Source organism: Durio zibethinus, chromosome 9 (assembly GCF_047325235.1).
Source record: "Durio zibethinus cultivar Kanyao isolate XHJ-2024 chromosome 9, ASM4732523v1, whole genome shotgun sequence".
Taxonomy (NCBI): Eukaryota; Viridiplantae; Streptophyta; class Magnoliopsida; order Malvales; family Malvaceae; genus Durio; species Durio zibethinus.
The window spans coordinates 28,484,227-28,610,133 of NC_143170.1; the positions used below are offsets into that span (position 1 = coordinate 28,484,227).

Consider the following 125,907-nt stretch of genomic DNA (forward strand, 5'->3'; position numbering starts at 1 on the left):
CAAAGGATGAATCCAAAAAAAAAAAAAAAAAAAGGGAGAGGAAATTGACTCCCATGGTTTTCTTTGGGATAAACCTCTAGACGAATGAAAAATAGTTTCTTTGCCAAAATATGCTTCTTAGCTAATGAAAGATGGTTTCTTTGCCAAAGATGCACCTCTAAGCAGATGAAAAATAGTTTCTTTACCAAATATATGTATTCATAAAGGATGATTTCTTTGCTAAAATGTACAGTAAAGATAAATATTCAGGATAATGAAAGATGGTTCTGCTAAAGGTGCATAAACAAGAATGCATAACCCTTAGTACCACAATTGATGTTTCATTTGCATAAGACATGCACTTGCACTATCCACTCATTTGATCTCGACTCATGTCAGATCATCCTTTGACCTGTACATTAGTCTAGTCATTTATTTTTGACTTTGACTCAGTCCTGGTTGTTTCATTTTAACTTGCAACATTATCCCATTTATTTGATCTCGACTCATGTCAGATCATTTTTAGACTTGTGACATCAGTCCGATCATATATTTTTTATCTTGACTCCATCTTGGTCACCTTTTTACTTGTGGCATCATCCTAGTCATTTGATCTCGACTCATGTCATATCATTCTCTGACCCGCAATATCAGTCCGGTCATTTATTTTTGACATTAACTTGGTCCTGGTCGTTTTATTTTAACTTGCGACATCATCCCAGTTATTTGATCTTGACTCATGTTAGATCATCTTCAGACTTGCGATATTAGTCTTGTCATTTATTTTTGACTTTGACTCGATCTTGGTCACTTTCTGACTTGCGGTATCGTCCTAGTTGTTTGATCTTGACTCATGTCAGATCATCTTTTGACCTACGATATAGTTCAGTCATTTATTTTTTGACCTCGACTTGATTCTGGTCATTTCATTTTGACTTGCGGTATTATCCCATTCATCTAATCTCGACTCATATCAGATCATTTTTAGACTCGTGACATCAGTCAATCATTTATTTACGATCTTGACTTGATCTTGGTCACCCTTAGGTTTGCGGCATCATCCCAGTCATTTATTTGATCTCGGTTTCAGTCAAATCGTATTTCGACTCATGACGTCATCCCAACCATTCAACATCGGTTCAGGTTAGATTGTTTTACTTTCGACTCGAGGTTCACCCCTAGTCAGTTTTACTCTTTAATTTGAATCGAGCAGAGTAGGTGTCTGGGTCTTTGCATCATCTTTATCTAATAAAAATATGTAAAGAAGGGTAGTTATAGATACCCATTTATGTCTGAGCTTATTGTGATTTGGGCTTGATTAGGCCTATTGATGTTTAAGCCCATTTGGGCCCATGAATGTTCAAGCTCAGTTAGGCCCATTTGGATCTAGGCCTAAGTGGATAGCTTGTTTTTATTATTATTATTATTATTATTATTATTATTACTACTACTACTTTAATCACTTTTATTTATTTATTTATTATTATTATTATTATTGTTTCAATTTTTTTTCTTTCCTTTCCTTTTTGTCCAAATCTACCAAGGGATGGAAAATCTAGATTTGACCAGAATCAAGGATTGTTAAAGCAAAAGTCAACTGGCGAAATTAATCAGGATCAAATTTGAAACTAAAATCACGTTTAGACAAAATTAATCCCAGGATTCAAGCCTGGATTAATTTTGGCCATTTCCTAAAAATCCTCCTAAGACCACCTATAAATCAAACCAATTCCACAAAATGATGACACACTGAAACACATAGAGAATTATTTTGGAAAAATTTGGCAGTAAGGGTTATTGAGATTTGGAAGCTGGAATTTTGGATTTGATTCAGAGTTCTAGTGGGATTTTAGGTTTCTGGAGGTGAATTTTGACTTACAGAAGGTTCAGGAAAGGTTTAGAATGATTTAGGAATTCTTTTGGATTTTTTTGGATTTTTTTAAAAAACTTTTCTGGGTTTTTTTGAGATTTTGGAAGAACTTTTCATTTTTTGGTGAAATGTTTTAGTGAAGGTTGAAGTTTCTGGTGAGATTCGACAAGATTTCTAGAATTTGATGGGTTTTCCAAAAACCAGTGGGTCTTTTAGTTTTCAATTGAATTTTTTGACGACATTCCTAGAAATCGATAAGATTAGTTTTCGATTGAATTTGTCGATGGCTTTTCTAGAGAGAAGGTATAGGAAACATAAGATAGAGAGAGAAGAGCTCGATGGGTTTTAAGGAAAAATGTTGAAGGATAGCTTTTATAATAGCCCAGCATGACGTCGTTTTGAAACAACTAAGATTCGTGTACAGACCCAATGACCTATGTGTTGACCTACACTTTGATGCAACTTGATCGCAAGTTTTCCCTGTTCTATTTTATTTTTATTTTTAAATTTTATTTTATTTTACTTTAACTCATTTTTATTATTTTCCTAGTTCTATTTTTTTCAAAAAAAAAAGAAAGGAGAGCAATTTCTACCATTTTTAGTTTCAAAAAATAATGAAGTAAAAAATAGAGAGAGAAAATAATAGTAAAAAGAAGTAAAAAAAAGGTGATAAATAAAAATCATTCCAAAAAGAATAAAAAATAGTTTTCAAATAAACAAAAATAAATTTTATTCTCTAAACTATTGGAAGATTGTTTTGAAGTAAGCCTTACCAAACTATTGGGAGGCTTCACTAATTTTTTTTAGAATAAAAATTAATAAATCCGACAACGGAGCCTCTTCAGAGTGGGATACTAGTCTCCATAAATACTCCTAAGATGAGAAAATTATCCTAAATTGCTACCAAACTATTGGGATAATTTTAGGGTTAATTTTTAATATTAAATTACTCGATAAATCATAAAAATGATCAACGCTTAGATAATTTAAAATCAAACTGGTACCATCCTTTGGATGGGCATTGTAGGGTTGCTACAACCTTCTCCATGCATAACCGACTTCTGAACCTAACATCTATTTTGCAAATCAGATTCAATTAGGTGGCCAATCACACCTAGACAAAAAAGATTGATAGCGACTCCTTCTAACCCATGTTTAGCGATAGGTCTACAAAACTATACATTATGACAATCATATCAAAAGTACAATTGTAAAACCACCCAAATATATCACTTCATATCATTATTTTCTTAAATTCTTCGAAATCACATCCATACTTAAAATTATTGAATAACAAAATCATCTTTGAAGTTGACCATATTATTATAACAGTCATTGTTTATAGTTATAACAGGTAGTTTTTATACACAAAATATATCATAAGCCTATGAAAAGTGAAATCTCCATAAAACATTATTCATCAATTCTCATATTGCCTTTCAATTTGAATTATAATCATAACCTAATCACAGTGACCATTTCAAATTCCAACCATTCTAAGGTAAAAATAGAAAGATTGACTTCAAACTTGGAACACCAAGTTACATAATCAAGTTTGTAATTCCTTCTTTTGATTGACAGAATATTTCTTATCAATATAATCATAGATTGTAATGAGGATCAAGACAATGCTATAGATCATACCTTAAGTTCCTTGGCATACAAATTCAACATAGTCCATTGAATACCCAATGTAACTCCAAATTCATATCTAAATAGCTTTCAATTTCTATAAGCCAAGTATCAAATAACAATCAAAATCTTCACCAAACTTATAGGCTTATAGCATCATAATATTCCAAAATTTCCTTGTAGTCCAATATGTCCTCTATGCTTTTTTCACAATGATTTAATCTTAGCAAAACATAATTTTGATTTTCTTAATACTTAGTCAAAATCCATTTTTTTTAAAATAACATTTTTCAATGACTACAACCTTAGTTTCCATGCAAGAATCATAACATATGTCTTATACCATAATATGTGATATTCTCTGTTAACATTACTCAAACAAACTCGTATTCTGTTTTAATAAAAAATCATAATCATTATTTTATTACATGACCATTAATAAATCATTTGCCTTCTAAGTACAATTGTAATTTTTCACACTTCAGGCTATTCACATAAGATTCTAACTTTTGTCATCAAGGATAAATAATTTCCAATAAAATAAAATATATCAATATAGACAAATGTCCTTATTTATGCATATAACACTATTTACCACCAATACAATATAATAAATAAAATCCATTAAGATAAATTCTAAAACTATAATAGCTTACCCATATAATAATCGAATTCCATTAAATTTTCAAAAAGTCAATTCCTACCATTAAGTTATATATAATTCATTGAAATCAAAATCACACTAATATTATCAAAATCCTCATTTGCATCATAATTTTTACTAGCTCTAACTGTAAGTTTAAAAATCATAATCCATAAAGAAAACTTACAATTAATAATAATAAATATCTCAAAGCCTCATATCAATTCTTGTCAATCTAAATTTTCATACTTTATCTCAATAGAAATAATTTGTATCCATGATAAAAAAAAATTCAATAAAAATTCATCACAAAACTCCAAAATCTTAATTGATTGAAAATTTAACTTCAGTATCATAACACCTCAAAAGGTCTAAATCATTCTTTACAATAACTCTTAAGCTTAAAGTATCCAATTTATATAAAAATCCCACCAAGTCACTTCATTTAAAGGCATATCACTTCATCACCTATATAATGCTTCATATTTTGGCTCCAATTTATATAAAAATCCCACCAAGTCACTTCATTTAAAGACATATCATCACTTCATCACCTATATAATGTTTCATATTTTGGCTCCAATGGTATAATAAATATCATGATTAAAGATTCATCAAAACCCATACGCAAACACAGAACAAATCAACTTAAGCTTAAGGTAACTATCTTATCAAATTTTCATACAAAAATCACTTACAACTTATCATTACTCATAATCAACTTCACCAAACTTTCTCCTTATCACAATTTCAAAAGTAATGTCTACAAATTAGTCAGATTAAGAAATCTAGGATCCACAAAAATCACAAAATATTAAAATCTCCATGGATCGAAAATCTAATTTGTCTCAAACTTGTAAAATTTTGATAGATCAAAATCATTCTCCATAATATTTGTTGAGCTTAAGATATCATTTTCACCAAATTCACATCAAAATCACTTCACTTGCAACCACCAATACTCCTTACAAACTAATCCAATTTTTTTGGTACAAAATTTCAAAACTAATACCTTCGTATTAATCGAATAAAGCAACCCAAAATCTTTAGAATCAGAAACCTGAGCTCTGATACCACTAATCTATCACATCCCAAATTTGAAGATTTAGAACGTAACAATGCCGTGTACTCATAAGATGAATCTCACTAGCATGCAAGGCTACATATATCAAACTAAATCAAAATCTCCAATAATCTCTAAAATAATACTCTATAGAATCTCAAGTTTACAAAATTATATTTCTTGCAAGTTAGTCGAATATACTAAAGTTCTTACTAACAAATCTTTTATAATTAATAATAAATTACTCACTTTGAAAGCAATACCAAGCTAAAGACAAATGCTAATCTAGTTAATCCTAGTAGTTGCCAAGATTAAGTCTCCCAAGACACAAACATCAAAATCTGAAAAAGTAAAGAAAAATAAAGGAATGACTATGATGACTCAGCAAGTAACCAACATCCTCTTAGTTGGATTAAACATGCCACAAAACATTTAGGCCAAAAAATTAGCTAAATGATTCAAAAATATTTTGGGTAATCTTGTATTTACAAACATATTCTCAAAAATAGATTCTCATATCACAAAACATAATCAAATATCACAAAATTATAAATTTATTTAGTCCTCTACAACATACTATGATCACACTTAACCCTTATGGTATAGGTTAGAATCATAATTTCTCTTCTAGTGCAATGGGATAGAAATATATCATAAACAACTACATTGTTACACCGACAATCATAATTAACCATTAATGCAATGGGATAGAACAAAAATCACAGTAACTCATTAAGTGCAAAGGGATAGAAGTATATAACAATGGCACGGTGAACAAAAATTACTATTCTCAATTAGTGGTACGGTTCAAAACCAATATTGGTATCACAAAATACATGTCGACATAGCCAACAATTAACCTCCATTGGCAAGGTTAGAACATATTTATACTATGAGACAAAAGCCAAATTATATTTTCATATTGCCTAACATATACAAATTCAATAGTTTTAAATTTTCTAAAAACATAATCCATACAAAGTAAATTCCATAATCATTCTAAAGCAAAATTTCATATTCCAACAAACAATGGATATATAAATATATTATTATGAAATCATATTTGAAAATCAAAATAATATCAAACCATATTCCAAACTCATAACAAAGAAATCATATATACATTCTGCATGTGTAATGCCCACAATCTCACATTGAAAGAATGTGTGGATATGGTATGATATATATATAGAGATCTAAACCCAAACTTGTGAGGCACCTTTTGTGGGATAAAATTGTGAGACTTTTAGATCAAAGTGAACAACACCTAGTAGGTTGGGTGCAAGTCTCCATAAATGGTATTAGAATGGTTACTAGTCGGCAAGAACTAAATGCTACATCATGGGAGTTACTGAATGCTATATAGTGGGGCCGTGAGAGTCATTAAGTGCTACATTGAGGGCCATAGAAGTCACTAAAATCCCAACATCTGGTGTGATTTTGGTCCTATGGTTGGACTCGGCTTGATAGAGACGTCAAGCTTTAAAAGTGGAGAGATTGTAATGCCTCCAATCATACATTGAAAGAATTTGTGGATATGGTATGATATATATGTAAAGATCTAAACTCAAACTTGTGAGGCGTCTTTTGTGAGACAAATTTATGAGACCTTTGGGTCAAATCGGACGATACCTTGCAATTTAGTGCGGGTTTCCACAGCATGCTCAACTTGATTTACAAAACAAATAGATAGAGTAATATATATTATATATTTCAACTCTAAATATATTGAGGCTGATTTTTAAGGACATAAAAACCAAAGGGATATCAAGTCACTTACCTAATATGATAAACTAAAACTTTGCAGCAAATCACTCAGTTCTCTTAATATCCTAATAATTCAAGAAATATTTAAAAATCAAAATTCAACCTAAAAACATAAATTTAATGAGGCAAACTTTTCGTAAGTCATCCTAAGCAAATTGGATTGTGTGGTAACCTTTTTGACAATTCGAAACTATTTAAAAATATTTTTTTAGCATATAAAACAAAATTTCTTTTAATATAGCAAAATGCCTAGAATTGAGTATAAATATGAAATTAAGGATTAAAATATAAAAAATTAATAGCAATATAAATTTTTACAAACATTTAATTTTTAACATCTAATAGTAATAATCTTTTTGTAAATTTGAATATAATTTAATAACCCTTTAACAATATTAATAACATTAAATTAACATAATAAAAATATATTAAAATAAATAAAAATTGACTAAAAATAATATAACTAAAATTCAAGTAATTTATAACTAAACACATCAAATATTGGCTGAAAATAATTTCTAAAATAATTAAAAAAGAGAATTTCTAAATGTTAAAATTTTCACATTATGTGATCATTTGGCTTACTTTGAGCCGCAAAAGCTTGGACATTTTACAATTCCTAATGAAAAAGGGAAGCATGAATTTAAAGTAGGGATGTAATACTATAACCTAGAATTTTGATTCAGCAAAAATAATTTCCAAAAGCCTAAATTTCGATGGCCAAATTTGACAAATTATTACAAACAACTCAGATTTTTTGGGTCTCAGATTCATGTAACCTAATTCAGGGCTTCCATTCTCTTAGCTTATAAATCATTTGGACAAACCAATTATACCACTAGAAATTTCACTTTTTGTACTATCAAAAGCACCTAAAGTTTGACCAAATTGGCCACCAGAGCAAGAAATTTTGACGATTCAAAGTTGGGCATATGTAATTGTTAGAAACCCAAAAATCACAAATTTGAAATACTAAATTCTCCTAAATTACTTAGCTAAATGAAGTGCTACACATACCATTAGAAAGGTCTTGAAGAGACCTTTCCATTGGTACCCATAATTTCATCAAATTACCATGAAAAAGTAGCCGGAATATTTTTTAAGTTGAAAAAATATAAAAATATAGATTGGAATTTTTAGAAAATTACATAAGGTATGAAAATTCTAAGAGTTTTAAGCAAAATATTATATTAATTAGTAATTTCTAGGATTGATTTACCCTATCTCTTCATTTTATTTTCTTCTCGAGAGATTTTTAAAGTTTGTCTTTTTTTTTATTTGAGAAAACTATTGACAAAAATTATCGATAAGTATTATTTTTATTTTCTTCTCCTTTAGCTTTTTTTTTCTACAAATTATACCTATGGGCTGAATCACTGATTACACTATAAGAACTTGGACTAGGTTCACTTATGGTGATGTATCTTTTTTATTTGAAATAGGACGTTAGTTAACAGAAGTTTGTGGGGTTTAATATTAATGCTTTGCTTGTAAGATGGTTTGTGCATAATTATCCAAGAAGAGTAGGTTAGAATGTTGTCATTACCAGACTTTGTTGGTGAGTGGTAGAAGTTCAAGCTTTTGAACTATCCAATTCCAATAATTTCTCTTGTCAACTTAATCTTTGTATCCCTTATTTTGTATTTCATATTTATCCTTCTTCCAAAGCTACTACCTATCCTGTCATACAGTATCTTGATATCATCTTGCAAAATATCAATAATAGTTGCCTTTTATGCTACTTGATCAACATAAATTGATATGCTATATATACTATTTTCTTAATAATGCTTTCTCTACTATATTGAGCAAGGCATTTCCTTCGTGTTCAATGAAAAATAGGTTACTTGCAACCACATATATGAATGTTGCCTTAAATAATTTTGAATTTTTATGAAGCATATAAATATAAACGATAATGCATTTTAAATGTATCTAAATATAAAAAATTAATTTTGGCCAAAAAATAAAAATTTTGTGCTAAACCAAAAAAAAAAAGTAAAAGAGAATAAAAGATGAGGAAGAAGATACAAAATCTAACTGCCTCTGGCACTTGCTTGAATTTTAGGATGAGCATAAAAGTTGTTACTTTGTTTCTTGGCCAAAGAAGATTTTTATATGCATGTTTGTTTGTTAATGTGTATTATTTTTGTCATGGTGTAGGCCTAAATCTGCCATCTCTTTGTTAAGCTATTTTTATATGATGTTAAGCCTAATGTTTTTTGTTTTCTTTTTCACGATGATCTGTTCAAAGCTGGGAAGAAGGAATGAGATATTGTGGATGCTAAAAGCAACTCCAAGGATAAAGCTAGTGAACTTTATAAGATCCAATTTTGGCTAGAATGGATTATTAGAGAACATTGTCTCCCCTACCACAAATCCATTGCAGGTTAGCCAAATTCTCAACCTCCTCTTCTAGGCAAAGCTTGTATTGTACTTATTCTATATAGTTTTTTTTTTTTGGATGGACTAATTAAAAACTTGGAGCAAGTAGGGTCTTAACATTATCATTCCAGTTGTTTGTACAAAAGGAACTCAAAAATCACTTTACTTTATTCATAAGCTTTACTCAAAAATTACGTTTTTTTTAATGGAATTGCTAGGTTGTATACTAGTACACAAAAACTTATACTTTCATTGTTTATTCCTTTAATCAATTATTACTTGATTCACTTTTTTGTTTCAAGTTGTGATAATATATAACAAAAATCAAATTCTTTTTTTTTTTAATTTTTCATTACAGGATACAGATAGTCTAATAACCGACTTGAAGACCATTCAAGACTATGTTTGCTCTTTCAAGTCATGGGTATGCCATTTCATGCTTGTTTCTATTAGTTGTTAGGATGAAACATTTGTTTGTATCCTCTTGTATGTTCTGTGCCATTTTCTATCAAAACCTTTTATGTATTAAGTCTAGTGCAATATAACATCATATTGAGGTGTCTGTAGATTTGATGTAAAACTAGTTTCACTAGGAAAAGATAGTCGGCTATGACTGCATGGCGTGTGAAGGCATAAGCATTATAACCATCATATTTTGGGTGAACGTGCTTTTAAATATCTGATAAAGAAAGTAGGTCATATCTAAAATATAGTGAATATTTTGGCTTTGCACAAAGTTTCCTCATGTGAAAAACACATCATATTTGTTGTGTGATACACCATAAATTTTGATATAGTTAAAACTTGAGACAAGAGGGCTCTCTTAAGTTTGTGGCAATGGAAAAAACTAAAAGCTTTTAACATTCATAAACTTTCACAGTAAAGTTTGTTAACAAGTTAAACATTTGAAAAGGAAATAGTTCAGATTAAGTCTCAGCTAAAACTTCTATTTTATGATTTTGTTTCACTACAAGCTATCTTTCCCACCGCAAGGTGGGCAGCAAGGATCAACCACCATCATCTGAAAGACATCTAAATAATTATTTATGTGATTTGTCTGAGTGGAGTGTGATAGTTTATCTTTTATGGGAAAAATAGTCAGGTGATGGCATATTAGCTTTACTGGTTAGGCTTTTACTTTACACTACTTTGTGTTTCTTTAATTATTAAAAGAGGGTCTATAAAGCTCTTTCTCTTTGGCTAAGAGAGAAAACCTGTGAATGGGTCTTTTAATCCACTAAATTCTTTAGGGTGTAGACTTTTTTTCATATTTGGTTATTTTTTTCTCTGTTTATAAAAGAGTTTGCTTTCATCCAATGAGAGTTTCATCTAGATGCCATCATTCTTCCTATAAGTCTTGCTTTCTAATGCCTTGAAGGCAGAGTGCTTCAAATTAGAAGTAAGTGATTCGATCCTATAAGAGTTTCCCTTCAACCCCTTTTATATAGGTAGCATTATTGGTTGGTGGTTCAATTATAGTGATGTATCTTTTTTGTTTGAAATAGGATGTTAGTTAATAGGAGTTTATAGGTTCTAATATTAATGCTCTGCTTGTGAGATTGTTTGTGCATAATTATCTAAGGAGAATGGGCTAGAATGTTGCCATTACCAGACTTTATTGGTGGGGGTGAGGAAGTTTAAGCTTTTGAACTTCCAAATTTCAATAATTTATCTTGTCAACTAAATCTTTGTATCCTCATTTTTAGTTCATATTTATCCTTCTTCCAAAGCTATTACCCCAGTGTCACAGGCACGTGTTTTTTAGACTGAAACCATTTGTTTGTCAAGTACCAAAACTACTCTTAGTTAAGGTTAGCCTTTTTCGAGTTCATTTCTATATGGACAGATTGTTACTGATCCTTTAAGCCACATACTTGTAAGCTTTTTCTAACTTAGACCCCGTAGGGTTGCACACAACATTCCCAAATTTGATAGGGAGAAACCTAACTCCCATTATCTCATCAGCTTACGATTCTCAGGGTGGCCATAAGCACCCATATCTGCCCATGGCATTAAGGTCCTGAGTAATGACTCATTTGGCTTATAAGGGTGTATGGCCTCGATTTTCTTTTTGTTATCTCATTTTGGCATGGTGAAAACCTAACACCATGCCTGCCCGCATCGTACACAAGCTCTTATGCTTAGATCCCTAAGGCACAACACATGCTGGTTAGCAGCCAGCTTAAAGCCACACTAGGCTCATCTCGTCTTATAAAACTTATATCTCAGGGCCTCAACCCTTAGCCTTATTCTAGGCTGCTTGCACACATGATGGACACTTAGCATCATGCCTGTCCCATCTTAGGGACTTGGGTGTGCTACCCCAGCTATAACACACCTCTACCACAAAGGTTTAGTAGTGTGTCTACCTACTAGCTCACTTATCCTTCAGGCTCGATGGTACCCCTTCTACACAAACACCATCTCATGATCCTTTTGGTACAATGAGGGGAAACCAAATAGCTTAGCAAATGCTACAGCTTAACCCCATGGTTTAACTTAAAGGCGTGATATAAGGCTCAAGGGTTCAACGTAAGCGCGATATGAGGCCTGCCAACCTTGACTATCCCCATGTTTATCATGACTCGAAAAGACATTGTGCCATACTCATGACTCGATGATGCCTGCCCACCTAGACACTACATGTGCCTAGGAGTAGCTTACTTTAACTAGTCAGCCTCACTTGTTTGCTAGCCAATGGGGTGGTGGAGAGCTGACACCAGTCATCACCTTATAAAGAGTGTAAAAACTTTCTAAGCTATCCTACCAGGAACAATAAGACTATTTGAAATGAAAACACTTTTTTCTCTAACAATCTCAAGGTCTTTCTTCAGCCAACTCAAGGCCAGTGACTTTCCTCTTGGTCATAATAATTCAGGTATTCCACTTGTTGCTTCACCAACTCACTCAAGGGCGTTGCGCTTGGCTTCAACCCATAGTATCGAATTTGCTACTTGGCTCTAGGGCACCCAACCACTAGCTCACACTTACCCGTGCATCTTAGGGCCTAGGGCTTACACTGCTCGTGTACATTATCAACATCATGTTTTTTAGCTCATATTACCTATGCACAACTTTAAGGTCACTATCCCACCTTGACTGCTACTCAGTTTAAAGTTAGTCATGGCTAGATCAAGGCATACTAGGGCCTAACCATGACACTTTCCTCTATACACTATGTTGATGCCCTCATCAATGCCAAGACCACACCCAACACTTTTATTGGTCATAGTTGACATTTTTTCATATGCCTCTCACTTATGCCCTTAAGAATTAGGTCAAGATCCTGTCACATAAGGCATCATCCACAATACTGATTCATTGTCGATGCATATGGGTTTTATCCTAGCTCCATACATCATTATGCTATCTTTACATTTCACCACTAGACTCAAACTATTGCTCGATAACTACCACTACACTGCTTCACCCATGATTACATCATTTTGTGACCTCGATGCACCCTTGTCAATCATGACCATTAGTAGAATGAATGACCACCTGCTTTGCCACACATTGGTATGCCCTATTGTACATGACCTATCACAGTAACTGTATGCTTGTGGCACTAACTCTTTAATGCGCCTTTCTAAATATGGTGCTTAGGTCTACGATGCTCATACAGCACCACCCATGATAGACCCTAACATGGTGGTATTCAAACACTTTGGCCATCTCATAACTTGGGTCCTTTTAGCCCTGCCAAGGTCGCCTCTCTAAGTGTGGCCCTTTGGCCAACCACCCTTATAGCAACAATTTAATACTTGCTATCTCGACTCAACTCATGCTCAATAAACTTTTAGGCTCCACTATCGTGGCTCAGTTCCACAAGGAATCACCTTTCTCCTCCGCTTTTACTCAAACTCAGCTCAACTTTATGCACAACCAAGTTTGCACAATGGTTCAACAACTTGTCTACCTTGACTTTAACATATATTAGAAGGGCAAAACCCAAAGCCCATGCACAACTGAAAGATCCACTGAACCACTCTAAACACAAGGTCTCCTATCTGGCTTTTAGAAGTAAAAAATCTAAAAATCACGAAAAAACACAAAGAGTTGCCACCAATCTTTTTAGTGGTGTAACTGGCCACCCAAAAATTTATCATTTTTATAAAACTATAAAATGGGTTTAAAGCTTTATTAAAAAGACAGTGTTGGTCTATGAAAATAGATTAGGTTCGAGAGTCAATTACATGTGGGAAAGGATTAGCACCCACAAATCCTATAGAATTGGTACCAATTAACCATGTGTTATTTATAATTTTGGACAACAATGGTTTTTATATGAAATTTAATTACAATTCCCTTCATTTTGTAAGAAATAAAATTAGTTTTAAAAAAATCATTTATTTAGGAATATTAAGAAAATCTTCAAATTAAAGAAATATCTTCCAAGTCTCCGACATCAAGGCAGAATTCGAAAATAGTCTTTCCATTTAAGATTTATCATAACATTCCTTCTAAAATAATAAAATAACACTCTTTGTAAATAATAATCATTATTGACTCTCCAACACTAGGCAAAGTACCAACAATTATATTTTACGGAATATTATTTTAATTTTATTTATTTAAAACTTAAAATTTTAAGAAAACTTTTGATGTAGAAAAAAATAAAATATAATATAATTAATATTCAACATCCATAACTAGAGCAAACATATATATATATATATATATGCGTTACAAATAAAGGCATTAATTTAAAAAAGAAACGTATGCAAAATGATGATCAAATGCGAATTTAAGAATCGAGTTTTCAAATATAAAGAAACCACCTGGACTCTCCAACATCTAGACAGAGTTTAGGCGTAAATTTTATATTTAAAATCCCGCCCTATTATTTTTATTATTATTGTATTTTTATAATCGTGGTTTTAACAAAATGAATTTATTTTGAGTTTGTGAAAATGTATGAAATTCTTAATGAAATAAAATTTTCTAAATAACCCAATATCTAGGTGGCATTCAGGAACAATTTACTTCATAAAAGGCTTTCATGCAAATTTTTATAAATTTAAAATGAGTTTAAGGTTTTGGATAGGTTTGGATTCCAATTTTAAGAACATATGAACCTTTCTAAAAGCCTCCAACATCTAAGAAGACTTTCGGAGAAAGTTCGTTTTTATAGTTCTTCTAAAAATAAATTTTTTTATATTCTTATATATTTCCTATATATTTCTTGTTTTTTTTTAAATTATTATTATTATTATTATTATTCCTTTATTATTATTATTTTTGAAGTAAAAGTGCAAATAAAATAATTGCATCCAAAATAATAACAACAATAATTTATGACATGAAAGATTAAGTTGCATAAAATTAACTTTACCATAAAATGATTTAAATATTAAATCTATCACAACACATGAGATTTCAACCTTAGCTAAGTAAGAAATAAATAAGTATGGACATATATTACCAAAAGCATGCATGACACCTAACAAAGTCAACTTGTACTCCATGCCTAGAAGTTTTCTCATGTTAATGAATGCAAAAGATAAAAAACTTAGATTACAAAATACAAAGGATGAGATAATTTGACAATGAAAAAGTTCTTTAGGCCTTATTATTATCTTGCAAGTTTTCAATGGTTCCTAAGGCTCTAGACACCATCATTCATTGATTTTCTTTTTTGTCTTTAAAAAAGGTTCTACTCCACCCAATTAAAACACACCAGCATGAAAGAGAAACTAACATGGCATGAAGATTTTACAGGAGAGATGGCATACACAAGTAAAAGATAACAACCTTACCTTCGTGAATTAACACAACCCACATACAATAGCAATCAACAGATAAGGCTTGAATAAGAACTAACATTTCCATAAAAGACCCACGTAGAAAGAAAGAAAAAGAAAAAAAAGAAATCCACCAAGACCAAGCAAAACGGAAAGCTTGAACAAGAACTTTATGTGTGTTAAACCTAGTGAGAAGTACAAAGCTTTAGATTTCTATCAAAAAGATATGAAGAAGAAAAAGTAATAGATGTGTAAATGGTAAATCTATGCCCTTTGCACCAACAGATACAAACAGGTTCATGGGAAACCTCCAACTTCCATGTAACAGAAAATGATGAAACTAGTTTAAAAAAAGAAGTTTTCTTAGGAGTTTTGGTTTTAAAAAGCTTTTTTCATTATACACCAATTGAATACAAATGGATATGGTAGTGTTCGCAAGCATGAAAGCAAATAAAAATGGAAGCAAAAGAGCTACCTTTCCAATCCACTTCTTTCCAAAAAATAAAGGCTTCCATTGCTACCAGACCAATCCACCTCCTTTAGCGGACTCCCCCTTTTGGTTGTAAGCTCTCTTGTTTTCTAAAGCCTTTTCCTTCTCTTTTTTGTTACTCTTCTCTTTCTCTTTCTATCTCTCTCTCACTTAACTGACTTTTTGTTAAAACTCCCTAGCTTTTCTCCTCAAGGCTTCAAGATTTATTTCTTTTTCTTGCTCCACTAACCTTGTCTCTTGTCATTGGTTACAAGTGTTGTCCCTCTACTACAGCCCATTAGCTTGTACCTTATTGGATGTTCCTTGTACTTGCATCTTTGTGCATGCCTGTGAAGTGTTTTTGCTTGGGTTTCAAGTTCTTGCCAACTTAGCATTTTCATCCATTTTTTGTTTTGGTGTAACTTTTAACCATTGGATCAAGATTTTATAGGAGATCTGATAGTCCACATTATTCACTACAAAAGTTTGATTTTTATAGCCCTTAAACCATGTGAAAGACCATTTTACCCTTAGTATAATTTTTTCGATATTTATGCCATTCTCTTAGAAATCAATGTTTCCATGCTCATTTTTAGGATTTTAAAGCACCAAAAATCATGAAATATTATAAAATTGAGATTTGGAAAGTTTTGTGAAAATTCGAGCTAAAAAATAAGTTTCATGAAATTCCAAGCTCGAAAAGGTCAAATTATGAAAATACCCTTATAAAGATATTTTGATAATTTTACACTTTTGAGGTACTGCTATGATTTCAAATACACCAAAAAATCATGAAATATTATAAAATTAAGATTGAAAAGTTTCACGAAATTTTGAGCTTGAGAAGGTTAAATTATAAAAATACCCTTAAAAAGGTATTTTGGTAATTTCATACTTTTCAAGGCACTACTGTGATTTTACATGCACCAAAAATCATGAAAATATTATGAAATTAAGATTTAAAAAGTTTTACAATAATCTAAGCTCGAAAAGGCGAAATTATGAAAATAACTCGATAAGGGTATTTTGATAATTTTATACTTTTCAGGATGCAATAAAAATTTTAGTGTTTTAAAAAATCCTTAAATTTAATATTAAACCACATTGATTCCAATCAAGTTTTGAATTTTGAGAATTAACCTAAGCTCTATCCATTTTGATTAAGTTTTATGCAATTTTGATGTTGTTTGATCGAATTTGACCCAAGTTGACTTTGGGCTTCTAAATGGACAAATTTGTAGGCTTTTTATAGGTTGTAGATGGTTCTCCTAAATGATCTCAACTCATGTTAAAAATATTTCAGACAAAATTTGATATCTACAGTTGCCATTCTTTGAATATTTTTTAGAAACAAAAATAATACAAAGGCATAGATGACAATTTTGTTTGGATGATGCCTTTGTTCCCCTCCTTCCCTTTTAGTGTTTTGTTTTTGTTTTCTTATTTTGTTTGTTTTTTTTTTTTTAAGTTGAAAAGTTCATAAACTACGAAAAATAATTAGATTACTATGCAAGTTAGTGAATAAGAATGCTAAGGATTGACCCATGAACAAAAAATAGAAAATGACAGGGATTGAATTGGGAGTCAAGAAATAACAATGACCGAGACAGCGCCGTAAATAGGGAAATAAAAATGACTGAGTTTAAACTATGAGTCAAAAAACAAAGATGGCTGGGACTAAGCCATAAAATGAAAAATAAAAATGACTTGGATTGAACGGTGAGTTGAAAGACAAATATGACTGGGAGTAAACCATAAGTCGAAAAAAGAAAATGATCAAGATTGAACTACGAGTCAAGAAATAAATATGATCAAGATTGAATCACAAGTCAAGAAATAAATATAACTAGGACTAAGTCGCAAGTCAGAAGATAAAAATGACCAGGACTGAACTACGAATCAGAAAATAACGATGACTAGGATTGAACTGCGAGTCTAGAAATAAATATAATTGAGACTGAATTGTAAGTTAGAGGATAAAGATGATTAGGATTGAACCGTAAGTCGAGAAATAAATATGACTTGAACTGAGTAACAAGTCAGGAAGTGAAAATGGCTAGGATTGAATCACAAGTTAAGAAATAAATATATCGAGATTGAGCCGTAAGTCGAAGAATAAAGATGATCGGGATTAAATCGCAAGTCGAGAAATAAATATGATTCGGATTGAGTCACAAGTTAAGAAGTGAAAATGACCAGGATTAAATTATGAGTTGAGAAATAAATATAACCAAGATTGAGCCATTAGTCAAAAATTGAAAATGATCGAAATTGAACCGTGAGTCAAGAAATAAGCATGACCAGGATTGAGCTACAAGTCAGTAAATAAAAATGATCAAGATTGAACCATAAGTTAAAAAATAAATATGCTTAGGACTGAGCTGCAAGTCAGGAAATGAATATAATAGAGACTAAGCTACAAGTTAGAGATTAAAGATGACTGGGATTGAATTGTAAGCCAAGAAATAAATATAACTAGACTAAACTGCAAGTTATAAAATGAAAATGACTAAAATTAAATCGCGAGTCAAGAAACAAATATAATAAGGACTAAGCTGTATGTTAGAAGATAGAGATAACTGAGATTAAACTGTGAGTTGAAGAAATAAATATGACCAGGATTGAACCATATGTTAGAAGATAAAAATGATCGGGATTAAATCATAAGTCAAAAAATAAATATAATAGGGATTGGGCCGTAAATCAAAAAATAAAAATGACAAGGATTGAACTACAAGTCAAGAAATAAATATGACCACGACTAAGCCGCAAGTCAAAAGATAAAAATGATCGGGATTGAATCGCGAGTCGAAGAATAAAAATGACTAGGACTAAGCCGCAAGTCAAAAAATAAAGATAAGCAAAATTGAACCGTGAGGCAAAAAATAAAGATGGTTGGGACTAAGCTGCAAGTTAAAATATAAAAATGACCAGGATTGAACCATAAGTCAAAGAATAAAAATGACTAAGACCAAGCCACGAGTTAGAAAACAAAGATGATCGAGATTAAACCACAAGTCAAAATATAAAGATGACTAGGCTTAAATTTTTCTTCGGTACCAAATAAACTAAGTTTAAAACTTTATTGGTGCCAACCAAACTAGGCTTAAACTTTTCTAGAAGTGTCAGATAAATTGGGCTTAAAATCATCATCAAGTACCAAGTAAATTGGGCTTAACTTTTCATTGGTGCCAACTAAGCTAGGCTTAAACTTTTACTGGTGCCAAATAAACTAGGCTTAAAATTTCATTGGGTGCCATCTAGGTTGGGCTTAAACTTTTTAATGAGTGCCAGGTAACCTAGGCTTAAATTTTTATAAGTGTCAGATAAAATTGGGCTTAAAATTTTCATCAAATGCCAACTAAGCTGGGCTTGCATGCCTGAGAATTGGCGATCTCTATCAGAAATGAAAGGTGAAAATTCTTTCTAAATGTGTTGAATGGTTCTATATATGGAGATTTTTGTTTATTCAAAAAGGTTTCAACATCTGAAGGAGATAAAAAAGACATAATTTTTCATGTAAGCTCACAGATGAAACATAAGCATTTCTAAAAACATGAATTCTTTGAAAACCAAACATTTTCAACATTTTCCTTAGTCTCCAAATGCTACATTTTAATATATCTCAAGATTAGCTATAAGGGTTTGAGATTTTGAAAGGTTATTTGGAAATAACCAAAAGTTGAGAATTTCAAAATCAACTCATCTCAGACTTTTGTGACTTTGATATTTCAAATCTTTCAATAAGGTTTGGCTTATATTGGTTCAACATTTACCATATTTAGCAATAAAATTGGCCTTCAAGGTTTGCTATAGATTGCCTTTTTTAATGTTTTCACCCTAAAGCCACTTTTATTTCTATTTTATTTCTTTGTTTTTTATTTTTTATTAACACACCATGCACTTTAAAAAATTTAAAACTAATTCAAAAGAGGAAAAGAATTTTTTCAGAAGGGATTAATAGTCCAAACAGGAAATTATGTAATAAATGGGGACTTAAATGATTCATGGCCATTTTCCAAGAGAAACCCTTCAATTTTAAGCCTTCATGCTTAATTCAATACGGACTTTTCAAAGGTTGTAACATAGGTTAAAGATCGGGGTTGTCAAAAAAAAAATGATAGAAATGCTCAAAACAAGTATTTAAGGGCATGTAGAACCAATGATCATTTTTCCATTCAAATGATACACTTTGAGGTCTATTCCTTTTTGCTTTCCGCCTATTCATTTCTTTTCTCTTTTCTTCTTTTATTCTTCCTTTTCTTTCATTTTTTTCTTTTTTTTTCTTTTGCATTCCTTTACTGAGTGGATTTAAAACTTATTGTGAACTTTTATATTGAGCCTTTGCTCTAACATACAGGATTTCATTCGAACATCCCCATTCTTAAGCCTTAAATGTGTTCTTTTTTGCTTAGTTTGGAGGGTGATTCTTAGTTAGGGTTTATTTTAAAAGAATTCAATCAGGTTCAAAGGGGTAACAAGGGATAAATTTTTACATTTGTGAAAAGATAATGAAAGATGACTATTTGTCATTTCAAGTATAAACACTTAAATTAAAGAGCAATTCCTTTTAGGAAAATGGTCTCAAAAAAAATTTTTCATTTCAATAAGTTTTTTTTTTTTTGCATTTTCTATTTTGAGTATTCCAAAACTTTGAATTTGTTAGGACTTTATTAGAATTTGTTCAAATTTCCTAAGTGTATGATGTAATAACCATTTTTCTTTTCTTTTCATTTCTCTCTTTTTCTCTTTTTTCTTTGTTTTTTTTTTTAGATGGCCCCATAACTCACACATTAATTCATTTTACCAATAATGCATTTCATGGAAGATGCCCCATTTTAACAAACCACCCTCAATGAAAGTTGTTACAAGAAACAAGTCATGTGAATGAACAAGGAAAGAACCATGTGGAATAAACTCGTTTAAGGTATCAGATGATCTAAGTTACTTAACAAAAAGAAAATAAAAAGGTTGATCATAACTTATGTTATCTTAAGGGTAATAAGGTCTTTCTCTTTTGATCAACATGCCCCCAAGACACATGAGTCAAGATAATTTTGGGATAAAGAGCTAAAAAGGTTGATAAATCTAAGGTCATTTTATAGGACTTGGGTTGGCTTTGACCTGCAGCGTAATATTATTACATCAAATTACCACATCTAAATTCTTAAGAAAAATGTCATATTTGCCTAATCTTTTGGGAATCCAAATTTCTTTCTTCTTTTTTTCATTAGATATTTCATTATTCATTGCTTTCGAAAAGAATATCATGTTTTGATATCATAATGTTATCAGGGGAAAGTAAGGTTTACGAATTCAACTTTATGACTTTTAAAGGGTCATGGCTGTTGAATGAAATCATTTGAAAGGCTTAAGAAAGATAGTTTCGATATTTAATAAATCCCTAATACTAATCATCAACTCATACAACATTTTAAAAAATTTTTCATTTTTTTATCTTTTGTTTTTTTTTTAGAGTACTTTTTTTTGTAACCTTGGGACCTACCTATGTAAGACTTTATTCAAATCTAACATTTTTCCCTTTTTACCAATTACAAGTCCAAAATTTAATAAAAATTGAAAAATCAAATAACTATATAAATCCATGGAACACTCCCAATGCACAAGATCTATTCATGCAAAGTAAACATTCAAACATGACCCAAAAATTCACATTCCTAATAATATTCTCAAGATGACACTCAAACTTACAAACATAGGTTTTCCATTTGATGATTCAAAATTAGCATCATTGACCCGCAACTCTCCCACTATCAATCATCAAAATCACTAATCAATTTTTTAAATTTTATGGGATCTCCATCAACCAAAGCTTGAACTCTATCCTTAAAGGCAATACAATCTTTTATGAAATGTCCTTCGACCCCATCATGAAACTCACGCTTAACATCTAAATTATACCACTTTGGGTAAGAAGGCTTTCTAGGTCTTGTAGAAACAACAGAGATCATATGATTCTTGACCAGTAAGGTGAAGAGCTTAGTATAAAACATTGGAAGTGAATGATACATCTTGACTTTCTTTCTCTTACAGCTTTGTGAATGGCTTGGGTAATGGAAAGTCAAAGATTTTGGTTTAGATATGGACTTTTTAAAGATTGTATGAAGTTTTAGAGCCTGATCATAAATGTTTGGAAATGAGGCAAAAAATAGTCATGAGAAGGATTTGAATGCAAGTTTGAGCTTGAAATAATAACTAAAGGCTGCACGAAACCTGGTAACCCCATCTTGGAAATCAAAATTTGAAGCTTAGACACTTGAATGGTCAGATCACTCATCCCTTTCATAATCTTATCCAGACTTTCATTATTGCTCAAACCATTGAATGATTCAACATGCTTTGAAAAGTGTGCTAAGCCTAATGAGAATTGGTTAATCATGACTCCATGAATTCATAGGACTCACTTAGGCTAAATTTGGTAAGGACACTTGAGAAGGCGTCAAAATAAATTTCTTGAGTCTATCCACAATCTTCGTCAACTCAACGAGTTATTTTTTTACCTCTCAAATATCATGACCAAACTCCTTTTGATTTCATTCTAATGCACTAATTCGGGCCTCCAATTGATCTTCCATATTTTCGGCTTCTTTTACCCACTAACAAAAATATTATCTCAAAGGTTTAATACAAATAATGCTTATACTATTATTCTTGCTAAATGAATGACACAATTCTTAATTTGCATGTAACATGTCTATGAATGCTTGAATATGATAATGGCAAAAATGGAACAACCCAAAAATATACAAACCAACTTAATGATGAATGGAATGACTAAATTCCAAAAAGAAAATAAACTTCTTACCTATCTTAAATTTTTTTTTTGCTCTTTTTTTGCCTTTTTTTCATCTCTTTTTTTATCCTAACTTTCTTTGCACTGTTATTACCCTTAAACACAAACTATATCAAAGTGCCCGCATATTTTAATTTGGTAATTTTTATGAAAGAAAAAATGGCATGGCTTTAGACTTATGAATAATTTTTACGAAAGCTCGACACCATTAATGGCTCCATGAACACTTTTTTTGTTTGTCTTTTTCTTTTCTCTCCTTTTTATCTTTTTTTTTGTCTTGTCAATGACTGGCCTAAAAAAAATACCCTCTCTTAAAATATAATGCCTATTTAATGTAAGCAACAAAATCAAAAAATATATAAAAAATAAAATGACTCAATAATTCGAAATGAAGAAGTAATAGAAATAATATAGCAACCATACAACAAAATAATATAATGTATATAGTATTCTAACTTTTGGTAATTTTCTCAAAAAGGTAGCATGGTTCTACCCTAGGCAAGTTTGCTATGGCTCTTAATATGCCAAGTTAGGATTTATTTATCTAAGGTTCCCAAACTATTTCTTACATAATCATCCATTATAGACTAGTAAGGCTCCTTGATCTTCATCTATTGCAGGCTATTAACGGAAAGAGTTCGATATGAGTGAAAGTGTTTCACTAGCAAATATGAAAGTTATCACCTCATGAGAGCATAGCTGCTTCATTTCTTCCTAAAAAAGATGGAGCCCGTGTCTAGAGCTCATGTATGTAAGTGCACATGCAAAAGTGTGCAAAGTGACATATTAATCAAAATATCATAAATAAATCATAAGCAAAAAATTAAAATAAAATAATAACTAACATACAATTTATTTTATTTATTAACCTATATATATTTTTGAAAAATTAAAAAAAGAAAATTAAGTTAAATATCAAATAAAACCAATTAAACCCAATAATTATTAGTAGTGCATAATTAAAATTTTTGGCCCAGCTCTCAAAAGTCCCTAATGGAGTCGCTAAGCTATCATAACGTATTGGTCCAAAGACTCGATTGTTATATGTAAAAAATCTAAAAATTATAAAAAAAACATGAAGAGTCACCACCAATCTTTTTAGGGTGTGATTGGCCACCCATAAATTTATCTTTTTAATAAAACTATAAAACATGTTTAATGCTTTATTAAAAAGATAGTTTTGGTCTATGAAAACAGATTGAGTTTGGGAGTCGATTATATATGGGAAAGGATTAGCTTCCCCATAGCACCCTTAGAATTGGTACTAATTAATCATGCGTTATTTATAATTTTAGACAAAAAATTATTTTTATATGAAATTTAATTAAAATTCCCTTCATTTTGTAAAATATAAAATTAGTTTTAAAAAATAATTTATATAGGAATATTAAGAAAAATCTTCAAATTAAAGAAATATACTCAAAGTCTTCGACATAAAGGTAGAATTCAAAAATAGTCTTTCCATTTAAGATTTATCATAACATTCCTTCTAAAATAATCAAATAACACTATTTGTAAATGATAATCATTGATGATTCTCCAACATCTAAGTGGAGTATCAATAATTATATTTAACAAAATGCTATTTTTATTTTATTTATTCAAAACTAAAAATTTTAAGAAAACTTTTGATGTAGAAAAAAAAGAGAATATAATATAATTAATATTAAACATTCATAACTAAAGAAAACATATATCTATATATATGCATTTTAAATGAAGACATTAATTTAAAAATGAAACATATGCAAAATGATGATCAAATGCGAATTTAAGAATCGGGTTTTCAAATATAAAGAAACCATATAGACTCTCCAATATTTAAGCAGAGTTTGGGTGTGAATTTTTATATTTAAAATCTTGTCCTATTATTTTTATTATTATTGTATTTTTATAATCATGATTTTAACAAAAAAAAATTATTTTGAGTTTGTGGAAATGTATAAATTCTTAATGAAATAAAATTTTCTAAATACACCAACATCTTGGTGACATTCAAGTATAATTTACTTTGTAAAAGGCTTTCATGCAAATCCTTATAATTTAAAATGAGTTTGGGGTTTTGGGTAGCTTTGGGTTTCAATTTTAAGAACTTACAAACCTCTCTAAAAATCTTTAACATCTAGGTAGATCTTCGGAGCAAGCTCCTTTTTATAGTTCTTCTAAAAATGAATTTTTTTTATTATTTTATATTTCATATATATTTCTTGCTTTCTTTATTTTTATTATTGTTATTATTATTATTATTATTATTATTATTATTATTATTATTATTACTATTACTATTACTATTATTCCCTTTTTATCATTATTTTTTTGAAGCAAGAGTGCAAATAAAATAAATTGCATCCAAAATAATAACAATAATAATTTATGACATGAGATTATGTTGTATCAAATTAACTTTAGCATAGAAGAATTTAAATATTAAATCTATCATAACACATGAGATTTCAATTTAGCTAAGTAAGAAATAAATAAGTATGGACATATATTATAAAAAACATGCATGACACCTAAAAAAGTTGACTACGTTTAGAAGTTTTCTTATGTTAATGAATGCAAAAAACAAAAAACTTAGATTAGACAATTCAAAGGATGAGATAGTTTGATAATGAAAAAGTTCTCTAGGCCCTATTATTATCTTGCAAGGTTTCAATGATTTCTAAGGCTCTAGACACCAACATTCATTGATTTTCTTTTTTGCCTTTAAAAAAAGGTACTACTCCACCCAAGTAAAACATGCCAGCATGAATGAGAACCTAATATGGCATGAGGCTTTCGTAAGACAGATGGCATAAATAGGCAAAGGACAACAGCCTTACCTTTGTGAATTAACACAGCCCACATACAATGGCAATCAACACATAAGGCTTGAATAAAAACTAACATTTTCATGAAAGACCCATGTAGGAAAAAGGAAAGAGAAGAAAGAGAAAAAGGAAAAGTGCCAACACCGAGCAAAATGGAAAGCTTGAACAAGAACTTTATGCATGTTAAACCTAGCCAAAAGTATGAAGCTTTAGATTTCTATTAACAACTTATGTAGAAGAAAGAGTAATTGATATGTAAATGGTAAAGCTACACCCTTTAACATTAGCAGATACAAACGGGTTCGTGGGAAACCTCTAACTTTCATGCAACAAAAAATGATGAAATTAGTTTAAAAGAAAAGGTTTTCTTAGGACTTTTGGTTTGAAAATTTTCCTTTCATTACACACCAATTGAATACAAATGGATATGATAGTGTTCACAAGTATGAAAGCAAACAAAAATGGAAGTAGAAGAGCTACCTTTCCAATCCACTTCTTTCTGAAAAGTGGAGGCTTCCCTTGCTACCAGACCAATCCACCTATTTCGGCAAACTTTTGCCTTTTGGTTGTAAGCTTTCTTGTTTTCTAAAGCCTTTTCTTTCTCATTTCTATTGCTCATCTCTTTCTCTTTCTCAACACTCTTTTTTGAAGCTTCTTAGCCTTCTTTCTCAAGGCTCCAAGGTTTATTTCTTTTTCTTGCTCCACTAACCTTGTCTCTTATCATTGGTTGCAGATGTTGTCCCTCCACTTAGCCCACAGCTTGTTCCCTATTGGATGTTCCTTGTACTAGCATCTTTGTGCATGCCCGTGAAGTGTTTTTGCTTGGGTTTCAAGTTCTTGCCAACTTTGTGTTTTCTCCCACCTTTTTTTTTTTTCTGTTTTTTTCTTTTTAAGTGTAACTTTCAACCTTTGGATCAAGATTCCATAAGAGATCTGATGGTCCACAGTATTAACTACAAAAGTTAGATTTTTATAGCCCTTAAACCATATGAAAGACCATTTTACCCTTAATACAAAGTTTTTTGGTATTTAGGCCATTCTTTTAAAAATCAATGCTTTCATGCTCATTTTTAAGATTTTGAAGTACCAAAAATCATGAAATATTATAAAATTAAGATCTGAAAAGTTTTCTAAAAATTCGAGCTCAGGAAAACCAATTTATGAAAATACCCCTATAAGGGTATTTTTGTAATTTCATTCTTCTCAGGGTAATGTTGTGATTTCAAATGCACCAAAAATCATGAAATATTATAAAATTAAAATCTGAAAAGTTTCACAAAATTTCGAACTCAAGGAGGCCAAATTACAAAAATACCCCTATAAAGGTATTTTGGTCATTTCACATTTTTTGAGGTATTACTGTGATTTCAAATGCAACAAAAATCATGAAATATTATGAAATGAAGATTTGAAAAGTTTCACAAAATTTTAAGCTCGAAAAGGTCAAATTATAAAAATACCCCTATAATGGTATTTTGCTAATTTTACACATTTTGAGGTATTGCGATGATTTTAAATGCACTAAAAATTATAAAATATTATGAAATTAAGATTTGAAAAGTTTCACAAAATTTTGAACTCAAGAATGCTGAATCACGAAAATACTCCTATGAGGGTATTTTGGTAATTTTTATACTTTTTGGGGTACAGTAAAAATTTTATTGTTTTAAAAAATCCTCAAATTCAATTTTAGACCATTTGATTCCCATTACATTTTGAATTTTAAGATTAAATCCCCACTTTATCTATTTTGATCAAGTTTTATGCAATTTTAACGTTGTTTAATCGGATTTGACCCAAGTTGACTTTGGACTTCTAAATGAAAAATTTTGTGGGCTCTTTGTGGGTTGTAAATGATCTTCCTAAATAGTCTTGGCTTATGATTACAAATGAGCCTACGGTCAATCATGTTAAAAATGCTCCGAACAAATTTTGGTGTTTGCAGCTCACTCTCAAGGTTCACTAACCCACTCGACGCTTAAAAGTCCACTAACCTACTCGAACTCATGGCCATCCCATTGGCCAGCATCTAGCCCAAATGCCAATCAACTGAGTTCTATCATGCTCAAACTTGTCTAGTCAATTGATCGGATGTACAACTCAAATGCCAATAACATTGACTTACTCAACTCAATTGGTCTTCTGACCCATACAACTCAAGGACTTGTCAACTGGCCAATTCTCGATTGCTCGTTTCACTGAACTGCACATTGTCATGGTCCATTGACCATTACATCTCATAAGGCCATCTCTCTTTGCCAACATAAGCACGGTCCACTGACCGCCAGAATCTCATAATTCTCTTACCATAAGAACTCATGGTCCACTGACCATCACAAACTTATGGTTTCAATCCTCAACTAACTCACATTCGTCTGCCTTTATAGAGTAGCTCCATGTTTGGACCCAAATTACTTAACTCATATCCCTACTAAGGCATCTGTACCACACAACAAGTGCACATGTTAGTAACTGATCTCAATACGCATGACTCATGTCTCTAAAGACAAAACTTGCTTCGACCGTCATGGCCTTGCTCAACATCATTTCATGGTGTATGCCTCTATCGCATTTTGGTCACATCATGGTTTTCTCATCGTAAGGGCATCACATGCCTATATGCACCAACACCTTTTACTAGGTAAGGCCAGATTCCTTTACCCTTTTGCTTGGCATCTAAGAGACTACTCGAAGACCTTCCACCTAGGCCAAATTTCCCACAACATGCATCATTGGCTTATTCCCAAGCCCTCATAGCCACAAAATAGCATTCACATCTTGATAACTCTCTTTGACCTTAACACCACCTCAATTTCACATTATCATGCCCCCACTTGGGGCCACGTTAATCTTACCATTGAGCCAAACCAAGCCTGATACCATGTGTCATGAGCTACACGTTTCTTATACTAAAACCTCAATTCCATGCGACACCAAGACTACTCTTAGTCAAGTTAACCCTTTTTGAGTCCATTTCTTTATGGACAGATCGTTACTAACTCTTCAAGCCATATACACGTGAGCTCTTCCTAGCTCATACCTCGTAGGGTCACACGCAACATTCCCAAACTTGACAGGGAGGAACCCAACTTCCATTATCTCATCAGCGTATGATTCTCAACATGGCCCCGAGTACCTATCTCTACCTGAGACATCAAGGTCCCTAGCATCAACCTGCCTGGCTCATAAGGGTGTGTAGCATCAGTTCTTGTGTTATTATCTCATGCTGGCATGGTGATAACCCAACACCATACCCGCCTACATCGTACACAAGCTCTCATGCTTAGATCCCGTAAGCATAACACATGCTGGTCAATAGCTAGTCTGGAGCCACACTAGGCTCATCTCATCCCACAAAACTCATTACTCAAGGCCTCAGCCCTTAGCCTTATTCTAGGTTGCTTGCATACATGATGGACACTCAGTATCATGCCTACCCCACTTCAAGGACTTGGGTGTGCTACCCCAATCACAGCACACCTTTACCGATTGGCCACAAGAGTCTAGTAACTTGCCTACCTACTAGCCCGCTCATCTCTTAGGCTCGATGGTGCCCCTCCTACACAAACACCATCTCATGATCCTTTTGGCACAAAGAAGGGAAACTAATGGGCATAGTAAATGCTATTGTCTAACCCCACGGTTCAACGCAAAGGCGTAATACAAGGTCCGTTGGCCCTAACCGTCCCCGGGTTTACCATGATCCAAAGAGACACCATGCCACACTCATGATCCGACGATACCTACTCACCCAAACACCACATGTGCCTAAGAGTAGCTCACTTTAGACTAGCTAAGCCTCCCCTGCTTGCTAGCCAAGGGGGTAGTGGAGAGTTGACACCAGTCATCCCCCTATAAAGAGCATAAGAGCTATCCCAGGTATCCCGTAAAACTATCTGAAATAGGGATGCTTTTCTCCCTAACTATTTCAGGGTCATTCTTTAGCCAACTTGAGCTGTTTTTATATGATGTTAAGCCCATTCTTTTTTTTGTTTTTCCCTTCCATGATGATCTGCTCAGAGCTGGAAAGAAGGAATGAGATATTATGGATGCTGAAAGCAACTCCAGGTATAAAGTTAGTGAACTTTATGCGATCCAATTTTGGCTGGAATGGATTACCGGAGAACACTGTCTCCCCTAGCACAAATCTATTGCAGGTTAACCAAATTCTCAACCTCCTCTTCTGGCAAAGCCTGTACCGTACTTATTCTATATAGTTTTTTTTTTTTTTTGGTAATGGACCAATTCAAAACTTGGATCAAGTAGGGTCCTGACATTATCGTTCCAGTTGCATTTACAAAAGGAACTAAAAAAATCGCTTTACTCAAAAATCACGTTTTAGGTTGTATATCAGTACACAAAAATTTCTACTGTCAATATTACTGCAGCAATATCTACCAAATTATTACAGTAACTTAAGTACTGAACCAAAGAAGCTAGATGTTGAAGCAGAAGGCAGGCAAATGTATGAAAGTAAATGAAGTGGATCAGCCTCAGCTCCCCATTTTTTTAGTACACTTACTTTTAACCATATTCAGCAGCAGCTTATAGATCATTTTCCTTTTTATAATAACCGTGCCCCTAGGCCAATACCCATCCATCCGATGCCGACCAAGTTTTTGTCAAATTTTCCCACCGAATTTAGATAGCGGGCCTGCAGAACAAGACTTGGAAGAACGCTATTTAAAAATGTGGATATGTATATTTTCCAACTTTGAACACGATTCTTCATCACGTACAATTTGCTCGTGAGACCTCAGATAACGCTGTCGTCCCTTGACACTGGACGTCGCTAGCTAGTTGAAAAGGTCAGCGGGAATGGGAGGTTGAGAGCCATGATACGCTGCTCTCAATTGCTGACAAAAATCAGGAATGAGAACCACTAAAACTTCAGAACTTAATCCATGTTTAACGCGTAAACTAGATATGCTAATATTCTATACCGTACATTGATATGGAAATAAACTTTTCGTTTTAACAACCAAAATTCAATAACAAAAACGCGTATGACTAGATTCTTTTGTAAAACTACAAATAACATTCTTGTAGCCTTTGTCATTCGATTAATTTTATCTCAACTGAGTGTCAATGTATGAGAAGTTTATAAATAATATTCAGCTAGTTCAAAGGTTAGTGAGAAAACTTACAATATAACTATGAATATAATATGAAAAATAGAATATAAAAATAAAATAATTTAAAATTTTAATAATAATTATATATGAATTTAATAAAATAAAAGAAATTTCGTGTTTTCATAATGACACAAAATACGTTATATATTATTTGCAGATGTAGATGGTCAAACAATTTAAACTTTTGTCAAAATTTCCAAATTCATATAGTCCAAGTTTAGTAGTTTATTTGTTTGGGCAACTTCCACAGGCCTCACTCACTCTGCACCCCCATAAGAGACGATATATATTATTTCCTTTGTGATTCATCAATTTCAAATTTTTTTTAATCTTTTTCTCTACTTGACGTGGAATTAAAAATGTTAAAAAAAAATTTGTCGTCCAACCCGTTTGAAGAACATAACCCAATTGCCAACTACTTAAGCTAAATAGTTGATACAATTAAGAATATAAATGATACATTAGTACTCGCAAGTTACTCGAATTGGATTCGAATAAAACTCGAATTCAGCTTGATTATTATCGAGTCAAACTCGAGCTCGAGCTCAAGTAGCTCGACTCGAATAGCTCGTGTGCTGAGTTCGAATATTGTTATACCCAACTCGAATAGCTCACAGGCCTAATCGAGCTTTTATATTTAAATATATTTTTATTATTTTAATTAATAAAATATATCAAACTCGAGCTCAAGCTTGAGCACAAATAATCAAAATTTCATCGAATATAAGAATCAAGTTTATTTTTATATATTAATCAAGCTTAATCGAGCGAGCTCGAATAACTCGATTTCTATATCGAGTCGAGCTCGAGCTATAAAAATAAAATTTGATCGAGTTCAAACTAAGTTTCGAGCCTCGAATTTCAAATCAAACTCGAGCTCGAGCTTAATACTGTATTGATTTGAATTCGATCGATTACACCTCTAGATATAATCAAGGATTTCCATGTAAATGTAATACTTGGAGGAAACAAGAAAAACAGCAAAATAAGCCACGTTAAAAGGAAAAATAATTTTGTATTGTTGCCATTCACTTGAGAGTCATCAGACTAATGTTCGTCTGATAAGAAAGTGTTATTCACTTGTTTAGAGCTTAATTAGATACATGTAGTTGAATACCAATATCTCTATCTACCAGAAATAGCCTACTTCAAGCTGCTGAGATAACCTACTCATAGTTGGTCGAGACTGGGGATTGGCACCACAACATAGGATTGCAATATTTAACACGAATGATAATTCACCTTCAAGTTTTTGGTCCACAGGAGAAGAGGGACGGGGATCTAAGACATCTTCCAAGCCGATTTTCTGATCAGGGGATGAATGGAGATAGGATATAAGTTCCCCAGGATGGTTTCCCATCAAAACTGCAAGTGCCAAAACGCCATAGCTATATACATCGCATTTTTCTGTGACTGCCATGGAGTAAGCAAGCTCTGCAGCAACAAACATTCTTTGATTGATGATGGAAATTTTCAACCTTATTTGTAATAAATATAGATATAAATGGCCCTCTAAGTTATATTGATGTTGTTTTGCTATTTTACTTTCAAACCAAAACTGGAAATTAAGAACAGTTCATTGCCACTAAATATCCAATTTCTCTTATAAAAATTCGTTTGAGAATATTGAAAAAATTACCGCTATTATGAGCATGGAAGTTTTAACAATGGATTTTCCAAAATCAGCTAAAGATTAAGTGATACATGTCTCAGGATTCTTAGATCATGAATACTCAAGTGCGGAGAGACTAAGAGAGAAAGCGAGAGTGCATATGCAGATTACCTGGAGCAACATAGCCATAAGTTCCTGCAACTGCAGTCCAGTTGGATGAGTTAGGATTCAACAACCTTGCAGTGCCAAAATCTGATACACGGGCCTCAAGTTCAGAGCTCAATAAGACAGTCTTGCTCGATATGTCTTGATGAATTATTGGTGGAACACAATCATGATGCACATACGATAGAGCATGAGCTGCCCCTTTAACAACTCTAATCCTTTTCGTCCAATCTAATTCCTTTGCTTCTACGTCATTGCTCAAGATCTTAGCCAAGCTTCCCCTTTCCATAAACTCATACACCAAAATAAATGTCTAATTTGAGAACAAACTCCAGAGAGCTTTACCATGTTTCGATGCCTTATCTCTGTCAGAGCTGCAATCTCATTCTTGAAACATTTCACCTCCTCCATCTCTATGTCACCATGGGAGCTCAACTTCTTAACAGAAAATACTTGGCCATCTGCCATTTCTGCTCTGTAAACTTCTCCAAATCCTCCCACTCCTATGCAACATGTCTCGTCAAGGTTCTTTGTAGCTTCAAGGATGTCTTTGTACATGAATTTCCCATTAAACTGCCATATTGGGAAAAGATTTTCTCTTATTGGTATGTCTTCATGTTAGGACTGATTTACTGATCTCTGATGGAGAAATGCTAAAATCCATATACAAACCATTACAAAGATTAATATGCTTGCCAAGGATGCAACAACAATAACAACAATCTTGTTCTTATCATTTCCACCGTTCTTCTCTGTAGATGTGGCACTGCAGGGTTTTAAACCTTGTCTTTCGCCGCATTGATCTTTGTTGTTGCTAAAAGCCTCTAGTTGAGCTGACCGGAAGAAGTTGCTGTTGAGAAGAGGACCCTCAAAGTTATTGTATGAAAGATTAACGGACACCAAGCTCCAAAGATTGCTAAGTGAAGAAGGAACTTCACCAGAAAGATTGTTGTGGGATAGGTTTAAGTTTTCCAAATTTGTAAGCTTCCCAAACTCCCATGGTATCTCTCCAGAAAGTGAATTATAACTTAAATCTAGTAAACCTTGTAGGGCCATAAGATTACCAATTTGATACGGAATTGTACCATTCAAGCGGTTTTCATTCAAACGTAAATTCTGCAGCCTGGAACAGTCCCCTAACTGATATAAAATTGGCCCGCTGAGTCTATTTGTCGAGAGATCTAGGGACTGTAAATTCGATAGTCTTCCAATTCCTGCGGGTATTTGACCTGAAAGCTTGTTATCATTCAGGCTTAAGGAAAACAATTTCGATAATTTTCCAAACTTGTGAAGGAATGATTCCTGAAAGTTGGTTGGAAGAAAGGTCAAGCTCCACTAATTGGTTCAACTGACTAATCTCATCTGGGATCTTACCACCTATCATATTACCGGCAGCTTTCAGCAGTGTCAAGTTCCGACATTCTCCCCAATTTGATCAGAGCTCACCACTAAGTTTGTTGTAACTCAAGTCAAAATATGTGAGGTTTCGGTACGCACCAAAATCTTAGGCTATGTTCCCTGTAAGTTGATTATATTCAAGCCGAACTCTGTACAAGGTCTTGCAATTCCTCAGGCTCTTTGGGATGGGACCTGAGAAGTTGTTGAAGGAGTCACTGCCATTGACAAGCTTTCCACCTTCGCAAACTTGTGACGGTAAGTTACCACTGAAGTTGTTGACAGCCAGATGTAGAACTACTAATGATGAAAGATTTCCCAACTCCTCCGGTAGAAGACCAGTTAAGTGGTTTATGTGCAAATATAGAATAGTTAACTTGCGTAAAGTTCCAAAACTAACAGGAATGTTTCCTGAAAGTCGAAGACTGGAAAGCTGTAGAACAGTTAAACTGCTCAAATTACCCAAAGATGGAGGGATAGGCCCATAGAAAAGACTCCCATCTAGAGCTAGCAAAGAAAGATTTTTCAAATTCCCTATCTCATTAGGAATTCTGCTACAAAGTAGAGTATCTTGAAGGAGAAAGTTTTTGAGACTAATGAGGCCTGTTTTCGATCGACTAGTTCCATCGGGGAATAAAGACACGTATAATTCACACGTTATGCTGTTTCGTGAAATGTCAAGCTCATAAACTTGAGTGAGATTGGCAAGAGAGATAGGAAGCTGGTTGTTAAAAGAATTTGTGGAAAGATCAAGGGACTGGAGTTTTGAAAGCAAACCAATGTTGGAAGGTATTTTGCCCATGAGCTGGTTTACTTTAAGATCAAGCCGAAGAAGGTGCGGGAAGGAAGGCAAATCTAATTTTTCAATGGCACCTCTCAGACCTGTGTATGCAAGATTTATTGCAATTACATTTTGTGATACCTTAGCCCAAATAATAATTGGATTAGACTAATACCAAAGCTCATCAGTTTATTAAGAGACTAATTAGTAAAAAAAAAAAAGCTAAGTTATTAAATGAAAGAAAACCTAGGGCTAGACTAATATCAAAGCTCACCAGTTTATTAAGAGACTAATTAGTAAAAGAAAAAAGGGCTGAGTTATTAAATGAAAGAAAACCTAGTTATAGAGAAACAGAAAGGAAATAGGAGTTTTTCTTCCTCATCTTCCTTAGGGTTAGAGAATATGAAAAATCAAGTTGACCATTCAAAATCAGAGGCTACAATCAAGTTAATCCCCTAAAGGTGAGTATATGCCATTTTTTTATTTAAGAAAAAAGTATCACGTTGATTGCTATTATTTGGAGTTGAAGTTTTGAGAGAAAAACCAAGAAAAAATATGAAATCTTTCATTAATCTTCATGATCTAGTTGCGTAAATTACTAGACTTTGTTTATTTTATGTTCTTAAGATTTATTGATGATTATTGAATAGAGTTTAAAGGCTGAAAGTAAGGATTTGAGTTTTTTTAAAGATTGAAAGAGAAATTCTATTTTTGGATGAGATGTTATGATCTGCAATAGTGAATAAAATAGAATTCTGTATTAATGGATAGATTGTTGCTATAATTATTATATATTTTTGGAAAGTATATTGAATCTACTTTCTAATAAAACAAATGAAAGTCTAATTGAGTTTTCTATGAAGAGTTGTCTAATTTTTACTTAAGGATATTTAGGCTATAAGGCTGCAGTATCAGGGTTAAATTTCAAAAATTTTCTTAATTATGATACAAGGATTTACAAATTAAGCCATATATATTTGGAAAGCTTATTGAGTCTACTTTTGCAACAAAATAAACAGAATTGAATTTCAAATTTTTTATGAATAAATACGTAATTTTTATTAGAACGTATACAGGCTGTCTGGTAGCAGCATCTGAAGTGGATTGTAAAAATTGTTATAATTAATCCATAAGGAATCACGAGATGGATCATATATGGTTAGAAAGCTGATTGAGTCTAATTTCTATTGCATTAAAAAGATTTTAAGTCTGGGTTGGATATCTTGAGATATGGTTGTTTTAGTAAAAGGAGTTCATGCTACGAGTATTAATTAGTTGAGTTAACCCTTGTGTAACTTAGTTGATTTTTGTATAAATGGTCTCAAAAAGGGTTGATTAAATTTTGATGTATTGAAATGATCTTGAATAGGCCATTAATTATTTAGGAAGAAAAACTAGGTGATGGAATCGAAAAGAAGTAAGTAGAATCTCACACACTTTGCTTATTTTTGAACCTATGTATATACGTATGTTTTTAAATAAGTAAATGTTTTATTTCTTTATTTTCAATATATGAAAATAGGATCAAGCATATGATTATTTTGTGTTTTTGCTATGTAAATGATGGATCATGCTTATGAATGAAATGAGAAAATGATTTATGTTTAAAGAATGATTTTATGATGGCTACATTTTTACATCCTTGGGAAATGGTATCATCGATACTAGAACTCGTTATACGACCCTGGCTAATGGGTAATAGTAGTTAGCAAAGACATAATCATACGACCTTGCTAACGGGTAATAGTAGTTAGCGTAAGGCCCTTGGCTAACAGGTTATAATAGTTAGCAATGATCATGAAGATGAAATTGTCGATACGGCCAATGTGACGGGTTATAGCAGTGACCGTAGTTAACGATAAACGAATGATAATAATGATTTATGATGATTTTAAAGATTGATCCATGATTTGTATATAAAGATGATTTACGATGATTTTTAATGATTGATCCATGATTTAGTTTGATTACGATATTTGAATGATACCATATTTTACAATGATTTATGAATTGACATGTTTTGATATTGATTTATGAATTTATGAAATGTTTGACAGAATGATGATCTTTAAAATATTTTTACATTATGATTTGATGAATGTTTTGAATGATCTATATGATATGTATGAAAAAAAATATTTGATTCGGTAAGGTGTGTGAGCCTATGCTATGGTTTGCGTATTTCCCTTTTTACATTTTCTTTACAGATGAGTAAGTGATAAGTTTGCTTAGTTTTGTGAAAAGCTAGAAGATCAAATGGGAAAGATTACTTAGTCGTCAGAGACAATGTTGGCCAATGAATTCTTATGAAATGGTTTTGTATTTTTATGTGATTTATATTTGGATATATAAAAATGTATCATTAGTTGGATTAAAGATATAGATTTTACTGGGCAAACTATATTAGTTTATTGAAGAATTTTAGAATGATTAAGAAAGAAAGCTTCGTATTACTTTGGAGTTTATTTCAAGGTAATATGGCTGTGTTACGTCTTGGTCTTAGGGTGTGACATAAAGTGGTATCAAAGCCTAAGTTGCGATCTTTGGAGAATTTTTAAGAGTTGGATTATGATTTGTAAACTGTGATGATATTTCCTTTAAAGGCTTAAATTATGTTTCTTAGAGATTTTTTAAGAGTTCAGGTTATGATCCTTAAACTATGTGAGATGTTAAAGTGCTTATAGTATGATTTTGAGGATTTTCTAAGAACTACAATTATGATATTTGAAGATTTCTAAGAAGTTAAATTATGATAATTAGATTATTGATAATTTTTAAGAATGTAGCATATGATTTTTGGATTGAAAGAGATTCTATGAGTATAGCTATGATCCATATACTATGTGAAGATTTTTAAGAATTTAGATGATGACCTCTGAATAATGTGATGATTTTTCAAGGACATGGTTTAATCCATAGACTATATTTGTGAGTATGAGTAAATGATTCGATAAATTTTGGAGTAGTTAAAGTTTTAATGAATTTTGAGAAATCCATGATTCAATGAATTCTTAGAGTAATTATTTTGGTTGATATTTACATATTGGTTTTGGATCTTGTAGTTAAAAGAAAGTTTAATTACTTTGATATAGTGCAATTTTATAAGTTGAAAAAATTTTTGATGTGACTTATAATGAAACATATTTTATGAGTTAAAGGATTATTTAAGAGAATAATTTGATCATTAGAGATCCTATGGGTTTGAGAAAAGACTTTCGACTTAATAAGGTTTTTAAATTATTTGATAAGTATTAAATGAATCCTTGATCATGGATTCACATTGGAATAGGAATGTACATTGTTGGAATTAAAAGTATAGAATATTGGAGTCAAAATGAAATAATATGTTGAAAATTTGAAGTAATTATTTATGGAATATAGTGTTTGAGAATTTATTTTGATGGATTTAGTTCGAAATGTTATAATTGTCGTAAATAGTTTAATGTACGTAAAGAAGGATATTCACTTGATTTGATTCTATATTTTTATTGAGAAAGTATTTAAGGTTTGATCATGTGAGTTGGACATTTGTATAGTTAATTTAAAGTTAGATCATTAAATTTTTATTTGGGGTGTATTGATTTTTTTTTAATGGTTAAAATGATTAATTTGTGATTATAATTTTTAATTGAAGTATACTATTGGATTCCTTTGACTTTTATATTTATGGAGAACATTGCCTATAGTGGTACAAGGCTGTGTACTTGTGGTACAAGGTTGTGTACTTAGCAAGGAATTAAATTTGTGGATAAAAATTAAAGTTGTGGTTATATAGATGATTTAGTAAGGAAGTTGGTTTTAAAGGAATAATCGATTTATATGTTTTGGTTAAGAATGATTGTTTGAAATCTTATAAGGGCAAAAGATTGGTTGAAATCTTACAAGTGATGATTTTGTGTACTTGGTGCAAATTCAAATATTTGGAGTTTTTATTGTTTAAATTCTATAAGAGAATTTTATTTATGGATTATGATGTATAGGTTTTGACTTTGAAGTAGAGATGATAACAATGTATTTGGTAAAAGAGAATTTGAGACATTATGACATTTGTGGAGATTATGAAGAATCGGTTGTTATATGATAATTGGTATATTAAATAAAAAAGAACAATATTCGAAATTGGAGACAACTTGGGTAACAAAAGATTTATGTTTGAATTTACATGGTGTAAATTTATGGATATGATATATAGCATTGATTTCATATGTTTTATAACGGTTAATTGACAAAAAATTTTATATCGTCGATGAAGAAGAAAAAAAAATGAAAGTACTATGTAATTTTTTTTTTTGTGACTAAAGTATTTGTTGATATTGTTATTCAACTTTAAGGTTGTATATGGTTATGAATATCCGACGTAAAGTGAATTACATGAAATTTTGTAGACATATGTTTTTCTTATCATGAAACAATGTTATGAAAGTTAATTTGTTATAATTTTATTAAAAGAGAATATCATAGTACACAATGGAAGCCTGATTTGTTTTAAGTTCTAAATTTTTATACTATTGTTAGTAGAGAAAGTGATGAATCTTTAATAAATAAGGATTAATAGATTTTGGGTAAGAATATTTTATGTTCCTTTTATTTTTGAAGCTTTATCATTGATTGATATTCTTTTGAGAAGTGCTTATGTCATGACTTAAAGAGAAATATTTTATAACGATAGTCATAAGACAAATATTTAATGATCTATTTTGAGGTTTTGTATGGAAGTAGATTTAAGTCTTAGACTTATTGGGATAAGGACAAAGAAGAAAAACTTTTATTTCTTGAATTTATAGAACAAATGGTTGATAAATTTTGGTTAATTAAGCAATGGTTTAAAGTAAGCAAAAGAATTATACCAAAATTTAGAGACATGATTTATAGCTTCAAGTGGTCAATCATTTATACTCGTTATGAGGATTATAAAGTAAGAAAGGATAAGTTTGCATTATGTAAGGACATTTGAAGTTTTTTATAAAGTGAAAGAAGTTCAAAATAAAGAATGCTATCACTCTGATATCTAGTGTACATGATGAATCTATGTTAAGAGAATATTTTGGTAGAAGCTATGTGATTGGATATGAGTATTTAGAAATTTAAGATGATATAAGTTTTAACATATTGAAAATATCTTTTTCAAATGGTTAATTGGAAAGAACCATTTTTAGGGCAAAATGATTATTTTTGTCAAAGTTTAATGAAACAATCATACAGTAAGAGATGTGATTACAGAAATGGTGGAATAGGATGTGGATGTAAATCAAGTTTCGAGAACAAAACTTTTTATAAGGAAGGGAGAATGTGATACCTCAGCCCAAATAATAATTAGGCTAGACTAATACCAAAGCCCATCAGTTTATTAAGAGACTAATTAGTAAAAGAAAAAGGGCTGAGTTATTAAATGAAAGAAAACCTAGGGCTAAACTAACACCAAAGCTCACCAGTTTATTAAGAGACTAATTAGTAAAAGAAAAAGTGTTGAGTTGTTAAATGAAAGAAAACCTAGTTATAAAGAAACAGAAAGAAAATATTAGTTCTTCTTTCTCATCTACCTTAGGGTTAGAGAATATGAAAAATCAAGTTGACCATTCAAAATCAAAGGCTACAATCAAGTTAATCCCCTAAAGGTGAGTATATGCCCTCTTTTTATTTAAGAAAAAAAATCATGTTGATTGCTATTATTTAGAGTTGAAGTTTTGAGAGAAAAACCAAAAAATATTATGAAATCTTTTCATTAATCTTCATGATCTATTTAGATAAATTAATAGGCTTTGTCTATTTCATGTTCTTAAGATTTTATTAATGATTATTGAATAGAGTTTAAAGGCTGAAAGTAAGGATTTGAATTTTTTAAAGATTGAAGGAGAAATTCTGTTTTTGGATGAGATGCTATAATCTGCAATAGTGAATAAAATAGAATTCTATATTAATGGATAGATTATTGCTATGATTATTATATATTTTTGGAAAGCATGTTGAATCTACTTTCTAATGAAATAAACGGAAGTCGAATCCGAGTTTTCTATGAAGAGTTGTCTAATTTTTACTTAAGGATATGCAGACGTAAAGTAGCAGCATCAGGGTTGAATTTGGAAAATTGTCTTAATTTTGATACAAGGATTTATAGATTAAGCTATATATGTTTGGAAAGCTTATTAAGTCTACTTTCCAACAAAACAAGCAGAATTGAATTTTGAATTTTTTATGAATAAATAGATAATTTTTATTAGAAGGTATACAGGCTTTCTGGCAGCAGCATCTAACGTGGATTTCAAAATTTGTTATAATTAATCCATAAGGAATCACGAGATGGATCATATATAGTTAGAAAGCTTATCGAGTCTAATTTCTAATGCATTAAAAAGATTTTAATTTTGAGTTGGATAACTTGAGATATGATTGTTTTAGTAAAAGGAGCTCATGCCATTAGTATTAATTAGTTGAGTTAACCCTTGTGTAACTTAGTTGATTTTTGTATAAATGGTCTCAAAAAGTATTGATTAAATTCTGATGTGTTGAAATGATCTTGAATAGGCCATTAATTATTCGGGGAGAAAAACTAGGTGATGGAATCAAAAAGAAGTAAGTAGAATCTCACACACTTTGCTTGTTTTTGAACCTATGTATATATGTATGTTTCTAAATGAGTAAATGTTTTATTTTTTTATTTTCGATATATGAAAATAGGATCAAGCATATGATTATTTTTTGTTTTTACTATGTAAATGATGGATCATGCTTATGAATGAAATGAGAAAATGATTTATGTTTAAAGAATGATTTTATGATGGCTATGTTTTTACATCCCAGGGAAGTGGGATAATCAACATCAGAACTAGTTCTGCAACTCTGGCAAATGGGTAATAGTAATTAGCAAACACATGATCATATGACCTTACTAACGGGTAATAGTAGTTAGCGTAAGGCCCTAGCTAGCGAGTTGTAATAGTTAGCAATGATCATGGGGATGAAATTGTTGATATGGCTAATGTCATGGGTTATAGCAATGATCGTAGTTAACGATAAACGAATGATAATGATGATTTATGATGATTTTAAAGATTGATCCATAATTTGTATATAAAGATGATTTACGATGATTTTTAATGACTGATCCATGATTTGGTTTGATTACGATATTTGAATGATACTATATTTTGCAATGATTTATGAATTGACATGTTTTGTCATTGATTTATGAATTTGAGAAATGTTTGATAGAACGATGATCTTTAAAATATTTTGACATTATGATTTGATGAATGCTTTGAATGATTTATATGATATGTATGAAAAAGATATTTGATTCAATAAGATGTCTGAGCTTATACTTACTGAGCTATGGTTTGCTCATTTTCCCTTTTACTTTTTTTTTACAGATGAGTAAGTAATAAGTTTGCTTAGTTTTATGAAAAGCTAAAAGGTCAAATGAGAAAGATTACTTAGTTGTCAGAGACAATGTTGGCCAATGAGATCTTATGAAATGGTTTTGTATTTTTATATGGTTTATATTTGGATATATAAAGATATACCATTAGTTAAATTAAATATATAGATTTTACTGGAAAGACTATATCAGTTTATTGAAAAATTTTAGAATGATTAAGAAAGAAGGCTTCGTATTACTTTAAGATTTACTTTAAGATAATATGACCGTATTGTGTCTTAATCTCGGGACGTGACACATTTCCTGCACTATTATAGGCTATTCCACGCCATCTGCATGGACTTTGAGTAGTAGCATTGGCAGGAGCTGGAGCGACAGATGACTAGGAGAATAGACTGATTTTCGAGGCTTTCTTTCCGTTTGAGCAAGGCCTCAGCTTCTCTACCTGGGGCAGAATTGGCTTTCTAGGAAGAAGGCAATACCAATAAAGCTAGAAACAAAGTAAGAGAGAGATACTTTTCTTGGTAATTAGGCATAGTTTCACAAGGCCTTTTCTTTTCTTTTTTTTTTCCCTCTGGTTCTGGTATTCAATGGCAATGGCATGATTTGCTTATATAGGGTATAAGTGACCTCTTGGCTTCTCACCCAACTCGTAAGTCAGAAGACGATGTTTGTTAAGACTCCCAAATCCCACGTTAATGTGGAATACAGACTACGATTTGAATTGACATTTGTGACAAATTCCCATCAAGATAGTAAAACCACAGTTGAATCATCCCTTGCAAAACGAAACTAGTTTTTTAATCAGCATATTTTCTTCAAAAGTTTTATCACAACTTATTTATTGTGTCAAAAGAATTTTTCCTCAATCAGTATTAAAACCAGAAAAGAAACTAAACGATATAGATTGAATCAAAATTTTAAATGGTTGACTTGAAGCCCAATCCCAACGGAACTTGCAGGCCTATAGTTGATCCTCTTATGTTAAATTGGTGTATAAGATGATCATGAAAAAGATAGAATAATAACCATCCTATATTATATTTGATTTGCATTTGAAAAAAGAGATTAGATTACAAAAAAGATTAAATGTTCTCTTCGTATAAAATAATTCAATATTTTTAAAATGAAGAGGATTATTTTTAATCTATAAGATTAATTTTATTTTTATTATTGTATCTTTAAAAATTATATCAACAATACAAATGGTATAATTTTAGCTAATAAATAAATTATCTTATTATAACTTTGCACACATCAAATACAAAATAATATGATATTATTTAATGTAATCCTGATAATAATATTATTTTATCTTATCTTATCATAACTCTATATATCAAATGTATTCTTAGTAAACGTAAGTCACTTTTACTTGATCATTCTTATCAAATATATAAGTATTTTCTTTAACTATTAACTATTTTTTTAAAATTGTTAAATTTTCTTGTAAATGATGTTTAATTGACACTTTTTTTTTTGGCTTTTTTGTGAAAAAAAAAAAAAAAAAAGCAAACTAAAGGTTACTATCAGTATTTGCATATGATTTTAAAAGACATTTGGCTTTATTTTGGAGCTCAATTTGAAGGTATAGCCATAAAAAGCATATTTCAATCAGGTGAGAACCCTCCCAAGCTTCTAAATGGACTGTAATTAGTTAAGTAGTACATAATTAAAACTTAAAAAAATGATAAAAAAAAAGAGATATTTGACTAAGTAGTTAAGATTTTAATTAAAAAATAAAAATATGTATTATGAAAAAAAAATAGAAAAGGTTACTATCAGTATTTACTAATGATTTGTATGGCGCAAAAATAATAAAAGTAACTGTGTAATTACTAATTAACTCTGTATATAATATATATATATATATATATATATATAAAGTAGAAGCCATTAATTCAAAGACACATTGAAATAAAAATAAGGTGGAACTGTTAACGTAAGGACATAATAATAAATTAATTATATAGTTGGTAGCAATCCGAAGTCATGTAAATCTCCCTACTACTGAATCTCAAAATGAATTAGACATGGCCTAAAAGAGAATTAAGCAAACAAATTTAGTAAAGGAGAAAAAAAGGTTAAGCCGCAGTTCCAGAAACTGATGCTTCACCGGGGAACACGACAATGTCATATGGAAGCCCAGCAACTGCAGCTCCAATGACGGGTCCAACCCAGTAAACTACTTGGTTCTTGAAGCGACCAGCAATGACAGCAGACAAAAAGGCCAATACAGGGTTCATTGACCCTCCAGCGAATGGACCAGCGGCCAAGGCCATGGCTCCTGCCATCAATCCTATTGCCAAGGGTCCAACGGTGCCAAATGGATCAGTTCTAGGGTCATCAGCAGCATAAACGGTGTATACCAATGCAAATGCAAGCACACCTTCCAGCATGGATGCTCCGAATCCAATCATTTCATTTGCAATCGTATAAGTTGGGACATGCTGCAAAAATTACAGGCACTTTTAAATAAATTGGCTTTCCTTCGTGGTCAGAAGTATTTTACCTGCCAAAAACTTTTAGCACAAATCTTCGAATTTGATTGTTCATGTAAAGCTTCTTAAGAAAGAAGTGCAAAATCATTTATCCTTTTTTTTTTAAATATGATTTCTGTAAAACATTGTTGTTCGCAGGAAGGAAAAGATGAAGGAATGAAATAGGTCGAAGGAAAGATGAGGATATCTTTTTCATAAAAAAACGGAAAGGAAAATGAATAGATTTACGCAACTTCACATCCAAGAAATCCAATATTTTCATAAATCAGAGAAAAATGGAAAGAAAACTGTCATGGAATTTGAACTAATTGTTTTATTTTGTTCTATAGTTGCCCCTTCTGTCTTTCATTTTTCATCATTTGTAGCAAATATAACAATAACTTTCCTCTGTTTTATCCCCTTTTCTCTTTTGTCCAATCAAACGTAGTGTTAAATAAATTGAACAAAGTTGTATTGCAGTTTTCTTACTGCAAAGTTTACCATTTAAAGGTAATGAAAAACAGAACAAGAGAATAACCTGTGCTTGTAAATGAAGTTAACAATCGTGATAGAAGTGGATTCCCATAAACTTTAGTAGTAACACTTTATTTTTTTTTAATCTTCAGAAATTGAACTACATATGCAACAGATGAAACAGAGTCATTCCATACCTGTGAAACAGTAGTGACCATCAACAAAAGGCAAGCCATGACAGAGGCCAACATCTGAGAAACCCAGTAAAACAGAGCAGTTAGGACATAAAAAAAAATTAAAGTATCTACTGTATTGTGATGATTGGACTAACCTTGAAAATGCCATTTTTTTTCATTTTAATCAAACTTGAATATCATCTATTTACTACATTGATATTGAAATAAACTATGACACAATTGTTACTATCAGCTTTTTGAATAATCTCTTAAGATTATTTGGTTGATGAAAAAGTAGCTTTCACACCAAGCTACCAAATTCTTGGACGGCAATTTGATCACATTTTTATAATTATTTTTCTGGATAAGAATCAGCTATTTTTAATTGCCTTATTGATGTAAAAATTTTTGTATATGTTAATCCTTAAATCTCATTATATTTGTTATTTATTAAATTTTGGATCAAATAAATTCAATTTTGGTCATTATTTTAAGAAAATCGTAAAATTAAAAAAAAAAAGATTTGTAAAGTTTCAATTTCAAAATTTTAAAACACGTTTTTTAAAAGTTTTAATTCAATATAATTTTTTTAAAAACAATTGTCAAATTGAAGTCTATTGAAAAAATCAAATATAAACATACAAAATAGATAAGAGGGAATAGTAGATTTATGTTTATTGAAATTAAACTTAAGTAATATCATCATCTGAAAGACAGCTAAATAATTATTTATGTGATTTGTCTGTGTGGAGTGTGATTGTTTATCTTTTATGGGAAGGAGGAGTGGGCTGGTTACATATTAGCTTTACTGGTTGGTCGGGCTTTTACTTTGCACTACTTTGTGTTTCTTTGATCATGAAGAAGAGGGTGTATATAGCTCTTTCTAATTTGCTAAGAGAGAAACCTGTCAATGGGTTTTTCAATTCACTTGAATTCTTCAGGGTGTAGACTTTTTTTCCATATTTTGTTTTCTTTTTCTCTGTTTGTAGAATACTTCTTTCTCTTCTCTTTCTTGTTTCTTGTACCTGATAAAATCCATTGCTGGGAGTGTCCTGTTCTCTCATTGCTGTTCTATAGAGGTAGGATTATTACTTGATAATGATAATATCTTTCAACTTTTTTCTGTTTATTTATTTTATTTTTATTGCTACGACATGGTGGTTTCAGATTCCAAATCATGTAGCTATTAAAATCACTCTCGAGCTCTAGAAGCTGCTTATAGAGCCTTTTGGATGTGTATGATTCCCTTCTCTTTCCGTTTTGGTTATAGTTTCGTTGTCTTATCAATAGTAAATTTTTTTTTTTTTATTAATGTTCTATTCATCAAATTGTTATGCAGCTCGCAGTCTGATTTGGAAGCTAATCTTTTTAAGGTATTTCTTCATAACATTTATGAATTTGTCATATGGATGAACTTTCTAATCAAACTCTTTGTGCAGTTAATGGAGCGGCGAGGTTATGGGGAAGAGTACGTAAACCGGAACAAGATGATGACCAGGTCAGATAGCTTCTCAAGTTGATGCCAAACGATTTTATGCTAGCAATTCTGGAATCAAATTTTCATTTTGAACTTCTTTATCACATGTTTATTGCCATCAAAAGCTAATTCACCTCAAGAAAGTTTGCTAACTATGTGATATTGGTGGTTGCTTATTTTTGTATAACAACAGTTTTTTCACCTTTGTGTGTAACTATCTTCATTTTTTTATGCTAGATAATTTACTGGTATTGCAGGTCTAGGTTCAATGCATGTCTTCACCCAAATTTAATGATCATAAAGACACGAGTAATGTTGGAATAGTTTTAATTCTGATTATGCATGCACATTTTTCATTGACTCATTACTTGCCCTTAACTTGTAGTGAGCGAAATATGTAAGGAACTTCTACGTGTTTCTTCCTTTTGCTAATACTGTTTCTCTTGTTTCTTACTTTCAGATTTCACCATCAAAGGGTTCCTTTGGTGATTCTTGTTTGTGGAACTGCCTGTGTTGGGAAGTGTACCAAAGCTACACAACTTGCACATAGGCTAGACTTGCCAAATGCCTTACAGGTGTTTATATACTGAATTTTTTGAGATTTTCTTCTTTCATATTTCTTTGATTGTTCACTCTGTTTTCATGTTTGCTGGCGCATTTAAATTTCTGCTTTCAATTGTTACAGACAGATATGGTTTATGAATTGCTATGCACAGCAAACCGAATATGTCTAGAATCTATTTACTTTCTTCTCTTCTTGTATTGTTCAGATTTTTATTCCAATATAGAAATTATCCGATCAGATCAAATCAGTGCTCCAAAGTAAATAAAAAGATGGTTATCAGTAAGGCATTTTCTTGCTTCAACAAAGGGAGGACAGTTGACATTTGTTGTTCTAGTCATATGTTATCAGTTAGGTTTTGTTTTATATGTGGTAGGAAGGTATTGAGCTTTTAGTTCAGAATGGATTGTTGTGCTTTTCAAAGTTGTGAAATGTCACCTGTGCTATTTATTGGTTACAAGATAGAATTGTATTTCCATAATCACTTCCTACTCCTGATAAATGTAGATGAAAAGGCACTACCTTATATTGAATAGTGATTGGATTTAAAGCTTTTATTATTATTATTATCATCATCATCATCATCATCATCTTAGTTTTTCATTGTTGCTCTCTTTCCATGTGTCTTAAGAAAAGCAGATTGTCCTCAATAGAAAATTCATCTTGTGCAGCTGATTGGCCTGACATCCCTTACTTTTAATTTTTTTATATTGCACAACAATGCTTACTCCTCTTATTTAGTTCAGTGCACCATTGGCTTCCACTCCTGTATGGGCGCGGGATTTCAGCTCCTCTGAGGAGTTAATTACAGAATTTTGTCAAGAATGCAGGATAGTTTGTAAAGGTACTTTCTAAATTTTCCATTTAGCTATTATGAAAATTTCGTCTTTCTTGTAATCATGTAAAAGCAGGTGATTGCCGAGAGATATGTAACATTCAAATAGCATGTCATATGTTTTGCATCTTCCTGGAGTTGTTATTGTATTCTAAAGGTATCTTCATCATTGATTTTGTGTTGCGTTGTTTGGCTTCTAGGGTTGAATGGGGATCTAAAAAAGGCAATGAAAGATGGAAAGCCAATTATAATCGAGGTATGTCTTGACATTAAATTGCTGACTACATTCTTTTGCCAACAACCTCACCCTCCATCCTTGAGCCTTCCTGCTTATTCTTCTCTCTTTTTTATCTTTATAGTGTATGGTGATGTCATTACACCCTTATGGGCTCAAGAATTAAAGTGTGATATGTGCATGCCTATAGAGTGCATTATATTTTGAGTGTTTGTGGTTCATATTAATTATTTCTTTGCATTGGTTCATTTAATTTAATAAGTTATTTTACTCAAAAATAAAATCATACAATTTCACGAGGTGCTATATCATTGCCGGGAAGTAAAGTCTCAGGTGTTGTTTATTTTTGTAGCATTGGTCATGAAAGGGTGTGACACATGAATTTCTGAGCGTGTACAATAAAATAAGCATGGAATCTAGTAGATTATGGCCTTCTTTCCATGAATGAATAGATTCTACTCATGAAAATATCAATACCTGTTGCTTCTGTTGTATTTGCAGTAATTTTAGCTCAAATCTGAGCTCCTATCCTTGGATTTCTGTTGATCTTTGCGGTTATTCTTTTCTGTGATTTGATGAATGTAATAGTTAAAATAAGATATCTAGCCTTAATGGATGTTCTATGGGAGCTTGGCTATATGTCTTAGAACACAGAAGCATGTCACACATGTATTATGTTCATGGGATGAAGTGTGAGGTTGGATCTGCTACCATGTTACCCTGCAGATTGCTGTTCTTTTTGGAATATGCAGACTGCCTTTGTATCTGGTTTTTTTTTTTTTTTTGGCTGCAGAAGGTTTTAATATGCTTAAGTATTGTATCATTTTTTTTCCACCTTGTCATTGCTTGGGATTCGGAAGCATTGGCATGTTCTTGTGCACTTTAGTGTTTATCACTTTTAAGTGAGTTTTCCTTGTTTCTTATGGCAATAATAGGGAATATATATGATGAGCATAAAACTCCAACTGCTATGTCTGAAGGAAATCGATCGATTGCACTGTTTGTGGCTTCAGATAATGCTTCTATAGTGCAAATGGAGAATAATTTCTCAAGTATACCTGGAAGTAATATGGAAAATAGCCAACCATCCTATGCCTTTGGGTGAAGATGTGTCTGCTGACCAGGTGAACAAAGTCTCAGAATCTCTAGTGTCCATTGCTCTAGCAACTACGTCAGACAATAAAGGTAGATTTCTGCTCTAAATTCTTTGTATTTGGTATACCATCTAGCTCCATTCATAAGCATTGTTTCATGTGCATGTGTTAGTATTAGAGGCATAGTGAAGGTGCAATATGACAGTTTATTAACAATGTTTGTGTTCATGCAAGTGAAACTATTAACATACCAAAAGTAAATGGAAGTACTGCTAGAAAAGAAAAATCTGGCCCTGAACCAATAGTAATACCCATAGTTCTTAAGATGGCTGAATTTGATCATAAAGCATGGTTGCTTTCTCTTTTCACTCTTATATATCCTGCTTTAAATTGTAAAGTACATGAGAAGCTTGTAGTTTTGTTTTAGTAAATAATATGTGATGCGAATTGCTAAACTAAAGCATATGAAGGAGATACCAATTCAAATTCACGTTTAGCAAAGATTCAAAATTTGGTGTTGCTTCTGATCTCCCTTTCTAAATTGTTGCAAGAATGCCTCATTAGCTACATTATGCATACATAGGCTACTAATGTGTAATGAAAAATTAGATGTGTGTTAGTAGTTTATGGAAGTTAGATGTTTGTTAGTGATTTATGGAAGTTAGATGTGTGTTAATGGTTTATGGAAGTTAGTTGTGTGTTAGTGATTTTTTTTTATGGCTTGCAAATAGGAATATCATGCCTTGTGACTAGTAGTCATTTTAGTTTTAGGTTAAAATCTTTTTGTATTTAAGGAAGTTGCATTAAATGAAGAAGAGGTACAACATTTTCAATTTCATATTCTCATTGTTCCTTTTCACGAGTTTTTTTTTTTTTTTTTTTTTTTATCTTTGTAAAAACCAACAAAATTGGTATTAGAGCCAAGCCTTTTAGGGGATCTGTGAGTTGAGTGAACAAAAAAAAATTATTACAAACAAAAATCCTCTACACAAACACAGCAACACACAAAACCCTTAGTCAAATGAAGTCAGATAAGACATTCTTTGTTAAACCACCAATCTTTGATGGTGACAACTATCAAGTTTGGGCTGTTAGAATGGCAGTACATTTGGATGCTTTGGATCTGTGGGAAGCAGTGGAGGATGACTATGAAGTTCCTGCACTACCTGCTAATCCAACAGTTACTTAGCTCAAGAATCATAAGGAGAAAAGGACTAGAAAGTCAAAAGTAAAAGTTTGCTTATATTTTGCAGTTTCAAGCATAATATTCACTAGAACCGTGAACCTACAATCAACCAAAGAGGTCTAAGAGTATCTCAAGAAGGAATACCAAGGCTATGACAGGATAAAAAATATGCAAGTGATGAATTTTATAAGAGAATTTGAAATGCAAAGAATGGAAAAGTCAAAATCCATTAAAGAGTACTCTAACAAGTTGCTCAGTATTGTGAATAAAGTGAGACTATTTGGTAAGAATTTTTTTATGAGAGAATTATGCAAAAAATTCTAGTTACATTACCTGAGAAATATGAAGCTAAAATCTCTTCTTTAGAAGAGTCAGAAGATCTGTCAAGCATTTCTTTAGCAGAGTTGGTGAAAGCATTGTAGGCATAAGGATGATGAGACAAGAGAATTCCATGGAAAGTGCTTTTCAAGCAAAAGCACAGAATTCAGGAGGAGGCAAAGAAAGAAAGAATAATAGGAAGTAGAACAACAAGCTTGGCAACAATGTAAGCAACAACAAAAGCAAGGATGGAACTTATCCACCTTGTCCACACTATAAAAAAATTAATCATCCATAGAAGAAGTGCAAATGGAGGCCATATATTCAATGTAGAAAATGTGGTCAAATTTGGCACAAGGAAAAGATTTGCAAGTTACATAAGCATGGAGAGGAAGCAAAAGTCACTACTGAACAATATCAAGAAAAGTAGTTGTTTGTTGCGAAGCAATTCTAGTGACTCTTGGCTTATTGATAATGGTTGTACAAACCACAAGATTAATGATCAAGAACTTTTTAAAGAACTTGACAAAACTGGCATTTTCAAAGTTAAGATTGAAAATAGTGAATACATCATAGTCAAGGGCAAATGAATAGTGGTCATAGAAAACCTAATAGGTTTGAAATGCATTATTGATGTTTTATATGTGCTTGACATTGATCAAAACCTAATGTTAGACAATTGCTTGAGAAGGGTTTCAAAATATTATTCGAAGACAAATGGTATAAGATCAAAGATGCAAAAGGCATAGATACATTTAAGATAAAAATGAAAGGAAAAAGCATTGCTCTAAATCTAATGAAGGAAGAGCATATAGCCTTTCCATGTAACACAAGCAATGCATAATTATGGAACAGGAGGCTTGGGCATTTCCATCATACTGGACTTCGTTATATGCAAAAACACGATCTGGTGAAAGAAGTACCATTACTGGAAGAAAAGATGGTAGATTGTGCGGTTTGTTAGTATGGCAAATAAGTTAGAAGTTTTTTTCCTCAAACTACATGAAAAGCAATACAAAAGCTTCAACTAGTTCACATAAATGGCAATAAGCACTATATTGTCTTTATTATTAATGATTATACTAGATTTTGTTGGATTTATTTTTTTAAATTCAAATATGAGGTTGCTGGTGTATTCTAGAAATTTAAATTATGGGTGGAGAATCAAAGTGGTTGCAGAATGCAAGTAATAAGGTCAGATAATGGGAAGGAATACACTTATGATAGGTTTAACAATTTTTGTGAAAAAGCTAGTATTGAGCATCAACTTACGGCACCCTATACTCCATAACAAAATAAAGTAAGTGAAAGGAAAAATAGAACCATAACGGAGATGACAAGGTGTATGCTATATGAAAAGGAGCTACTAAAGAAATTATGGGTAGAAGTTTCAAATACAATAGTCTTTCTACAAAATCGACTACCAACCAAAGTTCTGCAGAAGAGAACTCTATTTGAAGCATGGTTTGGTGATAAACCAGACTTGCAGCATTTAAGAACCTTTGGTTGCCTATATTTTTCTTATATGCCATAGGCAAAAAGAGACAAACTAGACAAAAAGGCAGAACCAAGAGTCTTTATTGGATATAGCAATCATCTAAGGCATACAAAAATTTTCAACCATAAAATGAAAAAATTCTTGTGAGCAGAGATATTAAGTTCATGGATGATAGACAATGGAACTGAAATGACTTAGAAAAAAAGTAACACTTAGAGTTTCAGCAAAATCTTGAGTTTCTATTTTTTTCTTCTTTATTTGTATATTTATTTATGTTACTTAGTTGTTTCTCTTTCTTCTTTTTTGCATATTTGAAATAAATTTTAATAATAAATTCATGATCCCTACCAAACAATTAGAGGATTTAAGTCTTGAATTATGAATTCTACTAAACGATTGGAGAATTTCATAACGAATTTTTGAAAATTAATTTTTTAATCCTACCAAACAATTGGAGGATTCAAATTTTCACTAAATCTTACCAAGCTATTAGAGGATTTAATGACTTTTTTTTTCAAAAGAAAATTTTGAGGTTTTCAATTAAAAATCCCACCAAACAATTAAGGGATATGCATTGATATAAATCTTACCAAATGATTGGAGGATTTTATTATTTGCTTTCAAAAAATAATTTTTAGAAAAATGTTATTGAATTCAATGACATAACCTTTTCAAAGTGGAACACAAGTCTCCATGAATACTCCTGAGGTAAAAAAATTGTCTTAAATCACTATCAAACAATTAGAGTAATTTTAAGATCAATTTTTAATAATTAAATTTCTTGGTAAAAATTCAAAAATATTTTAAAGCTTGGAAAACATAAAATCAAACCGATACCATCCTTCGATGGGTGTTGTGAGGGTGCTATAATCTTTCTCACATGTAATCATACTCCTAAACCTAGTGTTGGTTTCATAGACATGAATCTATTTTTAAAGATATCTAAGTCAAACTTTCGACATATCATTAAAATGGGACAGATTTAATTAGGTGACCAATCACATCTAAATAAAAATGATTGGTTGCGACTTCTAAAATCAGGTCTAACTAGAGGTTTTCGAATCTATATGTTATGACAATAATCATCAAACCTAAGGGTGTGGAAAGTGAGCTTTAACCTTTCTTCCTATATTCTGAGTGTAGCTTAGATCAAGAATAACATCAACCTGTTACAACCATCTCATAAAAAAGTTAGTCACTTGGACTATCATTTCATGACAATAATTTACTTAAAGCAATAAAAGTACAATATGAAAAAGTAAAACAAGAACTACGATGCTAAAAGTAAACTCGAGCCTTAAAGAATACCATGATTGTGCAAGTTTGCGTATTTGCAAGTGTCTTCAGATGCATAAATGTTCAATAATTAAGAATCATTTTATGAAACATAAAATTTAGAAATTAATTTAAAATCCAACTTGTCCTAACAATCTTCCTATAGTAAGCCATAATTGCCTATTCTCTTGTTTCATGGTGTTACTATGCTATTTGTAATTATCTAAAGTATAACATAACAACCAAAAACCTTCTATAGACTTGCAGTAGGTTAATTATGAAGATGCCACTTGGAAATCTCAACAAGTACAATGAACAATGAAATTCAGATATTTCAAATGTGTCCACTTTTATCGAAAAATAAACCTTTTGGACCAATTAGCTTTACCTCAATTGCCAAATAAGGGTTTCTTTTGGAGTTCTTAAGTTGTCAAGTGGAAGATTAGAAGTTATAAATTTGAAAAGGGAAAAAAGAGGGTTTTGTGAGTTTAGAGCTGTCGAACTCGGATAATGCAAATGTGCCAAAGATCAAAACCATGGTTTCAAAAAATGTAAGAATTTTGGAGGGTTTCTAGCTTTCTGAAAGTTTGAAAATTTGAGCTTTTATGAGATGCTAGTGTTTGGTGGTGACGATGAAAAAGGGAAAAGCCAAGAGCGGGAAATGGATGTGTGAATTATTTTCAAAATAATGTAGTGGGCTAGAAGCTCATGGCCCAATTGGAAGGCTAAAACGCTGAGATAGCCAACCTAGTTATTAGTTGATGGCTTTAATGATCGAGAACCGTTGGATTGGTGGATGTTAAGTCCAAGCCCAACGGAACTTGCTAGCCTAGAGTTGATCCTTTTAGCAAATATAAGTCATTTTTACTCAACCATTCTTATCAAATATATAAGTATTTTCTTTTACTATTAACTATTTTTTAAAATTCTTAAACTTCTTCATAGGTGTTGTTTAATTGATACTTTTTTTTTTGCTTTTTTTGTGAAAAATAAAAAAGTAAAAGGCAAAAAAAATAAAGATAGCAAACTAAAGGTTCTGGTATCTTTTTTTAAATCTTTCTCTTTTGGTAGAACTGGTACTCTTAAAAATCTTTATTTGTATAGAGAGAAAACCCTTGTTAAGGATTTTGAGTTCCAAAGAATATAAATGGTTCATTTGGTGGAGGATGGAGAGTTTTTTTTCCACTATTCTTATTTTGAGAAGATGTCATTTGGTGGATAGGCATTCTAAATGTAACTTTACAAACCAATGGGTTCTTTTGACTATTATATTTTGGAATTAGTCTAAGCTAAGATATTGCTAAGTTTTTTCTTAATGTTAAAAAGATATAATTAGGTTCATCTAAAGTTATTCTTGATAATATGAAGATGGCATCATTTAGTTAGGATTGTATTTCACCTATTCTCACATAATGTCTCTCTTCTCAATCTTGCATGATTTTTTAAATTTTAAACAATTTTTTCTATATGCAAGCATTACTAGAGGAGAGGATAATTACTCGGACATTAAGTCACTACAAGAAAACTGCTCTATACTGATGCTCGAAAAACCATCAATAAGATTTAAAAATCTATCAGTATAGCATAATAAACGTTATACTGACAGTCAAAATATCTATTTCGATGAATTTTTAATCGTCAGTATATCCCTTGTTGGTATAGACCTCTATTGATGGCTTTTAAGTTGTCAGAATATGTAACAAAGATATACTAATGGTTTTAGTTAGTCACTATATGTATAGCTGTTGGTATAGCTGTTGGTATAGCAACTATTGTGTGTTCTGCATTATACCTTTTACTGACAGTTATTTTTGTCAATATAGATTCGTATGTTTTAATTTATTCAACTTATATCGATGATGTCTCAATCAGTATATCTTTTACCAATGATTAATGCCCATTAATATAGCCTTATGTGTTTTAACTTTTATTAATGGTCCATGATGACTGTCAATATAGCCTGAAATATTTTAATAGTAAAACGCATAGGTATAAATTTTAAGGCATCACTAAAAGCTTTTTTTTGAATTATATTTTCAAATATTAATATTAGTTTATGTATAATCATAATATGATATGGTTTCACATAAAGTAAAAATACACAAAAAAGTGAAAATATTTAATAACATTTGAAATAAAATAACAACCAAATTGTTTTATAATCCACAAATTTAAAATAAGTCAAAAACTAACGTCATTGTACCAAATCTAGAAAAAGAAAGAAAATTTATATCTATGAATGGTATAACCATGGTTGACAGTGATGAATCTAGTGAGCGATTCAGCATTACTAGAATTTCAAGCTCCCATGGCAGAACCATTTGGACTTACAGTCATCCCATTTAGTGCATTTAAGCCAAAAACGATCGTAGTCCTATGTTGGAAATAAAAGGCATTTGATCCAAGTAAAAGGAAACTTCATCTAGCTATTTAAATGTTAGGAAATAGACAAATTACAAAGTTCATGAAGATGGTACTAAAGTTTACTTACCCAGATTTTTTGAAGAAAATGTTGAGTTTATCCCATCTAGACATAAGTAAGCAACCTTTGGAGAAAACCAAACATCTTTGCCATCCTTTACAAATTTTGACCAAATAGAGAAATCAAAGCCAATGCCATTAGAAGGACAAAAAAAAAAAGCATGCTCGATGATAAAAATTGAAATGCCAAAAATGAAAAATACCTTTGAGAAATGACGAGAGTCTTGATGCTTTAACTTTGATTCAACTCTTAAACAAAATGGATGCCGATGGGTTTCAGTTTGTAAAGTCGATGAGAAGTGGAGAAAGTTTGTGGGTAGTGGAGAGCTATGGTTATCGATAGGTGGATAAAGTTGGTGGGAGGTGGAGATTAAGTATGTAGAGTCAATAGGAGGTGGAGGAAAAGAAAAGCTTGAATGAGGCTATTCAAGGCGTTTCTAGCCACAAACACCTTCAATAATTCACAAAAATTTTTATGTGTGCCAAAAACGCCTTTTCCCAAAATTTTTTGTATAGATTATCGAAGGCATTTTTGGCCAAAAATGCCTTTAGTAATCCCTTTCAAAATTTTAATGAGAGATTATTAAAAATATTTTTGACAAAAAAAGCCTTCAATAATCCATCTCCAAAATTTTTTGAATGGATTATTGAAGGTTTTTTTAGCGAAAAATGCCTTCAATAATCCTATTCAATTTTTTGTAAACTAATAGTTTTTTTGTTTTGAGCCTATACTGATGGTTACATTAATAACCATCAGTATATAACATATTTAAACTGATGGATAATCATATGCTATAAAAAAAGTTTATTTACACTAACGGTTAAATAAAGTATTAGTATAAGTATGGTACATTTTGATGATATTAAAAATCCGTTAGTAAAAGTTTTATTTACTGACGAAATTTGACCATCAATAAATAATCCATACAAAAAATATTTTTTATGGATTATTGAACGTGTTTTTGACTAAAAACGCCTTCAACAATCCCTCTCCAAAATTTTGTGAATGGATTATTGAAGGCATTTTTGGCCAAAAATGCCTTCAATAATCCCATTTAATTTTTTGGTAGCCAATAGTTTTTTTAATTTGAACTTATACTGACGGTTACGTTAATAACTGTCAATATATAACATATTTATACTAACGAATAGTCATATACCATAAAAAAAGTTTATTTATACCGATGGTTAAATAAAATATTGGTATAAATATGATATATTTTAACAGTATTGAAACTTTGTCGACAAAAGTCTCTTTTACTAACAAAATTTGACTGTCACTATAACCAAACGTCAATATATAAAAATTTTTTTGTAATGAGTGGTAAATGACTAGTCTAAGTATTAATAACAATTCTAGGGTTCTCATTCCATTACGAACTGAATTGGTCACAATAAAGGTCAAGTAGCTATCGTCTTAGCAGAAATATGATATCATTTGACAAAATGCTTAGTGGGGGCATTGCATGGTATTATGAAGAATCTTTAATTGGAAAGTTAGGTTGATTTGAAGTGTTCTCTCTCAATTTTGACTATTAAATTGCTTTGTAACCAAATGTTTTGGTAAAGTATTGAGTTATATAGTGTGATTCTATTTCTATGAATATAGAGCAACTGTTGGCTTCATTTGGTAGATGGAAAGTGGATCCTAGAAATTTGGTTGAAAGCAATCAAATTCATGTACATTTTCCCCTTAAATAGAGATGCTACCATTAAATAGTTTTTTTGAAGCTTTACTTTTAGCTTTCCTAAAACATTGTGACCTCTCAAGTACAGTCATAATTTGCCTTCACTATGAACAAAATTACTTGAATTTTTAGTGCATGGTAAATTTGTCCTGAATTCTCATAAGCTGTTGTGGTGTTAATACCTTCATCAAGTGTTGTGGTGTTGTTTTGTGGTGTTGATACCTTCATCAAGTAGGACTATCATTGGTAAAAAACAAAAAAAAGAATATTTGACAAGGGCATGAGATGATGCTTTCCAACTACATCCAAGTTTGCCAAATTTTGTGTCATTTCTAGTCAAAAGTGGGCATATTGATACCTTGATTTTTCTTTTGCTTACTCTCAGTTTCATTTCTTCTGCAGTGATGCTTTGATTGTTTATTCCTTTAATCATTTACTTGATTGACTTTTGTATTTCATTTTGTGATGAACTTATAAAAAAAATCAAATTTTTTTTAAAATTTTTCATTACAAAATACAGACGGTCTACTAACCAACTTGAAGACCATTTAAGACTTTCTTTGCTCTTTCAAGTAACAGGTATTCCATTTCATGCTTGTTTCTATTGGTTGTTATAAAGAAACATTTTTTTGTATCCTCTTGTATGTTCAATGCCATTTTCTATCAAAACTTAATATGTAGCTAGTGCAATATAACATCATATTGAGGTATTTTTAGATTTGATGTAAAACCAGTTTTAGTTGGAAAAGATAGTTGGTTATGACTGTGTAGAGTATGAAGGCTTAAACATTATAAGCATCATATTTGGGTGAACGTGCTCTTAGATTTCTGATAAAGAAAATGGGTCATATCTAAGATGTCTATTGGTATTTATACAAGGGGTTTCTTGATTGTTTTATCTATCATTCTCCAAGATAATCTCATGGGTTTACCTTTGTTGGTAATACCATCTGATGTTTTGGGCTTCTACTTCAAATTTCTTGGACTACCCAATCATTTTAGGTATCTAAAATTTTTTGTATGGTATTGTCGTAACGGTTTTGTATCCGCCCAACAAATTTGAAAAAAAATAAAAAAGAAAGTCACCATCAATCTTTTTTGGTTAGGTACAGTTGGCTACCTATTAAAACATATCCTTTTAACAGAATCTTAAAATTAATTAAAATTTATTAAAATTTATTAAAAGAATAATTTTAGGGTCTGCAAAACAGTCCGGGTTTGATAATTGGTTACGCGTGGGGAAGGATTAGCACCTCCACAACGTCCGTTTAAAACGGTATCAATTAATTACGTGTTATCCATTTATTTTGATAAAAATAATCTTATTTTCGATGTTTGAAAAATAATTTTCTTGATTTTTCATTTATTGGTTTTTTTTACATCTTTTATTATTTATTGTTTCATTCTTTATTCAAGAAAAATAAATTAGAACTTTTTTATTGAAATAGTTCATAAAACATTCAAGTACATTGATAACATTAGAAGAACTCTTTCTCACCTAAAAACTTTTTAGGCCTCACTTCTTAGAATACCATAGAATTTCATCCTCGAAGGCTTAAATTTACTTTTCATAAAAAAAATATGCCATGCATGCAATGCAAATGCTAACATGTCGATGCACACATTTTATTCATTCCTTAAAAAAATTTATTAATATTTTTTATTGCATTACTATTTTTATTATTATTCTTTTATTGAAAAAAATAAAAAATTTTATCATATTGAAGATTTTTATAAATATTCCAATATACTGATAATATTTAAAAAAAATTTTCTCACTTAGAGATTTCGTAAAGCATCGCTACTCGGAATACTTTTAGAATCCCATCCTCGAATAATATTTTTTCTTTCCTCATTTTTATTTCTATTCCTTTATCACTTTGTTTTTTAATAAATTAATTAATTTTTACTTTACTATTTTATAAAAAAAAAATTTATTGTATTGAAAACTTTTTATAAATACTCTAATACACTGGTAATATTTAAAAAAATCTTCTTACCTAAAGATTTTGTAGGTATCACTACTCGGAGTACCTTTGAATCTCATCATCAAATAAAAATTTTTTTTCTTGCTTTTTTATTATTTTTAAATTATTTATGGTTTGTTTTAAAAATTAATATAATTATAAAAAAAATTATTATATATTTCACTATTTATTTTTATTTATGCAAAAATTTATTCTAACAGATATAAACATTTTAATTTGCATGAATATTAATAATAAAATTTAAAATAACAAAAATAATATATAAAAAAATTTTAAAAATTCCAAAAAAAAAATACTTGAATCAGACCAATCAACGGTTCGGTCAATGCAGGTTCAATTGGCTTAGTGGGTCAGTCTGGTCTGGTATGGTTCGACGTCGGTTTGGTTCGATTTGTGCTAGTTTAACTGGACTAGTCAAAGTTAAATAAAGAAGTGGGTCACGAGTAGGGTGCGCGGACCATAGGTTGGGTTAGGGTTGACCCACAGATTCTTTTGGGGGTTAAAACGGCATCGTTTTGGCTTTCAGTTTTCTATAAAACCCAAATATTTTTTATTTCCCTCACTTTTTTGGTTTCTCCCTCTCTCTCGAACTCTTTCCCTTTCTTAGACCTTCTCTCTCTCTAAATTGATTAGCCAGTGGTCATCCGCTGTGTTAGCCACCGGTCGTTAGTCGTCGGCCATCATCATCGGCTGTCGAAAAATCTCAAAAATCTTAGAACACCCTATTAACTCCCTGAACCTAAATCCGGCCTCTATTTTACCAAAATGAGACCTAAAAGGCCTAGATCTACTTTTGAAGGTTTGGTCAAACCTACCACTTTTTTTTTTTTGTGATCTAAAACTGATGACATTATTATTATTATTTTTTGCAGGGCTTTTGGCTTTAGGTTTCCCGCTCCAGAAGACTGTGGTTTTTTGTTTCTTTGTTGTTTTTTTGGTTTTTCTTTTCGACAGGATGCTTTTTTTTTAACAAGGTCTCCTTTTTTTCCTCCAGCTTCATTACTCTATTTATAAAGCGAAAAGAAGACCAAAATCCTAGAAAATCTAAGATTTTGGTGGCCTAAGATTAGGATGGCCACCAGTTGTCAGAACAGCTGCCGATGGCTGTTAGAGCAACTGGCAGCTATAGGTGGCCGACAGAAAAACTGCCAAAAGAAAGAAAGAAAAGAAAAGAAAGAGAAAAGAGAAAAAATATAATATATATAAATAGTGTCTACAGTTGCCTCTCTTTGCCTATTTATAAGAATCAGGAGTAAGGCACAGACAAATGAACAACCATTTTATTTGAAAAGAAGAAACATTAAGTATAAATTTTTAAAAAAAAAAAAATTTAAAAGGCTCTTCCAAATAGAGCTTCAATGACATTTTTGAAAATTTAAAAAGCTCCTTTGAGCAGAGGTTCAACGACTTTTAAAATTTTAAAGAGCTCTTCTAAGTAAAGGCTCAATGACTTTTGAAAATTTAAAAAGGTTCCTTTAAGCAAATGCTTAACAACTTTAAAAATTTAGAAAGCTCATCTGAGCAAAGTCTCAACGACTTTTGAAAATTTAAAGAGGCTCATTCAAGTAGAGACTTAACGGCTTTTGAAATTTAAAAAAGGTTCCTCTAACCAGAGGCTCAACAACTTTAAAATTTATCTTTAAAAATTCATCTTGAAAAAGCTTATCTAAGTAGAGGCTCAACAACTTTAAAATTCATCATGAAAAAGCTCCTCTAAGCAAAGGTTCAACAACTTTAAAAATCTATCTCGAAAAAGCTCCTCTAAGCAGAGACTCAACAACTTTAAACTTCATTTTGAAAAAGCTCCTATAAGCAGAGGCTTAATAACTTTAAAAATTTCATCTGTTCTCAAAATCAAGTTCTCATCTTTGAACAAGTAAATTTCTTTCTTTTGAAATTTTTTGTTTGATTATTATCTTCATACAAATATCAAAATCTTGTTTTTCATTAGGAAATGGAAAGTCTCTGTCCTTATTATAACTGCTCATAGATGCGTGTATTGAGTGCTCTAAATGTAATGCATGTAATGTAATCAAAATTATTCGTTATAGTAAAAAGGTTCTCAAAATCTCCCACTTTTTTGCCTTTTTTATTAGAATTCTCAATAATTACCATATCAATATATTCTTAACATCTGACCATTGTATTCTTCCTCAATATTTTTCTTCTTTAAAAGTCTGCAATATCAATGTCTTGTCATGCTTTTTTCATCCTTTTTCATATGCTTTTGTCAACTTTTAAAAAGTAATGGTGAGATTTTTTGTGTTTGTTTTTCTTTTCATCATTTTAAGTTCAAGGCAAACAAAATGCAATCACACATTTCTCCTACTCAATTTTGAGGTAACAAAAATATCAAATGAAAATAAAGGAATGGATAGGCTAATTTCCAAAAGAAAGATAGCATATTTCATTAGATTAATAATAAGTGCATAAATAGGAACAAAGGTACCCAAGTATGGACGTTGCCTTAAATAATCTTTGAAATTTTGTGAAGCATATACAAGTAAAAGATCATGCATTTTAAAGGATATCTAAAAATTAAAAAATTGTTTTGGCCAAAAAATAAATAAAAATTTTGTGCTAAACTGGAATACTGTTTCAGTTAAGTCTGAATAGATGTATAGTAAGATATGAGTCCGAGCAAAAAAAAAAAAAGGTAAAAGAGAATAAGAGAAGAGGAAGGAGATAGAGAATATGATTGTCCTCTGGCACCTACCTGAATTTAGGACGAGTAGAAAAGTAGTTACTTTTTTCTTGGCCTAAAAAGATTTTTTATGCATGGTTGTTTGTTTGTGGGTGTATGTGCATTATTTTTGTCATGGTATAGGCCTAAATTTGCCATCTTCTGTTTGAGCTGTTTTTATATGATGTTAAGCCTATTCTTTTTTTTTTTTTATTTGTGTTTTTCCTTTTCATGATGATCTGTTCAGAGCTGGGAAGAAGGAATGAGATATTATGGATGCTGAAAGCAACTCCAGGGATAAAGCTAGTGAACTTTATGGGATCTAATTTTGGTTGGAATGGATTACCGGAGAACATTGTCTCCCCTACCACAAATCTATTACAGGTTAACCAAATTCTCAACTTTCCCTTCTGGCGAAGCCTGTACTGCACTTATTCTATATCGTTTTTTTTTTTTGGGGGTGATGGACCAATTCAAAACTTAGAGCTACTATGGTCCTGACATTATCATTTAAGTTGCATTTATAAAAGGAACTCAAAAATCGCTTTACTTTATTCGTACGCTTTACTCAAAAACCGTGTTTTTTTTTTGAATGGAATCGCTAGGTTGTATATTAGTACACAAAAACTTCTACTTTCAATATTACTGCGGCAATTTCTACCAAATTATTACAGCAACTCAAGAACTGAACCAAAGAAACTAGATGTTGAAATTAATTGAAGTGGCTCAGCCTCAGCCTCAGCCTTAGCTCCCCCTTTGTTTTATTACACTTATATTTTTAACCATATTCATCCGCAGGTTATGGACTATTTTCTTCTGGATGATACTCGTAACCGTGCCCCTTGGGCTTATCATAAGGAGTCGTCACCGTAAGATCAGCACCAACAAATTAAAAAAAAAATTGTCAATTAATTATCAGCTGATTAATTTGAATTCCCTCTATTGAATTGATAACAAAAGAAATTTCACATCAAATTAAATTAAAATATTTTGAGCACATAAATATAACTAAAGTCACTTCATCTATTATCAATTTATTTTAATGGGATATCCTTCTAAAATTTAACCTCCAACAAAAATATATATAGTAAAAACCTAAATTTAATTAAAAAAGTACTATATATATATACATATTACATAGTTGGAAAAGCCACTGAGGGCTGTAAAACTAATTTCTCATTTTTCTTTCTTGTTTATATATGGTACGTAATCTTTAATCAGTCGCTTGAATTAATGAGCATGTTTTGTGTGATTAATTAGCACAGAAAGAAAAAGTAGTTGATGCATATAGACATAGCACAATTAAACATATTATTATCATATCTCAGACTACCTATATATAATAACAAAATTCTAGGCCAAGAAATGAAGTAAATACTCAAGAAGCTAGGCCAGGCTATAATCCTTACGAGGGCGGAAAATCATTCCGAGTTTCCTTATAGCCTTTGTTACTCGATTAATTTTGTCTCAACTGGATATCAATGTATGAGAATTTTATAAATAATATCCAGCTAGTTCAAAGGTTAGTGAGAAAACTTACAATATAAAATATGAATACGATATGAAAAAATATATATAAAAATAACACAATTTAAAATTTTAATAATAATTATATATGAATTTTAAAAAAATTCAAATTTTTTTTCTTATTTATATGACATGAATATACAAATTGTCAAATTACTCATAACCAAGATACACTCTATGTGGAGATCTGCACCTAATTTGTGAAATATTATTGGCCTTGATCTGAAAGTCTTACTATTTTATTTCATAAAAAGTACATATATATATATCATAGCAGAACCTCAAAGCAATCCCATATGGGATTGGGGCGTTACAAACTCCCTCCGTTAAAGCTTGACATTCCCGTCAAGCTCAACACAAAACACACAGCACATAAATCCATCGAATTACACCAAACGTTAGACAAAGCCCAACACAAAATATACAGATCACGCACTTAACTTTCATCTAATTGGTGACAGCTTTTATACAATTTGTGAAGATTCACACTCAATCAATAAAGTATTGTCCATTTTAACCTGAAGATTTCATAATTTTGTCTTACAAATGACATCATTACATATATATTATAGTAAATTCTTAAAGTATCCCGATATAGAATTGGGAGGTTACACTTTTAATTCACCATGGGTTTCAATTGTGCTCTGTCGTTTGGCAAAAACACGAATGTGGACCAATCAAACTCAATGCAAATATAAATGGTCAAACAATTTAAACTTTTGTTAAATTGCTAAATTCATATAGTCCAAGTTTAGCAGTTTATTTGGGGTTATATGTCCCTCGGCTTTGGGTTTAGGCAACTTCCACAGACCTCAATCACTTTGCACTCTCACAAAATACGTTATATATTATCCGCAGATGTAGATGGTCAAACAATTTAAACTTCTGTCAAATTTCCAAATTCATATAGTCCAAGTTTAGCAGTTTATTTGGGGTTGGAGGTCCGTATGCTTTGGGTTTGGGTAACTCCCACAGACCTCACCTCACTCTGCATACCCACAAGATACGTTATCTCCAGAAATGCGGGATCCCTTCGAAGCTTCCAAAGTCTATCCAAGTTACGAAATTAACTTGCAACACCAACCAGAATGAAGTTCTCACAAATTGACCAACCAACGAACCAAAGTTCTTCGTCGTCAAAAACAAAATGGAATTCTCTTTTTTCTTTCATAAAAAAAGAAAGAAAGAAAATATAGTCTATTGGACCCAAATCAATAAATAATCCAATTATCACTTTTTTTTTTTTGGAAAAGGTTAATTTTATGATGCCGCCTTGCTTTATATATCATTTCCTTTTTGATTGATCAATTCCAAAGTTTCTTTTTTTTTTTTTAATATTTTTCCCTCCCTGATGTGGAATTTAAAATGTAAAAAAAAAAATGTTCAACCCGTTTGAAGCACATAACCCAATTGCCAATCAATTAGGCAAAGTAGTTATACAATCAAGGATTTCCATATAAACGTAACACTTGGAGGAAACAACAAAAATAGCAAAATAAGTCAAGTTAAAAGGAAAAATAATTTTGTATTGCTGCCATCCACTTAGGAATCATCGGACTAATGTTCGTCTGAAGAGGAAGTGTTATTCACTTGTTTAGAGCTTAATTGGATACATGCAGTTGAATACCAAAATCTCCATCTACCGGAAACAACCTATACCTCAAGCTGCTGAGATACTCTACTCATAGTTGGTCGAGACTGGGGATTGGCACCACCACATAAGATTGCAATATTTAACACGAATGATAATTCATCTACAAGTTTTTGGTCCACAGGAGGAGAGAGACGAGGATCTAAGAGATCTTCCAAGCCCATTTTCTGATCAGGGGATGAATGGGGAGAGGATATAAGTTCCCCAGGATGGTTTCCCATCAGAACTTCAAGTGCCAATTGCCAAAACACTCTTGCTCTATACATCCATTTTTCAGTGACTGCCATGGAGTAAGCATGCTCTGCAGCAACAAACATTCTTTGATTGATGGTGGAAATTTTCATCCTTATTTTGCAATAAATATAGATATAACTAAATGGTCCCCTAAGTTATATTGATGCTCTTGTTTTGCCTTTTTTACTTTCAAGCCAAAACTGGAAATTAAGAACAGTTCGTTGCCATATAAAAATTCGTTTGAGAGTATTGAAAAAACTACTGTTATTATGAGCATGGAAGTTTTAACAATGGATTTTCTGAAATCAGCTAAAGATTAAGTGATATATAGCTCAGGATTCTTAGATCATGAATACTCAAGTGCGGAGTGATTAAGAGAGAAAGAGAGAGTGCATATGCAGGCTACCTAGAGCAACATAGCCGAAAGTTCCTGCAACTGCAGTCCAGTTGGATGAATTAGGATTCAACAACCTTGCAGTGCCAAAATCTGACACATGGGCCTCGAGTTCAGAGCTCAACATGACATTCTTGCTCCATATGTCTTGATGAATTTTTGGTGGAACACAATCATGATGCATATACGATAGAGCATGAGCTACCCCTTTAATAACTCCAATCCTTTTCGTCCAATCTAATTCCTTCGCTCCTACGTCATTGCTCAAGATCTTGGCCAAGATTCCCCTTTCCATGAACTCATACACCAAAAATAAATGTCTACTTTGAGAACAAAATCCATAGAGCTTTACAATGTTTTGATGCCTTATCTCTGTCTGGGCTGCAATCTCATTCTTAAAACTTTTCACCTCCTCCATCTCATTGTCACCATGGAACCTCAACTTTTAACAGCAAATACTTGACCATTTGCCATTTCAGCTTTGTAAACTTCTCCAAATCGTCCCACTCTTATGCAACATGTCTCGTCAAAGTTCTTTGTGTTGGTAGTTTAGAATGTGGTGTATCCCACATTGAGTAAAAAGATCATTAATATGTGGTTTAAAAGAGATTACTTATGTTAATTAAATAATTGAGCTAAGTGTTGGAGTGGACCAAGTCATTTAGGCTTGTTAGGTGTTTTGGTTAGACAATTTTAAAAGTCAATGATAGGCACTTGGACACTTTGGCAAGTAGATTTAATTTTTAAATCTTTTAAATTTTTTTATTTATTTCAGAATATTACTAATTCTGAATAAACATGTTTAAATAGAGAAAATATGATAGTCCAAATAAACATATCTGAACAGAAAAACATAACTATTTAAATAAAGTTTATTTAAATAAAAAAAAATAACTATACAGAATGTCATGACTTTTTTGAATTGACTTGATTGGTGGCTATTCATTTATTTTAAAGAGATCTTTTTGCCTGACCATTTTCACTACTTCTGATTTACTTCTGATTTAGAGAGATTTTAAGGCTTTGTTGTATCCTGTAGGTATAATTGTCTTTAAGATAATGTTTTTCATGCCTCAAAGTCATATTTTCTTCTTTCTTTTTATTTCTATTTTCTTAAATTTTCTAACACTTTGTAGCTTCAAGGATGTCTTTGTACATGAATTTCCCATTAAACTGCCAGGTTGAGAAAAGATTTTCACTAATTGGTATGCCTTCAAGTTTGGACTGATTTATTGATCTTTGATGAAGAAATGCTAAAATCCATATACAAACCATTACACAGATTGATGTACTTGCCAAAGATGCAACAACAATAACAACAATCTTGTTCTTATCACTTCCACCATTTTTCTTTGTAGATGTGGCATTGCAGGGTTTTAAAACTTGCTTTTCATTGTATAGATCTTTGTTGTTTCTAAAAGCCTCTGATTGAGTTGATAGAAAGAAGTTGTTGTTATAAAGAGGACCCTCCAAGTTGTTGTATGAAATATTAACAGACACCAAGCTCCAAAGATTGCTAAGCGAAGAAGGAATTTCACCAGAAATATTGTTGTGGGATAGGTTTAAGTTTTCCAAATTTGTAAGCTTCCTAAATTGTCATGGTATCTTTCCAGAAAGTGAATTATAACTTAAATCTTATAAATCTTGTAAAGCTCAAGATTACCAATTTGATATGGAATTGTGCCATTCAAGTGATTTTCATTCAAATATAAATTTTGCAGTTTGGAATAATCCCTTAATTGATGTGGAATTGGCCTGCTGAGTCTATTTGTCGAGAGATCTAGAGATTACAAATTCGATACTCTACCAATTCCTACAAGTTTTTTACCTAAAAGCTTCTTATCATCCAAGCTTAAGGAAAACAATTTTGATAATTTTCCAACTTGTGAAGGAATGATTCTTGAAAGTTGGTTGGAAGAAAGGTCAAGCTCTACTAATTGGTTCGACTGATTAATTTCATTTAGGATCATACTATTGGGATTTACCTTGAATCTTATGATCCCACATCGAAAGCTAAGTGAGTTTGAGTTTGTTTTGTATCTCACATCGAGAGTTTAGTAAAAGCATAAAGGGTTTCACTCTTATAAATAAGATGTTTAGGTTTTCATTTGGTAATCCCAAATAGTTAGACACCAAGAGAATAGCTAGGTGAGTAAGCTATTAAAAATGTGTAATTGGTTTTTAGGTTAAGTTTTGAGTAAGGAGTTTTTGGTGACTTTTCTCATTCCAAAAGTCTTATAATTGTAAAGATTTATTTGTTAGTGGATTAGGTTTGGAGTAGGTCATTTTGAGTTGGGTCGAAACAAATATATTTATGTATTTTTTTTGTTGATTAAGCTTGCTATTTTATGTGTGGGTACTGCATGTACATGTTGATTTCCCAACAAATGGTATCAGAGCTATGATGATCCCCAACAAGTGGTATTAGGCGAGGTTTGAGGTTTATGGGAAAAAAAGGCAGGCTCAAGAGATCATAAAGCAAGTATTTCAAAATGTCTAAAGAATATATGTCTAGTATGCCTATGCCTAAGTTTAAGGTTCCATTATTTGATGGAAAGAGTAATTTTATGTTATGACAAAGTATGATTCAAGATATGTTAGTACAACAAGAGTTGGATCAGGCTTTAGAGAGTAGTAAGCTTGAGAGAATGTCTGATTGTAATTGAAATAAAATTAAAAAAAAATTGTTAATACTATTAGATTGGCACTAGCCCCAGAGGTTAAGTATAGTGTATTGATTGAGAGTACTCTGAAGAGTTTATGGGATAAGCTTGAGGGTATTTACATATCAAAGTCATTAACTAATAGGTTATATTTGAAGATGGATCTGTATTCTCTGAAAATAAAAGAAGGTACTAATTTTCATAATCATTGAATAAGTTTAATAGATTGGTTTCTTAATTTCTGACTACTTCTGTTGATGAGTTAAAAGATAAAGAGAGGCTTTAATTTTGTTGTCATCTTTGCCCAAGTCCTATAGACCTTTAGTTTAAACTTTATTGGTGGTTAGATCTACTTTGAAGTTGGATGATTTAACTACCCTATTGCATAAGAACAAAAGGTTTATGAGAACACAAAACTCATCACTAGGAGAGAGTACATTAGCTATAAAAGGTTTTGATTGAGGGAAGACTCAAAAGAAGATTGATGAGGAGATCCAAGTTAAAAAAAAACATTATAATGGTATAAAATGTTATTATTGTGGTGAAAAATGACATATCCAAGTATGTTGCAAGAAGTTGAGAAAGGATATGATTGTTTTCAAAAAGGCAATTGACGTAAAAAAATCGATGAAAGAAAAAGTGATACTACTATTGTTGTGTTTGATGATGATGATGTTGTTTTAATGACTTGTATAGATGAGATTCAGACTTTGAAAGATGATAAAGGTTGGGTTTTGAATTCAGATGTTATAGTTCATGTTTACAATGCTAGGAGTTACTTGGTGGAGTTATAAGAGATTGAGAAATATGGGGATATTGTGGTTGCCGACAATAAAAAGGTACAGATTCAAGGCATTGGGAGCGTTCGCCTTAGATCTCACAATAGTGCTATTAGGATGCTTCGTCATGTAAGGTATGTACCAAGTTATAACTACAATTTGATTGCTTTAGGTGAGTTAGCTTCTCAGGGGTACACATATCGTAGTAATGATTGGTTAAAAGTGTACAAGAATGGTAGTGTGATTCTACAAGGGAATAGAGTCAAAAATCACTTTGTACATGCTTGATGGAGGCTCAGTTGTTGAGATTCTTGCAATGAAGGAAAAGAAGAAGGGCAAGCAAGCATGTCAGCTTTGCAGATACTATTGAAATGTTTGTAGATTCAAGTCAAAGGAGGATTTGTTGGGATTTGCCATAAATCTCATAATCCCACATCGAAAGTTAAGTGAGTTTGGGTTTATTTTATATCCCATAACGAGAGTTTAGTAAAGGTATAAGGGGTTTTACCCTTATAAATAAGATGTTTTGGTTTTCATTTGGTAATCCCAAATAGTTAGACATCAAGAGAATAGTTAAGTGAGTAGGCTATTAAAAGGGTGTAATTTGGTTTTAGGTTAAGTTTTGAGTAAGGAGCTTTTAGTGACTTTTCTCATTCTAAAAGTCTCATAGTTGTAAATATTTATTTGTTAGTGGGTTAGGTTTGAAGTAGGTTATTTTGAGTTGGGCCCAAACAAATAATTTATGTGTTCTTATTCTTGATTTAAGCTTACTATTTTGTGTGTAGGTGCTATGTGTACGTGTTGATTTCCCAACACTTATTACATATCATATTACCGACAGCTTTTAGCAGTGTCAAATTCTGACATTCTCCCTAATTTGATGAGAGCTCACCACTCAATTTGTTGTAACTCAAGTCAATATATGTGAGGTTTGCGTACACACCAAAATCTTGGGCTATGTTTCTTGTAAGTTAATTATATTTAAGCCGAACTCTGTACAAGGTCTTGCATTTCTTCAGGCTTTTTGGGATGGGACCTGAGAAGTTGTTGAAAGAGGCACTGAAATTGACAAGCTTTCTACCTCCACAAACTTGTGATGGTAAGTTACCACTAAAGTTGTTGATAGGCAGATGTAGAACTACTAATGATGAACGATTTCCCAACTCTTCCGGTACAAAACCAGTTAAGTGGTTTATGTGTAAATACAGAACAGTTAACTTGCATAAAGTTCCAAAACTAACAGGAATATTTCCTGAATGTTGAAGACTGGAAATCTGTAGAATATTTAAACTAAATTACCCAAAGATGGAGGGATAGGACCATAGAAATGACTTCCATCTAGAGCTAGCAAAGAAAGATGTTTCAAATTCCCCATCTCATTAGAAATTCTGCCACTTATTAGAGTATCTTGAAGGAGAAAAATTTTGAGACTAATGAGGCCAGTTTTCAATCAACTAGCTCCATCAGGGAATAAAGGTGTGTACAATTCACCCATTATGTTGTTTCGTGAAATATCAAGCTCATAAACTCGAGTGAGATTGGCAAGAGAGATAGGAAGCTGCCTGTTAAAAGAATTTGTGGAAAGATCAAGGAATTGGAGTTTTGAAAGCAAACCAATGTTGGAAGGTATTTTGCCTGTGAGTTGGTTTACTTTAAGATCGAGCCGAAGAAGGTGTGGGAAGGAAGAAAAATCTAAGTTTTCAATGGTACCTTTCAAATCTGTGTATGCAAGATTTATTTTAATTATGTTTCCTGAATTGTTGCAGGTTATTCCACGCCATCTGTATGGACTCTAAGTAGTAGCATTGGCAGGAGCTAGAGTGACCCATGAATAGAGAATAGACTGATTTCCAAGGCTTTCTTTCCATTTGAGCAAGGCCTCAGCTTCTCTACTTGGGCAGAATTGGCATTCCAGGAAGAAAACAATACCTATAAAGCTAGAAATAGAGTAAGAGAGAGATATTTTTCTTGGTAATTAGGCATAGTTTCATGGGGCCATTTCTTTTCTTTCTTGTTCTCTAGTTCTGCTATTCAATGGCAATGGAATGATTTGCTTATATGGGGTATAAATGAACTCTTGGCTTCTCACCCAACTCGTAAGTCAAAAGGCTTATCACAACTTATTTATTGTGTCAAAAGAAATTTCCTTCAATCAGTCTTAAAGCTAGAAAAGAAATGAAACGATATAGATTGAATCCAAGTATTAAATGGTTGACTTAAAGCCCAATCCCAACGGAACTTGCTGGCCTAAAAGAGAATTTAAAAAACAAACTTAGCATAGGAGAAAAAAAGGGCAAAACCCCAGTTCCAGAAACTGATGCTTCACCTAGGAAAGCAACAATGCCACGTAGAAGCCCTGCAACAGCGGCTCCAATGAGGGGTCCAACCTAGTAAATTGCTTGGTTTTGAAGCAACCAGCAATGACAGCAGACCCAAGGGCCAATGCAGGGTTCATTGACCTTCCAGAGAACTGACCTGCTGCTAAGACCATGGCTCCTGCCATCAATCCTACTACCAAGGGTTCAACGGTCCCAAATGGATGAGCTCTAAGGTCACCAGCAGCATAAACGGTGTATACCAATGTGAATGCAAGCACACCATCTAGCATGGATGCTTCTAATCCAGTCATTTCATTTGCAATCGTATAAGTTGGGACATGCTGTAAAAATTACAAGCACTTTTATATAAATTTGCTTTCCTTCGAAGTCAGAAGCATTTGACCTTCCAAAAACTTTAAGCACAAATCTTTGAATGTGATTGTTCTTGTAAAGCTTCTTAAGAAAGAAGTGCAAAATCATTTATCCTTTTTTTTTACTATGATTTCTGTAAAACATTGTTGTTCTTGGGAAGAAAAAGATGAAGGAATGAAATAGGTTGAAGGAAAAATGAGGACAAAAAAATATCACTAATTTTTCATAAAAAAAAAATGGAAAGGAAAATGAATAGATTTACTCAACTTCACATCCAAGAAATCCAATATTTTCATAAATTAGAGAAAAATGAAAAGAAAACTATCATGGAATTTGAACTAATTGTGTTGTTTTATTATATACTTGCCCTTCTTTCATTTTTCATCATTTGTAGCAAATATAACAATAAGTTTCCTCTGTTTTATCCCCTTTTCTCTTTCGTCCAATCAAACATAGTGTTAAATAATTAAACAAAGTTGTATTGCAGTTTTCTTACTGCAAAGTTTACCATTTAAAGGTAATGAAAAACAGAACAAGAGAAAAATCTGTGCTTGTAAATGAAGTTAATGTTAAAACAAATAAATAAGAAAAGAGAAATAATAGAAAAGAATTTTAGCTTTGAGGTATGAAGAATATTTTTTTTAAAGGCAATTATGTCTTTAGGATACAATAAAGCCTCAAACTTTTCAATCAAAAGCAGTGAAAATGACTATATTTAAAATTTTATTTATAATCAATAAATAGATATAAACTTCTATTCAAATCATTATGATCTTGTGTATAATCATGACTTTTATGAATAATAATCTATTTATATTCAAAAAGCTATGATAATTTGTTATATGATAATTGTTTTTGTTCAAACATAATTATTTAAAAAATGAATAAAATTAATACAAAAATTAATTTTATTTATCAATAATTAAATCTTTCTATCCAATATGGGATGCACCACATTTTAAACTACCAACAATCCCTTACTAGTTTAGAATGTTGGTGCTTAAATTTTACCTTTCATACAAATAAATATTATGAATACAATAAGGTATCTCTCAATTTAAATCTTCGATTAACATATATATCTTATAATTCTAACAAAATTAATGGTGTTCACAGATTAAACATCAACTCCTAGTGTTAGAATTGAATATATAACATACATAATACTTATTTATTCTTCTATCAGAGGTTTATAACAACTTTTCACACTATTATGACCATGTGCTTATCTTATTCATAAATATTTACAAGAAAGACTCCAATTCTTCTTGTTGATGTGGCACCACTTCTATGTTTATATAGGTAGAGTTTCCATTATGTCTTTATTGCTTTAGGCGTTTAAAATTCCATTAAGAGTATAAAAACTCATTCTTCCCATGCTATGGATCACACTAGTTTCTAAAATTTAAATGGATTTTACTAGTGTTTAACAGACACATAACAGTAACTCATTTTTACCCATTAAACTTTGTAATTAGAGGTTACTAATTCAAAGTTAGGTTCTCATTATCGGTGTCTAATAGTAAGGGTTTAAATCCATTTTACTTGTAGTACTACTAACTAAATATTTTGGAACGTAATTTTCTTTTATGGTAATTACCCCCACTTGAGATTGAATATCTAACATAATCACTTCAGGCTAATATGTCTAAACTTTTTATTTTGCATATCATTTATATGCTTCAAACATTGTTGCTTCATTCTTATCATTTTAAGAAATAGTTGGTTTTGGTTATGGCCATAACTTTATATTATTAATTTCAACCATTCTATTTTCATACTTTTATACATTTTTATTATAATTATACTTTAAGTACAATTGAATACACTCAATTAATATACCAAACGATTTTAGTCCTTTTAAGATTTTTAAGAGCCTTTTAATGATTTTACTTTAATAAGTGTTTAAACTTATTAGTTTGTATAATTTGCTCATAAAATTATACTAAATAAAATTATATTAAAATCTTACAACACTATGGTGCTAATTTTTATTTCTTTTGATTCTTATCACCCCCACCATTTGTAAGTATGCATTCTTTTATTAAAGAATATCTCATTCAATTATCAAGATATCATATATACTTAATTAAGTTGCCATTTCATTTATCTTTTCACTATTTAGTGGTTTTTTATTTTTTTAAGTAGAAGGCCTCTAAATCCACCCTTAGTGAAAGATAATTAGTTGATATCTTAATATTTCAATAAAAGTTTCAAAACTTTTATATTTTAAATGAATATAATAGTTTACATCAATAAGCAGATTTCATATATAATCATGCTTTTATAGTCTCCTTTTAAGACTTTTATGTCAATTTATAAATATTTATATAAATTTATTTCATTATGGATATTATTAGTAATTTTTTATTACCATGAACAAAACCATTTTCATCATCCAAATGGATCAAATAGCATTCTTTTTGCTATTATAAAAGTTTTCAAATTCACAAGATCTTTGAATCACTCATGGTTTCCAAAGTAAATATACTTTGAAATTTTCACTATATAAAACCGTAGAAGATAAATCATTTGTATAATCCATGAATTAGACCATATATATAATAAAAAATTACCATAAGATTGTGGTATGAATTTTGGCTTATGGCTATTGTAAGCCAACCATAATAATCCACCCCATACCTGCAAATCATGTGGATTTGGCAATTAAAATTATCTCATTTATAATAATGGCTTTTAGTGTAAATCAACTATCTTAAATATTATTATGAGTTTTCAATGCATATAGTAATTGCCCAATGGCCAATTCCAAGTTCATAATTATTGAAACCTTTAAACTTGATTTCAAAATTTTATGAGAACTTTCTTTCTCCACCATTTTGTAGCCTATATATCTCTATTATTTATCACTTTTAATTGGTCAAAATATTTTTAGATATATAGTAAATTCAAACTTGACTCATAGGACCAATATGCCTAGATACAATAAAAGCCTATAGCATATTTAACTTCAATTTCAAATGCTTTTACAATCATTTTGTAACTAATATGTTAATATCTAGATCATTATATCAATGCAAGTAATGAAACATGATTCCAAAGAATCATTTTCATAAAATAGTATAAAAATAATTATAATATGAGTTCTACTTATATTTCATGCAAAAATTTGTGATGAATTTGCATTGGTTAAATCATTGATTGGCTAACTCTAGGGTTTACAACTTTCACAAACCAATATTATTATCTAAGCCCATATGTTAACATGGTATATAATCAGCCACATCCTTTCCATTATCATGAAACTATTGAAAACCTCAGAAACTTGTTCACTTTTCATTTTAATAGTCTACAAAAGGGCATTTTTTCGGGTATAAAAAGCAAAAATACCTTCATTGTCTTTAACTAATAATGTATTAATTGAATGATGGCATTCAATCTCCGTAGTCCATATCTTTCTTATATGTATAAGAAAGAAAATTCCATCCCTTTTAGTTCATTTTCATAATATATGGTAAACTGTGCCAATGTTCTCTATGCCATAACAAAATAGAATTAAACATATGCATGTATTGGTGCCTTTGGAACATTGAATTTGCATGTTCTTTTCTAATTTATAAACATGCCTAAATAGACATTGATGAGCATCCTTCAAAATGCTAATAACCAGTAAATGCTTCAATATTTTTTAATAGCATGCCTTTTTGTTTAATCAGTATCCCATATGCGAAAAGAAATTATGCTTTTTTTTGTTATAACCATTGATTAACTCGTTGACAACTTTTTTATGATTTCCACTTTGTGATTGTTCATAATAAAATTTTATTTTGAAAATCACTGCTAGTGCAATACACCCAATAGGCAAAATACATATCACTCTGCCCATGTTTATGATAATAATCATTATTTGGTTTATTATTCGCCAATTAATCCATGAAACACCATATCTTAATAATAATTATTCACATATATCAATTTAATTTTAATTGGTTTTCATAAAATTAAACAGTAGTCAAAATTTGAACCAATAATAATAATTTTAAAAAATATATATCAACATTTAATTTATAATGATCAACAAAGATAGAACCATATAAATAGCTTGACTCAACTTATTATCTCAATTTTGGTGCCATGATTTAATAATAAAATAAATTTTGTAGTCAAATCTTATTTTTGCATGTATTTTCTACTTGCATCTAATTTCCCATTGTAAATTCCTTTACACATTTCAGATTGTTTTCATAGAAACTATGGGACAATGTGCTTGTTCTATATATAACCAAGACATGACAATTAAACAATCAGCCATTCCATTAGAACCTAATTTAATTCAGTACTTGATAACAAGTGATAATTCTTTTGGTCGTAAATCAATTCATGTCTTTGTCTTTTATGTTTTCAGGCTATTTCTCATCCTAGTCTTTATAAGCATTGATTTTTCAAATAAATATATAATTTATTAAACCCAACTGTGGAGTCAATTTCAGTATATGCATAAACTTATGTAATGTAATCAATATTTTACATATTGTGTTTTGACTTTACACACTAATGAAATAAAATTGTTAATGTGTTTATCTCATTCAGTCAATCTTTTTACCAACAATTATGCAAAAAATAAAACACATACCTCTAATGAAGATCTTTATGAAAATTAACATTTGGTCCATAGAAACATTTATCCTTTAACATCTTGAATCTTTTCTAATATTGATCTCCAAATCATGCCAATTTCTTTTCCTTGTATCTTTCTCATGCGAAATATAAATTTTTCATAATTGTCTTTAAATTGTTAGAAAACAATAAATAAAAGAAGAAAAATAATAGAAAAGAATTTTGGCTTTAAGGTGTGAAGAACACTTTTTTAAAGGTAATTATGTCTTTAAGATACAATAAAGACTCAAACTCTCTAATCGAAGCAGTGAAAATGACTATATTGAAAATTTTATTTATAATGAATGAATGGACATAAACTTCTATTTAGATGGTTATGACTTTCTATATAATCATGACATTTATGAATAATAATCTATTGATATTCAAATAGTTATAATCATTTATCATATGATAATTGTTTCTGTTCAAACATAATTATTAAAAATATGAATAAAATTAATACAAAAATTAATTTTATTTATCAATAATTAAATCTTTCTATCCAATGCAGGATGCACCATATTCTAAACTACCAACTGTTAAAAATCATGATAGAAGTACATTCCCATAAACTTTAGTAGCAACATTTTTTCTCTAATATTAAGTAATTGAACTACATATGCAATAGATGAGATAGTCATTCCATACCTATGAAACAATAGTGACCTTTAACAAAAGGCAAGCTGTGACAGAGGCCAACATCTGAGAAACCCAATAAAATAGAGCTGTTAGGACACTAATATAGCCTTAAATTGCCAAGCCAAAGGTGATGGTCGAGTTCACATGTCCATCAGAGACATTTGCAGCAATGTATACTAACGAGGACAATGCAAAAGTGTTTGCAATGGCAACCAACACGAGGCAAGATAGATTTGTTGCCAAGTCTTACGTCACTTTCCTTGGTAGATGACAAGTTTGAAATAATTTTTTTCTAATGTTTTGGAAAAACCTCGGGAAAGTAAAATAGGCAATTAAAAACACTAATGTGAAGCCATGGCTGAACCAACAACTGCAAACACATAAAAGAATATGGAGATAAATGCTATAAGATAGGCTCTAAGAGCATTGGAAGTAATAAATTGCTGGAATCAAAAAGTGAAAGATGACAAAGTCATTTAGCCAAGAATCATGTAAATGGAAATTTTGTGGTGAACAAATATTTTATGCGTAGAAGAGAGACTTGGATTCATTTTACTTTTGAATCTTTACAAATAAGAGGATATGAATGGCAAGCCAAGTTTATAATAGTCAAAAAGGGTTGTAGCTATTTCATGGTGCTTTAGGTACAAAAATTAACCACCCAATAGCCATATGGAAGGTGCCGGGTTGTGACCTTTTTGGTTGGGTGTTTTGCGATTTCTACCATTATGTTGATCTAATTTGTTGAAAGCCTGAAACTCATCTGTGGACTTGACTTGGGCTTGTTTATGATTTTTTTTAGATTTGGATTCAGGTTGATTCAAAATATTAGTATAATAATAAATAATTATTTAATTGTCAAATATTTTTAATTTTTGAATGATAACTATAATTTAAATATGCATATATAGCTTTGAACCTCAATTTTAAAAGTGTCAATGATATCTATCTATGAATACATTGACACTTTTAATGTGCATTTTGATATTTGTTTTAGTGTCATTTTCCTTTCTTATATTGATTCATTTATGATTTCAATTTTATTTTAATGTTTAGTTTTAAGATTAAGTTTATTTCACCATATTTTATCTTACAAATGATCAGGTGAACTCTATTTAAACCAAGTTTCATCATAAACAAACTTTATTTTTTGAGAATTCATAATTGTTTTAAAATAAAATATTTACTTTACTTTTTGTAGCCTACATGCATAAAGTACCAAGGAAACCCTAAAGAAAAAAATTTAGAATTTATATGCCTAACAAGTATTAACATAGAAAAGAAAACAACCTAAGTTTGGTCTTACAAAGTTATTCTTCTTTAAAAGGTATGAATTCTCTTTCTTCCTTCATATTTTCTAAAATACACCAACAAGAAGAAAGAACCTATTAGCAAATCGAAGATTGACTGTGTCTATCAATTTCATGTGCTTGAACGTCGTGTGTGCTTGTGTGTGCTGAATACACTATAAAGCTAGGGTATGTGCCTTTATAACAAAAATTTCTTTTAGGAGAGTTGGTAGTGCTTGAGGTCTTAAAGGAATTATTAGCTTTTTAGGTAAGATGGTGATCCAAGGGGGTGATGAATTGGATTTCTCCAAATTCTTTCCCAAAGATAGATTTCAATATAATTCAATGGAAGATTAAAACGAATATCAAAATATCATGCAAATAACAATAAATTGATGAACTTGAAGCAAATATAAACTATAATCAAAGTAAAGAGATAGGGACAGATAAATCAAACATAAGGATTTATAGAGATTCGGTCCTTCTCTAAAATGCACCTATTCCTCCCTTTTGGTTGTCCACACCAAGGCTTCAATCCACTATTCTTGAATTGAGAATATAACTCTATTTTTTTCTTATTAAGGCTTAAGATAGAAACCTCTACCCTTATACAATCAAGAGGATACCTCACCTCTTACTCACAAAACAACCCAAATGATTTTTGCAAACTAAAATAGCTCTCAAGGTTAAGTGTTTGCCTAATGAAGTACAAAGAAATTTGATGAACAAACAACAACAATGATTTGGAAACAACAAATACAAAGATAAAAACATTAAAGATCTAAAACTCTTGATTTCTTTAAGAGAATGAATATATGACTTATTTGATCTTACTCTCTTAATTCATCAACCTTCTTGGTGTGTTGGAATGCCCAATTTATAGAGGAATTAAGGAAATAGGCATTAGGAAAGCTTGGGAAATTAAAAACCATATTTTCTTCTTTTGAAACTAGCCGTTGAAGCTTGTTTGGGATGAAGGCATCGAATGATATTGATAGAGGATTGATTGATTCTTGAATTTCACTCAATTTTTAACCATTACAACAAAAGGGATCGATTGGTTTCGTTACCCAATCGATTGGGTTAGCCAGATTTTGCGTACTAAACAATTTTGGATGAATAATGACGTTGGTTGCCTTATGTTTTGCACTTTACTTACTAATTTGATCATATTTTGAGTTATACAACTCAAAAATCAAAAACCATTTGAATATCTAGAAATTAGACTTAAAAGGCTTTCTATCCATATAAAATTCATCATCTAATTCATTGTATTTGAATTATAGTGAATTTTCAAAACTACACATTATACAATTTTTAGATAACTGCATAGTGTCTAGTAAAAATTCAAAATCATTTCTTAAAAAATTTAGATTTAGATTTTGTTTAATCCATTAGAAAGTAGACTCAAAGAGCTTGCCAACCATATAAAATTCAAATATTAAAATTTCGTGAGTTAATACAGAAAAATAAAACAAGTTCAATATTGAAAAACTTTGTTATTGTAAAACAACTTTCTTAAGTTAATCTATTTCTGAAAACCAATATCATCAAATTTTTATTGAGTCCATAATGAATAAATTCACTTTAAAAACAACAATTAGACTTTCATTTAAGCTCAAATAAAAAAATTTTAAAGATAGATTTGGTTTGAGAAATATGAATACAAAGAAAAGTTTGTTTACACTTTGAAAAATAAATTATTTATTTAATACCAAAAATAATAAAACTTAAGAACATGTACTAAATAAATTTTTTTCAAAATTTTAATAAAGCTTATTTAGCTTAATGTTTTATCATTTCAAATTAAAGATCAATTCAAGGCTAAGTATCTCTCATTTTTTGATATGATAAAATATAAAGATAACTTTGCTTAATGAAAAATTTTCTTTGAAACATTTAAGATTTTAAAAAACATTTTAAAAAACTCCCCCTTAAACAATACATGTCGAATTTCCCCCTCAATTTAGGCATCCTAATCCAACATAACTTAACAAATATATGTTATTCAAGTATATCGAATCAGCATAATCATATGTATGTCAAGCACAAGCAAATTTATTCATATGATAATTTCTCTCCTTTTTTGTCATGGCAAAAAAAGGCATGAGCATATTAATGAGAAAATAAATACAAAAAAGCATCATTAACAAATATATTCATAAAATATTTCTTTCCCTTTTTATTTAAGCTCTTTATACCAAATGTTAAAGCTCATATACCGATTGCTATAAGCATACAAGAATAAATATCCATAAACTCTCTTTTTTTTTGTCATAACAAAAGAAAGAGATATCAATTCAAGGCATGGGACAAAATGCTTGATACCAATAATATTAAGGGTATTTTTGAATGCATGTAATCAAGTGATGTTCACAATCAAGTTCAAAAACCTGTATTCAAACACAAGAGCAAAAAAAATCATTATAATGTATCCAATTTTAGCATTTTAACACAAGTCTTCAAATTTACTACATAAAATTTATGAGTAAAAGATTATGAATGATGTGCAACCTACTAAAAAATAATATTATTGTAGATGTGCTTAGAACATAAAATATAAATAGCAATTAAATATAAATCCAAGCACATATATTTAAGCTCATACCAAATGTTAAAGATACCAATTGTTAAAGATATGTCATCAAAGCATACCAATTCCTATCACAAAACAATGTATTTTAATCCAAGCAAACTTGTATTCTAAGATTTTCTTTAAATAAGAAGTAATCAATTTAAAGCACACACAATTTTGCATAAAAGGTACAAACTATATCAAAGATAGGCACATAAACAAATGTCCATGAAAGTTAAAAAATTGTTTAGTAATTTTGATACCAATTGTTAGCTATTTTGTTCAGAAACTTTCAAAGATCACAATATATTTCAAGTATATGAAAAGTTAAATCACTACATGCATAATAACATTCTTTTATAAGCATATCCTATCGAAAAAAAAATTCAATCATCATGTTATAGCAAAGAATTATACGGGCATAATTTTTCAAGCATGATAAACACATATGCTATAACAAAAAAATAATGAAAGCATAATTATTCAAATATATTCTTATTTATTTCAATGCATAGCAATGAACTTAATCTAAACATATGCAAGTATCTAAATATATATTTCAATCAAAATCATGCAAGCATATGCCGAAACATTTCAAATCACATATAGCAATATACAAAAAAAAAATGCAAACCTTTAGACACAATATGTTACATGCTATCTTATTGGACTCAATCACTGAACATGTATATAAAATTTCAAAAATGTAAGTTCATAATTCATGAGTCAAAGCAATTGGAAGATCTAAAAATCAATTTATTCAACTCATATCCATGATCAAAGATTCATCTCACACAAATATTTATGCATTAAAAAAACTATTAATCTCATCAAAATAATTAAGAACTAGGCATGAATATCAATGAAGGTGAATTAATCAATCCAAGCTTTTAGGAATATTAAAACAATATCTACCAAGTGACTTGGTGATTAATTTGTACAATGTGTTCATATGTTCTAGCAAAATATCTCATTTTCGCACACAATCAAAGCAAGCATGTATAGATATATAGCCTAAAGTCAATACAATTACCTCTATCCTTATCATGCTATGTTGATGTGCTCATTTGGTTTTGAATTTTTATTCCAAATATTTTGAGCAAATCTTTGATGTACTTGGACTTGATTGATGAAGATGCTTTACTTACTATACTTGAAACTTCAAAAAGAATATTGACCCATTCATGCTCATTTCAAGTTCTCCTTGCATAGACTTAAAAAAATTTTTGACAAAAGATTTTCATTAGAAGCATCAAAAAAATCAATTGATAAAAATTATACCAATTGTTAGAAATGAATTCCATATTCTAAGTCATTATAGGTAAAAGAAAATTTATTCACTAAGCACAAGTTGCTAATTGCAAGAGAGATATATTTCATCAAAAATATTTTATAAACTTATCTTAAAGGTCATGTATCAAATCAAACATCAAATAACTCAATATTAGCATTAAAGCAAAAGTTCTCAAGCAATACGCAAAACATGAATCCTTTCTAGATTATTTAAAAATAATGAACACAAAGAAGACATATTTAATATTGATGTATATTGAATAAACCACTAAGAATATGTCAAGATGAATTTTAGGCATGTAAAAATTGAAAACTCAAGGAAGACATATTTATCATCCAAACAAATTTAAAAAGAATTCATCATTCAAAAAAAAAAAATGTCAACACAAATCATAGGCTAAAATAGACAATGACTTAAGTTAAAAATAAAAACTATAAAAAAATCACTCACTTAATTCATATTGCAAGTATGTCAAGTAAAACTCAATCATATTGATATAAGCACACATTTGACAAGAATAATAGATGAACCAACAACACATCATTTTAAAAACAAGTAGTTCATCGATTTAAAAACACAAACTAAGAAATAAATAATTTAAGCACTTTTAAATCACAAATATTAAGGTCAAGTTGAACTAATCATTATATGAGCACATATCTTGACCAAAAACATAGATGAACAAAGAATCAATGTATATCTTTTAAGCACATGAAGTTCATCAATTCATCAAAACATGAGAAGAAATAAATCTTGAATTAATAAAGACAAAGAATTAAAACATATTTCAAGACTATTTAATAACAAATTAACAGATGAACAATCAAACATCAATATATGTGATTTAAGTGCAAAATGATCATCAAATTTTAAAATCACAAATCAAAAGTTAAAACAATTGCGAATAAAATAATCAAGTTTAAATAATATCTCACAAGATCCAAGCATTACCAATAAGTGGAGCAATTTCAAACATCATGGTTACATAGGCATGCTCAATAATCACAAATCAATATGCATAAAAAATCATAAAAATCATTTCTATCATGCCAAAATCATTCCAACAAATATATTTATGCAAAATATAATAGCATAATCTATTCAAAGCTTATTATGTCTAGGATTTTGTTTTTTGCACTTTAAAACCCATTTTTGCTTGAAAAATACCTTAATAAATTTCAAAACTAGTCAAATTCACTTTTAACCATCTTTAACCATTTCAACAAGTTTCAAATGAGAAAACAAAGTTTTCCAAGTGACCACTTGGCCTTAGAAACAAGAAAATCAAAAAGTCAATTCTTAAACCATATATTTCTTTGAAAAAGGCTATTAAGATAGCCAAAAATGTTTAAACTCACATTTAAGCTCTTCAATCCATTTAGAAAAGTTTTATATCACACTTTGAAAAAATGCAAATGGTTTTTATGCCCATAAATGGTCAAAAACAAGATTTGATATTTTAAACTCTAAAATCCTTTAAAACTTGCATGTAGCACTTATGAAAATTTGAAACCATTGCAAGTTATCAAGTTTTCTTTGTTTGAGCAAGTTTAAATTATTAAATTCAAGATATTTAAATTCATTTTACAATTTAAAACTCATTAAAATAAAATTTCTTATTTTAAGGCTTGACTCTAGCAAAAATCATTAAAACATAATATTTCAAATTCATTAAGCTTTGCGTGTTCCCCCTAAGTTTGTGCATAAATATAAAAATAATTTAGCACACAATTAATCACATCAAGCATATATAAAATATATCTCAAGCATTAAACATAATATCAACAAGCATATGTGGGCATGTATTTCCTTCAAAACAATTTAGAATCAATCAAGACTATCAATAAAGCATATAACAATTTAGCACTCAGAATTCATCAAGAATAGGTAACCAAATTCAAATTCATAAAAGTTTATATCTCCATTATGTGTTTGGAGTTCCAATCTTAAATATCACATTGTAGCTTCTTGGTGTAGCACACCTACAAGAGACTATTTCATTTGATTTTTGGTACCCAAATTGCTTTAGGTCCTTGAGAGTTAATCACCAAGTCTCTTATTCCTTCAGGAACCCATTCTTGCCTAATTCTACATGGAACTTTTCTCTTTATGGGATAAGTATGTGTAGCATGACCATAAAAATGACAAAAAATATATTTAATCACTTTAACACTTTAATTATTGACACTCTTATGTTTTTCATTCATCAACTCATTAAATTTATTTTTCAAATCAAAATTTTCTTTTTCTAAAAATTCATTACTACTTTTAGAGGTTTCTAAATTCATTTTCAACTTTTAATTTTGAAATAATTTTCTTATGTTTCAAATCATATTTTCAAACTTAATTACTAAATCACTGTAAGTATCTTATAACTCATCAAAAGTATAAGAGTTTGAATTACAAGAGTTAGAAGTTACCTTCGGTTCTTCAATAGCCATGAGACATGATGCATGTTGGTTGAAAATTTATCGTCCATGTAGCTCATCCAACTTCCTCTATATCTCATTTGAAGTGTAGGAATTTGAGACCAAGTTGAAGTTGTGGTAGTTAAGAGCTCCATAGAGTAAGCACTTGGCCTTTGCATCATCCATTATTTACCTTAAATAGTTTGTATCATTTAAAGGAGTTCCAAACCTTCTCTTTATCATTAACCAAGCTCCAAAATTTTGTGACATTATGAACATCTTCATTCTTATTTTCTATTCACAAAATTCAAAATTTTTTTATCATGGCAGTTTTAAGGACTTCCTCACCATCTTAGAACCTAAAGTGAACCATAAGATCTTTACTCAAACTGGTTAAACATACAAAAAGAGGCCAAAGCTCTAATACTAATTGTTAGTTTTTTAGGTGAAATGGTAATCCAAGAAAGAGTGAATTAAATTTCTCTAAATTCTTTCCTAAAAATAGATTTTAATATAATTCAATGAAAGATTAAAACCAATATCAAAATATGATGCAAATAATAATAAATTGATGAACTTGAAGCAAATATAAACTATAATCAAAGTAAAGAGATAGGGATAGAGAAATCAAACACAAGAATTTATAGAGGTTTGATCATTCTCCATAAGACACCTACATCATCTTTCTTTGTTGTCCACAACAAGACTTCAATCCACTAATCTTCAATTGAGAATACAACCCTATCTTGTTCTTTTTAAGGCTGGAAATAGAAACCTCTGCCCTTACACAATCAAAACAATACATCACCTCTTACTTACAAAACAACCCAAATGATTTTTGCAAACTAAAATACCTCTCAAGGTTGAATGTTTGCCTAATAAAATAGAAAGAAATTTGATGAATGAACAACAACAATGATTTGGATATAACAAATACAAAGATATAGACTTTAAAGCTTTAAAACTCTTAATTTCTTTGAGAGAATGAATATATGACTTACTAGATCTTGCTCTCTTAATTCATTAACCTTTTTGATGTATTGGAATGCCTAATTTATAAAAGAATTGAGGAAATAGCCGTTGGGAATGCTTGGAAAATGAAAAACTATGTTTTTTTCCTTTGAAACTAGCTATTGGAGCTTGTTCAGGGCAAAAGGATTGATTGGTATTGATAGGGGATCAATTGGTTCTTGAATTTCACTCAATTTTTTACTGTTACAATAGAAGGGATCGATTGGTTTTGGTACCCAATCGATTGGGTCAACCAGATTTTGCATACTGAACGATTTTGGATGAACAATGATGCTTTCATTATTTATTCCTTTAATCAACTATTTACTTATCTATCATACCTCTTACAATAAAGCTTCTAATTCATTCTCATTAACATGTCCAAGTATATCCTTAAATCTTAGTAATGACATCACCAATTATCTACCTTAAGGACATCATATACTGATTCCTTTTTTCTCCTATCATAAAATTTTTACTTAACCATTGTAAGATTATGATAAATGTCAAACCAATACAATTCATTGTATCCATAAATTCAACACAAAAATCTAAGCATAAAACTTTGAGTTCGTGACACAACTCCTTGTTCACATATTATTACTTTCCAAATTTTAATGATCAGATTCCACATATCCATTTCACCATTAACAGGCTTATAACCATCTAATATCTCAAATTTTCCTTTAAAAAAAGCATATTATTTATTAGTTTTAAGTCAATATCAAAAATCTATTTATGACGAGGAATCTTTTTATCATAATTTCAATCAATATACTTGAAGAGTATAATTCATATCAAAAGTACAATTGTAAAACCACCCAAATATATCACTTCATATCATTATTTTTTTAAATTCTTCGAAATCACATCCATACTTAAAATTATCGAATAACAAAATCATCTTTGAAGTTGACCATATTATTATAAAAGTCTTTCTTTGTACTTATAACATGTAGTTTTTATACATAAAATATATCATAAGCCCATGAAAAATGTAATCTCCATAAAAAAAATATTCATCAATTCTTCTATTGCCTTTGAATTTGAAATTATAATCATGACCTAATCACATTGACCATTTCAAATTCCAACCATTCCAAAGTAAAAATAGAAAGATCAACTTCAAACAATTCCTTGGAACACCAAGTTACATAATCAAGTTTGCAATTTCGTCTTTTGATTGACAGAATATTTCTTATCAATATAATCATAGATTGTAATGAGGATCAAGACAATGCTATAGATCATACCTTAAGTTCCTTGGTAGACAAATTCAACATAGTCCATTGAATACCCACTATAACTCCAAATTCATATCTAAATAGTTTTCAATTTCTATGAGCCAATTATCAAATAACAATCAAAATCTTCACCAGACTTATAGGCATATAGCATCATAATATTCCAAAATTTCCATGTAGTCCAATATATCCTCTATGCTTATTTCACAACGATTTAATCTTAGCAAAACATAATTTCGATTTTTTTAATACTCAGTCAAAATCCACTTTTTTTTTTTAAATGACATTTTTCAATGACTGCAACTTTAGTTTTCATGCAAGAATCATAACATGTCTTATACCATAATATTTGATATTCTTTATTAACATTACTCAAACAAACTCATATTATGTCTTAATAAAAAATCATAATCATTATTTTATCACATGACCATTAATAAATCATTTGCCTTTCAAGTACAATTGTAATTTTTCACACTTCAGGCTAATCACATAAGATTCTAACTCTTGTCATCAAGGATAAATAATTTCCAATAAAATAAAATATATCAATATAAAGAAATGTCCTTATTTATGCATATAATGCTATTTACCACCAATACAATATAATAAATAAAATCCATTAAGCTAAATTCTAAAATTGTAACACCAAACCCATATAATAATCTAATTCTAGTAAATTTTCAAAAAGTCAATTCCTACCATCAAGTTATATATAACTCATTGAAATCAAAATCACACTAATATTATTGAAATCCTCATTTGCATCGTAATTTTTACTGGCTCTAATTGGAAGTTTAAAAATCATAGTCCATAAAGAAAATTTACAATTAATAATAATAAATATCTCAAAGCCTCATATAAATTCTTATCAATATAAAATTTCCTACTTTATCTTGATAGAAATAATTTGTATCCATAATAAAAAAAAAATTCAATAAAAATTCATCACAAAACTTCAAAATCTTAATTGATCAAAAATTTAACTTCAATACTATAACACCTCAAAAGTTCCAAATCATTCTTTACAATAACTTTTAAGCTAAAGTATCCAATTTATATAAAAATCCCACCAAGTCATTTCATTTAAAGGCATATCACTTCATCGCTTATATAATGTTTCATATTTTGGCTCTAATGGTATAATAAATATCATGATTAAAGATTCATCAAAATCCATAGGCAAACACAAAACAAACCACCAAAAATTGAAAATTTCAACCTCATTTCACTAGGATCTCTAAAGAAAAAAAATCCACCATCAACTTAAGCTTAAGGTAACTATCTTATCAAATTTTCATACAAAAATCACTTACAACTTATCATTACTTATAATCAACTTCACTAAACTTTCTCCTCATCATAATTTCAAAACTAATGTCTAAAAATCAATCAGATTAAGAGATCTAGGATCCAAAAAAATCACAAAATACCAAAATCTCCATGGATAAAAAATCTAATTTGTTTCAAACTTATAAACTTTTGATAGATCAAAATCATTCTCCATAATAATCATTAAGCTTAAGATATCCTTTTCACCTAATTCACATCAAAATCATTTCACTTACAACCACCAATACTCCCTATCAAACTAATCCAATTTTTTTTGGTACAAAAATTCAAAACTAATACATTCATATTAATCGAATAAAGTAACTCAAAATCTTTAGAATCACAAACCTGAGCTCTGATACCACTAATCTGTCATGTCCCAAACCCAAAGATTTAAAATGTAACAATGTCGCATATTCGTGAGATGAATCTCACTTGCATGCAAGGCAACATATATCAAACTAAATCAAAATCTCTAATAATCTCCAAAATAATACTCTATAGAATCTCAAGTCTACAAAATTATACTTTTTACAAGTTGGTTGAATATACTAAAGTTCTTACTAACAAATCTTTGAAAGCAATACCAAACTAAAGATAAATGCTAATCTAACTAATCCAAGTAGTTGTTAATATTAAGTCTCCCAAGACAAAAACACCGAAATCTGAAAAAGTAAAGAAAAATAAAAGAATAAGTATAATGACTCAGCAAATAACTGACATCCCCTCAGTTGGATTAAGCATGCCATAAAACATTTACGCCAAAACATTAACTAAATGATTTAAAAATATTTTGGGTAATTTTGTATTTACAAACATATTCTTAAAACTAGATTCTCTGATCACAAGATAGAATCAAATATCACAAAATTATAAATTTATTTAGTCTCCCGTAACATACTATGATCACACTTAACCTTTATGGCATAGGTCAAAATCAGAATTTCTCCTCCAATGCAATAGGATAGAAATATATTAGAAGTAACTAGATCGTTGCACTGACAATCATAATTAACCTGTTAATGCAATGGGATAGAACAAAAATCATAGCAACTCATTTAGTGCAATGGGATAGAAGTATTTCACCAATGGCATGGTAAACAAAAATTACTATTCTCAATTGGTGATATGGCTCGAAATCGATATCAATATCACAAAATACATATCGACATAGCCAACAATTAACCCATATTGGCAAGGTCAGAACATAGTTATACTAGGAGATAAAAGCCAAAATATATTTTCATATTGCCCAACATATACAAATTCAATAGTTTTAAATTTTCTCAAAATATAATCCATACAAAGTAAATTCCATAATAATTCTAAAGCAAAATTTCATATTCCAACAAATGATGGATATATAAATATATTATTATGAAATCATATTTGAAAAACAAAATAATATAAAACCATATTCCAAACTCATAACAAAGAAATTATATATATATTTTGCATGTGTAACGCCCTCAATCCCACAACGAAAGAATATGTGGATATGGTATGATATATATGTAGAAATCTAAACCCAAACGTATGAAGTGCCTTTTGTGGGACAAAACCATGAGACTTTCAGATCAAAGTAGACAGCACCTCGCAGGTTGGATATAGGTCTTTACAAATGGTATCAGAACGGTTAGTAGTCATCAAAAACTAAGTGCTACATCATAGGAGTTACTAAGTGCTATACAGTGGGGCCATGAGAGTCATTAAGTGCTACACGATAAGGTCATATCGTTAAAATCCCAATATCTGGTGTGATTTTGGTCCTGTGGTTGGACTCAGCTCGATAGGGACGTCAAGCTTTAAAATTGAAAAGATTGTAATGCCCCTAATCCTACATTGAAAGAATGTGTGGATATGGTATGATATATATGTAAAGATCTAAACTCAAACTTGAGAGGCACCTTTTTTGAGACAAAATCATGAGACCTTCATATCAAAAGGATAATACCTCACAGGTTGGGTGTAGGTCTCCACAAATAGTATCAGAACGGTTACTAGTCAGTAAGAACTAAGTGCTACATCGTGGGAGTTACTAAGTGCTATATAGTAGGGCTGGGGAGTCATTAAGTGCTACACGATAAGGCTCTAGGAGTCACTAAATCCTAACATCTAGTGTCATTTTAGTCCTGTGGTTTAACTCGGTTTAATAGAGATGCCAAGCTTTAAAGGTAGAGATTGTAATTGCCCCAATCCTACATTGAAAAAATGTATGAATATGGTATGATATATATGTAGAGATCTAAACTCAAACTTGTGAGATGCCTTTTGTAGGATAAAATCGTGAAACCTTCGAGTCAAATCGGACGATACCTTATAGTTTGTTGTGGGTCTCCACAGCATGCTCAACCCAATTTACAAAACAAATGGATAGAACAATATATATTATATATTTCAACTCTAAATATATTAAGGCTGATTGTTAGGGACATAAAAGTCACTTACTTGATATGCTAAATTAAAACTTTGCAGCAAATCAGTCAATTCTCTTAATATCCTAATAATTCAAGAAATATTCAAAAATCAAAATTCAACCCAAAAGCATAAATTTAATGAGGCAAACCTTTTGTGGGTCACCCTAAGCAAATTGAGTTGTGTGGTAACCTTTTCAACAATTTAAAACTATTTAAAAATATTTTTTTAGCATATAAAACAAAAACTTTTTTAATATAGTAAAATGCCTAAAATTGAGTATAAATATGAAATTAAGGACTAAAATATAAAAAATTAATAGCAATATAAATTTTTACAAATATTCACTTTTTAACATTTAATAGTAATTATCTTTTTGTAAATCTGAATATAATTTGATAACCTTTTGACAATACTAATAACATGAAATTAACATAATAAAAATATATTAAAATAAATAAAAATTCATTAAAAATAATATAACTAAAATTCAAGTAATTTATAACTAAATACATCAAATATTGGTTGAAAATAATTTCTAAAATAATTAAAAAAGAGAATTTCTAAATGTTAAAATTTTCATATTTTGTGATCATTTGGCTTACTTTGAGCCATTGAAACTCAAACATCCTAAAATTCCTAATGACAAAGGGAAGCACGAATTTAAAGTAAAGATGTAATACTATAACCTAGAGTTTTGCTTCAATAAAAATAATTTTCAAAAGCCTAAATTTCGATGGCCAAATTTTAACAAATTATTACAAATAGCCCCAGATTTTTTGGGTTTCAGATTCATGAAGCCTACTTTAGGGCTTCCATTCTCTTAGCTTATAAATCATTTGAACAAACCAATTATTCCACTTGAAATTTCACTTTTTGTACTATAAAAAGGCCCTAAAGTTCAGCCAAATCGACCACCAGAGTAAGGAATTTTGACAATTCAAAGTCGAGTGTCTGTAATTGTTAGAAACCCAAAAATCACAAATTTGAAATTCTAAATTCTCCTAAATTACTCAACTAAATGAAGTGTTACACATACCATTAAAAAGGTCTTGAAGAGACCTTTCCATTGGTACCCATAATTTCGTCAAATTGCCATCTAAAAATAGCTGAAATATTTTTTAAGTTGAAAAATATAAAAATATATGTTGAAATTTTTAAAAAATTGCATAAAACTTGAAATTTCTAAGAGTTTTAAGTAAAATCTTATATTAATCAGTCATTTCTAAGATTGATTTGCCTTATCTCTTCTTTAATCTTCTTCTTAAGTGATTTTTAAAGTTTATCTTTCTTTTTTTATCCCAGAAAGCTATCGACAAAAGCTATTGATAAGTTTTCTTTCTATTTTCTTCTCCTTTAACTTTTTTTTTCTTTTTACCAATGATACCTATGGGTTGGATCACTAATTACTCTATAAGAACTTGGACTAGGTTTAGTTATGGTGATGTATCTTTTTTGTTTGAAATAGGATGTTAGTTAATAGAAGTTTGTGGGGTCTAATATTAATGCTTTGCTTGTAAGATGGTGTGTGCATAATTATCCAAGAAAAGTAGGTTAGAATGTTGTCATTACCATACTTTGTTGATGGGGTGGGAGAAGTACAAGCTTTTGAACTTCCCAAATCCAATAATATATCTTGTCAACTTAATCTTTGAATCTTTTATTTTGTATTTCATATTTATCCTTCATCCAAAGCTACTACCCTAGCCTGTCATACAGTATCTTGATATCATATTGCAAAATATCAATAGTGTCATAACTGTTAGCTTTATAAATTTGGAATAAACCAAGAGGGGGGTGAATTGGTTTTAATGAAGTTTTCAAAAACAATATTCAACAAGCATAAATTTTGCTAAACAATTAAACACAATAATTGAAAGTAAATAAGAGTTTGAGATAGAGAAGATAACACCGTAATTTATAGAGGTTCGATCATTCCTTAAGCACTTATGTCCTCTCCCATAGCCTCTCTTGCCAAGGAGTTCAATCCACTATAAGTGTTGAAGATTATAACCAAGCTTCTCTAAGCTCTACAAACTCAACACAATATACTCTTAAGGGCTATCCTCCCTCTTATACTAACTCACAAAATAGAAAAATGAAGTGTTTTGCAAACTCTAAGAACCTCTCAAAGGTTGGATGTTTTCTAATTTGAAGTACACAATGGTATAGACAAGAGAATGATGACTGAACAACAAAAATAGTTCGAATACAATAAATACAAAGACATAGACTTTGAAGCTCTAAAAACTTTTGATTATTTGAGAGAATGAAAATGTAGCTTATTGGCTTTTGCTCTCTTGATTACTTCTACTTCTTGGTGTTTTGGAGTGCTTAATTTATATAGAAATTGAAGAGCTAGCCGTTGGGGAAGCTTGGAGTGAAGAAATGCCTGTTGAAAGCACCAAAAAGTAGCCGTTAGAGTTCTTACGCCCATAACTGATCGATCATGTTGGAGAAGGCACGAATTTTTACCTAAAAAGCTTTACCCAATCGATCCCTTGCTTGAAGGGATTGATCTATTCTTTGGGTGATTAATCCCCTATGTGGGGGGATCGATCCTTTTTCTGGATTTTCAGACTTGGGGGCCATTCTGTTTGAGCAACCGATTGATCCCTTTAAGAGGGGATTGATCCTTTACCATAGGCGATCGATCCTTTATGTGGGGGATGGATCCCTTTTCTGGAAAATTGAGGGAGGCGATGATTCTGTATGAAAAAAGTGATCGATCCCATCTAGAGGGATTGATCCTGTCTAGCTGGGTGGTGGTCTCCTATTCTGTACTCTACTTACTAATTTGATCATATCTTGAGTTATGCAAGTCCAAATTACAAAACGTTTGAAGATTTAGAAACTAGACTTAAAGGGCTTTCTATCCATGTAAAGTTCACCACTTAATTCACTATGTATGAATTATAGTGAATTTTCAAATCTACCCTTTGTGCAGTTTTCTAGACAACTACAGTGTGTCTAGTAAAAATTCAAAATTTTATTTCATTTTGCTTAATCCATTAGAAAGTAGACTTAAAGAACTTTCCAACCATATAAAACTCAAATATTAAAACCTTGAGAATTTATACAGAAAAATAAAAGAAGTTCAATGTTGGAAAACTTTGTTTTTGTAAAGCAATTTTCCTAAGTTAATCTATTTCTCAAAACCAATATTATAAAAATTGTATTAAGTCTAAAATGAATAAGTTCACTTTAAAAGCAACAATTGGACTTTCATTTAAGCTCAAATAAAGGAAGATTTGGTTTGAGAAATATGACACCAAGAAAGGTTTGTTTAAACTTTGAAAATCATATTATTTATTTAGTACCAAAATATAAAACTTAAGAACATGTATTAAATTTTTTTTTTTCAAAATCTTGATCAAGTTTATTTAGCTTTAATGTTTTGTCATTTCAAAAGAAAGATCAATTCAAGGTTAACAATAATATATAGATCGGTAAATCTATAGCTAGACTTAACAAAATAGAGTTACTACCAATCTTTTTTACTAGGTATGATTGGCCACTTAAGAAATTTATCCTCTTAAGGAGCTTCTAAGCTTAACTAAGGGTCCCTAATAGAATAGGTTTAGGCCTACAAACTAGAATAGGATTCAAGAGTTCGATTACATATGGGAAAGGTTATAGCACCCCCACATGCCCATCCAAAGGATGGTGCCATTTTATTTTAAATTTATCCTTAGGTCATTATTCTAATGGTTTTAAAATTTAATGTTGAATAATGGAAATAATTCTTAAGATTCTCCATCAATATGGTAGAATCTTAAAAATATTTTTTCACCTCAAAAGTATTTAAGGATCCTATTTGTTTCCTTGAAGAGGCTCCACCATTGGAAAGAGTTTTTTTGTTTCGTTTTTGTAAAAAATATATCTAATTGTTCCACCATTTAGGCCTATTTAAAAATTCTCTTTATTTATTTATTTATTTGGGTTTCTAAATTTTTTACCATTTGGGTCAATTTAGAAATATTTTCTTTTTCGAAATGTCTAAATTTTTCACCATTTGAGCCTATTTAAAAATTCTTTTTTTTTGTTTTTGGAAAGAAAATAAGATGATAATTATTTTTAATTGAAATTTCATTTAAATTCTTCCCTCATTTGGGACAAATTTAAAGAAAATTTTCACCTAAAGATTTCTTAGGAATTTACCATTTGAAATTTCTAAGAATCTCATCATTGGATAATTATCAAATATTTTCAACCAAAAATTTTTTATTTGGAAAAGAATATAATTACTTTTATTGAAATTTTACCTAAATTATTCTACCATTTGGGACAAATTTAAAGAAAACTTCTCACCTAGAGATTTCTTAGAAATTTACCATTTGAAATTTCTAAGAATATCATCCTTGGGTAATTTGTATTTAATTTCAAAAGTTTAACATTTTTTATTTTATTTTTTGATTTTTGATTTTTTTATTTTTTTGTTCGAAAATAAATATCAATTATGGTTATTAAAATTTTATCTGAATCATTCCACAATTCGAGGCAAACTCAGATAAAACTTCTCACTTAAGAATTTTACAGAAATTTATCATTTAAAATTTTCATAAATTCCATCATTGGATAATTAATATTTATTCTCAAAAATTTTATTTTTTTCCTAAATTTAATCATGCAAAAATACCCCTTAAAATAAACAAACAAACAATAAATAAATAAATAAATAACAAAAAAATGAAGTAGCTCAGCTAGAGGAGTTGACTTAGCTTGGCTCCAGCCACGAAAAATGACTCGGGGAACGTGACTTGGTAGCTCGGCTCAACTCAAGGGGTCGATTGGTGCATGAGTCAAATGCGGATCAAAAGTGGGTTAGCACTATGGGTCAAGTCACCCGAACAAAAACATGTGGATCCTGATAGGTCTCTTAATGCCAAAATAATGCCATTTCTAAAGGGTATATAAGCCCAAATCTCAGCTTTTCCTTCAGACCTCCTCTTTCCCCTCTTTCTATTCCTCCCCTTTTCTCTCCCTCTCTCTTAAAAATCCCTTAAGAACACCAGTTAAATTTCATCAGATTCTAAAAAATCTTGTCAAAATCTAAGTTATTCGTCGAAAGTTCATCGAAAAGTTCACCGATTTTTGGAAAGTAATCACTCGAAACTGGGAAGCTTGTTGAAATCTGAGAATGTGGCCAAAAACTCTCCAAAAAATTCAATCGAGGCTGGAAAATTCACCAAAAAATTCAATCGAGGTTGAAAAATTTTCTAGAAAAATTTCCTTTTTCACCCCAAAATCCTTCCAATAAATTTCTAATTGCCTTTTGTGAGTGTTTTATTATTTTTCTCTGATTTCTAATCTATTTTTTGCTTTATGTATGATCTATGTTTCTCTGATCCATAGGTATTTATAGGGTGAAATTAGAAGAGTTTCTGATTAACCCTGACTTTCCTTTTGGATAGGATTTTCATATTATCAAAAAACATGAAATCAATCTTTAGACATATTGAATCCAACTCCAACCCTACCAACCCCTAATTCACAATAAAATTATTATTATTTTTATTATTTTAACATCTAATAAAAAATATAAATTAAATAAGAAAACCAAAAATAGAGGAAAACAAAATCATATAAGTAAGATTAACTCAAATAAATATTTAATTAGTTAATTAAAAATAATTAAAAAAATAATTGGGCTAGATGAATTGGACCCCATGAAACCAGACCCCAATTGTTATGGGTTTAGACCAAAATGAGTGTCTACAGCTGCCCCTATTTACTTATTTCCTATGAAGCAGGAGTTGTGCAAAGATGTAAACACCCCTAATATTTAGAAAATCATCTTAATGCATTCACTTTTTTTCTTTTCTTTTGTTTTTTTTAATTTTTTCAAAACCAAATGCTTGAACCAACTAAATGACACAAGACTCCCTTAAGCCGAGGCTCACAACTTTCGAAAATAATAAATATAACTCCTCTAAACAGAGGCTTAATGACTTTGAAAAATAAATGCTCATTTAATCAAAGGCTTAATGACTTTGAAAAAGAAAAATAAAGGCTCCTCTAATCAGAGGCTCAATGACTTTGAAAAATAAAAGGCTCTTCTAAGCAAAGGCTCAATGATTTTGAAAAATAAAAGGCTCCTCTAAATAGAGGCTTAACAACTTTGGAAAAATAAAAGCTCCTCTAAACAAAGGCACAACAACTTTAGAAAATAAAAAGGCTCCTTTAAACAAAAGCACAACAACTTTGAAAAATAAAAGCTCCTCTAAACAAAGACTCAACGATTTTGAAAAATAAAATGCTCCTCTAAATAGAGGCTCAACAACTTTAAAAAATAAAAGCTCCTCTAAACAATGGCTTAACGACTTTAAAAAATAAAAGGCTCCTCTAAACAAAAGCTCAACAACTTTGGAAAGATAAAGGCTCCTTTAAACAGAGGCATAATAATTTTAAAAAATAAAAGGCTCCTCTAAACAGAGGCACAACAACTTTAGAAAATAAAAACTCCTCTAAATAAAGGCTTAACAACTTTGAAAAATAAAGGCTCTTCTAAACAGAGACACAATAACTTTGAAAAATAAAAGCTCTTCTAAACATAGGCACAACAACTTTAAAAGAAAAAAAGGCTTCTCTAAATAGAGGCTCAACAACTTTGAAAAATAAAAGGCTATTCTAAACAGAGGCATAACAACTTTAAAAAATAAAAGCTCATCAACAATCATGTCTAAAGGAATCATAGGTCGTGTCTGAAGGAATTTTAAGAGATTATGCTCGAAGGTCTTACAAATCATTCCTAATACTGAGAAGTATCCTCTTTCAGGGATTAGAATCTTATCTTAGAGGCTTTTTTTTTTCAAATGAGAAGTTGAAATCCTTTCATTGGAAAGTTTTCATATTTATCTTCTCCATGGGAAATCTTGAAATATTTCTGCTTCATGCATTGGACACTCTCACATGTAATGCAAGCTATGCATAATACATGCTATGTAAATGTTAGTCTTTCTTTAAAAAAATTCAAAATTTCTTGCCATTAAAATTTTCAATCTTTCATCCAAATCAAAACTTTGTCATGATAATGATGCAAATATTTTTTAATGATGAAAATATAACTGTTTAGATTTTCATAATACTATAAATGCCATATTCTAAATCATGATTTATATGTCCATTGCTTGATGTAAGCGTATTAGCAAACCAAAGTTTTAAATTTTCTTTAAACAATAAGGTAAATGCAATGCCTGTAATGCATATGTCAATGTCATAAAATTTTAATTAAATGTGGTAACATGGTTCTCAAAATCCCATCATCTCACATCTTCTCCTTGTTTAGCTTCTTAACACTTTGGAATAAGTTTTGTCAATCGATCCTCATTATTTTCATCACATGCTCACCATTCATAAGCTTCTTAGCAATCTCAAAGCAAGTTTCATCCATCGATTCATATTAATCACAACTCAGAGGTTTCTCAGCATTAGCAATTTCAAAATGAATTCTATCAATTGATCCATATCATTTTCATCATTTGATCACATTTCATAAGTTATGTTGACCAATCCATCACCATATTCATCATTTGGTCTTACCATGTATTCTTTCAAATGACCTTTTCAAGTTTCTGCCATTCTTTATTTATTTTTTTATCCCCTATTATCCTAGATTTCTTTTCAAAAGAATGCAAGAATCTTTTATGCACATTGTCATTCATTCATCATCATTTCAAATCATGCCAAGTATAATGCATTCATACATTTCCTCGATTTATTTTGAGGATACAACAATAAAATAGCATAAGGTGAATTGAGAGAAATGTAATCAATGAAAAGTGAATTTGGTAAAAATAAATAGGCAAATGAACAAATTCAAAGTATATCAATAAGGATGGTATTGAATAGTGTGACAATGTCCAAACAATTAATACTTAGGCAATTCTTAATATTAGTCTAGCATTTTTTCTTAAAAACTTATTTCATTGATTTTCGAAATCATTTTAAGCTCAGTAAACTTTACCCCAACTTTGAGAGATCTTTAAATATCTTTGACCTTCCATCCATGTGATCGTTTATCCAACTCTCAACGCAAAAACTTTTCTACCCAAATCGCCTTTTCGGGTTTTTAATTTAAGTCTTCTTTTTCTTTCTTTTTTATTTTTTCATTTTCATTCTTTCATTTTTCTTTTATTCTTTTTTTTTCCTTTTTTCTTTTTTTTCTTTTTTTTCTCTTTCCCTTTTCCCTTTTCTTCTTTTTTCATCATTTTTTCTTTTTTTTCCTTTTTTCATTTCTTTCCATCCATTAGTGATATCTCTCATACATTAATCTCTAGAGCAATGTAGCATGATTCCATTGTTCCATCATGAGCATGCCTTAACTTAACATATGATCATTCAATTTGAGCACTCATATTTAATTCAAATAGACTTTTAAAGGTTGTAATATAGCCCATGGTGAGGGAACATGAAAGAAATTGATAAAATAGGCTCAAAACATGTGTTTAAAGGGCTCAAAGCCAATGGATCATTTCTCATCATTTGAAACAACTTGGCATTTTGCCCCATTCCACATCATTTCACTATTTTTTCCTTTTTCACTCATTTTATTCCTCACAAAAAGATTCTCATTACTTTGCCCCAACTCATGTGTGGCATTCTCTTTTTTTTTTACTTTTTTTTCTCTTTTTCATATCTTTGAGACCTTTTGCGATCTCTTGCCTTTTTTTTTCAAAAATTACCCCTAGTGTGGAAAGTGATCATTTGTCGAGGTTCTCTAACAAAAGAAGTCATAGTAAGTTCAAAAGGGTAGCAATGAATGGTTTTTTGAATGGTAAAGAAAATATGACCATTTTTTATCTCAAATATGAATGCTTTCCTTGAAAATTATCTATTGAACAAAAACAAGCTCATAGATCTTTATAAATGATTACACATCTTCAAGATATATCTATTTCACATTTGCCAGCAACTTACTTTTTTTTTTTCAAATAATCTTCTCAAATCAATGTAAATGAGTTCTCAAATTAAATCCTAGAATTATTGTTATCATTGTCTAAACATTTATCATTATGAATTCAAGAATAGTAATTAAAAGATATGAAAATAACAAAGTATGGAATAGTGGTTAGGATGAAAGAGAAAATGTAATGAAATGCATCAACTTATCTTTCATTAAAATGATAACAAATGAAATCTTATTACATGAAAGAATTCCTAACATTACTTTTAAAAAAAACCTAGAATGACAAGCAACTTTCAACCAGCCTTATCTTTCTTAAAATTATGCCCCTATGTAATCAGGTGAATAATTTTTATTAACATCTTGCCCCCTTGATTCATCAAAGCTCACCAAGTCTTTTAAAATAACACTCGTTCTTGATTTTCACTTGAAGCATTGACATTGTGATTGGGCAATGGATTGCCATTAACGTTAAGTGTTGTTACCCCTCATTGATCAAAGTTTATCATTCCATCCTTGATTAATCATTGCACCTTATGCTTTAGGGCAATGCAATTCTCTATGGAATAACCGACAATTCCATAGTGGTAGTCATAGTGAACTGTAGGATCATACCACTTAGAATAGGGTGGCTTAAGTGGCTCCAGACGATTGAGGGCAATCAAATGGTTATTATAGAGCTCTCAATATAATTTTGTATAAGTCATAAGGATTAGGTCAAATACGGGTTTTTCTCAAGTAGCTCATTGCTCTCATGAATCACTTGTTAGGTTAGCAGGATGAATCTGGGATTTTATGAGAGATTGAAGTTAAGGCTATGTATAAAAGCTTAGAGGCTAAAAATGGGCTGGTATGTTGATGGATAAGATGGTTATGGAGTTAGCTGGTATAGGTAAGATAAGGTATTGATCACAACAGGATAATATGGGGAGTAACCCTATGGTAGATAGGGTTGATATCTCTTAAACTGTTTGTCAAAGCTCATGGCTTGAATTTTAGTCTCTTTTTTCTCTAGCACCTTTTTGGTTTTTTCTCCTTTCAACTTGTCATTTTTAATGGCATTCTTAATGATTTTGCCTAAGATCACCATGTCAGTAAAATTTTTTATTGCATTCCCTATCATATTTCTTAATATGGAGATTTCAAAGTGCTGAAAAATAGCATTATGGTCCTTTTCTCAGGCAAAAGAGGTTGCACCTAAGTAGCTATGTCCCTCCCCCTTTGGGCATGTTCTTTGAATGATTCAGTCACTTTCATTTTCATATTCTATAAAGATAGATAATCAGGGGCTAGATCTATGATATGTCGGTACTGATTAATGAAGTCATAGGCCATATCACTCTAAGAACAAAAATAGGTATTGTCCAACTAGACATACCACCTAGCAGTAGAGCTTGTGAAGCTATCTTGGAATACATACATTAATAGCTTTTCATATTAGCATGAACAACCATTTTTTTATAGTACATGGTAATGTAGGTCTTTGGGCACTTCGTGCCTTCATATTTTTCAAACTTTGAAACCTTTAACTTTGGAGGAATAACCATATCTGAGACTAAACAGAGCCTAGCAACATCTACTAAACCATAGAAACTAATTCTTTTCACTGCTCGTAACCTTTCCTTTAACAAGTTCATTTTTTGTTTAGCTCTTGAGCCTTGTAAAGCCTCATTCTCCTTTTGCCTTAGCTTTTTTTCTTTTCTAGATCATCCAAGTTAGCGATTGGTATTAGTTCTACTACATTTTCGGTAAAGATAGAATTTACATAACTCTAGTACTACCTTGGATTTGAAGCTAATGGCATTTTAGGGTATGTATACACTATTGGATATGTAAACTACTGTGGTGGTGGATCTTGTGTGGACTAGGCTTGCTACGGCCCAAGATCAAGAGTGTACACAGGGTCAATCACCTCTTATAATGGATGATCATGCTGGCTAGTATTTTCTTTTATCCCCTTCCCTTTATTTAACTTGTTCAAGGCATCCAAAATCTTACCCAACTCCTCTTCTAGCTTCTCTTAAGGTTTCTCTATTCTCTCAAAATGATTGAAATTTTCTTGTTCCATTTGTCAAGCTTGAGCTCTTGTATTGTATTGGTGAGTTGATTATGTGAGATTCTTGATTAGTGGAGCTATCCTTAAACCTTGAATACCATAATTATTATAAAAAATGTTATGCTTTATGCATGAATAAAATGTACATTTTCATGGATGAAATCTAATATGAAAATGATGCAGATGCATAATATTTCCTATGACAATGAAAATGATGCCTGATAATGTGATGCACAAAGTCAAACAAATAAACTGATTAGATAAGCAATATATCACACAAATTGTTCCTTATTGTGTCCTAGTTTTAGGTTACATCTATCACTAGGTAGGAAGGGCTTTATCTTAGGGGTGGCCTCTTAAGTGTACACTATATGCAGGGTTAATTGATATTGACCATTAAAGGTTCCCAAATTTTTTTTTACATCATCATTTATCACAAACTAGTAAGGCAATCCAATCCTCACCCATGACAAGCTATCAATAAAAATAATTCAGTTTAAGTGAGAGTATTTTACTAGCTATTACAGAGATTATCATCTCACGAGAATGTAGGTATTTTACTCCTTCCTAAGAGGGATAGAGCTTGGGTATAGAGCTTATGTAATGCAAATGCATGTGATAGTGTGTGTGAAGAAACATATAAGTTTCGTGCCCCAAAAATAAAAGACGAAAAAGACGAAAATGTTAGTAAACAAATAACACAAATTATTATAATTTAAAACCATTAGACCAAAAAATAAGATAAAGTTAAAAGTTTATGGCTTGACTTTCTATGGCTGTCCCCAGTGGAGTTGCCAAATTGTCATAACATACAGAATTGTAAATCTATAACTAGACTTAACAAAATGGAGTCACCAAAAATCTTTTTTACTAGGAGTGATTGGCTACCTAAGGAATTTATCCTCTTAAATAGCTCCTAAGCTTAACTAAGGGTCCCTAAAAGAATAGGTTCGAGTCTACAAACCAGAACAGGGTTCAGGAGTTCATTTACATGTGGAAAAGGTTATAGCACTTTCACATGCCCACTGAAGGATGGTCCCATTTTATTTTTAAAAGGTCATGGTTCTAATGATTTTAAAATTTAATATTGAATATTAGAAATAATTCTTAAGGTTCTCCATTAATCTAGTAGAACTCTTAAAAATATTTTCTCATCTCAAGAGTATTCAAGGATCCCATTTGTTGCCTTGAAGAGGCTCCATTATTGGAAAGATTTTTTTTGTTTGGCTTTTGTTGAAAATATATCTAATTATTCCACCATTTGGGCCAAATTAGAAATTTTTCCCTTTTAGAATTTCTAAATTTTTCACCATTTGAGCCTATTTAAAAATTCTCTTTATTTATTTATTTAGGTTTCTAAAATTTTCACAATTTAAGTCAATTTAGAAATATTTTCTTTTTCAGAATTTTTAAAATTTTCACCATTTGGGCCTATTTAAAGATTCTTTTTTTCTTCTTTTTTTATTTTCAAAAATAAAATAAGATCAAAATTTTTTTTTTAAAATTTCATTTAAATTCTTCCACCATTTGTGACAAATTTAAAGAAAATTTTCACCTAAAGATTTCTTAAGAATTTACCATTTGAAATTTCTATAAATTCCATCATTGAATAATTAATACTTATTCTAAAAAAAAATTATTTTTTCCTAAAATTAATCATGCAAAAATATCCCTAAAAATAAACAAACAAAAAAATAAATAAATAATAAAAAATAGCAAAAAACTGAAATGGCTCAGCTAGAGGATTTGGCGCAGCTCGGCTCCAAGCATGAAAAGCTGCTCGGGGAACATGGCTTGGTGACTTAGCTCGACTCAAGGGGTCAGTTGGTACATGGGTCAAACGTGAGTCAAAAATGGGCCGCGCTAATGGAAACGTATAGATCCTAATGGGTCTCTTAATGCCAAAATGACGCCATTACCAGAGGGTATATAAGCCCAAATCTTGGCTTTTCCTTCAGACATCCTCTTTCTTCTCTCTCTCTCTCTCTTCACCCCATTTTCTCTCCCTCTCTCTCTAAAACCCCCTAAGAACATAAGTTGGATTTCATTGGATTTTGGAAAATCTTTTCGGAATCTGAGGTATTCACTAAAAGTTTGCCAAAAAGTTCAGTAATTTTTAGGAAGTAGTTGCCAAAAACTAGGAAGCTTGCCAGAATTTGGGAATGTGGCCAAAACTTCGCTGAAATTCAATCGACGCTAGAAAATTCACCAAAAAAATTTAATCAGCCTAAAAAAATTCCTTGAAAAGCTAAAAATTTTCCAAAAAAATTTCCTTTTTCACCCTAAAATCCTTCCAACAAATTTCTAACTGCTTTTCATAGGTGTTGTTTTATTTTTCTCTAATTTTTTATATGTTTTCTACTTTGTGTGTAATTTGTGTTTCTCTAATCCATAGGTATTTATAGGGTGAAATCATAAGAGTTTTGATTAACCCTAACTCCCCTTTTGAATAGGATTTTCATATTATCAGCAAACGTGAAATCAATCCTTAGACAGATTAAATCTAACTCCAACCCTAGCAACCCCAATTCACGGCAAAATTATTATTCATTTTTATTATTTTAACATCTAATAAAAAAGATATATTAAATAAAAAAACAAAATTAGATAAAAACAAAATTAGATAAGTAAGATTAACCCAAAAAAAAATTAAATAATTAAAAAAAAAATTAAGCTAGAAGAATTAGACCCCATGGAACCAAGCTCTAATTGGTATGGGTCTGACCAAAATGGTGTCTACAAATAGTAGTTATCTTTTATGCTACATGATTAGCATAAACTGATATGCTATACATACTTTCTTCTTAATAATGCTTTCTCTACTATATTGAGCAAGGCATTTCCTTTGTGTTCAATGAAAGGTTACTTGCAACCATAGATATGAAGGTTGCCTTAAATAATTTTGAAATTTTGTGAAGCATATAAATATAAACGATAATGCATTTTAAGTGTATCTAAATATAAAAAATTTGTTTTGGCTAAAAAATAAAAGTAAAAATAAAAATTTTGTGCTAAACCAATAAAGAAAAAAAGGTAAAAGAGAATAAGAGGTGAGGAAGGAGATACAAAATCTAACTGTCCTCTGGGACTTGCTTGAATTTTAGGATGAGCATAAAAGTAGTTACTTTGTTTCTTGGCCAAAGAAGATTTTTATATGCATGTTTGTTTGTTTGTTTGTTTGTATTATTTTTGTCATGGTGTAGCCCTAAATCTGCCATCTCCTGGTTGAGCTGTTTTTATACGATTTTAAGCCTATTATTTTTTGTTTCTTTTTCATGATGATCTGTTCAAAGCTGGGAAGAAGGAATGAGATACTGTAGATGCTAAAAGTAACTCCAGGGATAAAGCTAGTGAACTTTATGCTATCCAATTTTGGTTGGAATGGATCACTAGAGAACATTGTCTTCCCTACCACAAATCCATTGCAGGTTAGCAAAATTCTCAACCTCCTCTTCTGGCAAAGCTTGTACTGTACTTATTCTATATAGTTTTTTTTTTTTTTAGATGGACCAATTCAAAACTTACAGCAAGTAGGGTCCTCACATTATCATTCCAGTTATATGTACAAAAGGAACTCAAAAATCGCTTTACTTTATTCATAAGCTTTACTCAAAAATTATGTTTTTTTTAATGGAATCATTAGGTTGTATACTTGTACACAAAAACTTATACTTTTATTGTTTATTCCTTTAATCAACTATTACTTGATTGACTTTTCTATTTCATGTTGTGAAGAATTTGTAACCAAAATCAATTGTTTTTTTAATTTTTCATTACAAGATACAGACAGTCTAATAACCAACTTGAAGACCATTCAAGACTATCTTTGCTCTTTCAAGTCATGGGTATGCCATTTCAAGCTTGTTTCTATTGGTTGTTAGGATGAAACATATGCTTGTATCCTCTTGTATGTTATGTGCCATTTTCTATCAAAACTTTTTATGTATTAAGTCTAGTGCAATATAACATCATATTGAGGTATCTGTAGATTTTATGTAAAACCAGTTTTAGTAGGAAAAGATAGTCGGCTATGACCGTGTGGGGTGTGAAGGCATAAGCATTATAACCATCATATTTTGGGTGAACATGCTCTTAGATATCTGATAAAGAAAGTAGGTCAAATCTAGAAAGTCCATTGGTATATATAGAGGAGGCTTCGTGATTGTTTTATCTAGCATTCTCCAAGATAATTTCATGGATTTACCTTTGTTCGTAGCACCATCTGATGTTTTAGGCTTGTGCTTCAAATTTCTTGGATTGCCCCATCATTTTAGGCATTTAAAATTTTTAGTATGGTATGAAGAGTGTGGAGTAAGGTGTCACCTTTCTTTTAAGAGGAAAAAAGTTAACAGGGATTTTCTACCCCCACTTGTTATAATTTTAAAGTGTAGTTTCATTCATCTCTATTTTTTTTTTGACTAGTTTGTTTGAAAATTGAACTGTTGTTGAACTTTCTAGTTTTTTGTTTTTGGTGCATCGTCCCTTTGAACAGGGTTTAAGAATTGTCAATGTATCAATGACCACATTTCACAGACATTGGATTGGCTACATGGATATCTTCTTCAGGTACACTAGATAACTAACTGTTAATAGTAAAAGCCGAAACTGATCTTGCCATCCGACACCTTCTTCAACCTGGAAAACATGGATAATTTTCCAAGTTGCAGTCAAATGAGTTATTGATACTTCATTTCATTTTATTTAGCTCTAGATTTAAAGGATATTTTAGTTGGAAAATGAGACGAGTATGTAACTAGATTTTCCACTTAAGCTATGAAAGCAGTTTAAAAGTTTTTCTCTTCTTTATAATGACAACGAGATACTATTGTGCAATAAATTTGTATATAGTGAATATTTTGGCTTTGCACAAAGTTTTCTCATGTGAAAAACAATCATATTTGTTGAGTGATACGCCAAAAATTTTGGTACAGTTAAAACTTAAGACAAGAAGGCTCTCTTAAGTTTGTGGCAATGGAAAAAACTAAAAGCGTTTAACATTCATAACTTTCACAATAAAGTTCGTTAACAAGTTAGACATTTGAAAAGGAAATAGTTCAGATTAAGTCTTAGCTAAAACTTCTATTTTATGATTTATTTTCACTACAAGCTGTCTTTCCCACCTTAAGGTGGGCAGCAAGGATTAACCACCATCATCTGAAAGACATCTAAGTAATTATTTATGTGATTTGTCTGAGTGGAGTGTGATCATTTATCTTTTATGGGAAGAGTAGTGGATTGGTGGCATATTAGCTTTACTGGTTGGGCTTTTACTTTGCACTACTTTGTGTTTCTTTGATTACTAAAAGAGGGTCTACAAAGCTCTTTCTAATTGGCTAAGAGAGAAAACCTGTGAATGGGTCTTTTAATCCACTTGAATTCTTTAGGGTGTAGACTTTTTCTCATATCTGGTTATGTTTTTCTCTGTTTTTAGAAGATTTTTTTCTTTTTTCTTTTCTTTGTTTCTTATACCTGATAAAGTTGCTTTGCTGGTTAGAACAAAAATCTACTGATGGGGTTGTCCTGTTCTCTCATTGCTGTTTTATATAGGTAGCATTATTGGTTGGTGGTTTAGTTACGATGATGTATCTTTTTTGTTTGGAATAGGATGTTAGTTAACAGGAGTTTGTGGGTTCTAATATTAATGCTCTACTTGTGAGATGATTTGTGCATAATTATCCAAGGAGAGTGGGTTAGAATGTTGTCATTACCATACTTTTATTGGTCGGGGTAGTGGTGGGGGTGAGGAAGTTCAAGCTTTTGAACTTTCAAATTTCAATAATTTGTCTTGTCAACTAAATTTTTGTATCCCCTTTTTTAGTTCATATTTATCCTTCTTCCAAATCTATTACCCTAGTGTCATGGGCACATGTTTTTTAGACCGAAACCATCGGTCCGTGCGGCACCAAAATTACTCTTAGTTGAGGTTAACCTTTTTCGAGTTCATTTCTACATGGACAAATCGCTACTAATCCTTCAAGCCACATATTCGTAAGCTCTTTCTAACTCAGATCTTGTAGGGTCACATGCAACATTTCCAAATTTGATAGGGAAGAACCTAACTCCCATTATCTCATCAGCCCATGATTTTTAGGGTGGCCACGAGCACCTATCTTTGCCTGTAGGCATTAAGATCCTGAGTACCGACTCAACTAGCTTATAAGGGTGTACAACCCTTATTTTCATGTTATTATCTCATTCTAGCATGGTGAAAACCCAACAACATGCCCGTTCGCATCGTACGCAAGCTCTCATGCTTAGATCCCTAAAGCACAATGCATGCTAGTCAGTAGCCAGCCCGAAGCCACACTAGGCTCATTTCATCCCACAAAACTCATATCTCAGGGCCTCAACCCTTAGCCTCATTCTAGGTTTCCCGCACACAAGATAGACACTTAGCATCATGCTCGTGCCATCTCAGGGACTTGGGTATGCTACCCCAGCTGTAACACACCTCTATCAATTGGCCACAAAGGTCTAACAGTGTATCTACCTACTAGCTCGCTCATCCCTTAGGCTTGATGGTACCTCTCCTACACAAACACCATCTCATGATCCTTTTAGTACAATGAGGGGAAATCGAGAGGCATAGCAAATGTTACAGCCTAACCCTATGGTTTAACCCAAAGGTGCAATAGAGGCCCGAGGGTTCAATGTAAAGTGCAATATGAAGCCTGCCAACCCCGACCATCCCCATGTTTACCATGACCCGAAAAGACACCGTGCCACACTCATGACTCAACAATCCCTGCCTACCTAGGCACTACATGTGCCTAGGAGTAGCTCACTTCAAACTAGCTAGGCCCTCGCCTACCTATTAGCCAAGGGGTGGTGGAGAGCTAACACCAGTCATCCTCCTATAAAAAGTGTAAAACATTTCCAAGCTATCCTACCAATAACTATAAGACTGTCTGAAATGGGAACACTTTTTCCCCAGCCATCTCGGGGTCTTTGTTTAGCCAACTTAGGGCCCAATGACCTTTCTCTTAGTCACAATAATTCAGGCATTTCACTTGTTTCTCCACCAACCAACTCAAGGGTGTTGTGGTTAGCTTCATCCAATAGTACTAGACTAGCAACTTAGCTCCAGGGCACCTAACCACTAGTTTACACTTACCCGTACATCTTGGGGTCTAGGGCTCACACTGCTTGCATACACTATTAACATCATGTTTCTTGGCTCATACTACCTGTGTACAACTCTAAAACCACTATCCCACCTTGACTGCTATTTAGCTTAGAGTCAGTCATGGCTAGATCGAGGCACTAAGGCCTAACCATGACACTCTCCCCTATACACTATGTCGATGCCCTCACCAATCCCAAAGCCATACCCAACACTCTTGTTGCTCACAATTGACATTTTTTTCATATGTCTCTCACTTGTGCCCTCAAGAATTGGGTTGAGATCTCGTCATATGAGGCACTACCCACAGTACTCATTCATTGTTGATGTAGATGGGTCTCATCCTAGCTTTATGCACCATCGTGCTATCTTCACATTTCACCACTAAACTCAAACTATTACTTGAAAAGTGCCACTGCATTGTTTCACCCATGATCACATCATTTTGTGACCTCGATGCACCCTTATCGATCATGACCCTCAGTAGAATGAATGACCACCTACTTTGCCACACATTGGTATGCCTCATTGAACATAACCCATATCAGCAATCGTGCGCTTGCAGCACCTACTCTTCAATATACCTTTCTGTACGTGGTGCTTAGGTAAACTGTGTTCATACGGCACCACCCATGATAGACCTTAACATGGTGATATTCAAACAGTTTGGCCATCTCACAACTTAGGTCCTTTTAGCCCCTCCAAGGTCACCTCTTTAACTGTGGCCCTCTAGCCAAGCGCCCTCGTGGTAGCACTTTAATACTCACTATCTCAGACACAACTCATGCTCAATAACTTTTTAGGCTTTATTGCTTTGGCTCAATTCCACAAGGAATCACCTTTCTCCCTCACTTTTACTCAAACTCAACTCAGCTTTGTGTGCAACCATGTTTGCCTGATGGTTACACAACTCGTCTGCCTTGACTCTAACATATATTAGATGGCAAAACCCAAAGCCCATATATAACTCAAAGATCCATTGAACCACTCTAAACACAAGGTCTCCTATCTGGCTTCTAAAAGTAAAAAATCTAAACATCATGAAAAAATATGAAGAGTCACCACCAATCATTTTAGTGGTATGATTGGGCATCCAAAAATTTATCTCTTTAATAAAACTATAAAATGGTTAAAAACTTTATTAAAAAGGTAGTATGGGTCTAGGAAAATAGATTAGGTTCGATAGTCGATTACATGTAAAGAAGGATTAGCACCCACAGTGCCCATAGAATTGGTATCAATTAACCATGTGCTATTTATAATTTTGGACAAAAATGATTTTTATATGAAATTTAATTACAATTCCTTTCATTTTGTAAGAAATAAAATTAGTTTTAAAAAAATCATTTATTTAGGAATATTAAGAAAATCTTCAAATTAAAGAAACATCTTTAAAGTCTCCGATATAAAGGTAAAATTCGAATATAGTCTTTCCATTTAAGATTTATCATAACATTCCTTCTAAAATAATAAAATAACACTCTTTGTAAATGATAATCATTAATGATTCTCTAACATCTAGGCAAAGTACCAACAATTATATTTCACGGAATACTATTTTAATTTTATTTATTCAAAACTAAAAATTTCAAGAAAACTTTTGATATAGAAAAAAAGGGAATATAATATAATTAATATTAAACATTCATAACTAGAGCAAATATATATATATGCATTACAAATGAAGACATTAATTTAAAAAGGAAACATATGCAAAATGATGATCAAATGTGAATTTAAAAATCATATTTTCAAAAACAAAGAAACCACTTGGACTCTCCAACATCTAGGTAGAGTTTGGGTGTGAATTTTTATATTTAAAATCTCATCCTATTATTTTTATTATCATTGTATATTTATAATCATGGTTTCAAAATAAATTTATTTTGAGTTTGTGAAAATGTATGAAATTCTTAATGAAATAAAATTTCCTAAATAACCTAACATCTAGGCAACATTTAGGAATAATTTACTTCATAAAAGGCTTTCATGCACATTTTTATAAATTTAAAATGAGTTTAGGGTTTTGGATAGATTTGGGTTCCAATTTTAAGAATTTATGAACCTTTCTAAAAACTTCCAAAATCTAGGCAGACTTTTGAAGTAAGCTCATTTTTATAGTTCTTCTAAAAATGATTTTTTTTATATTCTTATGTATTTCATATATATTTTTTGCTTTCTTTAAAATTATTAAAATTATTATTATTATTATTATTATTATTATTATTATTATTCCTTTTTTTATTATTATTTTTTAAATACGAGTGCAAATAAAATAAATTGCATCCAAAATAATAACAATAATAATTTATGACATGAGATATTAAGTTGCATAAAATTAACTTTACCATAAAATAATTTAAATATTAACTCTATCACAACACATGAGATTTCAACTTTAGCTAACTAAGAAATAAGTAAGTATGGACATATATTATAAAAAGCATGCATAACACCAAACGAAGTCAACTTGTACTCCACACCTAGAAGTTTTCTTATGTTAATGAATGCAAAAGACAAAAAACTTAGATTAGACAATTCAAAGGATAAGATAGTAAAAAGTTCTCTAGGCCCTATTATTATCTTGCAAGGTTTCAATGGTTCCTAAGGCTCTAGACACCAACATTCATTGATTTTCTTTTTTGTCTTTAAAAAAAGGTACTACTCTACCCAATTAAAACACACTAGCATGAATGATAAACCAACATGGCATGAAGCTTTTGCAGGAGAGATGGCATACATGAGCAAAAGATAACAACCTTACCTTCAAAATTAACACAACCCATATACAACATCAATCAACAGAAAAGGCTTGAATAAAAACTAACATTTCCATGAAAGACCCATGCAGAAAGAGGGAAAAAGAAGAAAAAATGAAATCCACCAACACCAAGCAAAACAAAAAGCTTGAACAAGAACTTTATGTGTGTTAAACCCAGCTAGAAGTATAAAGCTTTAGATTTCTATCAACAAGTTATATAGAAGAAAAAGTAATAGATGTGTAAATGGTAAAGCTACACCCTTTGCACTAATAGATACAAATGTGTTCATGGGAAACCTCCAACTTACATGCAATAGAAAAGTGATGAAACTAGTTTAAAAGAAAAGGTTTTCTTAGGAGTTTTGATTTTTAAAAAGTTCCTTTCATTATACACCAATTGAATACAAATGGATATGACAGCGTTCACAAGCATGAAAGCAAATAAAAATGGAAGTAGAAGAGCTACATTTCTAATCTATTTTTTTTCAAAAAATGAAGGCTTCCCTTGCTACTAGACCAATCCACTTTTTTCAGTAGCTTCCCCCTTTTGGTTGTAAGCTCTCTTTTTTTCTAAAGCCCTTTCCTTCTCTTTTTGGTTGCTTTTCTCTCTCTCTCTTTCTCAACTGACTCTTTTTTAAAGCTCCCTAGCTTTCCACCTTAAGGCTCCAAGGTTTATTTTTTTTTCTAGCTCCACTAACCCTATCTTTTGTCATTGGTTGCAGGTGTTATCCCTCCACTACAATCCATCAGCTTGTACCTTGCTGGATGTTCCCTGTACTTGCATCTTTGTGCATGCCTGTGAAGTGTTTTTGCTTGGGTTTCAAGTTCTTGCCAACTTAGTGTTTTCTTTCACTTTTTGTTTTAGTGTAACTTTTAACCATTGGATGAAGATTTCATAGGAGATCTGATGGTCTATATTATTCACTACAAAATTTTGATTTTTATAGCCCTTAAACCATGTGAAAGAGCATTTTACCCTTAGTACAAATTTTTTCGGTATTTATGCCATTCTTTTAAAAATCAATGTTCCCACGCTCATTTTTGTGATTTTAAGCACCAAAATTCATGAAATATTATAAAATTGAGATTTGAAAATTTTTGTGAAAATCCAAGCTAAAAGAAAGTTTCATGAAATTCTAAGCTCGAAAAGGTCAAATTACAAAAATACCCCTATAAGGATATTTTGTTAATTTCACACTTTTTGAGGCATTGCTATGATTTCAAATACACCAAAAATCATAAAATATTATGAAATTAAGATTTGGAAAGTTTCACGAAATTCTAAGCTTGGAAAGTCTAAATTACAAAAATACCCTTAGAATGGTATTTTGGTAATTTTACACTTTTTAAGGTATTACTGTGATTTTTTATATACCATAAATCATGAAATATTATAAAATTAAGATCTGAAAAGTTTCACAAAAATCTAACCTCAAAAATATCCCTATAAGGGTATTTTTATAATTTTGCACTTCTCGGGGTGTAATAAAAATTTTAATGTTTTAAAAAATCTTTAAATTTAATTTTAAACCACATTGATTCCAATTAAGTTTTGAATTTTAAGAATTAACCTGGGCTCTATCCATTTTGATCAAGTTTACACAATTTTGATGTTGTTTGATTGAATGTGATCAAAGTTGACTTTAGGCTTCTAAATGGACAAATTTGTAGGCTTTTTATGGGTTGTAGATGGTTCTCCTAAATGGTCTCAGCCCATGTTTACAAATGAATCTAGGGTCAATCATGTTAAAAATGTTTCGAACAAAATTTGGTATTTACAACTGCCCCTCTTTGAATATTTTTGAGAAATAAAAATAATGTAAAGACATAGATGACAATTTTGTCATGACGATACCCTTGTTCCCTTCTTTCCCTTTTAGTGTTTTGTTTTTGTTTTTCTATTTTGTTTGTCTATTTTTTTTTAAGTTGAAAAGTTCATAAACTACAAAAAATAATTAGGATTACTACACAAGTTAGGGAATAAAAATGTTTAGGATTAAGCCATGAACCAAAAATAGAAAAAGACAAGGATTGAACTGGGAGTCGAGAAGTAAATATGATCGAGATTGAGCCATAAATGGGGAAATAAAAATGATCGGGATGGAACTGTGAATCAAAAAACAAAGATTGTTGGGTTTAAGCCATAAAAAAAATGACTAGGATTGAACGGCGAGTCGAAAGACAAAGATGACTAGGAGTAAACCGGAAGTCAAAAAATGAAAATAATCAGGATTAAATTACGAGTCAAGAAATAAATATAATCAAGATTGAATCGCTAGTCAAAAAATAAATATGACCAGGATTGAGTCATAAGTCAAAAGATAAAAAAGACCAAGATTGAATCGTGAGCCAAAAAATAACGATGACTGGGATGAGCTACAAGTCAAAAAATAAAAATGACCAAGATTGAACTACGGGTCTAGAAATAAATATAACTAGGACTGAGCCACAAGTTGGAGAATAAATATGACTAGGATTGAACCATGAGTCAAGAAATAAATATGACCAAAACTGAACAGCAAGTCAGGAAGTGAAAATAACCGAGATTGAATTACTAGTTAAGAAATAAATATGATTGGGACTGAGCCATAAGTCGAAGAATAAAGATGATCAGGATTAAACCGCAAGTCGAGAAATAAATATAACTAGGATTGAGACGGCAGTCAAAAAGTGAAAATGATTGAAATTGAACCATGAGTCGAGAAATAAATATGACTGAGACTGAGTTGCAAGTCAGAAAATAAAAATGATTAGGATTGAAATGCAAGTCAAAAAATAAATATGAATGGGATTGAGCCACAAGTCAGGAAATGAATATAATAGGGACGAAGCCATAAGTTGGAGAATAAAGATCACTAGGATTGAATCGTAAGTCAAGAAATAAATATAACCTAACTGAACCATAAGTCAAAAAATGAAAATGATTGGATTGAATCACAAGTTGAGAAACAAATATGAGTAGGACTAAGCCATATGTCAAAAGATAGAGATAATCGAGATTAAACTATGAGTCGAAGAAATAAATATGACCAAGATTGAACCGTATGTTAAAAAATAGAAATGATAGGGATTAAATCATAAGTTGAAAATAAATATAGTAGGGATTGAGCCATAAATCAAAAAATAAAAATGATAGGGATTGAACTGTGAGTCAAGAAATAAATATGATCGGGATTGAGCTGTAAGTAAAAAAATAAAAATGATTAGGATTGAACCACGAGTCAAAGAATAAAAATGATTGGGACTAAGCCGTAAGTCTAAAAATAGATATGAATAGGATTGAACCATGAGTAAAAAATAAAGATGACAGGGATGAGTCGTAATTTAAAAAATAAAAATAATCAAGATTGAACCGCGAGTTAAAGAATAAAAATGATTAGGACTGAGCCACAAGTCAAAAAATGAAGATGATCGAAATTGAACCGCAAGTCAAAAAATAAAGATGACCAGGCTTAAATCTTTCTTTCGTACCAAAGAAACTGAGTTTAAAATTTCACTGGTGCTAGCCAAGCTAGGCTTAAATTTTCACTGGTGCCTAGTAAACTAGGCTTAAACTTTCATTGGTGCTAGCCAAACTAGGCTTAAAATTTTCTAAAGTGCTAGGTAAACTGAGCTTAAAATCATCATCAGGTGCCAAGTAAATTAGGCTTAAATTTTCATTAGTGCCAGCTAAGCTAGGCTTAAACTTTCACTGGTGCCAGATAAACCAGGCTTAAAATTTCAATGGGTGCCAGCTAAGTTAGACTTAAACTTTTCATCAAGTGCCAAGTAACCTGGGCTTAAATTTTCATTAGTGCCAGATAAAACTAAGCTTAAAATTTTTATCAGGTGCCAGCTAAGCTAGGCTTGCATGCCCAAGAATTAGTGATATTAGAAATGAAAGGTGAAAATTCCTTGCAAATGGGTTGAATGGTTCTGTATATAGAGATTTCTATTTATTCAAAAGGGTTTCAGCATCTAAAAGAGATAAAAGAGGCATCTAATTTTTCATGCAAGCTCACAAATGAAACATAAGCATTTCTAAAAACATGAATTCCTTGAAAACCAAACATATTCAATATTTTCCTTAGTCTCTAAATGCTACATTGTAATATATCTCAAGATTAGCTGTAAGGGTTTGAGATTTTGAAAAGTTATTTGGAAATGGGCAAAAGTTGAGAATTTCAAATTTAATTCATGTAAGACTTTTGTGACTTTGATATTTTAGATCTTTCAATAAGGTTTGGCTTATCTTGGTTCAACATCTACCACATTTAGCAATAAAAATGGCCTTCAAGGTTTGCTCTAGACTGCCCTTTTAAGTTTTTCACCTTAGAGCCACTTTTATTTCTATTTATTTCTTTTTTTATTTTTTTATTAACACACCATGCACTTTAAAAAATTCAAAACTAATTCGAAAGAGGGAAAGGAGTTTTTCACTAACGGTCCAAATAGGAAATTATGTAATAAATGGGGACTCAAATGATTCATGATCATTTTTCCAAGATAAACTCTTCAATTTTAAGCCTTTATGCTTGATCCAATATGGACTTTTCAAAGGTTGTAATGTAGGTTAAGGTTCAGGGTTGTCAAAGAAAATGATAAAAATGCTCAAAATAAGTATTTAAGGGCATTTATAACCAATGATCATTTTTCTATTCGAAGGATACACTTTGAGGTCTATTTCTTTTTGCTTTCCACCTATTCATTTCTTTTCTTTTTCCTTCTTTTATTCTTCTTTTTCTTTCATTTTTTTCTTTTCTTTTACATTCTTTCATTGAGTGGATTTAAAATTTATTGTGAACTTTTATATTGAGCCTTTTCCCCAACATATGGGATTTCATTCAGAAATCTCCATTCTTAACCCTTAAATGTGTTCTTTTTTGTCTTCTCAGTCTGGAGGATGATCCTTAGTTAGGATTTATTTTGAAAGAATTCAATCAAGCTTAAAAGGGTAACAAAGGATAAACTTCTACATTTGTGAAAAGATAATGAAAGATGACCATTTGTCATTTCAAGTATAAACGCTTAAATTGAAGAGCAATTCCCTTTAATAAAATGATCTCGAAGAAAAGTTTTCATTTCAACAGTTTTTTTTTTTTGCATTTTTTATTTTGGGCTTTTTTCCTTTTCCCTTTTCCAAAATTTTGAATTTGTCAAGACTTTATTAGAATTTGTTCAAATTTCTTAAGTGTATGATGTGATAACCATTTCTATTTTCTTTTCGTTTATATATTTTTTCCCTTTTTTTTTGTTTTTGTTTTTGTTTTTGTTTACATGCTTCCCATAACTCATACCTAAATTCATTCTACCAATAATGCATTTCATGGAAAATGCTCCATTTTAACAAACCACCTCTAATGAAAATTGTTACAAGAAAAGGATCATGTGAATGAAGAAGGAAAGAACCATGTGGAATAAACTCATTTAAGGTAAATGATGATCTAAGTTACTCCATAAAAAGAAAATAAAATGGTTGATTATAACTTATGTTATTTTAAGGGTAATGAAGTCTTTCTTTTTTGATCAACATGCCTCTAAGAAATATGAGTTGGCCAATTTTTGGAATAAAATGCTAAATAGGTTGATAAATTTGAGGTCTTTTTACAAGACTTGAGTTGGCTTTGAATTATAGCGTAATATTGACACATGAAATTACTACATCTAAATTCTTAAGAAAAATGTCATATTTTTCTAATCTTCTGGCAATCCAAATTTCTTTATTCTTTTTTTAATTAGATGTTTCATTATTCATTGCCATCGAAAAGAATATCATGTTTTGATATCATAACATTATCGGGTGAAAGCAAGGTTCACAAATTCAACTTTATCACTTTTGAGGGTTATGGCTCTTGACTGAAATCATTTGAAAGGCTTAAGAAAGATAGTTTAGGTATTTAACAAATCCCTAATACTAATCGTCAACTCATATGACACTCAAAATTTTTTTTCATTTTTTTTGTCTTTTGTCTTTTTTGTAACCTTGGAACCTAAATATGTATGACTTTATTCAAATCTAACAATTTTCCCTTTTTACTAATTACAAGTCCAAATTTTAACAGAAATTTAAAAATCAAATAATGATACAAATCCATAGAACATAGTTGATGCACAAGATCTATTCATGCAATGTAAACACTCAAACATGACCCAAAAATTCACATTCCTAATAATATTCTCAAGATGACACTCAAACTTACAAACAAAGGTTTTCCATTTGATGATTCAATTTTAGCATCATTGACCTGTAACTCTCTCACTATGAATCATCAAAATCACCAATCAATTCTTTAAATTTTATGGGATTTGCGTCAACCAAAACCTGAACTATATCCTTGAAGGTAGTACAATCTTTTTATGAAATGTTCTTCGAGCCTATCATGAAACTCACACTTAACATCAGGATTATACCACTCTAGGTAAGAAGGCTTTTTATAGGAATAACAAAGATCATATGATTCTTGACCAGTAAAGTGAAGAGTTTAGTATAAGACATTGGAAGTAAATGATACATTTCGACTTTCTTTCTCTTATGGCTTCATGAATGGCTTAAGGAATAAAAGGTCAAAGATTTTGGTTTAGATTTGGACCGCTTGAAAATTGTATGAAGTTTTAGAGCTTGATCGTAAATGTTTGGAAATGAGGCCAAAAATAGTCATGAAAAGGATTTAAATACAAGTTTGAGCTTGAAACAATTAGTAAAGGCTGCACCGACCCTGGTAACCCCATCTTCGAAATCAAATTTTAAAGCTCAGACACTTAAATAGTAAGATCACTCATCCCTTTCATAATCTTGTCCAGACTTTCATTATTGCTCAAACCATTAAAAAGGTCTCAAAATAAATCTCTTAAGTCTATCCACAGTCTTGTCAACTCAACAAACTGTTTTTTTACCTTTCAAATATCATGACCAAACTCCTCTTGATTTTGTTCTAGTGTTCTAATTCGAGCCTCTAATTAACCTTCCATATTTTATGCTTCTTATACCACTAACAAAAATATTATCTCAAGGGTTTAATACCAATAATGCTTATACTATTATTCTTGCTAAATAAATGACACAATTTTAAATTTGCATGCAACATGCCTATGAATGTTGAATATGATAATGACAAAAATGGAATAACACAAAAATGTACAAACCAACTTAATGATGAATTGGATTGACTAAATTACAAAAAGAAAATAAATTTCTTACCTATCATAATTTTTTTTTTTGCTCTTTTTTTTGTCTTTTTTTCATCTTTTTTTTTTATCCTAACTTTATTTGCACTATTATTACCCTTAAACACAAACTATATCAAAGTACCCACATAATTTAGTTTGGGTAATTTTTATGAAAGAAAAAATGGCATGGCTTTAGACTTTTGAATAATTTTTACGAAAGGTCGACACCGTAAATGGCTCCATGAGCACCTTTTTTTTTTATCTTTTTCTTTTTTCTCCTTTTTGTCTTTTTGTCTTTTTTTTTTTCATCTTGTCGATGACTGGCCTAAAAAAAATACACTCTCTTAAAATATAATACCTATGTAATGTAAGCAATAAAATCAAAAAATATATAAAAAATAAAATGACTCAATAATTCAAAATGAAGAAGTAATAGAAACAATATAGCAACCATACAACAAAATAATATAATGTATATAGTATCCTAACTTTTTGTAATTTTTCTAAAAATGTAGCATGGTTCTACACTAGGCAGGTTTCCTATGGCTCTTAATATGCCAAGTTGGGATTTATTTATCTAAGGTTCCTAGACTATTTCTTACATAATCATTCATTATAGACTAGTAAGGCTCCTTGATCTTCATCCATTGTAGGCTACTAACGAAAATGGTTCGATCTGATTGAAAGTATTTCACTAGCAAATATGGAGGTTATCACCTCACGAGAGCATAGCTACTTCACTTTCTCCTAAAAAGGATGGAGCTCAGGTCTAGAGCTCATGCATGTAAGTGTATATGCAAAAGTGTGCAAAGTAACATATTAATCAAAATATCATAAATAAATCATAAGCACAAAATCAAAATAAAATAATAACTAACATACAATTTATTTTATTTATTAACCTATATATATTTTTTTGAAAAATTAAAATAAAGGAAATTAAATTAAATATCAAATAAAACCAATTAAATTCAACAATTATTAATAGCGCATAAATAAAATTCTTGGCCTAACTTTCAAAAGACCCTAGTAGAGTCACTAAGCTATCATAACGTATTGGTCCGAAGATTCGATCATTAGATGTAAAAAATCTAAAAATCGTGAAAAAACATTAATAGTCACCACCAATCTTTTAGAGGTGTGATTGGCCACCCACAAATTTATCTTTTTAATAAAACTATAAAATAGGTTTAAAGCTTTATTAAAAAGATAGTTTTAGTCCACGAAAACAGATTAGGTTTGGGAGTTGATTACATGTGGGGAAGGATTAGCTTCCCCACAACACCTATAGAATGGCACCAATTAATCATGCGCTATTTATAATTTTGGACAAAAATAATTTTTATATTAAATTTAATTACAATTCCCTTCATTTTGTAAGAAATAAAATTAGTTTTAAAAAATCATTTATTTTGGACTATTAAGAAAAATCTTCAAATTAAAGAAATATCTTCAAAGTCTTCAACATAAAGGCAGAATTCGAAGATAGTCTTTCCATTTAAGATTTATCATAATATTTCTTCTAAAATAATAAAATAAAACTTTTTGCAAATGATAACCATTGATGACTCTCCAACATCTAGGTTGAGTATCAATAATAATATTTAATGAAATGCTATTTTAATTTTATTTATTCAAAACTAAAAATTTTAAGAAAAATTTTGATGTAGAAAAAAATGAAATATAATATGATTAATATTAAACATTCATAACTTGAGCAAACATATATATATATATATGCGTTATAAATGAAGACATTAATTTAAAAATGAAACATATGCAAAATGATGATCAAATGCAAACTTAAGAATCGAGTTTTCAAATATAAAGAAACCATTTAGACTCTCCAACATCTAAGCAAAGTTTGGGTGCGAATTTTTATATTTAAAATCCCATCATATTATTTTTATTATTATTGTATTTTTATAATCATGATTTTAACAAAATGAATTTATTTTGAGTTTGTGAAAATATATAAAAATTCTTAATGAAATAAAATTTTCTAAAAACCCCAACACTTAGGTGACATTTAAGAATAATTTACTTCATAAAAGGCTTTCATGCAAATCCTTATAAATTTAAAATGAGTTTGGGGTTTTGGGTAGGTTAGGGTTCCAATTTTAAGAACTTATGAAGCTCTCTAAAAATCTCTAACATTTAGGTAGACTTTCAGAGCAAGCTCATTTTTATAATTCTTCTAAAATTGAATTTTTTTATATTCTTTTATATTTCATATATATTTCTTGCTTTTCTTTATTATGATTATTATTTTTTTTATTTTTATTATTACTATTATTATTATTCCTTTTTTTATCATTAATTGTTTGAAGCAAGAGTGCAAATAAAATAATTGCATCCAAAATAATAACAATAATAATTTATGACATGAGAATAAGTTGTATAAAATGAACTTTAGCATAAAAGAATTTAAATATTAAATCTATCACAACACATGAGATTTCAACTTTAGCTAACTAAGAAATAAATAAGTATGGACATATATTATAAAAAGCATGCATGACACCTAGCAAAGTCAACTTGTACTCCATGCCTAGAAGTTTTCTCATGTTAATCAATGCAAAAAACAAAAAACTTAGATTAGACAATTCAAAGGATGAGATAGTTTGATAATGAAAAAGTTCTCTAGGCTGTATTATTATCTTGCAAGGTTTCAATGGTTTCTAAGGCTCTAGACACCAACATTCATTGATTTTCTTTTTTGTCTTTCAAAAAAGGTACTACTCCATCTAAGTAAAACACACCAACATGAATGAGAACCCAATATGGCATCAGGTTTTTGTAGGAGAGATGGCATAAATAGGCAAAGGACAACAACCTTACATTTGTGAATTAACACAACCCACATACAATAGCAATCAACACATAAGGCTTGAATAAAAACTAACATTTTCATGAACAACCCATGTAAGAAGAAGGAAAGAGAAAAAAAAATAAAAGTGCCAACACCAAGCAAAATGGAAAGCTTAAACAAGAACTTTATGTGTGTTAAACCTAGCCAGGAGTATGAAGCTTTAGATTTTCATCAACAAGTTATACAAAAGAAAGAGTAATAGATATGTAAATGGTAAAGTCATACCCATTGACATCAACAGATAAAAACGAGTTCATGGGAAACCTCTAACTTACATACAATAAAAAGTGATGAAACTAGTTTAAAAGAAGAGGTTTTCTTGGGAGTTTTGGTTTGAAAAGTTCTTTTCATTACACACCAATTGAATACAAATGAATATGATAGTGTTCACAAGCATGAAAGCAAACAAAAATGGAAGTAGAAGAGCTACCTTTTCAATCCACCTTTTTTTGAAAAAAAGAGGCTTCCCTTTCTACAAGACCAATCCACCTCTTTTGACAGACTTCCCCCTTTTGATTGTAAGCTTTCTTGTTTTCTAAAGCCTTTTTCTTCTCTTTTCTATTGCTCTTCTCTCTCCCTTTCTTAACACTCTTTTTTAAAGCTCCCTAGCCTTTTTTTTCAAGGCTTCAAGGTTTATTTCTTTTTCTTGCTCCACTAACCCTATCTCTTGTCACTGGTTGCAGGTGCTATCCCTCCACTTAGCCCACAACTTGTTCCTTACTAGATGTTCCCCGTACTTGCATCTTTGTGCATGCTCGTGAAGTGTTTTTGCTTGGGTTTCAAGTTCTTGCCAACTTTATGTTTTCCTCCTCTTTTTTTTCTTTTTTTTTTTGTGTAACTTTTAACCATTGGATCAAGATTTTATATGAGATCTAATGGTCTATATTATTCACTACAAAAGTTAGATTTTTATAGCCTTTAAACCATATGAAAGACCATTTTACCTTTAATATAAAGTTTTTTCAGTATTTAGGCCATTCTCTTAGAAATCAATGTTCCCATACTCATTTTTGGGATTCTAAAATACAAAAAAGTCATGAAATATTATAAAATTAAGATCTAAAAAGTTTCATGAAAATTCGAGCTCGAGAAAGTCAATTTATGAAAATACCCCTATAAAGGTATTTTGATAATTTCACACTTTTTGGGGTATTGCTATCATTTCAAATAAAACTAAATTCATGAAATATTATGAAATTAAAATCTGAAAAGTTTCACAAAATTTTGAGCTCAAGAAGGCTAAATTATAAAAATACCCCTATAAGGGCATTTTGGTCATTTTCACACTTTCTGGAGTACTGTTGTGATTTCCAATGCAACAAAAATCATGAAATATTATGAAATTAAGATCTAAAAAGTTTCATAAAATTTCAAGGATGAAAAAATGTGAAATTATAAAAATACTCTTATAAGGGTATTTTAGTAATTCATACTTTTTGGGGTATTACTGTGATTTTAAATGAACCAAAAATCATGAAATAATATGAAATTAAGATTTGGAAAGTTTCAAAAAAATTTGAGCTCTGGAAGGTTAAATTACAAAAAATACCCTTATAAGGGTATTTTTGGAATTTTATACTTATCAGGGTGCAATAAAAATTTTATTGTTTTACAAAATCCTTAAATTTAATTTTAAAACCATATTGATTCCAATTAGGTTTTGAATTTTGAGAATTAACGTGCACTTTATCTATTTTGATCAAGTTTTATACAGTTTTAACGTTGTTTAATCGAATTTGACCCGAGTTGACTTTGGGCTTTTAAATGAGAAAATTTGTAGGCTTTTTATGGGTTGTAAATAATCCTTCTAAATGGTCTCGACTCATGTTTACAAATGAGCCCAGGGTCAATCATGTTAAAAATGCTCCAAACAAATTTTGATGTTTATAGCTCCATCTCAAGGTTCACCAACCTATTCGATACTCAAAGTCCGTTGACCTACTCAAACTCATGGCCATCCTATTGGCCAACATCTTGCCCAAATCCCAATCAGCTTGATTCTGTCATGCTCAAACTTGTTTAGTCTATTGATCAGATGTACAACTCAAATGCCAATACCATCGGCTTACTTAACTCAATCGATTCTTTAACCCCCAAAACTTAAGGCCTTGTCAATTGGCCAATTCCCGATTACTCATTTCACTGAACTACACATTGTCATGGTCCATTGACCACTACATCTCATAAGGCCATCTTTCTCAGCCAACATAAGCATGGTCCACTGACTGCCATAATCTAATAATTCTTTAACCACAAGAACTTATGGTCCACTAACCATCACAAACTCATGGTTTCAAGCTTCAGTCAACTCATATTCATCTACCTTTGTAAAGTGGCTCCATGCTTTGACCCAAATTACTCAACTCATATCCCCACTAGGGCACCTGAACCACACAACAAGTGCATGTGTTAATAACTTATCTCAATATGCATGACTCATGTCCTTTAGGACAAAACTTGCTTCTGCCCTCATGGCCTTACTTAACACCATTTCATGATGTATGCCCCTATTGCATTTTGGTTACATTATGGTTTTCCCACCGTAAGGGCATCACATGCTTGTATGCGCCAACACCTTTTGCTAGGTAAGGTTAGACTCCCATGCCCTTTCACTTGGCATCTAAGAGCCTACTAAAAAACCTTCCACCTAGGCCAAATTTTCTCATAGCACACATCATTGGCTTATTCCTAAGCCCTCATAGCCACAAAACCGCATTCGCATCTTGATAACTCTCTTTAACCTTAGCACCGCCTCAATTTCACTTTATCATGCCCCCACCTAGGGTCATGTTAATCTCACCACTGAGCCAAACCAAGCTCTGATATCACGTGTTATGAGCCATGTGTTCCTTAGATCGAAACCTCAATTCCGTGCGACACCAAGACTACTCTTAGTCAAGTTATCCTTTTTTGAGTCCATTTCTTCATGGACAGATTGTTATTGACTCTTCAAGCCATGTACTCATGAGCTCTTCCTAGATCATACCCCGTAGCGTCACACACAACATTTCCAAACTCGATAGGCCGGAACCCAACTCTCATTATCTCATCAACCTATGATTCTCAACGTGATCTCGAGTACCCATCTCTACCTGTAGGCATCAAGCTCCCAAGCACCGACCTATTTGGCTCATAAGGGTGTATAGCCTCGATTCTCACATTATTCTCTCATTCTGGCGTGGTGATAACCCAACACCATACCTGTCTGCATCATACACAAGCTTTTATGTCTAGATGTCATAGGCATAACATATACTGGTCAGCAGCAAGTCCAGAGCCACACTGGGCTCATCTCATCCCACAAAACTTATATCTCAAGGCCTCAACCCTTAGCCTTATTCTAGGTTGCTTGCACACATGATGAACACTTAGTATCATGCCTATCCCACCTTAGGGACTTGGGTGTGCTACCCCAGTCGTAGCACACCTTTACCAATTGACCATAAAAGTTTGGTAGCTTGCCTACCTACTAGGCCACTCATCTATCAAGCTCGATGCTGTCCCTCCTACACAAATAACATCTCATGATCCTTCTGGCATAAAAAAGGGAAACCGATGGGCATAGGGAATGCTATTTTCTAACCTCATGGTTTAAGGCAAAGGCGTGATACGAGACCCGTTGGCCCTAACCGTCTCTGGGTTTACCATGATCTGAAGAGATATCATGCCACATTCATGATCTAACGATGCCTGCCCACCCAAACACCACATGTGCCTAGAAGTAGCTCACTTTAGACTAGCCAAGCATCCCTTGCATGCTAGCCAAAGGGGTGGTGGAGAGCTAACACCAATCATCCTCCTATATAGAGCATAAGAGCTATCCCAGCTACCTTACCATAAATTGTAAGACTGTCTTAAATAGGGACACTTTTCTCCCTAACCATCTCAGGACCATTCTTTAGCCAACTTGAGCTGTTTTTATATGATGTTAAGCCCTTTCTTTTTTTTTGTTTTCCCGTTCCATGATGATCTGTTCAGAGCTGGAAAGAACGAATGAGATATTATGGATGCTGAAAGCAACTCCAGGGATAAAGTTAGTGAACTTTATGCTATCCAATTTTGGCTGGAATGGATTACCGGAGAACATTGTCTCCCCTGCCACAAATCTATTGCAGGTTAACCAAATTCTCAACCTCCTCTTCTGGCAAAGCCTGTACCGTACTTATTCTATATAGTTTTTTTTTTTT

At 31.0% G+C, this 125,907-nt stretch overlaps 4 pseudogenes; 1 reads left to right on the forward strand and 3 right to left on the reverse strand.

The window, feature by feature from the left end:
* Positions 1-31,103: 31,103 nt before the first annotated feature.
* On the reverse strand, positions 31,104-42,418 carry LOC111303957 (uncharacterized; annotated as a pseudogene).
* A 1,158-nt stretch (positions 42,419-43,576) lies between these two features.
* Positions 43,577-45,836, reverse strand: LOC111303975 (putative aquaporin TIP5-1 pseudogene; annotated as a pseudogene).
* Positions 45,837-45,870: 34 nt separating this feature from the next.
* LOC149516932 (uncharacterized) lies at positions 45,871-106,393 on the forward strand (annotated as a pseudogene).
* On the reverse strand, positions 65,273-77,732 carry LOC111303966 (uncharacterized; annotated as a pseudogene).
* Positions 106,394-125,907: the final 19,514 nt, after the last annotated feature.